This window comes from Myodes glareolus, chromosome 21 (genome assembly GCF_982192425.1).
Source record: "Myodes glareolus chromosome 21, mMyoGla1.1, whole genome shotgun sequence".
Lineage (NCBI taxonomy): Eukaryota > Metazoa > Chordata > Mammalia > Rodentia > Cricetidae > Myodes > Myodes glareolus.
Window position 1 is genome coordinate 9157388 of NC_142046.1, and position 132003 is coordinate 9289390.

Below are 132003 nucleotides of genomic sequence, written 5' to 3' on the forward strand. Positions count from 1 at the left end.
AGTCACTTGCATACTTCAAGCCTTAAATTCACTAAAAACAGGGAGTCTAAGTGATGACCTTTGTTTCCCCACCCCCTGTGATTCTAATGCCTGATGAAGACATAAGGACATCTCTGAACTCAGGACCTTCAAAATCCCAATGTCGCATCTGACAGACTGAGGATGAGATTCCATCAGGGTGTGGGGACAGGGAGCAGTCTCAAAATGTGGGCTCAAAGTCTCAGTTCTGCCACTCACTTTTGATTTTGATGGGCAACTCACCCATGTGTACACACATGCGCGTGCACACACACACCTATGCCTCACTGTCACCTTCGGTACACCAGGGGAGGTCTTCCAAATGGTAAGAGTTAAGTGATCAGTTCCTAAACCTACCCTCACTCAAGTCATTCGAGTCCCAAGTCCCATGAGTTACTGTCAGCTACGGCTTTATATGAGGCAGCCAGCCAGCCTTTCTGTCTCACCGAGCTAGCTTTTGGCCAGCATGTTCTGTCTGAGGTGAGGGAGGGGAAGAGAGGCAGGACTCATTTCTTCTTCTCCCCCTCCACAGATGCCTTACTTTATCAGCAGCTTCGATTCTCTGGGAGCTGGTAGAGTTTGGAGGTTGAAGACCACAGATCTTTGGTTGTGTGGTTTGGTTTGGTTTGATTTGGTTTTTTTCAAGACAAGGTTTCTCTGTGCAGCCCTGGCTGTCCTGGAACTTATTCTATAGACCAGGCTGGTCTCAAACCTGTAGAGATTTGCCTGCTTCTGCCTCCTAAGTGCTGGGAGTAAAGGCATGTGTCACCACCAGCTGGCAAGACTAAAGGTCTTAAGAAACATTTTAAGTGTGTGTGTGTACATGTGTGAACACATGCATAGCATAGCACGTGCAGAGATCAGTTCTCTCCTTCCACCATATGGATCCAAGGGGTGGAACTCAGCCTCCAGGCCTGGTGGTACATGCTTTTACTCACTAAGGCCTTTCAATATGCCCCTTTCAAAGCTGTAGGTCTTGTTAGCAACATTGCTACAACTGACTAGCTAAAATACAATGGTGCAGTACCCTGGACATTGCGTCCAGTGCTTTCTTACTCCTCCCAACATCTTGACAGCAGCTTCCCCTGACCCCACTCCCATTCCAGAAGCCCTGTTTGGGACTTCAGGAGTCTACACCCCCACCTCCCCATCCCCAGTTGACTGTGTGTTGGACCTGAGATATGATGAGAGCCTTGCTGGTAATGTCACAGGAGAAAGAGGCTGCCTTAGGGGGAGACACAGGGGGAAAGTTCTTAAAGCCCTCAGAGCAGCAAAGGGGAAACCACAGGGAATCATGGGAATAGGGATTTCCTGCATGTGGAGCCATTTAGGTTAGACCTAAAGGAGAGTGAGGTGATCTCTCTCTCTCTCTCTCTCTCTCCCTCTCTTTCTCCCTTCCTCCCTCCTTTTTCTCTTCTGAGAAAAACATTGGAAGTCTAGCTTGACAGAAAGAGCAATGACTCAGCACACGACTGTTGCCAAGCCTGACACCCTGAGCTCAAGGCCCAAGACCCACGTGGTGGGAGGAGAAAATGAACCTGTAGAGGTTGTTTTCTGGCTTCCACACACACACAAGACATGTGCACACACTCACACAATAAACAAATGAATAAATAAACAAAACATTAAAAAATAGAATAAATGAAATAAAACTGGAAATAATGCTGTCTGGACTACAGAGGGGGACCCTATCTCAAAACAAACAAAATTCCTTGGGACCAGGCATGGTGGCATACACCTCTTATCCCACGACTCAGGAAGCAAAGGCAGACAGATCTCTGCGAGTTCAAGGTCAACATGTCTACATAGTGAGTCCCAGGGTAGTCAGGATTACACGGAGAAACCCTGTCTCGAAAAATAAGTGAGACCCTGACTCAAAAATAAGACAACAAATGCCAAAACTGCAGCTGAGGAGAGAGAGATGGCTCAGTCATTAAGAGCACTGGGTGCTCTGCCAGGAGACCTAGGTTCGATTCCCAGCACCTACATGGAGGCTTTTGCCCTCTGTAAATCTAGTACAAGGGGATCTGATGCCCTCTTCTGGCCTTCATGGACACTGCTCACACATGGTACACCAGCACATACGCAGCCAAAACGCCCATTAAAAAATAAACAGATAAATAAATAAAGGAACACAAGGAAACAAAGCCCAGGATACATAGTAACAACCACTCCTGTCTCCGCAGCATGTATGTGTACACACAAATGTTGGCAGAGGTTTCTGTCCCAAAGGAATCACACGGAGGTCTACATTAGTTAGAAACTGATTGGCCTAGTATCTCAGACTTCTTATTAATTAATTCTTACATCTTAAATTGTCCCATTATTCTTGTCTATGTTAGCCATGTGGCCAACATAGACAAGAATTATGGGCTAATATAAGTTTAAAGAATTAGTTAATAAAAAGAGCCTGGGATACTGGGCCAATCAGTTTGATTCTTTGGGACTGAATGACTGCAGGACCGGGCAGGACAGAAACCTCAGACAACACACAACTATGTACACATGAATATCTACACACCACATGCGATGTCAGAGTGCCATTACCTCAGTGACAATCACCATTATAACTGAGTAAGTATCCTTCACAACCCACTCTCCTTTTAAATTTTCTAATGTAAAAAAAAAGTCAGCAATCATTTTAGGAAGAGTTGTTATGTGAGACTTTGGTTTATGTGTGTGACAAGGGCTTGCTTTCTCTACTGCCTCTCCTGCTTAGAAGCTCCATAGTAGCTAAAACCCACAACCCTGGCCCACAGATACACCATATTTATTCATTCCTACACAGGGTAATCACTACTGACCTTCCAGGTAGAGGGAGGACCATAGAAAAACTGGGGGACTTGAACCCCAGACCAGGAGCATTCCTGTGGTACACTGGGCCAGTGGGAGTGTGGGGACAGGCCCTCAATAATTCCGCTTCTTTGCTCTCCCTGGGGAAGCCTCTGCTGCTCTTTGTATTCATTGTCTCTTTAATGACCTGCTGAAGTCAAGTACCCATTGTTCTCTGGACAGGGGCAGCCTCCCAGGCTTTCCTTCCCTGCCTTCCTTTGGCAGGCAGCCTTATCTAGTCCTGCAGACTGCCAGCCCCAGCTGAGGCAGCTTCCTCCACCCACATCCCTCCTGAGCCTGCTGCCGCACAAGGTCCCAAGGCCTCCACCCACCCTCTCCCCCACTTTTCTTTTTAAGAAGCTGATTCCTCCGCTCTGTCTTCAGGCTTCTGCCACCCCTCGCTCTATCTCCATGTGTCTCAGCCTGTGTCTGTGTAAGTGCCTCCCACAGTAACACACGATGTCTGTCTCAATGTCACACTCCGCACTGTCTCCCGTCTTGCTGCCTGTCTCTACCTGGAAATATCTGAGCTGGCATGTGTGCAAGCCTGAGCCTGCACATCTCCATGTTTGTCTCTGCTCCCTTCCTGTGTGCAGCACTCTTTTCTGTCCCCGCTTCTGACTCACCTCCCTCACCCACCCTTCTCCCGCTCCTCGCTTGCCCCAGCTAAACCTCCTGATTGACTATTATCCCATTTCCAACCCCAGCCTCGCTACTGCTGCGCATTCACCCACGGGGTCCCTGACATACCACATGGGTCAACCCGCCTCCATCTGCGCCTTTTCTCCCTAGTTACAGCTCCAGCTCCCCTTGGTTGTCAGCCTCAGAGACATTAGCACCAGGAGTGGGTGTGAGGTCCTATAGCACCCAGACTCTGAGATTCGGGCATCTGCAGAGTTAAAAATAGACAAACAAATGGGAACCATCAGAAGTTAAAAAGAAATAAATAAAGGCCAGAGAGATGGCTCAGCGGGCAAAGGCACCCGCAGCCTGGTGAGTTCAGTCCCCAGATCCCACAAAGTAGAGGAGAGACGGACTCCTGAAAGTTGTCCTCCAACCTTCACGTGTGCCATGCATGCACACATAAAATAATGCAATATAACATAAATAATAAGAAAGCATCAACTTATTGCACAATAGAATGCTTAACATCAAAAAAAAGAGAGAGAAGTAGAAGAATCAGGAATATACAATCATCATTAATTAAATTTTTAAACAAAATTTAGACCAAGTCCATGAATGCAATTTTTTGGGATTGTTTGCTGTTTTGCCTTTATTTTACTTATTTTGCCTTCGTCAGGACCCCTGGCACCCACAGAAAAGCAGTGATCTTTAGTAATAGTAGAAAGTGCAAACTGCCTTTCCTGCAAGTTAATTAATTCTTACATCTTAAAGAGGTCCTGGAAGCTCTTGCTGACCTCTCAGCACCTCACAGGACTGGTCCCAGTCACTCTGGTCTCTCAGTTAACTTGGTGGGGGGTGCTAGCTGGGAGTCACTAGGAGTGCCCTGTATCCTCGGCCATGTACACTGAGCCCGGTGCTTCTAGCCTCATTCACATACTAACCTAGCCTCCAGGTTGCCAGATGGACATTCAAGCCACTCTTATCTGGAAGGAAGGAGAGGTGGGGAGCTATTTTCATTAAGATCAGAGCCTGGAAAGAAGACATCCGTGTCCAGCACTGCCCATAGGCAATCGGGGAGCCCCACCACAGAGAACAAGTCAGTTTGGGGAGGTGCTAGTATACTGGAAAACTTAGACTGGGGCTTGGGATCCCACCCAGGATGCCTTGAAATGCAGAGGTCAAGAGGCAGGCACAGGGTTAGGGCAAAGATATCTCTGCACATTGCACCCCAAGCCTAGGAACCAGCACTCTTGTCAGGGACGAGGGCACTCCCAGAGGGAGCAAAGTGAAGCCTGCTAATGGGCAATGCAGCTACAATGGCCAGACACAGGAGCCTGCACAGGGAGCACTATGGTAGATGCCAGCATTGGGAACACCACACAACGCCTTTCAGAGTAGCCCAGAAGCCCTTGCAGCAGGCTTAGCCAAGGAGACTGAAGGCCTTGGATGAACAAGTTCAAAGGATTATTAGAGACTAGGTGATTGAAGGAAATGGGACTTATTTGTCTCCAAGGCCTAGCAGATCCTTGAAAGCAGACAGATGTTTCCTCCAGCCCTGCTCTGCACCAAACACAGTACTGGGCAGCTATGCAAACCCTAAAAGAATCACAGAGATTTCTTGTAAGACACTTGCATGAGGCTCCCTCAGGGTTAGACACAATTGCCTCACAGGTGGAGCCAAGAGCTCAGAGCCCCTGTGGAGGCCTGCCTGGGACATCTGACACACCTTTCCCTAGTAAGAACCTCCCAAGGATGTGCCCTGAATAGAGAATCACTTTAAAGAGAGAAGAAACAGGAGGGAAGTTACTGGATAGAGAACAGAGGGTGTTAAAAATGGTTCGAAATGGAAGGTTTAGCACCTGGGTGGGGTGGTGCCTGACATTTAGGTGAGGATACACACACAGAAGGTGGGGTCTGCTGAGTGTGAGGGTGTGAGAAGCAGAGGAACAAGATGAATGAATGGGTGCACTGTGCGGGGAGGAATGAGGTCTCGGTAAGGCTTGCCCCTTAGCTGGGGCAGGTATGCCGGTAGCACATACTAGACAGAAGAACCAGCTGAAGGCCAGGCTGAGAGCTGCAAGCTGCCTGCCATCTGAGGAAGCTGACACGGTCACTTGAGCAGCGGTTGTACCAGAGTGGTTGCTAGAGTCACATCCTAGAGAGGTGCACAGCCAGAAGCCAATAGGCACAAGGCAGAAGATTGTAGAACTTGCTGGGTGGTGGGGTGGGGACATTAAAAGGGTCTGGGGAAATTTGGGCCCTTTTCTCAGGTTGATTTTACTTAACAGAACAGGAGGACCGAAGCACAGAACGGAACGAGAAGTTTTAACACTCAGTGTTATTATTACAGAGCAAACGGATTCTCTAAACACATCAAGGTTACCAATCAAAGCAAAATAATTGTAAAGAGTTTTATAAATACTGGAATATAACTTATAAATGGAAGAATACTTTTTTGTTTGTTTGTTTTTTGAGACAAGATTTCTCTGTGTAACAGCCCTAGCTGTGCTGGAACTAGCTCTTGTAGACCAGGCTGACCTAGAACTCACAAGTGCCTCTGGCTCCCAAGTGCAGGAATTAGAGGTGTGTACCACCACTGCCCTGCATTAGAATATTCTTTATTCTTGAAAATGAAAAATTCTGACACATGATGTAATATGGATATTAAGGATCCTAACACAAGTGAAATAAACCAGTCACAGACAGGCTCTGTGTATGTCTCTATAGGAGGATCCTAGAGAGCTCCAACTCAGAGGAGGGACAGTAGTGGCCACAGGGCTGGGAAGGGGAACGGGAGTGTTTATTTGGTGGGTGTGGGGTTTCAGTTTTTTGAGGTGAGGAGTCCCAGAGATCAGTTAGAAAGTAATGCAAATATACTCAACACCACTGTGCACTTAGAAATAGCTGAGAGGCTACACTGTGAGCTTCTTGTCACAATTCAAAAGAAAAGGGAAGGTGCAAGTTTCAGGATGGCTCAGGATAAGGAAAGCCCAGCGCTAAAAGGAAGCACGTTGCAAACTGGGACACTGAAATGCTTTCTAAAAATGGAAAAACAGAGAATGGAAACACCACAAAGTACAGCAAAACAAACAAACAAGCGGGGGTGACCCCAAACATAAAGTGATGTCGGCCTGGACTCCAGCTCAGCCTCAGCACCAGACAGAGCAGCTGCATGGAGATGAAGAAATGCTATTAACAAGGCTGACAGACCACTCCAGTCTAAAACTCACTAAAAGACCCAAAATTCAGACTCCAGAAGTAAACACCATTTCTTCTTTTCGCCAAGACAGTTTCTCTGTGTAGTCTGCTCTGTAGACCAGGCTGGCCTCAAACTCAGAGAGATCTACCTGCCCTTGCCTCCTAAGTGATGGGATTAAAGGCATGCGCCACCACACTCAGCTTAAAAACACCATTTCTAAACTCCATTTCCTGGGTGCAAATCAATGTTGTCTTCAATGTGGAGTCTGCTCCTAAGCTGTGCACCATGGAAGCTGAGCTCCAATAGAGCAGAGAAAGCATTAAATGGGGCTTCAGGAGCATGAGCCTCAAGGCAAATCTCTTTCCTAACAGCAGAGTGGGGCTTAATGGCTCACAGGGGGTAAAGATGCAATGCAGATACACTCTGCAAACCAAAGGGCTCCCCAAGCCTGGCACCTTCTGTTGCCACTACTACTAAATTGCTATTGACTATGTGGTTGTCATCATGCTCACCCCAGGTTCTCCAAATGTTCTAGAGAAGCTGCCAACATATGGGGTATAGATTTGAGATCCTACCATTTTCTTGGGTGTTGCCTACAGATGCTGTCTTAGATGGTCTTTCATCAGAGTTGACTAGCTGCTTTATTCAGCAAGGTGCTTCTTCCCATCAGTCTATGCCAATGGTAGCGCCACACACATTAGGAATAATTGTCCGTGAAGCACATGGGTTAAAGACCCTCTTCTGAGTTTTATCTGGGACTGACACTTCACTCCAGCCCTTGCTGGGCTGTATGACTGTGGGTGGTCTCACACACACACACACACAGAGAACAGCAGAGCCTACATCAACGAGGGTCAGTGGAGTGATGCAGGCTAAGGTCTAGCATGTTGCCTAGTTCACAGTGGACATTCAACACACATGTCAGTAGCTACAGGGAGAAGAGCAAAATATACCAGATCATCTGAGAATAGTTTAATACTTCTTCACTGTGTGAATCAAGGCATACATATGGAGGCCAGAGGACAAGCTGAGGGAGTCAGTTCTCTCCTTCCACTGGGTAGGTTCCTAGGATCAAACTTGGGGCTTTTACTTGCTGAGCCATTGCACCCACTCTTTCTAAAAGATGGGACTGTAGCCCAGGCCAGCCTCAAATTCAAGGTGATCTTTTTGCCTCAGCCTCTCAAGAGTCAGGTTACACTCATAAGCCTTCAAATATGGTAAATAGTGATCTTTAATCAACAAAAAGGAAAAAAAAAACTTTAAGTAAAAACCTCCAATGCAGTGGATTATTAAAAAAAATACCATGGGTTAATAGCCAAATAATTAACAGTAGTGTGGGGGGAAGGGGCTGTCATGCCGACAGATGCCTGCGGCAGTTTTAGGGTTAAGAAAGGTAAACTGCAGAAGATGAACACAACAGCTCTTTTCACACTTCCCTTCAAGTGGAGCTAAGACCGGAGAGTGGTGAGAAATTATTTTTAAAATCTCTGTATGTGGTGGGGGGGGTGCACGCAGACAAGCGTGCACACGCACAGGCAGAGCAGGGTGTCCAGAGTCACCCCACCTCTCGTCTGATTCTCCCGGGACAGGTTCTCTATTTTGGTTTTAGTGGGGCTGGAGTAAGTGAGTGCCTGGAGCCACCTATCTACCTGGGGTCCACCTGCCTGTCCACCCAATGCACAGACTTCCATAATTGGCTTTTTCTGTGGGTGCTGAGGAGTCAGAGCAAGCTCTCTTGCCGCCCAAACCATCTCCCCAATCCTGAGAAATGCCATTTTCAAATTCTTATGCTTCTTTTATGAGATCTGCACACGTGCGTGCACACACATACACCAAATGGGAGATTTTTTTAAGCAGGTTAAAACCAAGTGTTTCATGGGACTTTGGGAGTCACCAAACTGAACATAGAAGGCGGTTAATTCTGCCAGCATGAGAATTTTCATGCCCAGCTGGCTCCTACGGTAGACTGTCACAGGAGAAGGGGACAAGTTATCAGCTCCTGCATGCAAGATCTCAGCATACCTAATCAGGTCCCTGCCACCAACATATCCCTAACACACAGGACAGCAGAGCTTCTCTGATAAATGTCAACTGAAATAGAGCAATCAGCTGAAAGCCATTTGCTGAGCTGTCTCACTGCCCTGGGCTCAGGCTTTCCTTTATTCGTTTATCATGATATATGGCTTTGGCCAACATACACACAGGAGAGAAATTGTTGACATGTGGAACCCAAGTACTGAAAATCTTTCATCCCCTCCACCCCCGTCTGTTCACCAAATAAGTTTTGTTTATTTAAAGACTACAGAGGATTTGGCTGTTAAGAACCAAATGCCTTTGGAGTGGAGTTACAACATAATTTATCATTTCCTCTGTTTATTAAAAAAATCCTGCATCTTTGAGCAGCACATTTGCAGTGAGAACTCCGCCATTCATGGAGCTAGAGATCCGCAAGCTGCAGCCCCTGCAAGGCCTGCCCCGCTCCCCTGGCTAACTTCCCACTCTTCCATCCTTGGCCCAATCCTAACCTTAAATTCTCACTGGCTGCTTTACAGCAGGTCCCACCAATGTGGGCAGAGGCAGCAGCAGGAAGGTCATTACATAGCACAGGCCAGCCTGGACAGGTCACAACCACCTAGAACTGGAACAAACCTTCCTGCTTGAGGCACTGTGAGGGCAACCAGCTCAGCACAGCAGCACCCAACAAACTGCTGCTGCCCACTAGATCCTTACAAGATGGCAGGTGGCAGTGGCTTCTTCTGGTTGACAACCTGACAATGCTGGGAGTGTGTCCTCGGAGTGGAGTCACACTTCCCAGCATCTTGCCCCATCCTACTCACCTGTACCCTTCATAGCATGCTTTCAAAGAAGACAGTAAACTACAACATCCTGGCTCATTACCCAGATCACAGAAGCGGCTGGGAACTAGGTTCATGTGGTCCCAACTTGTGACTATCATCAGGAATGGGACTTTTTTCAGGCTGAGTGCAGAACCTGTCTAAGGTAGTCACATCTCAGAACTGAGTCAGTACAGGACACCTGGTTGGTATCCAGTGGGGAAAGCTGCACATGTGTTACAGGAGTGTTCGTGACGAGCGTGTGAAGACAGTGGGAAAATGGTAAGGTTTTACCTGACATCACTGGTAGGAATAGACTTTGGAATCCGAGAAAAAACTTTTTATCCCTCCTCTGTTGCTTACTAGCTGTGTGGCACTGTTTGAGAAACTTAAAATGAAAATGAAAATGCTCCTTAGCCAGCCGGAGAGGCCCATGTCTTTAATCCAAGCACGGGGAGGCAAAAGCAGGAGGATCTCTGTGAGTTGTAGGGAATAAAAAGGAGAGGAGGGGAGGGGAGGGGAGAAGAGGGGAGGGGAGGGGAGGAGAGGGAAGGGGAGGAGAGAGGAGAGGAGAGAAAAAGAAAAAAGTCCCACTACTTCCCTACACCACTGTCTAGGGGATTCCTTACCTTAACACAGGCATGTTTGCTTCTATATCTGTAAGTGTAGGGTACACATATGTTTAGTTTCCTTGGAAGAATGCCTTAAAAGAGGTTAGCTCATGGTGGTTTTATTATAACTGAGTAAATAAAAAATGATTGTAGGAGAGGAAAAAAAGACTAACTGAACTTGACACTCAAAGCCATGCTAAGGGGAGCTGGCTTAGCAGAAAAAGTCATTTGGTGCCAAGCCTGAGAGTCTGAGTTCGAGTCTCAGGTTCCACAAGGTGAACGGAGAACTGACTCATGGGAGTTGTCTGACCTCTACATGAGCACTATGGCATGTGCATTCATGTGGGCACGTGTGTGAATGTGTATGTATACAGAAATACAAAAAAGAGGTGGGTCACAGCAAAGCACCTGTCTATCAGGAAGACAGGCCCTAGCCAAATGGAGCTCATTACCAAATAAATGTTGGCAGAAAGAGTGGAATGACAGAAAGAAAAGCAAAGCATTAGGTGGGCGGCTACCAATTTTCTTACAACATAAACACACAGACAACTTCAAGCGTTATTCTGTGTCATTCTCCTCAGTCAATTTGTCATTACAGACGAACAGAAAAGAAAAACAAAGGTTTACATATGAGGAGCCCATGAGCTCAAACTGGGGCTGAGAGCAGGGGCAGGGGCAGGGAGAGTGCCCAGGGGTGGGACCGATGCCACACTGAGCTCAGTCCTCGTGGAGCGGCAGTGGGACGACAACCCAGAGGCAAACACACTGCTCCTGGTGGCTCTCCCACCCAAACCACCCTCTTTCCTCTGTGGTTATTTTTCCAATTTATTTAGGTTTGCTCATTAGCAGTCAGAGTGAAGTCAAAGGAGTTGGAAATGAGGGCAGGGTCTGATTCAGGCCTGGAAGAAAGCAGTCTTGTGGTGACCTCAGAGTCAAGGTCACTGCCACACCAGATTCCAAGGAAACAAGAGATTCAGTGCGCCTCCCGGTGGAGCAGCAGTGACAGCCTCCTATGGATGAACAGGGGAGTGGCAGGCGTCAGCTGGTCACCTAAGGGGTGACCAGAAAGTGACTGCTGACTTTCATCCAAGGAGTTCTTTGGTCTTTGCTGCCAGGTGCCTGTCCAGCTCTGTGACTGTGTCGTCGGCCATCTGGCTGATCTGCAAAAACAAAAGCAAAGTCTGGTGACTGAAACACGCAAACTTCACTGAGAAATAATGATGGTAACAAAGTTCCTATGAACTGAGTGTCACCCGGGCACTAAGAAATGTGTTCTCAACAACAGTCAGGCAAGGTAGATGAGATTATTCCCTTTTCAGATAAAAAAACAAGGCAGATCATTTATTCAGAGTGCACAGTCAGAAAGCCATAGTATCAAACTTTAATACACAGTAACCTGATTCTATAAGCCAACATTTTAAACTGCTATACAATACAGAAAAGCCAGCCAAGCTGCCACCTAATAAACCTTCAGGGCAGTGGTTCTGACACTTCCCAACGCTGCTCCTCGCGTGACTGTAACCCCCAACCATAAAGTTATTTCGTTGCTACATCATAACTGTAATTTTGCTACTGGTATGAGTCGTGACGTAAATATCCGTTATGTGACGCCTGTGGAAGAGTTGCTAAAGTCCCAAAGGTTGAGAACCATTGCTCTAGAACGCCGCACACTTCCGCTACTCCATTTCAGAGTCTTAGATAAACTGACAGAAAGACTATAAGACCCCAGAGCTAGAAAATCCAATAGACACAAAAATGCAAATTACAAGATACACCTTCAGCTGTCATTGTTAACAAAACTTGTTGCTATAGCTTCTAATTACAACATTCAGAAACTGCACACTACAGTGATAAGCTCCCATATCACAGGTAGAATTCAAATTGATGCAAATGATCATACTATTTAATCCCCAAATATCTCAACTGGGAAATTATCAAGCGAACATGACCCGAACATAAATTTCTTCTCTTATTCTAGTTATTTATGTATGGGTGCTTTGGCTACGTGTATGTTCACGCACCATGTGTGGAACTGGGGCCTGAGAGGCCCAGAAGAGCGTGTGAAATTCGCTGAGCTGGAGCTATGGAGAGTTGTGCCCACCATGTGAGGGCTGGGAATCTAACCTGGATCCTCTGGAAGAACAGCCAATACTCTTAACCACAGAGCCATTTCTTTAGTTCCAAGTTGTTTTTTTTTTTTAGTTTTTATTTTATTTATATGAATGTCTGTCTACATGTATGTGCCTGATACCTGGATGTCAGATTCCCTGAAACCAGAGTATGAACCACCATGTGGGTGCTAGAAACCAACCCCGGGGAGAACAATGAGCGCTCTTCATCAATGGACAACTTTCCAGCCCTAGCCTCCAGATTCTTAAGTTCTAGGTATAAAGATGTCTATGTGTATGTGTGTGTGCCTGCATGAGTTTATGTGCACTGCATTGTAAGTGTAGGTACTGAGGAGGTGATAAAAGCTGGTCAGATTGTTAGGAACTGGAGTCATGGGAGTGAAGAGCTGCCTGAAGTGGGTGATGGGAACTGAACCTGGGTCCTCTGTAAGAGCAGTACGCACTCTGAATTGTGGAACCAACTCTCCAGCCCCCTTCCCATACCAACTTAATTTTGAATAATGAAACTAAGTAGAAAATCTAAAGTTACAGTATGGGAGAGCAAATGAACACATACAGGCATTACAATGGTTGTGTCAAATTCTAGGGAGAGAAAACACATTTGATTAAGACCCTAGCATGGGTTACATTTGTAATAATAAAAAGCATGTTTGAATAATGCTTCAAGATATTCTTACATCTTGGAGGCATGTTCATGCTTTCCTTCAAGTAAAAAATAATTCAACATAGAAACTTTCATTAGATAAATATATATAGAAGAACTAATCTATAAAATATCTAAACAAAAATTACAGACTTTAAAAAAATAAGCTGAGGATGGTGTTGCATGCCTTTAATCCCAGCACTTAGGAGCCAGAGGCAGGTGGATCTTTGTGAGTTCAACGCCAGCCTGGTCTACAAAAAGAGTTCCAGGACAGCCAGGGATATACAGAGAAACCCTGTCTCAAAACAAAACAAGCAAACAAAAACACCACTACCAAGAAACTAAGACACTTGCCAAAATCTTTTAACTTTTATTAAACATTTTTCATAATATCTTCCTTCCCCTACCTACCAAAATTCATGTTCTTTCTCTCCCCCTTTTACCACTCTCTCAAAAAAGAAAAAACTAAAAAATCAAAACAAACTAATAAAAGAGAGAGAAGAATAAAAAGAAAATCAATAAGACAAAAAACAAAAAGAAAATGTGTACCCCCCACCCCAATTTAGTGCTGCCTGGCCAATCACTCCTGGACATGGGGCATCCCTCCAGTGTGGCTGATACACCCAGTGACACTCCATTGGAGAAAACAGATTTTCCCTTTTCCAGAAGTATCAACTGCTTCTTGGTTGGGCGGCGAGGGGCTGGGGGGGGGGGGTTGTGTTCACTCCCTCTTCTTGGCACTGGATTTTGTGTGATTTGGCCCTGTGCAGGTCTTATGCATGCTGTCAGTCTCTGACTCACATGCCTGCTGTGCTCCTTAGGGTCACTCACCACCTCTGTCTCTTAGTCTTTCTGCCCTCCTCATTTGATAAAGACAACCCTCCAAGGACTGAGTGCCCCACTCTCTGCACTAACCAGTGTGGCTCTGTGCGGTAACTATCATCTACTGCCAGAAGACGCTTCTTGGATGGGGGCTGAGCAAAGCTCTGTTCTGTGGGTATTGCAAGCAAATATGTCATTAGGAGTAATTTTATTGCTAGGTTCCTTTAGCAGAAGAGTAACAGTAGGCTTCACCCTAGGCCCATGACCTATCTAGTCTCAGTTTCTTGGCCACTTTATCAGTGCCATGGATGGGTTTTCATCACATAAAATGGGCCTTGAATCAAAAGCAAACAAAAACAAAACAAGGGGAATACTTTGGTTACTCCTACAATGTGGTCACTATGGCATGAGTAATTCTTGCAGGCAGCCTCTGCTGTAGGTCACAGGGTTTGTAGTTTGATGAAAGTGATTATTTTTCTCTTCGGGGACAATGCAAAGTACTTTCCAGCACCATGAAGATTAGTGGGCAGGGGTGAAGCTTCTAGTTGGGCACCACCTCGATTTACATGTTTGACGACATAAGTTGTCTTCAGTAATAGGGTCCTACCGTCAGAGTATAGAGAGTAATCAACAGTCTGAACAATAGACTGTGAAATTTTTTGGGGGGGGTGGGGTGGGAGACTGATTTATGGGACCTTTTTGGCCAATGACTCAACAAGATGTAACCCACTCCCGAATGGAGGTTTTACTTGCTGGCATAAAATGTCTTTTTATATATGGCATATGATGTCTAGTTGGAGCACTGTCTCCCTCATTATACAGTGATTCCATTTAAATTTCATGCCAAAATCTTAACATTCTTTTAGTGATGGGAATATAAAAGGTTATTTAGGTTTGTACTGGTCATATCCCACCTAAGACACAGCACATATCAAGTTGTCAGGAAATATTTATTAACAGAAAAATTATTAAAGGTCTTTGAATTTTTCTGCAGCAAGTATGCATGCCTTCCTCAGAATAAAAACATGATTTAGTAGGTGCTGCAGTCCCCCGTCTAAGTCTACATGGGGCTGAGATGAAGGCAGACAGCACTGGCAGGAAGCTCTGAGGGCTAGCACAGTGTGCAGATCTGTGTGCTCAGCAGCACGGTGTGCAGATCTGTGTGCTCAGCAGCACGGTGTGCAGGTCTGTGTGCTCAGCAGCACGGTGTGCAGGTCTGTGTGCTCAGCAGCACAGTGTGCAGGTCTGTGTGCTCAGCAGCACAGTGTGCAGGTCTGTGTGCTCAGCAGCACGGTGTGCAGGTCTGTGTGCTCAGCAGCACGGTGTGCAGGTCTGTGTGCTCAGCAGCACAGCAGCTGCTTGACAACTTTATTTGCCGACCACAGGCCTTGGCCAGGAATTAGGAACTAAATACATGGCTTGAAAGAACAGAAACTAAGCAGGGCTCGCAGCAATTGGTCCCAGGCAGGAGAGCTCTCACCATAGCAAAAGCTACACATTTTTTTAGCTGGAAAAGCACAGCTCCTGGATGCTCCTGGATGTTCTGGAAGAACGGCTGGACTCAGAATGGCAGTTGCTCCCTCTTCTGTAGTCAGTCACAAATGTCTGAGACGCTTCTGGTCCCTGGAGCTTCCCTTCATAGACCAGAAGCAGTGTCAGCAAACACCAGCACTGCAGGCTGCCAGCCTGGGCCAGCCAAGGGTGAAGGTTATCAGGGTAGAAGGATTGAGAAATGGAGGGGAATACCCAGGCTAACAATCTGAGGACATGGGAGAATAGGAGCAAGTGACATTTCGCCTCGAAGTCTTTTCCTCACCCATCAAGGTGCTAGAGAGGTGCTAGTCCCTTCCTCAGCTAACGGTTAAGTAAAAACAGGGCTAGACAAGCTTGCCATAAGTGTATTATTTTATGCAAATGCTGGCTGTGTTACTGTGGCTTTTACTACCACTTTCTGACTTCAAGCTAATCCATTAACAAAAGTATTTACTAGCGTTCTAGCAGCTGGTTAGTACAAAAGGCCCCGGCACAGGTCACCTACAGGCTCACCATTTTCATCTTTATGCAACGCCTGCTGCTGAGTACTCGCCACATGCAGACACTGGTTAACGATCCACATGGCACATGAAATGCTGCTGTCTCCTTTAGCATGTTTTCACCTAGCAGCTACATAGGAGTTTCAACTGTATAAAAGCTTTCTGTTTCTGTTAACTCATTATTGAAATCCGACCATCCCACAGAACCCTTATAAAGTGAACAGTTATTGTACCCATTCTACAGAAAACAAAACCAAGATAATCTTGGGCAAGATTGCTCAGCCCACTCTGCTCTACCCACTAACTTATGCGATGTGATCTCCTGACTGACAGTCTTATTTCACAGCACCTGGCCTATTCCTTCCTTACCCTAGCCATGTTGTGCTAGGGTCACTGAGAGGGTTAATTCCATTTCCTTTAAAATCACAAGGTCAGGCACCACAGTGGACAAACAGAGTGAAGGTTATCAAGGACCATCAATATCATTCACGTTTAAGCACATGTATCTTCTGATCCTCCGATCACTCTTGTGAGACGGGCACAGACCATTCCACTTCACAGATGAGCAAAGAGATTCACAGGTGAGAGAAGACATTTGCTCACTTTCACAGCTGGGAAGTGTGAATGCCTGACTCCAAAGCAAGAAGCATTTCCACTCTCACACCACACCTTATAAAATTATACACTATCACCAACAGCACCAGGACCACTGCCACCACTGTGTTTCCTGGTTACCAGTTAAAGAGAATGGAAGACTTTAAGGACACAGCATGGGTGACAGGAGCACACCTGAACACAGTCATCCTTCATGAAGACCAACTTACCCGGTGTAGCACCCAGCCTGCTGCCTGCCTGAAGGAGCCCTCCCCTCCTTGAGCTCCACTAGCACCCGGCTTCACTCATTCCAGGGAGAGTTGCTTCTCAGAGAAAGACAGCAGTGAAAGGATCTTGGCCAGAGCCACTGGCAGTTTCTGCCAAATGCTTTAATGTTCAGCACGCCCATTTATGGCAAACTAAAATGAAGGTACCACAGCAGGCTGGCAGATGTCAGGAGTCCTGAGTAGGAACATCTCTGGTCCTGCTGGCCTGGCTTAGGGGCTGAGGGAATCAGGGATCAGATGCAATGACTGAGACAGAACTTATAGCTCAATCACTTCAATCTTACACACCAAAGATGAAAGAAATATTGTTATAAAAATATTTCAAAAGAATCTGACCACCAAAGAATTTTAAAAATGATTTTATAAGAAAAGGTCAATTCCATACAATAAAAGGCTGTTCACAATTCCATCACTGAAATAACTTCTGATATTTTGATAATTACAAGCTACCCATCTTTGTATGCCTGTGTATCTTCAAAACTTCTTTATTAGACTTACTTACTCATTTTATGTGTGTATGGTTTTCTGTTGTCGTTGTTTTTTTTTTTTTTTTCCCCAGACAAGGTTTCTTTGTGTAATAGCTTCTGCTGTCCTGGAAATCACTATGTAGACCAGGCTTGCCCAAATTCACTGAGATCTGTTAGCCTCCGCCTCCCAAGTGTTGGGATTAAAGGTATGCAATACCACCGCCCAGCATGTGTGTGTGTGTTATATGCATGTGCCCACCATATATGCTTGGTGCCCACAGAGGTCAGAACCCCGGAACTGGAGTTACAAATGGTTGGGAGTCACCACATGAGTGTTGGGAAATGAATCTGGTCCTCTGTAACAGCTGTCAGTATCTTAACCACTGAGCCATCTCTCCAGCTACAGCTTGTCTTTATAAAAATGTAACTGTAATGTTATTGTACAGCACACTATTTTAAAAAATAATACATTTACCAGTGTAGTGACACACACCTTTAATCCCAGGACTTGGGAAGCAGAGGCACGCAGATCTGAGTTTGAGGCAGCTTGGTCTAGAGAGTGAGTTCCAGAACAGCCAGGGCTACAGAGAAACCCTGTTTCGAAAAAATAAATAATTCTAAAAAATTTTCATGTCAATGAAATCTTTTCATAACCTCAATATAGATTTCAATGACGGGAATTCCAAGGACACAAACAATGACTTTCAGGAACTTGGTTCCTAGTTTTCTATCATTAGACATAACACGCCAATGACACACACAGCCCCATAGATCGAGGCTGACAATTTCTCTTAGATATGTTCCTAAGTTATAAATCAGAAATAAATGGTTGGGGTATCTGTTGTACTATCCTTTAGGAAGGCTATAAAGATTTATAAGAACAAACAAATTATGAAAGAGGATATAAAGCTAATGGATTTTTTAGTTCTAATCTGTCATGGCGGTTAATAGATGCATAAAAATAAATTCAACAGTAAAAATGTAAAATACAACATAAAGCACCACAGGTGCGGATGGCCTTAGAAAAAAATATAGGTGTTTTGTCTGTATGTTTGTGCACCACGTGTGTGCTCGCTACCCAGGGAGGCCAGAAGAGGGGTGTGAGATCCCTTACGGCTGGAGTTACAGATGGTTGTGGCTGCTGGAAGAGCAGACAGTGAGGTTAACTGTTGAGCTCCTCTCCAGCTCCCGAATGACTGTTCTAACTGCTCAATGGGACATAGAGACTTTTAGTCTGGTTAATTTTAGTGTGTGACTTTTTTATACTAAAGTTTATTTAAAAGTAAACACATCTTAAAAACCATTCCTCCAGAGAGTAAATATTATTTGAAGACAAACAAAAAATCGTAAGCTCGGATTCAAATTTTAGTTCAGCAAACTTTTAGTTTAGACAGTAGACACGTCTGCAATCCTCGTGTCCCAGAGACTACACGAGGTGTGGTGAACACGCCTCCAATCCTCGTATCCTAGAGATTAAGATAGGAGGACTGCAATGAATCTGAGGCTAACCTGGGCTACATAATGAGTACCATGCCAACTAGGGCAACACAGCAAGGTACTGTCTCTTAAAAACAAAAACTCAATCTAAATGTTATAATCTAGAAAAAGGAAGAATAATCCAGTGTGGTGATGTATACCTGCAACCCCAGCACTCAGAAGGCCGCGAGAGGAGGATCAGGAGTGTGAGTCCCGCCTCAGATACAGAAAGGCAACCATGCAACTGTGACCAAGAGGAGAGACAAACGACCACACACACACTCTAGGCCTGAAGTGGCTTTAGAGACATAGATGAAGAACCTTACAAATATGGCATTTCTGGGCTGGGGTGAAGCTCAGTGGTAGAGCACTTACAAAGTGTATGTGGGGCTCTGAGTCAGTCCCCAGCACTGAGGACAAACACACAAGCAAACCAATGCATTTCTCTAGTCAGTGATCTACACTTGGTATGTCCTACCCCAAGAAAACACAAAGATTTATAAGGAAGATATTCACTGTAACTTTTGTAACCTCACATAATTTTTTAAAATAAGTTTTTTAAAATAAAAATATCTACAAGCAGAACTTCTAAAAAATATGGACCCAAAATGAACTATTGAGCAATCATTAGGAGGTTATTTGAAAAATATTTTCAAACACATAAACAGTATCTTTACTAACAAGTTAAAAATTAAACCTGGACTCAAAAGTGTATGTGTGTATGTATATACACACACAGATATATTACATACTCAATATCGCTTAAAACTATGTGTTGAAAAAAGAAAAGGACTATTTCAAAATGCTAAGTGATACCTCTGAGTTCATGGATGATTCTCTTTCACAATGCTAAACGGTCTTCACATTTTATATTCTTTATAATGAACAGATATTACTTTGATAATTAGGAACAAAAAAAAACTTAAACTGTTAAAGCAACAATCAGCCAGTGGCTTTATTATATAAAGCAAAGCAAAGCAAAACTAATAGTGGAAACTCCTTCGGTGCCATCCAAATAGAGACAGGAACACACTGCAAAGTACACAGGGCTGCCTCCACTGTTTCCCTATCCAAACTTCAACCACACAACTGTAAGGGAAGGTAACAAAAGAGTAAGAATAACATGGAAATGATGTCTCTTCAGCCAGACTCTTACACTGGAGAGACCGCGGTACAGTGCACAACCTGCAGGAGCCCACGGAGACGCTGGTCACCTCTACTCTACTGAGTCAGTGAATGCCTCCATTCTGTCCCACAGTAATCAGACCTCAGTTTAGTACCAAAGAACAAAGAATTTCAGTTAGAAAGAATAATGGAGTAGGAAGCAGTGGAAAGAAAGTAGAATCTGAAAAGGGTGGGAAGCCAGTGGTTGTGAGGGAAGTCTCCTGTCAAGTTCTTCATCAAGTGTGGTTGAACAAGAGCACTGATTCTCTGACCGTTCTTCCTCTTCAAGGAGCATGGACTCTGCACTCTAAGGCAGACTCCAACTTGCTGAATGAGGAGTCTGACAGCTTAACAAGTTCACAGCCAGGAAGCAGCACAAGGGCCAATGTCCACTGCAGAGATGGAACCCCCTAGGATAGCAAGGAGGATCAGGCTCTGAGCCCTGGTCGGTGCTCAGAGGACAGCTGAATCTGTGACTGTCCCTCTGAGCAAACACATGAGGGCAGAAAGACAGCGAGAGGGGAGACTGGAAATTAAAATGCGAGACATCCTAACAGACCTTCTAGCATCCTAGGAGCCCTTTCGAGGGAGAAATCACCAAACGCTTTTTATAGAAAAAACAGACCCCAAGGGTCAAGTAATTTCTCCAAGGTCACAGAACATCTGCTGCAGAATGACTTTTCCTTTTGGATTGTAAGCTTCTGGTTCTTTCCCAGTATGCTTTTGTAGAATTAGCAGAGAAACACTTTAAAATACATGTTTCAAAGCTGGAGAGGTGACTTAGTAGTTAAGAGCACTTACTGCTCTTTCAGAGGATTCAAGTTCAATTCCCAACACCCACATCAGTTGCTTTAGCTACCTGTAATTCCAACTCCAGGGGCTCTGATATGGGGCACTTGCACTCACTTGTATATCTCCCACAAAAACACACACGTATACATAATATAAAAAATCTTTTAAAAACACCATTTCTAGGAAATACACTAAATCAGAAGATGTAGGAACGATGCTCAGGAACCAAAGTTCCCCTAGGTGATTGCTGGCTGAACTACAACCAGAATGCTAACTGCTGGTTCAAAATGAGGACAGTGATTCACTCCACGCCTCCTCCAGGCCCCAACAGCGCTCCTGCTTTGCCTGCGTCTTCTTTCACGCCCCAGTCACACCCAGCTTTCCCCAGCTTTCCTAAAATGATGCTTTCATTGTGTACACAGCAGCTCTGAGGTCTACCAAACACTTTGTATGACATTACTCATTTCATTTCCTAAGTCCTCCGATATTGCCTCCTACAGTGTTCTCTACCTGGCCTCCACGGTCACTTTTCCTAGGCACACATGTGATCTCATTGATTGAAAAATGAGACCTTTCCAGAAAGTTACTGGATAAGAACTGCCTGGGAAGCACTAAAAAATTTCCGGCACCACTCCAGATTCACCGACTTAGTATCTGGGAGCAAGCCTCAGATACTTGCCTAGGGGTGGGGACAAGTGCACACGTATGTGCACAAGTGTAAAAACCATGTTTTCATCAATCACTCCCCACCTTAGATTTTGGGTCAGAGTCTCTCACTGAACCTAGAGCTCACCTTCAGCTAGAATGTCTGGCCAGCGAGCCCCAGAGTTCCTCCATCTCCACACCCTCCCATCCCTACGCTGGGATTACAGGCAAGCACCTCCATGTGGGTTCAGAGGGATCTAATTCAAGTCCTCGTTCTTACATAGCAAACGTGTTACCAGCTGAGTAATCTCCCTAATTCCTAGACCTCTTCATTTTTCCTAAGGATAAAATATTCTTCATCAAATGTTCACACACACCCTTCAGACTCTATGAAGTAAGTCGATACTTCGAAGCAGCAATACTATCTGGCTTGACCATGCAACAAGCTTAGCCAATGGGAAGGGACAGAGCAGGTCCCTGAAATGAACTTAGGTGGTTGGATTTATAGTCCTGGCACCTACTGTTGCCAAGAAAGGATGTTCTGGCACTTGTTGATACTGGAAGATTGTGATATATAAAGCAAACTTGAGCCCGATCTATGGTTTGAAACTGAGCTCACAAGTCCAACCTAGAACTATCTAGCCCCAGCTGGCCCACAGAAAGGAGAGTAAGAAATGAAATCATCCAGTTTTAGGTAGCTGGTTACATCATTATTGTGGCTCCTGGTACTGACACAGATGCATAGTCAATGTGGAAATGCTCTGGACATTGTTCACATTCAAATTCCTTACCTGGTATATAAGACCTTTTAGGATGTGGTCACTCTGTTTCCTCACTCACTGCCTTCACTAGGATTAAGCCCTGCTGGTCCAAGTGGGAAATGTTCTTTTCCATCACCACAGTCTGCTCTTGCTCTTGTCTACATGACCCTGACCTTTTACTACTGCACTCCAGCAGCACAAAGAGAACACAGCTGCTCACTCCTCCACACTCAGAAAGCTAGACAGCAAGGCAAGCAGCCCTAGGTCTGGATCCGATCTCTATCACTATCAGCAAGAGTTTGAGCAGGTTCCCAAACTTTCCCAACCAGGTCTCCTCACTCTCCTCTTACAATCCTGCTGCTGTTTCAGTGATGGGGACTGAATGCAGGGCCTTGTGAATGCTAGGCACTTGGCTGTTCTTCCAGCCTCCAACTCAGTTTTGTAGTGATGGAGGAAATGAAGTAAAGTGTCCAGCAGAGAGCCTAGCACACAACCAAGGATCAACAGCCTCTTCTCCTCTTCTGTGGATCTTTCCAGGGTCTACAAGGCTAGACTTAGAACAGGGACTTAGTGTTGACCAGAGGCATTCTGTTTTGTTGTCCCTGCTTCAGATAGGAATACACAGACTCCTCAGGTCAGACACAGAAACACTACATCTGTTGGCAACAGTACCTGTTTCTCTATGAGCCTGATGGTGTCCTCCGAGGCTTTGTCCTTTGATTTCTTCAGCTTATTCATTGCATTAGTGCGAACCTTCCGTAAATTTTCTTTGGCCTTGTTGGTGCTCTGTTTGGCCAGTTTTACCAGCATTTCTCTGTGTTCCCTGGTTACTCTGAAAAACACACACACACACACATACACACACAAAAATTGAACAAAACTATTTTTTCTAGTAAGATGCTGACCACCAGTCAAGAATTTAACACCATTCTGTTTACTAGCTCAACAGTCTACAGCTTTGATCTGTTAGCTGACAACCTTCACACTCCTGACAGATGCCAATACACATGCTTAGTTCCCATTGACTTATCTGGTAAATGCAAGTAAGAGACATTACAGAACCAGACAGGCGAGGTGGACCCAGAGTCAACACTCAGTCAAGCTACTTACAAGATGCAGACATGTCTTTTCAAAAGTCTATCAGGACCCAACAGGCGGGACGGACTAAAATGAGCATTTTCCATTGACCCTGACACATTTGAAAAGTTCAATAAAAGGAACCAATCAGTCACAATTAGCTTTCCCTTCCTCCAAAATGTTCTTTTCCATTCCACAGCAATGCAAATTGAGGGACACTACAGAAATAATGCTATTACTAAACTTCTACATCACTCAACTTTCAGCATCCTGATTACTATGACTAAATAGTTAGGAATCACCTCAAACCCAAGATAGAGCACGAGTCCCCTGAAACACATAACAACCGCAGCACCAGTTGACTCAGAAAGCACCTTTGAAAGTATTCAGCAACCTATCAGGACTTGGTGAATGCTATCAGTCTGGTTTTGTTTTGCTTGTGTGTGCTTGCATGAGTGGTTCTGGTTGTCCTGGAACTTACCATGTAGATCAGGTTGGCCTGCAACTCAAAGATCCACCTGCCACTGCGTCCTGAGTGCTGGGATTAAAGGCATGCACCACTCAGATAAATGTCGGTTTTTATTGTCAGCATCTTCATCATCACAACAATGAGTGTAAACCATTAAGAAAGGCATTTTACTACAAACGCCATTAATATTTCACATTTAATCATTATAACAACCTAGCAACACAGTCCAGCATAAATGTCCTGCCTTCTTTTCTCCATCTTGTAAACACTGAGTGCTAAGAACTGAGATAATGGATTTGGATGAAGCTATTGCTCTTCATCCCGCTCCTACAGAATTTAGCTAAAGAGAAAGGCAAGAAGACATTCATCAGAGTGTGAGAAGTGCTGTCGTGACTGAAGTAAAAAAAGAAAGGGGGCCATAAAGGAGCAGCTCAACAGACCTGTCCTAGAGAAATGACACCTAAATGTGTCAGGTCATTAGGTCAACTCACCAATGCTCTGGGTGTCTTGCTCACAGGCACAACCAGGAATGCATGTTCCAACCCTAAAATTACACTACACAACTTGCATAATTTAAGGAAATGTGTGTAAAAATGTTGGGCATGAGCTCAGGGCAGAAGCTTCCAGGTCACATTTGTTTCTCTGGATCATAGCACAAGCTGAGATAGAGTATCCATCAGCCCAGGATGATTATAAAGAAGAATACCTAATATGTAGTTTGGGAAATACATATCTATTATTATAATCCATGGTGAAGTGTTATAAACCATAGAGATTTGTCACTTGTCACTGCAGCATAATTTACACTAATCCTAACTAGATTTGAAGATTAAGTTCAAGTTTCTAGTGCTAGCAGGGCAAATAGGATTCCCAAGAAAAAGCATGTGTAAAAGCTTTGAGGTGTTTCATTTGAGGAACCAGAAGAGCAGATAACAATAAAAGGAGTAACAAGAGACGAAGGCTTGAAAGCTATATCCTGGACGGTCTTACTAGATCATGAACCCTGTCCTAGTCAGGTTACTATTGCTGTGATGAAACACCACAATCAAAAGTAACTTGGGAGGAAAGGGCTTATTTGGCTTATACTTCATCATCACCATCAGGACAGGAACTCAAACGCTAGGAACCTGTAGGCAGGAGCTGATAAAGATACTATGGAGGGGTGCTGCTTACTGGCTTCCTCAGCCTGCCTTCTTCTTCTTCTTTTTTTTTTTAAAAATTTATTTATTTATTATGTATACAGCATTCTGCTTACATTCATGCTTGCAGGCCAGAAGAGGGCACCAGATCTCATTACAGATGGTTGTGAGCCACCATGTGGTTGCTGGGAATTGAACTCAGGACCTTTGGAAGAGCAGGCGGTACTCTTAACCACTGAGCCATCTCTCCAGCCCTCAGCCTGCCTTCTTATGGAACCCAGGACCACAAGTTCAAGGATAGAACTATCCCCAATGGGCTGGGCCCTCCTCTATCAAGTCCCAGGCTTGCCTATAGTCTGATCTTATGGAGGCACTTTTTCTTTTTCCTTTTTTGAAAGTCTATTTCTTTTTTTTTCCATTAAAAAATTTACACTTCCTCCCCTCCTTCCATTCCCCTCCCCCTCTTCCCTCTCCCTCTTTAAGAGAGGGCAGGGAACACCTGCCCTGTGAGAAGTTCAAGGCCCTCCCCACTACATTCAGGCATAGGAAGCTTTGCATCCAAATAGACTAGGGTCCCAAAAAGCCAGTACATGCAGTAGAGACAAGTCCCAGTGCCTTTATCAATGGCTTCTCAGTCAGCCCCCATTGTCAGCCACATTCAGAGAGTCCGGTTTAATCACACGGAGGCATTTTTTCAATTGAGCCTCTCTCCTCTCTGATGATTCTAACTTGTGTCAAGTCGGATAACACTAGCCACCACAAACCCCATTTTTATAGATGAAGAAAATGAGGTCCAACCAAATGTGGTATCTTTGTTGCTATTCAGGGACTTTTGAGACAGGGTCTCACTATGTCACCCACAATCTCCCCAGTGCTGTGATTACAGACATACGCTGCCAGGACCAGCCTAAATTTGGAATATTATTTGTAGTCAAACCCAGAATGACCTGTCTCAAAAGTCATTGATTGATTTTTTAACAAACTCCTCTGCCCCTGAGATCAACAATCCTGGGTGAGCTGAGCAAGCACAGTCCCAAGTTCAAGGCACAGTAGTAGTGATTCAATGGCTCCCAAGTTCTGGGTACATGCAGTGTGTACGGGCGAGGGAGGACACATGGTAAATATTTCGTGACATCTACACATTGTTTTTTTTCCATGACAAAAAGAATTTAAATAAAGACAGTCTCTAAAGACAAAGCAGACAGTTAAATTATGAGATCACTAAGCACCTCCAAACCTCTCCTCAAATTAAGAGTCCCATTTTTTCTAAACAAGAAACTGAGTCTCAGAGATGTTAAGTGACCGACCCACGGGTTTGAGTAACAAGACTGGGATTCAAACCTAGATCTTTCTGGCCTGTACCCTGTAATCTATTTCCAATAAATCACGAACTTTTGCTTCCAGGCAGAAAGCTTTCAAAGTCGTAATACAAAGCTTGGGACTGAAAAGGACAAAACCACCATGTCAGGAGTTTAGGGATTTGGATCTGATCTTGTTACTTTTATGGTTTTTAATTCACTGAATGAAAATCATGCTGACATGTTTAGGTCCCTTTTTTGTTTTGCCAAAGCATATGTCAGTATAAAGAAGGAACAGGAAAATTAAAACTTGATCCACTGATTCAAAAAACCTAATCCTGCTGAAATACTAGGAGGAACAGAAAAGAAACGAAGAAACCTCTTAAACCTCTCCAAAAAGATCTTCTTAAAATACTTCAATCTTGTGTTTCATACATAATTTGCAATAGGTATCCCACCGTTGAAAAACCTTTAATAAAGAAAGTTAACTAGCTTTTCACTGCTTTGTTTATATTTCAAATGGAAAAAACCCACACATTTTAAAGAAGCATAAATTGGGACTTGAAAAGCCTCAAGAATAAAAGGTTATATAAAAAACGAAATCATTACATGTAAAGTAGCCTTAACACAATGTATTATTTTACATAAATGTTATTACCACAAACTAACAGCAGTTTCTAAGTGTAACAGTGTATAACTATTACTGACATTTAAAAAAAAATACATGCTTTAGGATTCACATTCACAGCCAGTTGTCAAAAAATATATTAGGAAAAGGAGAGGGAAATGCAGCAAGAATGGGGAAAGAGGTGAGAAAAGCTGGATATTGGGCACAGAAAGGGTCAAGAGGAAGAAGGGCAGCTGTACTGGTGGATACTGAGCTTGTACTGCACAGTAAATACAAGAGCAGACACCTAGGGCAACAGTACCCTGAAGACAGTCATCCACGAGAAAGCTACTTAATCAAAGAAGACAAAAAATGACATCGCAGAGAGTGGTTCAGAGAAGCAGATACAACAGAGAGAAAGTACAGAGAGGGGGGGCAGCATAAAGTAGCCTCAAATACATGAGAGTGTTTATGGATGTTTTAATCAAACACATTTAATTGCTTCCTCATGAAGCAACAAGAGCACATCTGTTTTAGAAAAGAAACACACCACATTATATTATGGAAATATCTTAATCCCTTTCCAGTCCAGTGATTAATACATCAGATCATCTGCAGCTCACATTCATGGGGCTCTGGGAGTGGACTCACGTTTGTGTTCCAGGCGCCTGGTTGTCCGCTCTACATTGTACCCATTTGCTTCTCAAGCAACAGCTGAGCCCCTTCAGCTGCATGCCAGATCCTGTGCTAGTTGACACACACTACAGAGAGGCATGTCTAGTCTTTCCCCAGACACTGAAAAAAGGTATTGTGACTAGAGTGGAGGGAGCAGGAGGTAAGGACACCCAAAGTGAGGAGGCTGGCAGGGCTGACAGGTGCAAAGCCACATAGTGTCATACTGAATCATATGCAATGGAATGTTAGCCAGCCTTCAAGAGGAATGTAATTCTGATACATGTACACATTGATAAACCCAAGTGAAACAAAATCAGCTCAGACAGACACACATTGCATGACTCCATCTATATAAGATTCCTAAAGTAGTCAGAGACAGAAAGCAGAATGGTTTCCAGGGATCTCGTGTGTGTGTGTGTGTGTGTGTGTGTGTGTGTGTGTGTGTGTGTGTGTGTGTGTGTGTGTAACTCTTTGTGTAGCCCTGGCTGTCCTGGAACTTGCTCTGTAGACCATGCTAGCCTCGAACTCAGAGATCCACCAGCCTCCATTTCTCTGGGATTAAAGGTATGAGACACCACCACTGCCTGACTCATAATTATTTTTAAGGGAGGAGTATTAGCAAATTCTTCTACAAACAATGTGAAACACCACAAAAGAGGCTCAGAAGCTAAAGGAGATCTGACTGGGCTTGTACTGTGTATAGACAGCAATGTGCACACCATATCTAAGCAGAGAGAGACTATGCAGAAGCCCCTGGGCAGAGAGAGGGAAGCTGGAGACCCACCCCGTAGCAGCTTCTTGGCTGGGTGATGAAGACAGCAGTCTTTTCCTCTAAGGTCACACAGCCCTCCCAGCATGATGCAGGAGTTTTGGCTGAGCTGGCAGGGTCATACTTTGTTTGTACAAACTCCGCCAAGCAGGTCTTCCAGTAACATCCTGGATGGGGGCCTTCCTGCAGAATTCCTTGAGCATGTTCCCATGAACAATAAGCAGAGGGCATGCCCTGCTGGTAACTAACACACAGAAAAACCCACTGGCTGAAATGATACTTCTCATTGTTTCTACCAAACAGGACATATGTACAATGCTATACACCACCCAGGGAAATCCCTGCTAAGTTGGGTCATTACAGCAAAACCTACTTATGATGTCTTTGGTTACTTAAAAGGTGGCATTAAACACAGAAAAATGAGCTTATCCTAGAGCTCTACCACTTGCTAACTGAATACTAGATCCAACCTTTCCAAACTCAGTTTCAGAATGAGTATGGCTATTACTAAGAGGAGGATGCAAGGATTAAATGAAATGATGGGTGGCAAGGCCTTGGCACACTGCCAGCACATATGCACTGCAGGAGCGCTGCACAGGGTGGCTACACTAATTATTCTAACCACAGAATCTCCAAGACTTAGGGACAATAGGATAGAAGTGGTGAGGAAAAAAACACTTGAAAAGGATTTGGTTCCTTAAAGCTTTTGTTCACAGAATGGATGGAGAGCAGTGAAGGTAGGTAGAAGGACAGGGGTCAAGCCTGGTGGCACAGCCTATAATCTTGATTACTTGGGAGGCTAACATGAGAGGGCTGTCATGTTTAAGATCTTCCTGGACTATACAGAGTGAGTTCAAGGCTTGTCTGGGCAACTTTGTGAGACCCCCGCCTCAAAGCAAAAACTAAGGGCTAGGATATAGCTCAATGGTGAGACACTGGCCTAGCATGTGGGAAGTCCTAGGTTCAGGACTCAAGTACTACCAAGAAAGGAAATGGACAGAAAGAGAGGGCAGCAGCAGCAACGGGCCATAGAGGCCATGACTTCTGCCCCAATAGCCAGGGCCAGCAAGCAAAGAAGGCCGCTGCAGTCAACAGAACAGCACATCAAAACACATCTTTGACAATTCCAGAGAGAAAGCTTGCCACCCAGTCACTGGGCAGCTAGGAGACTCCCCCACAGTCAGCAGTAAACACATGCCCTGCTTCATTGTTTGCTAGAAGGAGCCATTCAATGCTTTGGGGCTATGAGACCTGAAGGAAATGTTTTTGTTTATGTAGCCCAGCCAGATTTCCTATGTTTCTAAGTATCCCCCCATTAACCTATCTTGCATACTTTAATGTCTTATAAAGGCAACAGACCAAAGGGAATCATACATTTGAGAAGGCTTTCTACCACGTATGCTAATTTTTAGTCTTCCTAGGGACACAACTGGCCATATGCTTTCAAAGGACTGTACACTGACTAAAGTCCAGGTAAGCATAACAGAAAGAAAAAGGATGAGTCCTAACTCCAGCTGCCTGCTGTACGGTCTCCATTACATCATCCATATTTTTCTCATTCAGCTAGAAGGACCAGAACCCAAATCCTGGACTAATGGACAGAACCCTTGCTGAGGCTCCCACACACATGACTGAGTACAGGTTTAGTGGACAAGTGACAGGTGACCGCTAACCTCTGCTCTGCTACCAATAGTCGGAGTGACCAGGGACACTGGCTTTTGCTCTCTGAACTGCAGCTGTCATCTGGCGAAGTACTTGAGGAAGGTCTGAAGACACTGGCGGGATTTTAGGACCACATCTTCCATGTCTAAGTTCAGTTTCCCTGTCTGTCAAACATGTCTAATTCTACTTGAGATAATTAAATAAGTCAATAAATGTGACGGTACATGGTGATATATCATAAACATTATTTGCTACTACTAGGAGTGGGTTAGGGTAAAAATGTTGCCTCTTGGTCCATTAAGATGGCTTAGCTGATAAATGCATTTACCAGCTAAGCCTGACAACCTGAGTGCAATTCCTAGAACCACATGACAGAAGGAGAGAACAAACTCCTCAAAAGTTTTCCTCTGACCTCCATACATGTGCTGTAGCACACACACCATAAGCAATGAAAAGTAAATGTCCATAAAATATTGTCTTCCACAAAGAGCAAATAGTAGGTGCTGGTTAAGGAAAAGAATATGTAGGTACTAAACTATTTTTAAGTTATCAATAGCACAGAAAATAAATAATGGAGATCTAGGGCATAAATCAGTGGTAAGCACTTGTCAAGCACGTGCAAAGTTCGTTTCCACACCCAATACCACAAAGGGGAAAGGAACCAAAAGGGGCTATCATCTACTAAGGAAGACAGCACAGCAGCGACAAGCTGAGGCTCTAGAGAAAAGTGACCTTCACTTACTGACTGTGCGACATGAGGCACAGAGAACCAAACAACTTCCTCACTCTAAGACAAAACAGGGATGATAACCTAGGACCCCAAAGGATTATATGAACATATTAGATGATACACAACAGCACCAGAAAGAGCAGGATGCACATAGTGGGTGCTCATACTCATCTATACCGCAAACACTGGTCCTATATTACATACTTACTACATGCTAAGCCCTGTTCCTGGGGCTAGGGATACATAGATGAATAAAATAGACAAAGCTCTTCCTCTGTCTTCCCAAAGCACCCACATTCTAGCAAAGGAAAAACAGACAGTAAATAAATGTACAAGACGGCATAAGTGTATGAAGAAAATAGAGAAAGACAAAGATATATGGAGGGCCTTGTTATCCGTGGTATGGTGATGTGCTGCTCAACTGTATCGACTTTATCATCAGATTCTAACATCTTTTCTGCTTCAGAAGTAATAACAGCTTCAGAGCTCCTTCTGAGTGCCAGGTTCTAAGCTGATGCATGCTGTGTGCATTAACTTGGTGAACATCACAACACTCCAGTGGCCTTAGTGTTATTACCTGGGTTTTATAGATTATAAAGCACAGACTCAGACAAATGAAGCAGCAGGCCTGCTAGACCTGGAATCTGAGGCCAATGTGGCCTGAGTACTGAATTTCAGACCTTCTGCTACAGCCTCATTGTTAGCTAGTCAAATCCAGCAGCTGTGCGTACAAGTGCACTCTACACTATGATATACTTACATATGTAACAAGAAGAGACAGTTTGCTGAATTTGCCTGAAGGATAAATGGTCCTGCAAGGATGGCAGATAGAGGACAATGGCACAAGGGCAGGAAGAGAACCAGCCATTGCTAAAGTACAGTTTGAAGCCACTAACCTCCTTTCAGGATAACCAGCAATCTATGTACATGTGGGTTGTGTAATAAAATGGATTTACCAATACTTCCTGGAATGTGCCAATCATGCACACTACCCCTTAACAAGATCTATAAAGCGAGGCCAGAACCAAATGGAACAATAGATAATGCAGTTAGAATATGGGGCACCGGAAGCAGATGGGTTCAAGTCTGAAAAAGGGCTCTTCCACTTACTAATCTGTGACCTTGGGCAAGTTATTTAAACTTCCCAAGCCCAGTTTCCTCGTTTATGCTACAGTCACTTCAAAAGGATATTTCTAGGCAGCTGGAAAAAAAATGAGAACTATGAAAAGATATGTGCAAAAAAGTAAAGCAGCCTGTGGTACTGTAGACATTTCATCCTGTTTCCATAAACTAAGTACAAATGTTCCTCGGCTTATGATGGGGACATGTCCTGATGAGCTCATTATAAACTAAAAATAACCTAATGAAGCACACTACTTCACACACACAGTCCTCCAGGTCATGCAGCTTAGTAGTACAGCACTCTTTCCTTGTGATCAGGCAGCTGGCTGGGAGCCATGGCTCACCATCCTACAGGATCACTGTAAAGCTACTGTACTATGCATTACTAGTCCACAAAGAAAAATCCAAGACTCAGAGTATCACTGCCACTAAACTAGCCCCCCCCTCACCCACAACCTCCCACACCCACTTCTCATTTATTACATTCTTTTCCCTTTTCCCTGGTGTCAGACCTGCTCTGCAATCCAACAGTCCCATTGATTCCTGCCCTCCTCTCTCCTTCATCCTTCACAGGATTCTCCAAATCATTCTTCACAAGAGTAAATGCTGTGATTATTCCATCTTGTACACAAAGAAAGTGGGGTTCAGAGAGTTGATATATCTTGCCCAAGGATGCAGCATGCTTTTATTGGTTTTCTTAGGGTTGAACTCCAGCTCTGCCATAGCTCTCTCTGGTTACAAAGCAATTTCCCTCCCCACCCAACTCAACTGGGGATCATCCTAATCACCTCACCCAACCTATTATCATGAGAAAATTTCCTGGAGAAATTGCGTATCCATGTATGGGGAAATGTTGAGGTCAGCCTGAGGGACTGATAGCTGAGACTTCTTGTGATCTTGGGAATTCACTGGTCTAATTCTATAGGAAATTCTCTGAATTTTGGTCTGGGGAAGAAGGCAGCAAGACATCAGCTCTACCATCCAATATGTACAGAGGAAGAGAGATGGCAAACATGGAATGATGAGCCTTGGGAGAAACAGGCCACTGGCTGAGGAGTGTCAAGGATAGCCAGGATCTCTGTCTTTACCAGAAACATAAAGTCAGTCTATACCAGACTGTAGTTCATATTCAAAGAATAAACCAAGTGCTTATTAACAAACTACAGTGCTCCTGAACAACTTAAATTCCAAGATAATGACTCAACCCCTCCCATCCCTAAAAGTGGAGCTGAAAAAAAAAAGCCATGACCATGTGGCTGGGAGACAGGTTAATTTGGAAGAGGAAAGAAAGTAGTAAGGACTAGAAGAGAATCCATGAACAAGAACAACAACAAAAAAGTAGCCCTGATTTTATAATGAGTAGAATTTTTAAAAAGGCTGTGTCAAAGAACTGTTTAACCAGGAGAATTAATTCAAACACTGCAAGACAAGGAATTATAAAGGCCTGTGACAGGTCTCAAGGAAGAAGTCACAGATATAATATCTTAATACTCTTTAAAAATTATTGACACTATATTGTATAGGATTGTTTTGGTTATTCTGTTTTTTTTTTCCATACAAAGTTGACTATTGTTCTCTCGAGAATTTTGTTGGTATTTTGATGGGGATTGCATTGAATCTATAGATTGCCTTTGGTAGAATTGCCATTTTTACTATGTTGATCCTACCAATCCAAGAGCGAGGGAGATCCTTCCATTTTCTGGTATCCTCTTCAATTTCTTTCTTCAAAGCCTTAAAGTTCTTGTCAAATAGACCTTTCACTACCTTGGTGTCTTTTCTAATCTTTGTCCATTTCTTTTTCTCAGACCTATTTGCTGTGGGATAATGTTTTTGTACACTGAAGAGATTTGTCACTTGTATTGGTTCAATAAAATGCTGATTGGCCAGTAGCCAGGTGTTGCAAGGAGGGCGCTTGTTTCCTTCCCAGCTGCTCAGCAGCTCAGCCCTGAAATAACCACTCAGAAACTATATTAATTAAATCACTGCTTGGCCTATTAGCTCTAACTTCTTATTAGCTAGCTCTTACATATTAATTTAACCCATTTCTATTAATCTGTGTATCTCCATGTTGCTATGGCTTATTGGGTAAAGTTTCATCCGGCTCCAGTAGGGTTACATGGCTTCTCTTCGACTCTGCCCTTCTTTCTCCCAGCATTCAATTTAGTTTTCCCCATCTAACTAAGTTTTGCACTGCTATAGGTCCAAAGCAGTTTCTTTATTCATTAATAGTAATCACAGTATATGGAGGAGAATCCCACATCAGCCAGGCATGAAATACAGGTGGGGGTAACAAGACTAGAAGAATTTTGGGAAGAGGAAAGACAGAGAGTAGTCAAAGATGCAGTCAGACACAAGAAATCAGGATGAGAATGCCTCACTGACAAAAGGTACGAAGCCACATGGCTAAACAAGAATTATATAAACAAGAATTATGGGTTAAGTTGTAAGAGCTAATTAATAATAAGCCTGAGCTAATAGGCCAAATAGTTTCATTATTAATATGAGCCTCTGTGTGTTTCTTTGGGACTGAATGGTGTGGAACTGGGTGGGACAGAAACTCCATCTAGAAATTTTGCTCACCATGGGGCAAGAATGTCCACATCTAAAGCCTGAGAAAGCTTAACAAAAAAAAAAAAAAAAAAAAGGATTCTAGAGAGACAAGAACAGAGTCAAGCACAGCTTCCTGGTAACCATCTTTTTTCCAGTAGGCTTTGTTTGTTAGAGCCAAGCAGAGGCACCGCTCTTTTTAAGAGAGGCTTCCTGACTCAGCTTTAGCCGCAAAAACCTTGCAGCTCTTTTAAGAGGTTCTGCCACCAAACACTTAAATGGTGTGTATGAGTGGGTCAGTGTCAGTAGCATGCTTCATGGTGGTGGCAGAGTTGTGGCAATAAGCATGGCTCCTGCCAGTAACTCCACCATGAAGCTAGACTATCAGAAAACTAAGGAATAGGGTGGAGTCAGCCACCAAAGCCATAGCTTTAATCCTACCATGTGGCTTAGCAGATTTAAGGCTCATGCACTTAAGGAAGGAAGGAAAGAAAGAAAGAAAGAGAGAGACAGAGACAGAGAGACAGAGAGAGAGAGAAAAGAAAGGAAAGGGAAGGGAAGGGAAGGGAAGGGAAGGGAAATAGAGTAGCCAGACAGAGGTGTCCCACGCCTTTAATCCCAGCACTTGGGAGGCAGTAGTAGTGAGTTCAAGGCCAGCCTGGTCTACAGAATGAGTTCCAGGACAGCCAAAGATACACAGAGAAACCCTGTCTCAAAAAATCAAAAGTGAAAAATAAAAGAAATAAAATAAGGGGTAAAACCTACATAAAGATTGAAAATAGGGGCTGGAGAGATGGTTCAGAGGTTAAGAGCATTGCCTGCTCTTCCAAAGGTCCTGAGTTCAATTCCCAGCAACCACATGGTGGCTCACAACCATCTGTAATGGGGTCTGGTGCCCTCTTCTGACCTGCAGGCACACACATAGACAGAATATTGTATACATAATAAAAAATAAATATTTAAAAAAAAAGATTGAAAATATACAAAGAGTCTGGATACCTTATATTACTGTGCTGTCTCTGAATTGTTTGACTGCTGAGGAAGGAGAAACAGTTGCTGTTGGATTAATCCAACCTATTGAATTAATATTTTGAAAATGCCTTGACTTCAAAATTTAAGTAAAAAGACATGTTACTTTGGAGAAGAGGTTTTGCTTTTGTTTCCACAGGAAATGAGAGGCTGTGGATTCATTCATGGTTAAGAAAAATAAGGCACTAGCCAGCCAGCAGGCAAGCTTTCAACAGGTAGGCTGTTCCAACACACCGCCCCTCATTGATCTGACCCTATAAACTACAAGGCCCATTCCACCACCCATTCCCTGCGACCTCAGAGGAACTCTGAACCACAGGTTGTAACTACACCCAACGGACCAAGAGTGAGTGATCAGCTAGCCAGCTGAACACCCCACTCTAGGCCCATGGTACCCAGGGCAAAACTCTGAGCCCCTCCCCCACCTGCGTCAGGTTCTCTACCCAGCCAGAACGCGGGTAGGCTGCTCCCACCCACCCCAATCAATCTGACCCTGTAAACCACAAGGCCCACACATCCCCTGCTACCTTAGAGGAACTCTAAACCATAGGCTGCAACGGCACACGGTGAACCAAGAGAGCTGGCCAAGAGAGATCAGCAGCTCCCTGAGACACAGACAGCAACTGCAAGGATTGGACCAAGAGGCAAAGACAGTGTCAGCACCAACTGGAGGAAGAGATGGATAGGCACCAATGAAAACATTCGTTCAACAACCTAAAAAGCAACATGGTAATTTCAGAACCAAATGATCATACAACAGTGAACATCAACAATGATGAAGACCTGATCATCCTAACCCAGAAGAAGTAGAGAAAGACAATCTTAAATATAACTTTATAAAGATGATAGAGACACTTAAAGAGGAAATGAAAAACTCCCTTAAAGAAATGAAGGAGACTGGCTGCTCTGAAAAACCATCTTTGCATTGTTCCTGGGTTCTGTTCCACATTTGCCACCCTCCGCCCCTACCCATCCTCTCCCTCCTCCTCCTGCAACTCCAGCTGCTTTCTCGGCAGAGTCATCAAACTCGATTCCTTTCTCATTCGCACATCGGATCACTGGCACGCACCCCCACCCCCCTTGTCAGACACTGCCATGGACACCAGCTCTGAGATCACCACCAAGGACCCGAAGGAGAGAAGGAAGTTGTGGAGAAGGCAGACAATGAAAGAGACACACCTGCTAAGGAGAAAGTGGGGAGCAGGAGGCCGACAATGAGGCAGATGAAGAAGAGGAAGAGGATGGAGATGAAGATGAGGACGCTGAGGCTCCTACAGGCAGCAGGTAGCTGAAGAGGATGAGGAGGATGGTGTTGACACAAGAAGCAGAAGACTGCTGAGGATGACTGGACAGCAAAGGAAAAGCTCAACTAAGGCCACGTGTCCAGAATTTAAACGTGGTCACCTTCGAGTAGAGGAGCGGGCAGTACCACCCCCAGATGACATGAGCTCTTGATTAACTCACCAAAAACCACACCACCATGAATTTTCAATAGGGGAGGAAAAAAACCCAAAACTTCCAAGGCCCTGCTTTTTTTCCTTAAAAATACTTTAAAAGAAATTTTATTTTTATTTGCATTTTATATTTTTTGTACATATTGTTAGGGGTCAGCCATTTTTAATGGTAACAGGTGACCAGACCAGACTTCAGAGCGTTCTCTGTCCTACTCTGACCTTACTTGTGGTGGGACCATGTTCATTATAATCTCAAAGGAGAAAAAAAAACTTGTAGAAAAACCAAAAACAACAACAGAAAAACCCAATCTTATTCCAGTAACTTCTTTTGTGTATGGACCTGGCTGTACTGTAAGTAGTTGCTTTGTATGAGATGGTTAAAAAGGTCAAAGAGAAAAGGTTCTTTTTCTTCCTTGTTTTGTCTATGAAGTTGCTGTTTGTTTATCTTTTGACCTGTTTAATGTATGTATGAAACAATGTCCAACAATAAACCAGAATTTTATTTTGCTGAGTTGTTCTAAAAAAAAAAAAAGACAGAAAGAAAGAAATGGAGAAAAAGACAAACAAAACATTCGAAGAAATCAATAAATCTCTTTTTAAAAAAAAAAACTCAAGAAAACTAAGAAAAAACAAACAGGTAAAGGAAACAGACCAAGATTTGAAAACTGAAATAGAGGCAATAAAGAAAACACAAACAGAGGAAAGTCAGGAAATCTGGGTAAACAAGCCGAAGTATGTACAATCAACAGAATACAAGAGATGGAAGAGAGAATTTCAAACGCTGAAGATACTATAGCGGAAACAGATTCATAGGTCAAAGAAAACGTTAAATCCAACAAATTCTTAACACAAAATATTCAAGAAATCTGGGATACCGTGAAAAGACCAAAACTAAGAATAATAGGGGTAGAAGAGGGTCAGAAGAAATCCAGCTCAAAGGCACAGAAAATATATTCAACAAACTCATAGAAGAAATCTTTCCCAATCTAAAGAAGGATATGCTTATGAAAGTACAAGAAGCTTACAGAACATCAAATAGATTGAACAACAACAAAAAAGTCCCCTCATTATGTATTAATCAAAACACAAAATATAAAGAAAGACTACTGAGAGCTGTGAAGAAAAAAGGCCAAGTAACATATAAAGGCAGACCTATCAGAATGATATCCAACCTCTCAATGGAAACCATGAAAGCCAGAAGGTCCTGGACAGACATGCTGTAGACACTAAGAGGTCATGGATGCAAGACCAGACTACTATACCCAGCAAAGCTTTTAATCACCATTGATGGAGAAAACAAGATATTCCATGACAAAACGAGATTCAAATAATACCTATCCACAAATCCAGCCCTACAGAAAGTCCTAGAAGGAAAACTCCAACCCAAGGAAGCTAACTGCACTCCCCCCCCCAAATATAACCACAAGCAACAGATAACCTTGCACCAGCAAACTCCCAAGAAGGAAAAACACACAAACACTATCATCAAAAAATAACAGGAATTAACAATCACTGGTCACTAATATCTCTTAATATCAATGGATTCAATTCACCTATAAAAAAAACACAGATTAACAGAACAGATATGAAAGCAGGATCCATCCTTCTGCTGTATACAAGAAACTACCTCAACCTCAAAAACGGACATCTTCTCAGAGAAAAGGGTTGGTTAAAGATTTTCCAATCAAATGGACCCAAGAAAGAAGCAGGTGTAACTATTCTAATATCTAACAAAATAAACCTCAAACTAAAATCAATCCGAAGAGATAGACACTTCACACTCATTACAGGAAAAATTCATTAAGATGAAGTCTCAATTCTGAACATGTATGCCCTAAATACAAGAGCACCCATATATGTAAAAGAAACATTACTAAAGCTTAAATTGCACATCAAACCTCACATACTAATAGTATGAGACTTCAACACCCTACTTTCACCAATGGACAGGTCAACCAGACAGTAACTTAACAGAGAAATAAGAGACCTAAGAGATGTTATGATTCAAATGGACTTAACAGACATCTACAGAACACACCATCCATACACAAAAGAATATACCTTCTCAGAATCTCATGGAACCTTCTCTAAAATTGACCACATTCTTGGTAGCAAAGCAAACCTCAACAGATTAAAAAAAAATGGAATAACCCCCTGTATCTTATTGGATCACCATGTTTAAACTTAGAATTCAACAACAAGATTAACTGCAGAAAGCCTATAAATTCATGAAAATTGAATCACCCCTGGGTCAAGGAAGAAATAAAGAAATGAAAGACTTACTAGACTTAAATGGAAATGAAGGCACAACATACCCAAACCTATAAGGCACTATGAAAGCAGTGCTAAGAGGAAAGTTCATAGCACTAAGTGCCCATATAAAGAAAATAGAGAAAGTTCACATCAGTGATTTAACAGCACACCTGAAAGCTCTAGAACAAAAAGAAGTAGACTCACTCAGGAGGAATAGAGGACAGGAAATAATCAAATTGAGGGCCAAAATCAATAAAATAGAAACAAAAAAATACAAAGAATCAATGAAACAAAGAGTTGGTTTTTTGAAAAAATCAACAAGACAGACAAACCCTTATCTAAACTAATCAAAAGGCAGCAAGAGAACATCCAAATCAACAAAATCAGAAATGAAAAGGGGGACAGAACAGCAGACATTAAAGAAATCCAGAGACTCATTAGATCATACTACAAAAACTTGTACTCCACAATATTGGAAAATGTAAAAGAAAGTGATAATTTTTTTGATAGGTACCACATACCAAAATTAAATCAAGACCAAGTGAACAATTTAAATAGACCTATAACCTACAAAGAAATAGAAGCTGTCATCAAAAGCCTCCAAACAAAAAACAGTCCAGTGCCGGATAGTTTTAGCACAGAATTCTACCAGAACTTCAAAGAAGAGCTAATACCTATACTCCTCAAATTGTTCCACCTAATAGAAATAGAAGGAACATTGCCAAACTCTTTCTGTGAGGCTACAGTTACCCTATTACCAAAACCACATAAAGACTCAACCAAGAAAGAGAACTACAAACCAATCACCCTTATGAACATTGATGCAAAAAATACTCAATAAAATATTGACAAATCGAATCCAAGAACACATCAAAAAAATCATTTACCATGAGCAAGTTGGCTTCATCCTAGAGATGCAGGGATGGTTCAAATATGAAAATCTATCCATGTAATTCACTACATAAATAAACTGAAAGAAAAAACCATATGATCATCTCATTAGATGCTGAAAAAGTATTCAACAAAATCTGACATTCCTTCATGATAAAGATCTTGGAAAGATCAGGGATACAAGGAACATATCTAAACATAATAAAAGCAATATACAGCAAGTCGACAGTTAACATCAAATTAAATGAAGAGAAACTCAAAGCGATTACATTAAAATCAGGAACAAGACAAGACTATCTACTCTCTCCATATCTATTCAACATAGTTCTTGAAGTACTAGCAAGAGCAGTAAGACAACAAAAGAAGACCAATGGGATACAAATTGGAAAGGAAGAAGTCAAACTTTCACTATTCACAGATGATATGACAGCATATATAAGTAATCCCAAGAATTCTATCAGGGAACTTCTACAGCTGATAAACACCTTCAGTAATGTGGCTGGATACAAGATCAACTCAAAAAAAATCAGTAGCCCTCCTATATACAGATGATAAAGAAGCTAAGAAAGAAATCAGAGAACCATCATCATTCACAATAGCCACAAATAACATAAAATCTCTTGGGGTAACATTAACCAAACAAGTGAAAGACCTGTATGAAAAGAACTTCAAGTATTTTAAAAAAAAAGAAAGTGAAGAAGATATCAGAAAATAGAAGGATCTCCCATAATCTTAGATCAACATAATAATTATGGCAATCCTACCATAAGCAATCTACAGATTCAATGCAATGCCCATCAAAATCCCAGCACAATTCTTCACGGACCTCAAAAGAACAACAACAACAACAACAACAAAAAGCAGAATAGCCAAAACAATCCTGAACAATAAAAGAATTTCTGGAGGCTTTACAATCCCTGACTTCAAACTCCACTACAGAACTACAGTACTGAAAACAGCCTACTATTAGCATAAGAACAGACAGGAGGACCAACGGAACCAAATAGAAGACCCGGATATCAATCCACACATCTTCAAACACCTGATTTTTGACAAGGAAGCAAAAAATGTCAAATGGAAAAAAGAAAGCTATTTAACAAGTGGTGCTGGCATAACTGGATATCAACATGTAGAAGAATGAAAATAGACCCATATCTATCACCATGCATAAAACTCAAGTCCAAATGGATCAAAGACCTCAACATAAAGCCAGATACACTGAACCTTAGAGAAGAGAATGTGGGAAGTACACTTGAACATATTGGCAAAGGGAAACACTTCCTAAATATAACCCCACAGCACAAACACTGAGAGAAATAATTAACAAATGGGACCTCCTAAAGCTGAAAAGCTTCTGTAAAGCAAAGGACACAGTCAACAAAACAAAACAACAGCCTACAGAATGGGAAAAGATCTTCACTAACTCCACATTAGGCAGAGGTCTGATCTCCAAAATATACAAGAACTCAAGAAATTGGACACCAAAAGATCACATAATCCAATAAAAAAAGTAAACAGAGAACTCTCAACAGGGAAATCTAAAATGGCTGAAAGACACTTAAGGAAATGTTCAACATTCTTAGTCATCAGAGAAATGCAAATCAAAATAATACTGAGATTCCATCTTACATCTGTAAGAATGGCCAAGACCAAAAACACTGATGACAACTTATGCTGGAGAGGTTGTGGGGAAAAGGGAACACTTCTGCATTGCTGGTGGGAATGCAAGCTGGTACAACCCCTTTGGATGTCAGTGTGGCGATTTCTCAGAAAATTAGGAAACAAACTTCCTCAATCACCCAGTAATACCACTTCTGGGTATATATCCAAAGGATACTCAATTGTGCCACAAGGACATGTGTTCAACTACGTTCCTAGCAGTTTTGTTTGTCATAGCCAGGACCTGGAAACAACCTAAATGTCCCTCGACCAAAGAATGGATAAGAAAAATATGGTATATTTATACAATGGAGTACTATACAGCAGAAGAAAATGACAGCTTGAATTTTGTAGGAAAATGGATAGAGCTAGAAAACGTTATTTTGAGTGAGGTAACCCAGACACAGAAAGACAGTTATCACATGTACTCACTCATAAGTGGTTTTTAAACATAAATCAAAGAAAGCCAGCCCTCAAACCACAATCCCAGAGAACTTAGACAACAATGAGGACACTAAGAGAGACTTACATAGATCGAATCTAAATGGGAAGTAGAAAGTAGAAAAAGACAAGATCTCCCGAGTAAATTGGGAGCATGGGGATCTTGGGGTAAGGTTGAAGGGGGGAGGGGAGAGGCAGGGAGGGGAGCAGAGAAAAAAAATGTAGAGCTCAATAAATATTAAAAAAAGATTGATTTACTTTTATTTTTTTCCTGCATGTATGTTCACGCCTGATGTCTAGAGACCATAAAAGTGCACTCAATCCTTTAGAACTGGACTTACAAGCAGTTGTTAGCTACCATATAGGTGCTGGGAGCTCAATCTTTGTCCTCTGCAAGAACGAACAGAGCTTTTGATCACTGAGCCATCTCTCCAAACCCTAAAAATCATTTATTCTACATTGTTTGGATTATGATTGTGGTGGTTTGAAGGAGAACAGCCTCCACAGGCTCATCTGCTTTGATGTTTTGACCCTAGCTAGTGGATCATGTTGGAAGGATTAGGAGGTGTGGCCATGCTGGAGTAGGTGTGTCACTGTGGGTGGGATTTGTGGTTTCAAAAGCCTACATCTCAGCTACTGCTTCATCAATGACGCCTATCTGCTGCCATGGTCCCCACCATGATGATCAAACTTCTGAAACTGTAAGCAAGGTCACTGTTAAATGCTTTCTCTTATAAGTTGCCTTGTTCGTACTATCTCTTTACAGCAATAAAATAGTAGATGATTATACAATTAAAATTTCAAATATCAATCAAAGGACCATTGACTATGAAAACAAGTAAATGTAAACCAGAAAGCACCCTTTTAAGTGCACAGATGCAAAAATGTAATTCTGATGTGAAATAGCCCCAAATCTGGGTCCTTTTTAATTCTGACTGAACTACTTAATACACCTGAACAAACTCTCAAAGGCTTACAGTGATTACGTATAAACGATAGGAAGGAACAGGATGAAATGAGGCAAACAAAGAGCACACACTTGTCACCTTCTTACTATTAGCGCTTCCACGCAGTGAGCCAAAGGAGGCATCAAATCCTACAGAGGTTTCTAGAAGGATAACAACAGGTTTGGGTCTGTAGAACAATGGAGGGGTGATCCAGGTAAGCTCCAGATGGCTGTGAGGACCTGAAATGTCCATATCTTTAAGCAGCTCAGCACTGCACAGTGATGCTGCAAACACACACAATTAAATAGCAAGAGTAACACTCAAGGCCCCACACCTCACATTGACTTCTTTACTAATCCCCAACGTCCCTACCTCTTCGGCTCTCAGCAGGTCCTGGAGCAAAGTTTTAAAATTTACAAGAACTGAAACACAGTTAAGAGGCTGGAGAATCAGCCCAGCAGTTAAAAGCACTGGTAGTTCTTGCAGGGGACTAAAGTTGGCTAATCAGTGCCTGCATGGTGGTTTACAGGCATCATAATCCCAATTCCAAGGGATCTGACATCCTCTTCTGCCCTCTTCAATGGGCACCAGGAATGTGGTATACACACATACACACAGGCAAAACACTCGTATGACTAAACTAAACTAAACTAAACAAATCTGTCTTTAAAAGCTACCAAAAGAAAAACAATTTAAAACAAGATATCTAGAAATTGGGAACTAGTTAATGTTAAGTGAAAAAAACAAAACAAAACAAAACAAAAAACCTGAACAACTTTTAAGAATAAGGTAGCAGGGCAGTGGTAGTGCACGCCTTTAATCCCAGCACTTGGGAAATAGAGGCAGGTGGATCTCTGTGAGTTCAAGGCCAGCCTGGTCTACAGAATGAGTTTCAGGACAGCCAGAGAACACCTGTCTCAAAAACAAAACAAAACTAAAGAATAAGGAATAAACCAGGTGGGGTGATGCACGTAAGATCAAACATTCTGGGTCAATTTTAGCTAGCAAGTTTGGGGTTAGTCTAGGCTACATGAGATTTTGTCTCGGAAAGAATAAGGAATTCTCATAGAAAACATGGAGACACTGCTTCATTTAGGGAGAAAACAGTACCAAAGCTATTTCCTGAAGAACAGGATAGGCCATTTTCCCATAAGAGACAGCATGATACATTCCCACAGTCACCAAGCATGGAGGTACATGCCTTTAATCCCAGCACTCAAGAGGCAGAGTCAGTCTATCTTTGAGTTCGAGGCCAGCCTGGTCTACACAGGATAGGGAGCTCCAGGTCAGTCAATGCTATATAGTGAGACCCTATTTCAAAACAAACAAAACAACCCTGGCTACAGAGATGATCTCTGACTGGCAACAAAAAGAGGAAAGGACTACTCTGCTTCCTGTCTGACCTCCTACCCACGGAGTTTATCTTCTACCTCCTTCTAGCTCAAAGAGCTACGTACTCACTTAGGAGACTCACAGAAGTGTGATGAAGTGAGGTGGGAAACCAGAGCTGCTGCCGAGAATTATAGCTGTATGACCAGAGCTAGGGTGAAAAGTAAATCTGCAGATGATCCTGAGGTGCAAGAGTCACAAATGGCCAGGAAAAACAAGTTTTCCTAGAGCTAAGCATAAAATATTATAAACAGAAATGGATCTTAGTTATTTATTCTTATTCTCTTGTATTTCTCAAACTTGCCTTGGTGCGTGTGTGCACACATGTGTACATATGTATATCCTTACAAGCTTTGCCAATTACCAGCTGTGAGACCTAGAGCCAGAACTTCAGCTCTTTGAATCTGTATCCTTACCTCTAAATGGGAATGATGTTCTTGCCTGTCTATGAAAGGGAATGCAGCAAACAGCAGCATTTGATACCATCAAGTGGGTTCTACTGGATATCAACAGCTCCAAGTACATTATCACGTTATCTCCCAACACCATATAAACAATTCCCATGAATTTAATTTTACAAATGAACTTCCCAAGATTCAGAAGTGAAAAGAGTCCCTATTGTCACACAGCCAAAAGAAGAGCTGGATCCTAATTCAGTATACATGGGGGGGGGGCAGGGTTAATCTAAGCACTGTGCTCCCCTGCTTCCCCAGTGTGTCAGGCACTCGAAAGCTCCCAGCAGAGTGGTGTTCAGTGTATTACCCATTCCTCGCTCCTTACCATTCACTGTTTACAGAAGGAGCAGTGTATGTGGTTTCTTTAAAGAAATCATATTCGTTATTCTCTCTCTTAATCACATGAAATCTCTGCCTATCATTGTGTACTTTTTCACCTACTCTACAAATAATCAGCTCTAAACACAGCAATCTGCTAGAGTCATTTGGAAGTTACTGCCAAAAACTAATGAAAACTTTGGTACTTTTACTTTAAAATCAACTTTTATCCACTCACATGACACAGCTTCCATAATAAAGAACAGACCATTCATTTTTTATCTGGAAAACTACCAAACACATAATTCAGTAAGGGGCCTTATGACCCTACCACCTTGTCAAGGAGAAGAAAAGTATATAAAAAATGAGGTTTGCAGGAGCAGAGGGTTTTGGTCTGTCAACTTTCTCTTGGATTACATCCATTAACCAAGATAAAAATAATGTAAAAAAGCGATGTAACAAATCCTACATCTTTGAAAATACAAGTTAAACACACTGATACTTCAAACTTATGTTCAATACACCAAGGGCAACTGTTAACTCCTGTGGGGTTGCAGAGATGCGTGTTATGTCAATCTGACCTTTCAAATAAAAATGTGAAAAGCGTTTGGGCTGCTTTGAAAAGAACCCAAGCCAAGAGTATACATTAGCAACACAAGTTCGTAGCATTGCAGAACTTGAGGACCATCAAGGGACCTACAGACCCGAGCAGAGCCCTTTCATCTGGTCCATGAGAAAGACAAAGCTCAGAAAAGTGAAGTGGCCTACAAGACTACAGACTGAAGTTTAACAACCAGAGGATGAAGATGCTGCCTACAATCTATTTCTCTTGTAATATTTAAAAATAACTTTTAAATTAAGGTTTCTTTTATTTTTATCTACACCATGTGTGTGTATGTCTCTGTGGTCATACGCTAAATATGTGTGGGTACTCAATGTGGCAAGAAGAGGGTATCAGACAGTTGGAAGATGCTAAGAAGGTGCTAGGAACTGAGCTTGAGTCCTCTGGAAGAACAGTAAGCACTCCCAACTGTTGCGCTACCTCTCCAGCCCCTCTACTTGTAAATCTTGCTTCTGATATTCATAATCACTTTCAGTACTTTCCAAAATTATTCATCAGAATAGAGAGTAACAGAAAAACTCACGATTCTCAAATCTTATCTGCCAATAATGGTCATATGATCATGGCAATCTCTATTTCTTGGAGCTTCATAGCTTTTTGTCTATAAACTGTGGGTCACGGTGGTTTTCCCAAGTATCTGGAGGTAATGCAAACAAAGAGCCTGACAAATGGCCTATGAGCAAGCATAAGGTCTCTGTGCCCTCAGAAGAGACTGGAATACACACATGCTGAGAAGACACTTCCCAAGCAAACAGGCACTGAATTTGAACCCAAGATTTTATGGCTGTTAAACACAAGTTATACTAGCCAGTTCACAAGATTTTAGAGCAGAGTGTTAATTCTGTTTTATATAGTATCAAGAACACAGGTATTTTCTGGCCATATGGCAGGAAAAAGTATAGTCAAGGAAGTTGTCAGTTCCTTCAGGGTTAGGGCTGTTCTCACAGCTGAGCTTGGTGGTACACATCTGTACTCACAGTACTCTCAAGGCGGAGGCAGGATGGTCTCAAACACCTGGCCGCCTAGCAAGACATCATTGTGACACTTTGTAGCCAAGGAAACCTGGGCAGCACTAATTTACCTCTTGGAGACTAAACTTTCCTAATTGGAAAAATTACTTTAAAAGGATCATATAACAAATGAAGCAATGTTTACAAAGAAATACAGGATGACAGGTGACACAAAAGGAACCCTAGTCATTCTGTTTCCCTTCTGCTGTTTGGAGGATGTCACTGCTGCAATCATTTAAATTTCCCTTCCTTCCTGAATCTTGCTTGCTTCTCTAGAGCCCCCAAATTTCTCTTTCTTAAAAATATTTTTTAAAAAAATTATGTGTATGTGGGCATGTCTTCATGAGTTCATGTGTACCACACATGTGCAAGTGCTCAAAGTCTGAGTGGTATGGATGGAAATGGCCCTCATTCAGTGCGTAACACTCGGTCCCTGGTTGGTGGGACTGTGGAAGGATTTAGAGGTGGCCTTGTTAGAGGAAGTGTGGGGTTGGCTTTGAAGTTTCAAAAAAGACTCTTGTCACCCCCACTGTACACTCTGTTTTCTGTTTGTGAGGTTTCAGCTGCTGTCCCAGCATTATGCCTGCTTGCCTGCCACCATGCTCCTGCCACGATGGTGATAAATTCTGTCTCTCTAGAACTACCAGCCCCAAATAAACTCTCCCAGGCATAGGCTGCCTTGGTCATGGCATTTTATCACACCAATAGTAACTAAGACAATGCCAAAGGGCATATGAGATCTCTTGGAACTGGAGATACAGTTGTAAGCTGCCTAGTATAGGTGCCAAGAACTGAAGCCATCTAACCAGCCCTCTTCCATCTCTTTGCATGCTGACTCTTCATAGATCTTACCAACACCAGACACTATGGAGTTCATTATATCTGCTCAACTAGCAGGTGAGCTCCAAAGGAACAAGGGGCTTTGTGGTTTGGCTTACTGCTATACCCAATAACTAGGAAAGGGCCTGGCCACAGCTGGTCAGTGTGAGGCACTGTGTAGGAACGGTGGTTCTTCTGTTGTGTAACCATGGCTCATGTCTCACCTAGACTGTGTAATTTTACTGTTCTTTTTATGTCCACTTTGTCTCCAATATTGCACATTAACCAGCAATGAGAGAGACACTTGCAAAGTCCCTGTCAGATCAAACCTTTGCTTGCACCCATCAATGGCTTCTCACTACCATTAGAAGAAATCCCATTTCCTCCCATGCCTGTGAAGTCTCCCCCGTCAGCACTAATCCAACTCTTGTTCTCACTACCCTTTTCTTGTGCTTCAGACACACCAGCTTTTCTTTTACTCAAACATGCCACCATCTTATCTGTTCTTTTGAGGAAGGATTTTGTTGTGTAGACCAGGCTGGCCCTGATCTTGTGATCCTCCTGACCCCACTTCTCAAGTATTATCTTTTCTTTTTAAAGTTTTCATTTATTGTTGGGAAAGCAGGAAGTGAGTTTGCGTATTGGGAGTTGCTGTCACAGCCCACATGTGGAACCCAGAGGAAAACTATGTAGAGTCAGTTCTTTCTGCCTGTATGAGGGCTTCAGGGATGGAAATCACTGCCAGGCTTCTATGGCAAGGATTTTATGTACTAAGCCATCTCATCAGCCTGTCTTCTCTTTTTAAATTCAGGAAGGAAGATCTATTCTTATTCACTTAAAAATTCATTAAGCAAAACAAACAAACAAAACAAAAACCCCACTACTCTGGACTTATGCCTTTAATTCTTCAATTACCAAAGAGTAATGCAAAAATAATCCGACAAGGAACATGGGGCTAGAGTTGACAAGTTGCTTTCTGAGCTGAGGCCTTTGTGCTTGCCACTCACCCTTCTTTGAGTGCTTCCTCCAGGCTGATGACCCCCCCTCATCATCTGCTCTCAGCAGAAATGGTAACTCCTTAAACGACCTTCCCATGCTAAAACTGCCCTTCCCACTATCACACCTGTCAATCACTCCCTCCTAGATATGGTAGCTTTTCTTTCCTCCTAGAATTTATTTCATTTAATCTGTAATGACTTAGTGTGCTAACTTGTCCTAACTTCCCAGCCACAAGGTGTAGGGATAAGGTGTTCTGCAAGCTTACTGCTGTAGCGCACACAGATATGTGATAAGCAAATCTGCATCAGCAAACTGACCTCACAGCTTAGCCAGGATGAAAGATGCAGATAACAGGGCATGCCATTGGCCCAAATGTCTCAAGGTACTAGTTTCCATCCAAGACAACCACTCCGTGTCACTGAAAAACGTGGATTTCAGCCAAACTTACTTGGGGATAGGTACCCGAATTAGTGTCCCTTCCACTTCTGGGTTCAGATTCATTCCACTTTCTCTTATAGCCTTGATAGCTGCAGCTGTACACTGAAAACCAGATCAAAAGGTAAACAGAATTAGTAAATAATTATTACCAGATGCAAGCCCTCTGTCGATAACTGGCAACCCATCTTGGCAGAACATGGAAACATTTAGTTCTGTTACCAGTAAGATCAGGAAGTTACACTGGTGTAGAGTGCTTTGATCAAGCTGAATAGCAAGCCATGTCCACTCCTGGTACCAGTGTATTGCGGAAGGAAAAAAAGAAAGAAGAAAAAAGAAAAAGAAAACAGCTCTGCTTCTTTGAAAAGATTTCAATGGTTTGAGGCAACACAGATCAAAACCACAATAAATCCTCAAGGGAGGAGAGCTGGTCTGTGCAAAGATTGGTGTAAAGACAGATGAAAGATTTCGTACGTTAAAAATTCCAGTTGACATTTTACACTCAAAATATACCAGTGCCGGTTTGGAATGAGTAAATAAATTTAACTCATTCACATCTACACTCATACCAAACTCACTCACGCTCTGGAATGAGCAGTAAACCGCCACTGCTGTGCACCACAGAAAAAGCAGAGTGACAGAAGAAAAGCATGGGTCTTGGAATCAGAAAAACTTCAGTTTAAAACCAGCTTTGGGACCACATACCCTGAACAATAAATTTGACCGTTAAGAATCTGAGATGATATGGTACCTACGTATAACAAAAGCAATGAGATAATGTAAGCAATATACCTAACTCAGTGCCTGGCACAGAGTTAATATCCAGTCAATAGCAGTTATTATATGAACACACCATATCCATGTATTGAAAATGTGTAAAGTCCCCCTAACATCCTTTAGTAACTTCTCTTGCAGGCTCACTTACTGATACACAGACTGCCTAATGTCCAACTTCATACTTGAACAATATGCTCGCTGCACCTTCTATCAATCCTAAAAACAAAAGGAAGTGGGTAGAAGACAATGAACTCACAAGAACAAGGCTCCTGACATTTTCCAGAGCTGATTCATGCCCTTAAACTCAAAGGCCAGTCCTGTCCTTGAGTTCCTCCAGCTTTACGTTTGAAAGGCATGGAAGGTGGAACACACCTATGTTACTTTTCCAAGCATTTCACTGTTCCTGTTTTAGAGGAGGTGTCTAAAAATTTACCCATTCATCTTTAAATTACCTTAATTCTACACCTGTATGACATCACGACAACAAACCAGATCATCCATACACATATGTGTAAAACCTAAGAGTGTGTAAAATATAAGTATTTACAGTAAATTTTCTAAATGTTGCCTCAAATCATAGGTCTTTAGTATTGGAAAGGGATCTCTGCTATAACCAAGCACCACCTGTTTATTATGAACAGGGAGCCTACAGGGTAAAGTCACATCCTTTTGGATAGACAGTATTCCTTGACAGCTCAAGAAAGATGCTATAAAAGAGACAACCTATCAAACTTCAGTTACTTTCAGGGGTAAGGAGAGGCTGAGCTGCATTTGGTCTAATGTTATTACTTTGTCTTTATTCTTTTTACAGAGCCTCAAGTTCAATGTATTCAGTAATTATTACACAAGGAAACAACTATGAACAATATATATAAAAGTGGAGCTGGAGGGACAGCTCAGCAGTTAAGAGCGCTTGCTGCTTTTACAGGGCACCCAAGTTTGGTTCACAGCAGCTTACAACCACCTATAACTCCAATTCCAGGAGACCCAACACCATCTCCTGGCCCCTGTGAATAATGCATGCACACAGTGTACACATAATCACTCATATACGTAAAAATAAACAACTGGGCAAAATAATAAAGAAAATATCTCCTTGCAGAAAACAGTCACCCTTTATAAAATCATTTGTAGAGTTAAGAGTAAAGGAAGCATCCCCACTTTAAAGAAGAAGCTCTAGCTCCCACCTCCTAACCTTTTATAGCTTCTCACTACATAACCCAGAAAACACTGCTATCACACCCTTACGTCTTAGGTAGGGTTTTTATTGTTGTGAAGAGACACCATGACCACAGTAACTCTCTGAAGCAAAACAATTACTTGGGGCTGGCTTACAGTTTCAGAGGTTAGCCCATTATCGTCATGGCGAGAAGCATGAGAGCATGCAGGCAGACATAAGACGGAGCTGAGAGTTCTACATCCTGATCCATAGGCAACAGAAGGAGATTGTCACACTAGCCTAGCTTGAGCATATGAGACCTTAAAGCCTGCCTCCACAGTGACACACTTCCTCCAACAAGGTCACACCTCCTAATAGTTCCACTCCCTATATATCAAGCATTCAAACACATGAGTCTATGGGGGCCATTCCCGTTCAAACTACCAGATTCTACTACCAACAAGCTCCTTTTCAGTCTGGTCCAAGTGGGTCCATGCAACCTTCCCCTGTAGACAAACGAGTACTCACTCAGACATCAAGCTAGGCAGTCTCACTATTTCCACCTGCACAGTAGAGGCTGCAGTGCCAGTGAAGCACAAAAGCTTGCTGAATGAATACTCCTGGTAATTACATTTAAATCAACTGGAAAATGCATCTCCTGACTTTACTTCAAAACCTTACTTTACATTTTAGTTTTTTTATGTCTTCATATTTAGGGAAAAATGTTAACTGAGATTTCTCATAAAGAAACTTACTGAAAGTAAGTCTTCTAATTTATCTAGGTATGTACATTTTGGTTTGACACGGTAGGATTCAGGCCTTAGGAAACTACAGTTATTTCCCTAACAGTATGTTTAAACTATTCATAGGTCAAACAAAAAAAGGCATACATGCATATACAATTTCCAGTCCTTATCTTTAGCTTTTAATTCTGTCACTGGAGGGGAACACTCCCTGTTATCACAAGGCAGACTGATTGCTTTGCTCTCAACACTAACCAACTGGCAATAGATACTGGCATACTGTATATTGAGAAAGATCACTGACCCCATCTGGGTACTGGCAGAAAAGAGTTCCACTATCAATTAATTAGCAATGCCTGTCCTTGCCAACCCACAATAATGGACAAAAGATAGCAAAATGTCTGTATACAGGTAAACAACTTCTTGAGAATTCAGAGTCAACTCTGTTAGTGCCATATCAATTACCGGCCTTCCATTTCTTTATACCTTAGTGAATCCCTAGAATACAAGGTACTGAAAACAGATCTCTGATATCTCTAACCATCAATGAGTTTCCGGCCCTCCACATAAAACCTACTCACTTGGAGGATGCAAAAGATATCAGTGAGTTAATGCAGATGGTGGAAAGAGTGCAAGCCTACATGTCGAGCAGAACTATGTGCATAACAGTGTGAAGCTAGGAGAGGCATTTCCCTTCTCTGAGCCTGTTGCCTCATCTACAAATAATTGAGCCAACTGATGGTGTTACCGTTGTCACTGTTATTTGCTTTTGCTCAAATGACGCTATTTTCATTCACTTCTCTTCTTTCCGATCATTAACTGTAGCTTCAGGCATGTTTAGGGAAGAGGACAGCTGTGTGCATAATTTATCAAGCAAAATATACGCTAAACAAAGGAAACACAGGTTTTGGCTTCAATGTGTTTGAAGGATTATACATGTAAATCTGCACTGTGTCACAACAGCATGACACAGAAATGTCCAGGCTGGGAAAGAAAGTCAACTACACAAGAAACAGAAAGAAATTCTATAGATACAAGGAAGATTAGCTGAGCATTTTGAAGCCATGAACCTCAGTACTCTATGGGCAGCTTCTAAAGCCGGGGGAAGGAAGTGTTTAGTTAGAGCTGTTGTTTTATGCACCCACCAGATGAGATAAAGAAACTCACACTTCCTCACTGTGCCTACGCCTGCACCCTCTACTGAGATGTTGGGTAAGCTTTTTCCAGAACCCAGGGGATAGCACACTAGAGAAATGGCAAAGATTCTTTAGTTGAAAGAAGAAAATACACTCCAACTTCCTAAGAAAAAATTAAACAGTTAATACCTCCTCCTGCCTCATAAGAGATGCTCTGGTGGCCAATCAGGTGCTACTTCTGTGAATAACATTTGCCATTTAATAACAGAAGTGATTGGCTCTGAAAAGCAATCTGCCTGATGAGGTCTTCAAGCTGTGTAATTAGGAGGCTAGTCCCTAAATTGGTCTACAGTGCCTATGGGATTAGATGAACAGGGCAGACACCTCAGGGGTTCAGACGGGGACAACAGAGAACAAGCTGACAGTTCCTTTTCATGTTTCTATGCTCCTCAGTAAGGCCATGAATGAGTGCTTCCCTTCCATATACCTAATAATACATATCCACCAATGTAAAGACAATGTATGGAGCAGTTCCATGTGCCCAGCACTGTTTGGTGTGAACACAATGAAAAAGTTATACATGACTCTCCTACTGCAAGCTTACAATCTAGTGAAAAAGTGACATCTACATTGTAATTCAAAACTTGAGCAGCAAACAGCCAGCAAAAAATGTTCCAAGTCACAAGAACAGTACCTACAAAGACCCTGAGGGTGTAAAAGTCATGATGTATTTTAAGGCCAGTCTGAGTACAACAGAGTACCAGGAAGACAATGCCACAGGACTGCAGAGACTGGATGCAGGCTGAGGCCAGATTACCAAAGCCTTTTTGTCCACAGTAAACATTTTAAACTTTTACTTCTTAAAGATCATTTGAATTGTGAGAGTGATACAATCCAACACATACCTTGAAACACTAAAGTTCACTGTGGGTGAAGGATGGAGAATGGAGAGGGGCAGTGGTTCAACAAATCCAAAAGTGTGCCTGCTGCATCAGTCACAGGACCCTTCTGACTGGAAACGGTCTGTTCTGCTCCTACTGTTAAACTGGTTTGTCAAATCCAACACACAGCCTGACATGAACAAAACTACTGACACAGAGACCAGAGCAGGATGGTCAGGCGATGGCGGCAAGAGAGGAAGTAACTTGCCAAAGGAAAAGGCAGAGAAAGGACTGGATTTCACGTTTTCTAGGTTTCTCAACTACAGTTAAAACCATAGAGCCCCAAGGTTAAATGCAACTCATCTTCCAGTCTCTAATGCCAGGCACTGCTTATATTGTTCTGTCTAGTCTGAAAGAAGGTGAAGTCCTAGAGGGTCTTCTCCAAATTCTAATACAGAAGTAACAAAATAGCAGCTCTCAGGTCATAACTGGCCCATTTAAAATGTTTTATTCCGGCTCAAGGTTTTTTGTTTGTTTTGTGTAGCCTAAATTATCCTTGAACTCCTGATTATCCTGCCTCCACCTCCCAAGACTTAAGATAACAGACACATGCCAACCCTCCCGGATGCCCATATTTTAAAAAGAGAAAAGTAAACTAGTCCAAAACATTTAGAGAACAAAAAGACTTTGTACAAAATTTGGGGTTACTGGTGTCTCTTGGAAATAAAAACTGGAGCATCTGTTAATACTAATTACCAGGTCTACATTTCTGCCTGGCAATTATCAACAAGAACTGGACAGAGGTGCCCCACAGATAGGCCACATGGTTTCCAGGCATGCTGATTTGAATGAGAATCCCCCTCTATGGCTCACATATTTGAATGTGTGGTCTCCAGTTGTTGGAACTGTCTGGGAGGGATTAGAAGGTGTGGCCTTCGAGAAGAAGGTGAGTCACTGGGGGGTCAGTTTTGAGGTTTCAAAAGTTCTTACCTATGCTTTAGCTCCATGCCTACCTGCTGCCATGTTCCCCCTCTATCATGGTCATAGACTAACTCTCTAGAACTGTGAGCCTCAAGTTAAATGGATTTTTTTTTATAAACTGCCCTGGTAATAGTGTTATGTCATGGCAATAGAAAAGTAACTAAGATAACAGGTTACAAAAGTCTTACACTGCCCCAAGAGCCAATCACAACCTCTCCATTATTGCTTTTTGAATTATTTAATTGGTTGCTATAACATTTGCATTTAACAGGTAAAAACTTAAGAGATGGGGCTGGAGAAATAGTGGTTGAGAGCACAGGCTGCTCTTCCATGGAACCCAGGTTCAATTCCCAGTACCTACATGGCAACTCACAACTATATATAGTGATACATTGTTTTCCTGGATCTGATCTTTTCCACACCTGAATCTATAAAATCCTGGACAATTTTTTCAAAAGTTCCAGGAGATCTGACACATCATACAGACATACACGCAGGCAAAACACCAATATACATGAAATAAAGATAATCATTTTTTAAAACTTCAGAGATAAGAGACTTTTCTCGTCCTATATTTTCTTTAATAAATTCCTTCCCAAACTAAAGGGGACATTTCCTTCAGACCTGATCAAACCTCCACTATTCAAAACACTGAAGACAGATACCTTTCAATAAGGCACCTTACCTCTGGGAAACTGGCCATATTCACCAAAATCAACTGTGGTGACTTCATGGAGATCTGGCCAATGTGATTTAAAGCAAGCTTCCCATCAGCAGTTACCACAGTAATATGATCAAGGGATCCTAAGGAAAAAGCAAGAAGGTTTTAGAATTCTAAAAGACTTTAGAAGCCCGTATCTCTATCTAATTTATCTAAATTAGATATCTTTATCTAAAATTTAACAAACACACAGGAATCCCTTCCCAATGAGACAAGGCTGTTCACAGGAGCATTTTCAGGCAATGAACCACATTGGAATTCCTTACTAGAACCAAGGTAAGTAACCATTCTGGTTTCCTGGACTTAAGGCCTTTCCTGTGACATAGGACAGATCATCACTGAAGGAAGCCAGGACAAGAACTCAAGCAGGGCAGGAACTTGGAAGCAAGAGCTGATGCAGAGGTCATGGAGGGGTGCTGATTACTGGCTTATAGAACCCAGGACCACCAACACAGGAAAAGTACTGTCCACAATGGCTGGGCCCTCCCCCATCAATTACTAACTAAAGCTATTCTGGACTACAGTGTAGGATTAATGAAGTAAATACCACACTATGACCCAAAGACCTGATTTGGAGTACTCAATCAGATTCAGTGTCATCATGACAGACAAGGATTGACACCACTGGCTTTAACCTGAAAAAGTATCAGAGTATAAAAATAAAAAGTCACCATGATTCTAAAATTCAAATACCTAAATTCAAAAACCAGCTCACTGCTTCCAGATTCTAAGTACCTTCTGCGCCTCCATTTCCTGATCTTTAAATAAGACAAAAACTGTACTTCAAGGGCTTTAATGAGGATTAGACTTAAAACTATATTAAAAAGCATTATAACTAAGACCCAATAATGCTGTTACTATTTTTTGGAAAGCTTTGTATTTTAATCAAACTAATATCCTTGCATGTAATTTTCTCTCTATTAGGAATATACTTCTCCTTTTTTTGAAATTATAAAAGCTATTTAATTCATCATAACTTAAAAACAAGAATAAACTTAACTAAGAAAGTATAGATGTCTACTTTAAGTACTACAAAACAGCCTAGTGGTGGTAGTACATGCCTTTAATCCCAGCACTTGGAAGGCAGAGGTAGGCAGATCTGTTAGTTAGAGGCCAGACTGTTCTACAGAGTGAGTTCTAGGACATCCAGAATTACACAAAGAAACCCTGTCTTGAAAAACAAAAAAATTAAAAAGCAATGGTTAAAGGAGTTGAAAGATTCACAAGATTGGAAATATCTACCATGTTCACTGACTAGTTAACAATTTTTTAACTGACCACATCACCAAAAGTGATCTACAGAATCATCCATCGATTGACATAAATTAGTTGACTAAATCACTTTATAATTTTTTAATGTTTTCTCATCTTTTAAAATTAACTATAATCACTGTGCAGTGGTGGCATATGCCTGTAATCACAGCACTCAGAGAGGCAGAAGCAGGCGGATCTCTGAGTTGGAGGCCAGCCTGATCTAAAGAGTGAGTTCCAGGACAGGCAGGGCTACACAGAGAAACCCTGTCTTGAAAAACACAACAAGAACAAACAATAACAACAACAAAGTAACTATAATCACTTAGAAATTTTAGGTTCAGGTTTCCATACATCAACAGATCAAGTTAAAGAGAACTGGTATCTTAATAACCCTGAATCTCTCAATTCATTGTATTTTAGATTCATTAATCATTTCCTCAGCAGCCCTTGAACAAATCATATCTGAAGCTGGGTCTGCTGACTCCTCTCGTGACCCTAGTACTCTGTAAGTTGAGGGAGCACAGCTGCTATAAGATTCTAGAATGTGACTTTTTTTCTTCAATACTTTTATTTTTTTAAAAAAACAGGTTTTACTATGTAGCTTTGGTTGGCCTGGAGCTCACTATGTAGTCTACTATGTGGGATAGCAGATATCCCAGTCTACTTTACTGTGATAATTTTTGCTCTTTCTCTAAAGTCTCGGGGCAGTGATATCTAATCTCAAGAACCTGTCTGACTCCTCAGTTGTATCACAGACCCTTCTTATAAGCCCTCAGCATTCTAAGCATGTCTCAATAATAATGATGGCAGTCTTAAGTTGCTGACTACGTCCTATAAGCAAAGCTCCAGTGCTAATGCTTTTTAATATTACTTGCTTTCATTATTATTGCCGCCACCATTTTACAGATGAGGAAACTGAGGTAAACAGAATGACTTGCCCAACATCACAACAGCTCTTAATAACAGAACTTAAATCCAAGTCCATGCAAGACCACCTCCAAAGTCATGCTTCCACTGTTTCGCTGTTAGGTTGTTCTTATGTGCATCAGTTTGTCTGCCCTTTCATATGAGGCTCTAAATTCCTGGACATTAGGAACCAGATCTTCCCTCTCCATGTTCCCATCTATTACAGTAGTGCTCAATACTACTGTGCAAACAAACAGATGAATGAAGGACAAAGGGGAAGCAGCAAGAAGGAGAGAACAAACCTGCACCTCAGACAAGTGTTGACAGCCATCTGCTGTCTCTGAGATAGACACAGGCTGGATGGCAGTGAAGAGGTCCAGGTAACCTCTTATGAAATGATATATTATAGAAATGATATAGAAGAGCCATTCCAGCAGAGAGCATGGGCCATGTGTAGCTTGTTTTACCCAGTTTCTTCACAGCCTCAAAATCTACACAGAACATTACACAAACTTAACCCAAGGAAAAGAAGGGGAGATTCCAAGTGGAGGTCTGCTGAAGATAGATCTTAGTTCCGCCTCCCTGACTGGCTGTTAAGAGCCTTTGCCACAGAAGGCCCCACATGGGCAGAGTGCAGTGGTAATGGTGCCTATCCCTCAATCCTTATCAACATAATGCATCAAACCCTTCCCCTCAATCTGTCCCCAGTGGGAATCTCCCTCAAGCTCACTCCTGTCCCTCATTTTCTCAGAGGTTAACAGTTAACAAATTACACTCCCACCCTCTTTCCGAGCCCATCATCTTCATAAGTTCAACAAGAGTGGAACTGGCTGGCTCATTTTAAGTATCACATTTCTCCCTGGGCTTCTCTCAAGCTGCTCTCTGGTTTCGGCTGCAGAATGTTAACAGGCAGAAAGCACAAGGGAGACAGAGCACTTTATCAGTTTCATACCTAAAATAATAAGCAAGCTTAAAATAAACAGTTGGGAAAGATTGAATGGCACGCTTTACTGTCAGCAAAGGCAGAAACACTCCAGCACAAAGGTTAACAAATGCCAGGAACTGCCTTCTAGTCTCACACCAGATCGCATCTTTGAACTCAACGTGGTTCTGATCATTTTTATAATGAACTGAGTACTTTTCAGAAACAAGTTCATGAAATATCGTCTATTTTCCTTACAAACCTCCCCAATCAAAACATGAGTGGGAGAGGCTGAAGTTCCTAAAGACACCTTCAGAGGGGGTCTCCAACTTAACTGTAGGATGATGACAACTCGCAAAAGGCCAATTTAACAGCAATTGGATTTTTCCTGCCCGCTTGCACCATTAGCTGACAGCCCACTTCTCTATCACATCTGCAAACAGTTCTCCTAGACAGTCCTGACGTTTCCCACTTAGAAAAGCCACTTTCAGGAAGCTATTAACCTAAGCGGAATCTTCCTGGTAAGCTTATGGGCAGAGAAAGGCCTCAGGTGGGCAAGTCTGCAGAATGTGGTTTTCAGTGCTGGTTAAGAACGGCCAAACAGCGCAAACTAGAAAAAGCAGACTAAGGACATAGGACTATGAGACAAGATACCCACATATGCTTATAGTATTCACAAAAAAACTACTTTGTGAGAGTGTAATTCCACATGCACTGATCATGACAGGTTTTGCTTACTGCTATGCTGGTTCCCCGCAGGCCAAGCACAATGCTACTCCACGGGAGAGAGTCACTTAATGGACACAAGCCCCACTATTCTAGAACCATGATACAGTTAACTCATTTACACTCTACAGCAGGAATTGGACAAGGAAACTCCTTAGTTACAGAAAAGTAACTGCTCATAAACATCAGTTATTCGTGCCAAAGCTGGGACTGACACGGTGACAGGCCCATGCTCTATCCTACTGTAACGCTCCCTGAAACATGGGTTTAACCACTAACCTGGTGCAGTCCTTATGTTGAGAGTCTTATTGAAATTATCCTTGAGTGCTTCCATCACAGATTTCATTTCTTCATCCACCTCTTCCAAGTTGATTATATCCTCAACCAAGGCTGTGTTAATATTCACCCTGGCCTGGGGCTGTCCTTTCCCTTTAGCTAAAAAGTGAACATACAATGAACAGAAGAATAGAAGCATACCCAGAAACAATAAGCATTGGCTTTTTCTTAAGTGCCTTTGTGTACAGGGCACTATCAACTGCTAGAAGTTTATAAGAGCATTGCTGCCCTCCACAAACGCTCACATCTACTGAGTGTCAGCTAACTCCCAGGTCTGTGCTAAAAGCCTTAGCTACTACTAAGGCCATAGACTTTATAATTAGATACTCGGGGCTACACCTGCTGCAGTGCATGTGGGCTGTATAAGCTTGGGCAAGTTATCCTGTTTTTGAGTATTAGATTCTCCACTTTTAAGAGGATTAATCTGTATTATAAGGCTGTTACAGGAATAAAATGAAGCCACTTACATAGCCAAAAGAGTATTCTACATATCCACTGAATCCAGAAATAAATTAATACCTTATTTTTCAGAAAAGTGGAACACCAGAAAGGTAAAGTGACTTGCCTAATGTCACAGGTCAGGAAATGGTCAAGTCAAGATTTGGTCCCAGATCTGTCTAATTTTAAGCCCATGAACTTTTCATAAGACAATCTCCACAAATCTAATGGAGAGAAAGGAAACATTAATTCAGTTTCAAATGCATACTAAGACAAAGTTATGTTCAGCATTGTACGGCTGATCTAGACAAAATGAACTGCAGAGACATTAAATCCTACCCACCAGAGCACACTGGTTTGTACAGTGCTGGAGATGGGTAGATTCTAACTTCACACCTAAACCATTCTAAAATGTGCATGTGGCACAAATACTCTTGTGTTTCTACATAGGTGTGGGAAGGAGAGGAAAGATAGGATGGAAACGGACAGAATCTGAGTAATGAAGACTGTGATGCTCACTCACTAAACGTTTGACAAAGCATTATTGGAATCCACTCAGCAATTTTCAGTGTCTGTGGCCAGCTTAACTCTGTGCTGTGTTTGACATCCTAATTTGCAATGCTCTTCCGTTTGATATTCAGATAGATCTGAGGTAGGAAAATGAGAACTTGAGGTACAGGCCATTGAAATATTTTGTCCAAAGTAACCAGCAAACAAGGAGCAAGATAACTTTTTCAGAGGTTTGTTCAAGTCACCGTCCTGCGTGAAGCCCCACCGCTTTTGAGTAAACAAGCTAAGGATTTAAAATTTTGGGAACCAATAAAAGATGTCAATTCAGAAAAACTCATTACAAGCAGGACAACAGAAGCAAATCTGTATCTGGACAGATTGTAAATGAAGAAAATCTAAGACATACAGATAATTTTAAAAGCGAGAGAGAAAAGACAGATTAATCTACAAGGAATCAAAATTACATGTTGAATAAAGAGGCAAGACACAAAGATATATACTACAGCAAAAGAGCCACATATAAGAACAGTAAAACAGACAAAACCAATCCATGCCACCAGACATCTGAAAAGTAATGACCTGCAAAGGGTACTGGGAGAGGGGGCACTCACTAGGTGTGTTTGAAAAGGGACTTCTCATGTGCTGAGAATATTCAAACCCAGGACCTGAGTGTTCTACCACTGAGCTACAATCCCCAGCCTCTAGTTTCTCGGACAATGTCTTGCTATGTATGTATGTATGTATGTATGTCTGCTTCAGCCTCCTGAGTGCTCCGATTACAGGCACAGATCCCCCCAACACCAGTTCTTGATTGAGGAGTAAGGGGAGTCTTGGTTACACTGGTGATTTCAGCTTGGAAAAATTAGCAAGTTGTAGTTTATTTCTGTGAAAAGGTTTAAAACACAACAACAAAGGGTAACTAACTATCCAAGAAAAGAAAGATTATACACATAAAGCTTGCAAATCAGCAGAGATGAAAAGAGAATAAAGAACCCCGAACTTAATAGAAAGGAAGAAAAAGTTAGAAAGCCACAAAAAAGTACAAAACAAAATTAAAACGTAAATACTCAACAAATAAAATAAACAGAAACGAACCAAAATGACTAGCTAAAAGTTCAAGGGTCTCAGTAAGACTTTAACTTAATCATATAGAATATACAAGAAACTTTATAAATATGTGACAAGACAGGTTTAATCAATAGGAAAATTTTTATAAACCTGAAAAATATTAATGAAAACAAAATATGTTTTATAATGGTAAGTAAAACATTTTAAGACAATGCATTATTAGAAATGAGGACTACTTCAAAATAATATCGGAAGATTTTAACAATTCTGGGCTTAAATATATATATCTTTAAGGTAATCTCAAAATTAAAAAAGGGGAAACTGTTCAATCTACAATTACAACATGAGATTTTAACACACCTTTCTCAGTAACTAGTAAGCAAAGCAAATAAAAAGTTAAATAAATAGAAAATGTGATCCTAAGTACAGGTTGCCTTTAATCCCATTAGGATTAAAACTATGATACCTGTAAATTCAAGGCCAGCTTGACCTACACAGTGAGTTCCAGGCCAGCTAGAGCTACATGTTACAACAGACCTTGTCTCAAAAAGGAATAAGTAGAAAACACAATAAATATTATTGTCAACAAACTAAGAAACAAAAGGTTTTTAGCCTGGCATTTGTAGTAGCATTTCATTTGCATTTTAGTAAATAAAGCCTGCCTGAAAATCAGAAAATAAAACAGTCCCACTGGTCAGTCTTATAGACATACCTTTAATCCCAGTAGCCAGTTGCCATAGAAACCTGGCGGTATATGCCTTTAATCCCAGAACTAGAAAGGACTATAAAACGGGAGGAGCCTGTTCTTACAGCGTCATCCTGAGATTCCTGGAGGCAGGATCGCCATCTCAGACTGAGGTAGAGGTAAGAACCAGCGCCCGGCTGCTTTGCTTTTCATATCTTCAGGCTGAACCTCAATATCTGACTCTGAGCTTTCATTAATTGTGCATCAGGTGGTGGTGGTGCACACCTTTAATCCCAGCATTCAGCAGGCAGAGGCAGGCAGATCTCTGTGAGTTCTAAGTCAGCCTTGTCTACAAAGCGAGTTCTAGGACAGCCAGGACTACACAGATAAACCCTGTCTCAAAAAACAAAAAAAAAAAAAATGAACCAAACAAAAAACAAAAAAATGGATTTTTTTTTAAAAAAAGCTTGTAATACTGATAAACTTTTGGCAAAATGATGCTTAAAAAAAAAGAGAAGGTAAAAGAGTTATTTATCAAAAGCCGGGTGGTGGTGGCGCATGCCTTTAATCCCAGCACTCGGGAGGCAGAGGCAGGTGGATCTCTGTGAGTTCGAGACCAGCCTGGTCTACAGAGCTAGTACCAGGACGGGCTCCAAAGCCACAGAGAAACCCTGTCTCAAGTTATCAAAACAGTAAAAGTTTTAATCTTTTACTTTGTTTTTTGAGACAAGGTTTCTCTGTGTAGTCCTGTGTATACTGGAACCTGCTCTGTAGACCAGGCTGGCCTGGTCCCCCTGTCTCTGACTCCCAAGTGCTAAAATTTTTTAATCTTAAGAGGCCATTAGGATAATTTAGACCAACAGCTTTGAAAACAGAAAAAAATTCTAAAATAGAAAATATAAGCAGTCTCATAACTATTAAAGAGACTAAATCTATGATTTCAAGTTTATTTATGCATTCCAGATCCGGATGAATTTATAGGCAGGTTCTACCAAGGAGGTAAGGAACTTTAACCATCCTATTACATCCGATTACAAGAGATATGCACTCATCTCACACGATGAGGCTAGTGTAAACAAGACCTAACAAGGGCAGGGGAAGAGTTAAGCCCTTCATTATGTGGGATTACATTCAGCCTAAATTTACACATGCAAGCACAGACTAAAGAGTCTAATATATATCCTATATACAAACTTGATAAATCCAGTAATTAATACACAGATTATGTATCAAGCACAATATATATTTAAATTATCAAAACCAAGCAGGGCTCTTATCAAAACTGCAGAGTGATTTAACATCAGAAAAGCTAAGGCTGTTGAGTTCCTCCATTAACAGATTAAAGGCAGGGGAGTACTGGAGATCTGGCAGAGTGTAGGATACGCTCAGCACATGCCAGTTCAATCCTCAGTGCTGCAAAAATTAAAGGAGGAGGTAGAACCAACTCAATAAACACAGTCTATCATCTGATTAGAAGTTAGTGCCTTTTGGCCATCTTACGTTCCCACGTGTATGCATCTTATCTCAGCTGGTTGGCTCGAGACCCCCTGAACACAAACCCTAGTCCCCCGCGTGGCCCCATTTCTACTCCGAAAAGACAATCATGAACCAGGAAAATAGCAAACCGCAGGCACAAGTGTGCACTGGTGGGAAAGGAACTGCTCGCAGAAAGAAGAAGGGGTTCACAGAACAGCCACAGCAGATGATAAAAAACTGCAGTTCTTAAAGAAGTTAGGGGTGAACAGTATCTCTGGTACTGAAGAGGTGACCATGTTTACAAACCAATAACAGTGTTCCATTTTAACAACCCTAAAGTTCAGGCGTCTCTGGTAGCAAATACCTTCACCATTACAGGCCACGTTGAGACAAAACAAATGACAGAAATGCTTCCCAGCATTCTAAACCAGCTTGGGGCAGACAGTCTGACTAGTTTATGGAGAGTGGCTGAAGCTCTATGCAAACAATCTGTGGATAGAAGAGCACCACTTGCTACTGGAGAGGATGATGATGAAGTCCCAGATCTGGAGGAGAATGTTGATGAAGCTCCTAAGAATGGGGGAAACTGAGTGGAGGCAACTTCTGAAGAAGTGAGCTACTGTTTTATATCATGGCTGCTTTTTAAAAGTCTTTTGTTTATGGATCTGATCAAATCAAGAGTGCTAATATTTTTAAGCCCAAGTCCCTTGGACACTGCAGTTCTTTTCAGTTTTTGCTTAAACACAATTCATTCTTTGTAAGTAAATTAAGCTGAATAAGCCTGGGACTAAAGTTCGAAAAAAGGATAATAAAATTCTTTGCCTAGTAACAACAACAACAAAAAAGAAGTTGCTAATGCCTTTTTTAAAAGCTCAAGGATTAGATATATTTACTTAAAAGAGACGATGAAAAATAGAAAGGAACATTCTTTACATCAACATATAAGGAGTGTTCTCTACGGGCCGGAGAGATGGCTCAGAGGTTAAGAGAGAGCACTGCCTGCTTTTCCAGAAGTCCTGAGTTCAATTCTCAGCAACCACATGGTGGCTCACAACTATCTATTATGAGATCTGGTGCCCTCTTCTGGCCTGCAAGCATACAGCAGGCAGAATAGTGTATACATAAATAAATCTTAAAAAAAAAAAAACTCCCTCTAAAGTCAAGAATAAAAAGGGATGCCCGTTATCACCAATCATACTTACTCAATTTAGACTAGAGTGCAGGGAAGGAGAGTACGGGGGTAACGGGATGAATGTGCAGCGTATGCACCAAAACACACAGATAAGAATGTTTATATTGTGACGATACTGCTAGTTTAACTCCAAATTGCAAGTGACCCAGATGCCATTACAGGATAATAAACTGCAGCAGCACTTTTGGGACACTATAAAAAAAATCAAAGCACATAGCAACTGTTGCAGGTGCAACATGCAAATATCTCACAAGAAATCTCTTACCTCACAAAGCCAGACATTGAGTTCAAAACAGATGAAACAAATTGATGGTGTTAAAGCTGATCTCCTGGGAAAGCTTATAGAATATAAGTGATGTTTTCTTCTTTTATTTTCTTTTATATAACATTTGTTTCTGTTTTTGTTTGTTTGTTTCCTTGTTATTTTGTGGTTGCTGTGTTGAGACACTATCAATATATAAGTGTGGCTTGCCTGGAATTTGTTATACAGTCCATGCTAGCCTTTAACTTGTAGTGAATATCCTGCCTCTGACACCCAAGTAACTCCACAGAATGTCACATTTTATTTCTTTTAATTATTTATTATTTTATGTGTATAAGTATCTATCTGCATGTATGTCTGTGTATTAAATGTGGGCCTAGTTCCAAGGAAACCAGATGAGGGTCTTCAGCCCTCTGGAACTGTACTTACAGACAGTTGTGAGTCAACATGTGGATTTTGGAAATCAAACCCCAGTTCTCTGGAAGAGCAGCCAGTGTAACTGCTAAGCCATCTCTCCAGCCCCCTACATCTAAGAGATGAATACATGGTTGTGCACACTTTCAAAACTCAACTGAGCCAATGTATATGTTATACCTCAAAATAAATTATGAGTATATCATAAAATGATACAATAATGATAGCATTTTCTAGAAAATGTTGGCTTATGACTATAAATTTAACATAGAAGAGGAAAAAGGTAAGAAAAATGTGTGTAACAGGTAAAATTCTGCAGCAGTGCACACCAAGCTTTATGACTAATTCTGGAAGTAAGGGTAACTTAGCACAGAGAGAACAGTTCAACAAAACCGCATAAAGAAGTGTGACATCCAACACAGGAGTTACATGGGAAGAGTGATATCCAACACTGGAGTTATATAAGGAAGAGTGACATCCAACACAGGAGTTACATAGGAAGAGTGATATCCAACACTGGAGTTACATAGGAAGAGTGATATCCAACACTGGAGTTATATAAGGAAGAATGATATCCAACACTGGAGTTACATAGGAAGAGTGATATCCAACACTGGAGTTATATAAGGAAGAGTGATATCCAACACAGGAGTTACATAGGAAGAGTGATATCCAACACTGGAGTTACATAGGAAGAGTGATATCCAACACTGGAGTTATATAAGGAAGAGTGGTATCCAACACTGGAGTTTATATAAGGAAGAGTGGTATACAACACAGGAGTTAGCACCAACTGGATGACAAAAGTGCTAACAACATAGCTAACAGCCCCTATGGAAAAGAAACCTAAACTGAGCTTTACAGATCAGGGTGCCCCACCTTGAACTGCCAGTAATCTTCCTACCTCAGCCTCTAAAGCACTGAGATTACAGGTGTGAGTCTACACAGAAATATTTACAGTCAAAATTGTTAATTCACATTACATTCAGAAATAAATTACTTTGGAGTAGAATAGGGTTTTTGAAAAAGATACAAAGAGTACAAATAAAATGTTATTGTTTGTGTAACATTCACAGATATAACACCCTCATAGCACAAACAATAAAGGATACAATCCCATAGCACAAATAATGAAAACCCAAAGACAGATACTGGTGCTAAACCTGAAGACCAGAATACAAAACAGTCACACTAGTCAGTCATATAGGTCAGGTAGTGGTAGCACACACCTTTAATCCTAGCAGCCTTACTCATAGAGACTGGGCAGTGGTACACGCCTTTAATTCCAGCACTGAAGAGGAATATAAGGTGGGATGAGACAGGAATTCATTCTCTTTTCAGTCTTAAGATTTCATAGAGCTAAGAGCTCTCTAGTGGCTTGGCTGCTTTGCTTTTCTGATATTCAGGAAAGCTTTATTTATTAAAATACAAATAAAATATCACCACATTACACTTTTGTCTAAAATAAAAAAGAAGGCTGTAACTAATATAAGAAAAACTATATACAAAAATTACAATAACTATCTACAATACATACAGGCAATAGACACATCAACAATGTGTTTTGACACATTCAGAGAAAATTCTCCTTATCTATCCTATCTTGGTGAGTTCAAAGTCTTGTACCTAATTTACTTTCTACCATAACTTGCTTTATGCATCTGGTAAACAAGGAAACTATACCTACCTAGTCCTCAACTCTCTCAGAGACTAAAGAAGGAACTAATATTAACTGAGAAAGCAGAAGTATAAGCATGAGATTCCAAAACATGTGAAAAATGACAGAAACAGCTGGCTGTCTGGACAGTCACCCAGAGTTCCTCTGCAATGTTGGGGCATCCATCTTCAGCCTATAGGCATAGCCTATTCAACAGATTTTCTGTGAAGCAGGATATTCAGAAAGGCTGCCCCAACCTTGTCTTGACAAGGTTTGGCAGTCACTCTCTTTTGTGCCCTGCTTGTTCAATTAGGACAGAATACCGTCAGCAGTCAAGGCAAGTGCATTTTCTTGCCCAGTAGCTTCCTTTTGCCACAAAGAAAGTTAATTCCATGTAAGTTTCTTTAATAGCCATCATCTTCCCTGAAGTAGATTGGTGCTGCCAAGAGCAGACATATCTCATTGTCATTTAAAAAAAAAAGAGAGAGTACCTATGTTATTAAACCATCTTAAATGCCATATTCTGTAGACCTCTGAAGTCTTTGAAGATGACCTGCTTATCTAAAATATACCTTTGTTTGCCCTTGAAAACATACCTAAAGTGACTATGAGTTCAGTTATAATAGGTGATTAAGTACTAATCTGCATTACCTTATCCTAAACAATTGGTAACAACAAGGACTAGAAATTTGCATTATATTGTTAAATAAGTAGTACAGGTACAATACCTTGAACAGGAGTAGAAATATATGTACAGTATGTTCTAACAAAATTAACTTCAAATTTATATCAATATACAAAATTTGTATATAACATACAAAAGTCCAATCCAATATAAAACATCTAAAACTAGTAGTTGCTTTTAAAAAGTAGGCTCAATAATCTATCTTTTATCTTATCATATCCATATCTGCCCTTTTTTTCTTTTAAGAGTAGAGTCAATAATCTACCCTTTTATTCTATCATATCTATATACCCCTTTTTTCTTTTCAAAACTAGAACTCTAAATCTAGTCTCTGTTGCCCAACTTTCCTTCTGGCCGTAACCAATAACAACTTGTACCCAACCCCTCTAAACAATGAGAAATAGCTATAACCTACTGAACGACCAAAAACCACCCACCCCACCTTTTGAGAATGTGGCTGTTTTATTCTTAAATTTACTTCTTGCTGTCTGGGGCACATGGCATCATTAGGAGATCCTGAAAGGAAAAATTTAGGTTAATTGTCAAGTCCTGGGTGAGGCAGCTGTATCATTTGTTGTCTAGTCTCTGCATACTGGGAAAGTGCAGGGCTTGCCTCAAGTCTTGGCTAGAGTAGTCTGTTAGGCTGGATCATCTCAGCTAGGCACCTTGAAATTGTTCTGAACAGTTCCTAATTTTGGGTCTATTCTCTTTTGGGAAGTTACATCTGATCAAATGAAAAGCATAGGTTAGTTTAGATTAAATGATCATGCAGCTTGATTAACTATCATCTCTTCTAAGTAAGAGGTGTCTCTTGTTCAACTCAAATCTTTATCAATTTTGATGGTATCCATGGCTTTTCTTCTCCTGTGGAAACAAAAGCAAAACCCCTTCACCAACGTGACATATGTCCTGGTTTCCAATTTGAGGTCAGTACATCTTTAAAGTATATCAGTTGATTTAACTCTGTAGATTTTTGTCTATTATCTAATGTCTCTCTGCAGCTGTTATTCCTTTCTCATTAGCATTTAGAAACTTCAAAGTTAGTAAAGCAATCTATTTCTTCTGAGGGTACTTATCATCCCTGTTTATTTAACATCCTTTAGATATGTTATCTTTCTATAACTGCCTGGCCTGTACTGTGTTGTGTACCTGCAATGTGCTTTATATTATAAGGAAAAAACAGTTTCATTTTCACAGAGACATATGCTGGGGCATTGTCTGTCTTTATTTGTACAGGTGTACCACATGATGGCCATAACTTGTAGCAAATGTGTGATTACCGAATCAATGTTTTCCAAACTCAAAGCAGCTGCCCACTGAAAACCGGAATGGGTATCAATGGTGTGATGTATATATTTTAGTTTTCCAAATTCTACAGAATGGAGCACATCCATCTACCAGATTTCATTCCTTTGAGTACCCTTTAGGTTACTTCCTGCAGGTAGTCATGTGTGGCTGTATAAGGAGCAAGTAGGACATTTCCTTATAATGCTTACATATCATTTCCAATGGCTGACCTGTAAAATATTGGCACAGGGTGGGGCTATTTAGCATTTCCTAAAAGAGAACCTTCCACTGTTATCTGTTAGCAGGCTGAGAATTATTATAAGCACAGACTGTGAAGGCAAATTCTTCTCTGTCCTTTTCTTGTAAAGGTATAATGAAGAAACAACCTTTTAAATCAGTAACTTTAAGAGGCCATCCTTTAGGCAATAGAGAAGGCAGAGGAATGCCAGACTGTAGAGAGCCCATTGGCAAAATCACCTTATTAACAGCTCTTAGATTGTTTCCATTCTCCATTTTCCAGATTTCTTTTTAACAACAAATACAGGAGAATTCCAAGGGCTGGTTGATTCCTCAATATGCTCAACCCATACAGGTTAGTCTGTAAGCCATTTTAAAGGTAGGGCTGTCGGTGCCTTTGAACAGTTGCTGTGTCCTGTTCTTGTACAACCTGAATGGTTGGTGACTGTCCTCTATAATATTTTGTAATATTTTCCCCAAAAACATACATTAATTTTTGGTTTGTTTTTAAGACTGGAGGAATGTTAATCCGAGTATTCCAATTGCTGTAACAAATCACATTCCCATGGTTCATTGCTATCTTAGCCACATATGGTTTTAATAATCCTATCTGTCCTTCTGGCCCGATACATTTCATCCATCTCGCACTCTGCTTTATCTGAAATGAAGTTCCGATCCCTAAAAACTGAACATTACATCCTGAGGAGGCTAATTTGGATGCCATACGACTATTGCTTCCTTGAATCTCTTTAAATCTAACATTGACATAGGAGAGTCTACTTAATTGTAACAGAGCCTCTGCCATTTGGCAATTCATGTAAGGTTACTGGATATATTTAAGTTGGTTGTCTGAAAACAGGCTGTTCCTCACTATTCTTATAATGCAATGCTGAAATTTATTCTTCATTAAATTCTGTCTGTCTCTCTGTGATCTGTTTTATTAGGTTTTTCTGAGGCCTGTATCAGATTAACCAACTTTCTTAGTGATAAGACAAAAATGATAAAGCAGCAAATGTTTACAATTGGCATTACATAAATCCCATCTAAATTAGATATCCTTTCATTTAATTGTTTCATTTTCAAACTGTTCAGCATATTATTATACAAAGACCCAAATCCCTCCATTGTAATGGTTTCCCATTTTTCAACGTGGTGGTGAAAAAAAATTCTTCCTTTTAACTAATTCCTCCCTTTAAGAATTCCCAATTTTTAGCTGGGTGACGGTGGTGCACACCTTTAATCCCAATACTCGGGAGGCAGAGGCAGGCAGATCTCTGTGAGCTGAAGGCCAACCTGGCCAACAGAGAAACCCTGTCTCAACAAACCCAAAAAAAAAAAATGAAAAAGATTCCTGATTGTCTTACAGTATCCACCTATGATGTTGGGGAAGATGTGGGACTGACTGCTCCTGCGCAGAGCAGTAAAAGCCTGACTGGAGTTGAAAGCAACCTACCTAGTTTGGCAGTAGCCCAAGAAGGGGGTTCAAGGAGTGCCAGCAACCCACAGGGGAGAGAGGAAGGGGCTGTCTGAAAACCACACAGGATTGTTCAGAAAAAGCACATGTGGTTGGGGGCCACTTGAAGAACTAGGCAGTCTAGGGTGGATGTGTCCTGTGGCCTTTGGAGCCCAGGAGCTCCTGGAGTTTAGGTGGCAGCTGGAGACTGTTTCAGAGAGGCTACAACAGGAAAATCCCAAACTTACTCATGGACTTGGGGAAAAAAAGAAAAGGAAGCCCATCTGGGTGGAGCTAGAGTCCCACGGGCAGTTATAGGCAAACGGCTTTTTCGTGAATTTTGTACCCCAAATGTTGGGCACCAAATGTAGTACGAACAATAAAAACCCAGAGACAGATATCGCTGTTCAACCTAAAGATCAGAAAAGCAAAGCAGCCAAGTCACTAGAGAGCTCTTACCTCTATGAAATCTTCAGATTGAAAAGAGAACAAATTCCTGTGTCATCCCACCTTGTATTTCTCTCCAGTGCTGGAATTAAAAGCCTGCACCACTGTCCAGTCTCTATGGCTAACTAGTGTGGCTGCTGGGATTAAAGGTGTGTGCTACCACTGTCTGGCCTGTATGGCTGACTAGTGTGGCTGTTTTGCATTCTGATCTTCAAGCAAGCTTTATTTATTAAAATACACATGAAATATCACTACAGTATCCTCTTGTAGAATGACTCCAAGGAATCTAAGAGAATGAAAACAGTCAACTCTTTGAGGAGCAACCAAAAAGAAGAAGACCCTGCTTGCAGGCCATATTGAGCATCTAGAAGACTATGACATCATGGCATCAGAATCCCCAGGTTTCTTCCTCTATCTGGAGCCAGCCATGAGCAATTTTTTTTTCCAAACAACTATATCCTGATTTCTATATTTTCAACTTGTTAACATGTATATTTATTAGGTAATTGTAAGGATTTTTTCACTGGAAAATTATAATTGTTTTCAATAGATAATGCTAAGGATTGGGTTAGAAAACTTTAAAAATAACATACAAATCCAACATTAACAAGATAAGTCTTCTAAGGGTTAATTTTCTTTCAGCAGTGTGATAATCTTTCTTTCAATAAAAGCATATCTGTGTGAAAGCAGAAAAGAAAAGTCCCAGTAGAAACACTCAGCAGCACATTCTAGCACCATCAGGGACAGCAGGACTCCTGACCCCACCCCAAACAGCAGGTTTGCCTCATCATCCTCTGTCATCCATTTCTCCAACCAAGTTTCTGAAAATCTAATTACATCAATATAGCCCTGGAGAGCGCTAAACAACAAAGAGAGATATGATCATCAGGGCAGGCAGCTAACGAACAATAATCAATTTTACAACTGATTAATTAATTACTGCAGTTCTAAGTGTGTCAAGAATAAAATAATAGTGTACACGACTGCATGTAACAGGGGACCTGACCCAGGCTCAGGCCAAGGAAGGCATCCCGGAGGAAGTGGCATTTAAGCTAAGACCTGCGGTACATCAAAATCTCATTCTTGGGTGACATAAGCCATTAAGATCATCCATCTAAACCCGTGGCTTTAATGCCCTGTCACCCAAAACCCTTCTGGCTTTAATTATACCCTCAATTCAAATCTTCCTAAAGAATGAGTGTATGCTGATCCCTGCCACAAGCACTCCAGTAGGCTTGATATTTTTACCTCTAGTTTTGCATCCAGATGAAATAAAGTAGGCATTTTATGAGCCTACAAGAAAATAAATGAGGTATAACAAAACAAACCCTGGGCTCAACAAAGTCTGTGTGTGAACGTCAGAGATATCTCTGAGGTATCTTAAATGTAAGAAAGGGCTGAGAGGGGAAGGAGGTCACCTACCTTTAGCTTTCTTGGTTGCAAACTGGCGAACTGGCATGGCTTGGTAGGCTAAGTATTGCCTTTGCTCATGTTGTCTTCCATGCACAGGCTTCATGGAAATTTCTGAAGCAGGTCTGGTCAAAGTAGTAAGGTAACTGCAAAAGGCAGGGTGCAGCAGGCGGAGGCACTTTATGCCCAAGGCCATGATGAAAGAGAATCCACACAAACAGTCACTAAAAGGAATAAGACAAAAGACCTCAATAAAAGAAAACCCATAGCAACTTCCAAAACCAATTCATGCCAACTACCAAGCAAGTCCTCTAACTGAGCCATGAACTCAAACATTATCTCTAAGCTGCCTCCCAATAGCCTCAAAAAGAACTATTCTCCTCACCTACAGGACGAAGAATCTGGTGTTCAGAGACTTAAGTGACCCACTCAGACTGTGGAGTTCTTTCAGTGTATCTAAATGTCTGTTAAGCAAATGTGCAGCAGCCTAAATCTATGATGATGCTAATTAAGCCCTTATATGAGCAAAAGCACAAACTCTTGATAAAGTTTAAAGAGGAAAGGCAGAGTACTAAAAGGGGCCTATAAGTAAGAAAAACATTTTAATAGGCATAAAATGACTGGAAAATTTACATGGCAGCATTTAATTAAAATTTTCTTTGGTTCCTTATGCACTGATTACCAATTAGAATCCACTTTAATTTGAGTCTGAAGTATGATTGAGGTTTGAGGTCTTCCACGGTCTAGAACTAGGAAATGCCAACATCCATTGAGGTAACACAAGTTATACACATTTCTGAGGTCTCTGACCATACAAAGATGCTATTGTTTCTTCTGAGACAGAACACAGTCCTAGCCAACAAATATCACACTAAGAGCTTCTGCCAAGAATCTGGTTATTACTTAGCTAAAAATTAAGAACAATTAGTACCAAGTGTCTGGAAGCACTATCTTTGGAAATCACATCTCATTTAAAAAAAAAAAAAACTGCTAAAGTGTTGACGCAGCATAACGCGATACACAAGAGCAGGCATTCTGCAGCACGAAGACATAAAATCCAATCCCAGCTCCACCACTTACTAAATAAGAACTGCTGAGTCTTCACTTGCTCTTCTGTAAAATGGGACTGGTACTTATTTCTTCAAGTTGGGAATAATGAGACTAGGCAGGTAAAACACTTGGCATGGTGACTATTAGGTAATAGGGACATAAGAAATACTTTTTGATAGTTATCAGTTTTCATTTTAAGGGCGTCTGTGCTAGGGTCAGACAGGATGAGGACACTTGTACATATGTCAGAACTAATGCGTAAAGTGGCAAAGATTCAGTCAGATGTGGATGTAAATTTCTGTCTGGGGTAACTCATCCTTTCCCTATCAGTGAGAAAGATAGGCCTCACTTAAAAATGAAACACTGAGTACATATAAAACATCCAGCACAGACCTGGCACACACTAACTGCTCAAGGTGTGCAACTATTATTAAATATTATTACCAGCATTACTTTTTTTAATGAAAAGAAAATGAGCAACACATAATGCCACATGTGGTGAGGCATGACTATAATTCTTGCAGTTAGGTGTTCAAGGTCCATCCTCAGTTAAACATCAAACTGGAGGCTAGCTCAAGCTAGATGAGATTCTATCTTTAAAAACATGCAAAAAAGAAATGAAATGAATAAAGTAAAGGCAAACAATTCCTTCTGATGCGATTTTTAACAAGTTCTGCTGGACAGCAGCAATCAGCGTACCAGATCTACACAAACGCAGGCCTGGGCTGTTTGTTTTACTCATATTTGTTCATTTCCTCCTGTCAATAATGCCACAGATAAAGCATTATAGTCCCGACTTTGTAGACGTTGAAACTGAGGCTCAGAGAGATGAAGGCCCTGCCCACAACTGTCGAACGAATAACAGTCCAATACCACTTAAGAGCCATTCACAAATGTTTGGCTCTGAGTGACATTTCTAAAGCTCAGTTTCTACCTAATATAGCAATCCCCAACTCAAATTTATATCCAAATATGGCTGTAAAATAATGTGCAGTTTAGGTTTTAGTAATTGACAGGGTCTCAGTCTGGCTACAGTGTGTATGACAGGTTTCCTGGAGTTCCTATTGTGGGTCGTAATACCAATCCACAAAGCAACAGGAAACTAAAACGGGTTAGAAATAAACAACCTTTGACAGAAAATTCAGCACCAAGAAGCAGGCCCAATACATGTGAACCGGAAGACAATTCTATAAATAAACCACATTGCTTTATGCTTGAAACATTCATTTCAATTGCATAGAAGTCAGGGAATTTCACAGTGGAAGTTCAATAAAGCAATCGGGTGGGTCTCTAACCTTAGGAACATGAACACTCAGGTCAGTATATGAAGCATTAAAACTAAAGAAGAAACTTCCTATGAGAGAGTTCAAGTATGTTCCAGACACATTAACGCACTCACAAGAGAATCTGTTTCCCCACTACCTGTGTGACCCTGAATAGTCCATCTTTCTCAGCAACATTTTCTACTACATCTTTTTCACTTTAAAAAACTAATACTTTTAGCACATGCCTTTAATCCCAGCACTCAGGAGGCAGAGGCAGGTGGTCTCTGTGAGTTCGAGGCCAGCCTGGTCTACAAAGCAAGTTCCAGGATACCTAGGACTGTTACACACAAAAAAAACCCAGCATCTCAAAAAAAAAAAAACCTAGTATTTTTTAAATAATAATTTACTTTTATTGTATGTGCATTGTTGTTTTGCCTTCGTGTATGTCTCTGTGAGAATGTCAGATCCCCTGTTACAAACAGTTGTAAGCTGCCATGTGGGTGCTGGGAACTGAACACAGGTCCTGGAAGAGCAATCAGTGCTCTTAACCACTGAGCCATCTCTCCAGTCCCCCAAATAACTAATAAACTTATATTTTAATATTATGTTTTGTTTACTCTTTAAGAGTTCCACATACTTACAAACCTACATCCTGGCTTGCCCACTGTCCTAGCAACCCTTCCCAACCAGCTGTGTATTGTGTATTGATATACAACATATATTTCTAACTTTTGAACATGTTGATCATGCTGGTATGCAGCTGGAAGATCTTGTATATGAAATACTTTTCCCATCTTATTGTATTTGCTTACCATATACATTTTACAAAATAAATTGATCTTTCATTTCCTCATGAGTTTCTTCTGTTCCTAAGTTTTTAAATATGCCACTAAGGGTGCTGAAGAGATGGCTTGAAGGCTAAGAACACTGGCTATTCTAACACAGGATCTGAGTTCGATTCTCAGCAACCACATGGTAGCTCATAACCATCTATATAACTCCAGTCTAGGAGATTCAGCACCATCTTCTGGCATCCACAAGCACTAGGCACATATATACATGTAAGCAAAATACCCATAGACATAATTTCTTTCTTTTTTTCTTTTTTTTTCTTTTCTTTTTTTTTTTTTTTTTTAGTTTTCCAAGACAGGATTTCTCTGTGTAGCACTGACTCTCCTGGAACTGTCTCTGTAGATCAGGATGGCCTTGAACTCACAGAGATCCACCGGACTCTGCCTCCCAAGTGCTGGGATTAAAGGTATGCACTACACCACCCTCCGTTCCCTCACCCCACTCAATAAAACATTTTTTAAAAGTCATTAAATAAGCTCGGTGTGGTCTCCCCTTATCTCTTTACCATCTGTTTTTCCTTAGATTTCAGCTTAACCATCAGTCTGTCAGAGCACAGGGTCAGTGGCCACCCCTTCCAACTATGTCCTATTTCCTGAGATCCATTTTCATACCCATACTCCATCACAGCACTTAGTTTTTAACAACAAAAGTAAATATTTGTGTAATTATTTGATCCTTGCCTAAGTATCTCTATATGGCTGTTGGCACTATGTGGCCTATGCTAGCAGACTAATCTACCTACTAATCTAACTGTTCACTGCTGCACTCTTTACTTAGGGTTGTACAGTTTACAGGAACACACATATCACACAAATGTGGTAAGTATGGTAATAGACTTCCAGAAAGATTAAATCCTTGCCCAACATCAAAATACTGACATCAGAGTTGTAATCTACACTTTTGATGGCAGGTCCTGGGATCTACTTCTCAACACTGCCACCATTAGCCATGATTTTTCCAGGTCTTTGTTTGGAATAGGGTTGTTCTTTTTCAAATTCAGTATCATGTAAAGAAAGGTATTTGTAATATTTGACTCAGAACAGCATCTGACTGCCCTTGGCATAAGCCAAAGAGGAATGATAAAATTTTAACAAGTGGATAAAAGGCTTAACCCAAAGACTAGATGAGCAGACTTCAATATCCCACTTCATCCTCATCACATGTATCTTTTGGATTCACAACCAGCCAAGTTCAAAAAGCATATATCACAGCTCAACCAAGGATGTGCACTGGAGCAAATCATTTCTCCTAGCTTGGTTTTCTTTTCTCAGCCATTCCTCGAATGAACCAGAGGTTTCCAGCCTTTCTAACTACAAGTTCTCCAAATTTCGGAGAACTACAACAGAAAGTGCACTTCCTTCCCTTACAGGGAAGACCATTGTGCTCCTGGCTGAACCCTCCCACACTATAGAAAAAGTAAAGGCCAAGACTGAGGATGAGGGAATTCCCCCTGATCCACAGAGGTTGATTATGTGAGTAAGCAAATAGAAGATGGCCATACTTTGTCTCACTAGAACATTCAAAAGGAGACTTTTTTACACCACTCCCAAGAATAATAAGCATAGAGAAAGAAGGTCGAGTTGGCTGTGGTGAAATACTGTAAGGTAGATGGAAATGGCAAAATTAGTCAACTTTGTCAAGTGTCCTTCTGATGAACGTGGTGCTGGGGTTTTCAAGGCTAGCCACTTTGACAGACAATACTGTGGCAAGTGTCTGACTTACCGCCTCACCAAACCAGAAGACAAGTACTCGTGTATGAGTTAATAAAAAGTCAGAACTGAAAAAAAAAGAAAGAAAAAAAAAGGAGGGAAGAAAGAGTACCCAACCCTCAGATGGCCTAGGCAAGAGTCCTGCTTCTAGCACTTTCTAAGTAAGTGTTCTCAATCTCATCTGTAAATTTGCCAGAGCAGTGGAAATGTTGAAGTACCATTGAAATGACAACTGTTTGCCCACAGGACGGCAGAGTGACGATTTTTAAAAGCCCAGGCGTCCGACTCAGGCCTGGGTGGCATTTAAACTTGGGAGCCGCGAAACCCTAGAAAAGATAGCGCTGAGTTTTCGTTTCTACATCACTGGGAATAATTACTATCTCTGCGCGTAGGGCTGTTCGAAAGAGGTAATATTCCCGACGGGTGACGTCCTAAATATCAGGAAGTATTTACCACGTTCCCCAGCAAGGCTCTAAAGGCGGGGTGAGTGACACGCGCCCCGCCCCCACCCTTGAGAGGGTAGAGGGACCAGAAGTCCCGCCCCTGGCTTTAAGGTCGAGCCGAACTCTGCCGAACCGGTCACGGGCGGTAACCTGGCACCACGAGGTCCCTCCGAGGTTCTTGAAAAAGTGTCACTGGCACCTGGACCCGTCCTGCGCCTCGAGACCCCCTCGAGGCCACTCACCAGCTATAGCCCGGATTATACAGAAGCACGCGCGACAGAGGCGGCGCGGCCGTCGTGACGTCACGGGGAGGCGCGGCGGCGCAGACGTAGCGCGTCACGGGCGGCCGGGTGGCAATCGGGGTTTCAGCTGCTGTATCCTCGCGTCCCTCGCTCGGACCCCGGCTTCGGAAGCTGCTCTCGGGGCATGAGCTGAGGGCACAGCTTCGAGACTAGCAGGTGAGTACCCGAAGCTCAACGCCAAGCTGGCGGCGGGGACGTTGGCGGAGACTGCCCTCACCTGCCGGCTTCTAGGCCCCGCCCCGGATTGTCCTGTTCCTCGCCCGGAAATAACAATCCCATTAGTGCCTTTTCGCAGCCTAGAATCGGGAAACCCTGGTTCCTGGCCTGACCCCGCTGTTAGCGTTTAGGAATAAGCGACCCATTTCCCCTCCTGGCTTCTAGTGTTGTTCTAGTGTTGATACAACTCAACTGGGAGAGATCTGGAGAGGCATTTTATGAATTTATTGCTCTAAAGAGTTGTCGCCATTGCAAACCCCAAAAGATTTGATAGTTGCATGCTGCCTTATTAGACGTTATTGGTTTTCAAAAATCCACGTTTGAGCTGTCACATGCATATTCTTATTTAAAATAGCTACGTGATATAGGAATAATTTTCCCCATTGTGGAAGATAACTGACGATGTTTCGTTCCATCTCTAAGAAAATTGTACCAACTCTAAGCCCGGCAGTGCACTACCTGCTGGTCATAGAACCATGATCAAGGCAGGCAAGGTCCTGCGCTGTACGAGCTTTTATTTAGAGACACAGGCAAAATGTAAATAATACATTGTATTCACATTATATGGGAATGGGGAGTAGCAGAGACAGAGGAAGTGATGAAGATACATAAGGCAGATACTGTTACATACTAAAGGCACAATAATTGGGAAGGTCAATTTTGAATCCAGATCTCTCTAGTTCCGGGTCTTGTTTTCTTCCAATTGAAACATGGCATCTTTGACATTAAGTATCTTTTGGTGTTACTGTTGCTTTTAGACCTGAGAACCCAGAAGTTCTAGCTTTGAAATCTAACTCCACTCACTGTAGTAGTGCTACCCTAAGTCTCTTGACCCTTCCCACTGTTTACAGTATCTATCATCAATTACTTCGGTCTTTTGCTTTCTTAAAAATTTAGTTCTGCTCCCCTTTTAAATATAAGCATTCTGAGGATGGGGACAATTTCCTACAGGGCTGAGCTGAGACACTTGTAGATATAGAAGACACATGGCTTTTTTTCTAGCAGGGAGGTCTGAAGTCTGGTACAACTTACCATTTTCCCTGTCCCTTTATCATAGTATAGATTTATTAAAATTTCATTTTTCATCTATCAACTCATTTCTTCTCAGCAATCTTAACTAATAAGCAAAGCAAGGATTATCTTTACGAATTTTTTAGATTTATCTACTGTATGTGCATGAGTCTTTTGCCTGCATCTATGTATGTACACCACATGTATACAGTGACTGCAGAAGTCAGACAAAGGCATCTCATCTTTTGGAAGTGACGTTAGAAATGACTGTGAGCCACCAAGTGGGTGCTGGGAACTGAACTCCTCAGTCTCCTGCAAGAGCAATATGTGCTCTTAACTGCTGATCCATTTCTCCAGCCTCTTAAAGTTTATATTAAAACATTGAAGAAAATGGGCCAGCAAGATGGCTTAGTTGGTGCATGTGCTTCCCATAAAAGCGTGACAACCTGAGTTCCTTCCCTAGAACCCAAGCAAAAGCCGAGGGAAAAAGAGAACCAACTCTTGAAAGTTGTCTTCTGACCTCTACCTGTACTAAATGATATGTGCATGTCCCTGCCCCAGGATAATGGAGTAAATAAATTAGAATGAGAAAACTGAGGCACTGAGAAAAATAACTTCAGTGGAAACGGAGTAATTAAAGATCGGATCTTCTGGCACCAGATTCTCTGTTCTTTCCATCACTGCCTCTGTCACAGCTGTCATTCTCCTGCTCTGTGAGATGGGACACTTCAGGAATTAAGATGAGTAATAATTACTTCTTGGAATTGTGGTTCTAAAAGCCTTAGGGGATAACTTGGCAGAGCTGTATTCCTTTATGAGTTACTGTCCTCACAAAGGGACTAAGGCAAAGAGTAGTTAAGTGACTTGCTGGAAGTGGAGTGAACTGTCATCTGTAATAAGTAAGGAGATTGTCTCTTGTTTCTACCAAGACAGTAAACTTTGTGATCAATAGCTAATATATATTGACTATTTACAATTGTTAAGTGCATTGTTTGGTGATTTTTTTAATGTATGTAATCTTTACAACAACCCTATAAAATGAAAACTATAGCCTCTAATTTTACATTTGAAGAATTTGAGGCCTATAAAATTCAGAGAATTAAGTAAGCCACACAACCTGCTTTCATATTCAGCCCTAACTCCATTACTTGTGCTCACATTTCCTGTGCATCCTCCTCCTTTGGTGAAATTGCTTCAAGAGGGACAGGAACATAAGCTGTTCTTCCCTCTCCGTTCCCTTCAACACCATCAAGACTGTATACTTGGTGCTTGCCTCTTTTCTCTCTCTTCTGGAGTATCATCTAGTGATAGAGCCTCAGGAAATCTCAAGACTCTCCACACAACCATAACTCTTTATTCTGCATGACAGTACTGGCTGCCAGAAGGGCTGTCCTAGGGAGCTGGTCCAAGGCCTCAGTTGGGAACAGCAGGCCTTTGAGGACTGCCCAGGGAGTTTGCTGTCCTTGGAGAAATTGCATGTGATATCTGATGTTCACACAGGATGATTCCACTTTTATCCCTGAGTGCTCACATTGCCTTTAGTATCTCGTAGAGATTGATGGAAGCAGAAACCAAAACCCTTCCCCTGGAGAACGCATCCATCCTTTCAGAGGGCTCTCTACAGGAAGGACACCGATTATGGATTGGCAACCTGGACCCCAAAATCACAGAGTAAGTCCAGATCACTTAGTTGGTGATGTGCAGAGGTGCAGTGCCTGCTGCAGATGCTAAGGAGACTTTTCGGAGCAGTGCTGTGTATCTTGAGCCCTTCATTTGCTTTTATTTTTCTTTGATGGGGACATTATGCTGTCTTTAACCTGTTTCATTTTTCATACATTTGTACTCCACAACTGTAAGGACATATCTTTGATTTTCTTCATGCATAAGCCTCTTCCTTTTTACTCCACAAAGAATAGAACTCTTTGCCAATCGTTTGACTGTGTACCCAGTGGTTAAAAGGAATTGTTCTAGATCAACCTGAGGCATATTTTGTCTCCCAGAATGAAGGAACAAGAAGTAGTTTTGGGATCTTTGCAAATAGGCATTTGGGCCCCATTTGACTGACTGCTGTAAGCAACCACAGAAAGCAAGAGTGGGAAGGGATCTCAGAGATCACCCCTCACCCCTTTGGTGTTCACTCATTCATTTAATGGATGGAGTGTCTGTTGTGTGCACAGCACTATGCTGAGCAGCTTAAACAAGAGGAGCCCCTCTGGTAAATCTGAAAGAAGCTATGTGTAAAATAAGACTACAGAACTGCTTTCACCAAGAAGGGAAAAGAGGCACTCAAAGCCTTTTGACAACCTCCACTCTTCTTTTGGCAATCCCTATGTGAGCTGCCTGGGTTGAGATCACTTGGGGAACCTCTGATAACATCCATCTCTCTTTCCCTACAATAATGGTGATGATGGTGTAAGAGGCAGAATTACCTTGCCCAAGATCACATTACTAATTGAATACAATAGTCCTGACTCCCAGTCTTTCCATCAGAGCCATTATAGTAAAAAGGAATATCTTGGCAGGAACTAACAGGTTTTTCTTTCCATCACTTGTTCTGTTGGTTGATGGCAGAATAGCAATGGGTAGGTAGACTGACTTGAAGCAAGCTTGAAGTAAATGGGCAGTCCTGGAATGACTCCAAACTGGAATGACTAAACACAGAGTACTAAGAGAGGGAACCCACTGATTGAGTCTGGGGTGTGATGAGGTGTGCTTAAGGAGGGGAGTAGGAAAGAGGGAGAGATATGATTTTTTATCACAACACCAAGGTTAGCTCCTAAACCTATGAAAACTCAGATCATATAGGTGCAAATATCATTAAGTGTCCATATAAGTTACAGAGATATTAAAGATACATCATGGGAACCCTTTAATGTGGATTGTATTTAACATCCTCTCTTATAACATTGAGGATGGATGTGTGAATCAGCACAAGTTCTTAATTAATGTCTTTAATTAATTAATGTTCATCTAAATCTTTCCGTCATCTAAAACCCAGGCTCTGAGGGGTGCCCTCCAGAGTGGTTTCCATTCCCATCTCTCCGTGTCTGAATGAAAATCTAAAGTGTGGAAACAATGCTGGTTGTGTTGGCTGTAGTTCCAGGTGATGAGGTTCTTGTGCTGATTGTTTTCTACTGCCCATCGGAGGGTTCACAAGGGCACCTGCCCTGGGTCAGTGGCATGGTAACTGTATGAATGTAATACTAAGTTACATCTTTAACAGGAACATTGGATTAAGACCTTCCCATTGATATTTCAGTCAAAGGCGAACATTAGATGACAAGTGTAGATCAGGCCTTGATGGCTAGAAGTGTTGTGTTCTACCTGTAGTATCCACATTTCTGTATTGCCAAACCATTTTCTCTGTTTTCCTTCTATGACTTCCTTACCTTGAAACAAACTGATTTGTTATATAATTTATTTTTAAAAATATAGCCGTTCATCAAAGGTTATGGTTCACATGAAAGCTTAGAGTCGCTTTACTAAATTTCATGGATCTCATGGAAACATTTCCTTCAAGTTGCTCAAATGCATGGACTTTTAGGTTAGTAATAATTCTCAAAGGGTAGAAAACAGTGAACCTAGCTAAATAATTAATGTATATTCACTCCCTGGTTTTGAAGGAATATGAACACGTGGTACTTGTGTTGTCAGTTGAATCCAAATCTCTAACCTTCTAATGACTCATAAGGGGAGTTTGCAGAATGTCTTCCAGTTTTCCTAATTAAGCCTTCCCAACCAAACACTGCTGCCACTTCCTGCTATTTCCTCTATACCAGACCCTTAATTCTCTTTTCTGTGCCTGTATCCCAGCTCCTTAACACTTCTTTCCTAATCCCTTCCAGAAGTTGATTTGAGTGTCTCTCCTTAAATGGTCTCTTACTTCTTTTTAGGAAACAAAGCATGTATTTACTGTCAGGAATAGTTACAGGGTATCTTATACAGTGATAGGGTTACTTTTTCATTCTTACTATTTTATACATACATGTTTAGCTGCACTTAGGTCTGATGCCTAGTACCTGCAGAGACCAGAAGAGCATGATACTCCTGGAGGAACTGGAGTTACAGATGTTTGTGAGCCACCATGTGGATGCTGGGCATAGCATCCTGGTTCTCTGGAAGAGCATCCCATGTTTTTAACCACTGGGCTATCTTTCCAGCCCCAATGGTAGTTTTTTAAAAAAAACATTTGAATAATGCATTCTGTCATTCATTTTACCCACATTTATTTTGTGATTAGTTCTAGTTGTTCTGTTTATATCTGTTTTTTTGTTATTAATCTGAATATTACTAAGCTATACTAGGACATCCATCAGTTTCCTGTCAAGAATGTGACACTTTGGTGCTCAGACATTACACTCCTTGTGCTTAACACTTTGCAGATACATAAACTCTTGGATCCTGCTCTACCTGAGGGTAGATGTATGAACCTACATGAATAATTAAAATACAGTCACTCCCAAATGTTGCTGTATTTTGTGAATATAGAGTGTTGTCAAACTTAACTGTTCTAGGACTGTACTGCATGCCAGAAGCATTCCTGTGACTAAGTAGATCTTGGAGACTTGAGGGAGTGATGGGCACTTGTTCTTCGAGAGCTGGTCTAGTTAGTTCCTCAGCTTCATTGTACCTCATGTTTCCATAAAGTGAGAATGTTCAACTAAATAACAGAAACATTTTTTCCAAATCTAATACTGTGTGAAGTCCTCTTATTTCATCTCCTAACAGCTTGGGTGAGGGGAACAAATTTGCCCTTCTTTATAGGAAAAGGCAAGTTGCATGGGTTGGCTCAGTTGACAGAGTAGTTTATGATAGCTCTAGTTTCTCTCCCTAACTCAGTGCACCTTTGCTCAGATAGTCTGACAGTCAGAGTCACTGAATAACGTGACCTGGAGCATCCTGCTTTGAATTCAAACATGTGGAAACTTATAAATTGCTGTGAGACCCAGACTGTAAGCTTAGAACAGTACCTCTAAATATTACCAGTCCTTTCAGCATAGAAGCCAAAAAGTTAGTGTCTTCACATGTTGGTTTGCCATGCTGTACTTAGTACTGGCTTTCTTATTCAGATATTAAATGAGCTCTGTAAAATAAGTCATAACCTCTGCATTGTATGAAAGTGTGAACTGGACCATCAGTAAAAATTTTAATAGTGCCTTCTAAGCAGAGGGGAATCATGACTGAAAGGACCCCAGTCAGAGTAAGAAAGATGGCTCCCTATAAACAGATCCAAAAGGACCTTTTGGTTTAAGGCAAGGATGAGTACTAATTGGTAATGAAGAAGGCCGTTAATAGGTAGAATACTGTCAAGTAAAGATGGGCTCTTCACATTGTGTTCAGATGAGTTGAATTTCCTGTAAAAGAATGTCACTGTGGGTGTTAACAAGAACATGATACCAAGATGGGAATGTTTTAGTGGGGGCCTCATCTGCACGTGTGCAAGGTGTCTTGGAAGGGCCAAGACTGAGGATGCAGGCCCATTAGGAGATACTTACTGTTACCGCTGCCACATGGCTAGGGATAGTGAACTTGGAGCTTCTGGGTAAGTCTGAGATGTGAAAAACAAGAACTGAAAGAGTTAAGAGTAGAGATGATTCTGAAGGGTGTTCTAGTTTTGTTTTGTAACACTGGGGCTCAAACCCATGGTCTGTGCCCCAGAGGTCTTGCCTTGGGAATGAGTGTAAACAAGTCCCCACTGATCATGGGGTAGTTTGAGTAAACTTAAAAGCCAAGAGGTGGAGAGCCAGCCAGGTGGATGTGTCCTTCAAATGCTGACTTTCTGCTGACTGGGTAAACCAGAACTCAGTGGGAGTAGATGCATGAGCCTGTGAAAGCAGGATGTCTGCCTTGTCTCTCTCAGCCCGCTTCATACTCTGCCTTCGTGGTCTGGGCGAGTGAAATGACATTTATTGTTTGCTTCCTTAAATCTGAGACAATGAAGCATTTACTAAGATGTATGACACAGCACAAGAGCATTCTCTTCAGAGGAGTGTTTATAAACACAGAGAAAATTTTCCCTAAAAACTTTATATACTAAAAAAAAAAAAATTCTGAAGGTCATTTCATTGGCTATCTGCTTCCTAAGTTCCCTGAATACACATCCATTATGGCCTATCCTTACTCTCTACTCTCATTCAATACATCAAATGTCACTTTTCTCTTTGCATGGTGTTCACTCACACTGAGGTTGCATTCAGATATTCCCCTTTATCAAGCTTTCCTACTCTTCCGTGTGTGTGTGTGTGTGTGTGTGTGTGTGTGTATGCGCACATGCACACTCTTTATGCAGATGTGCACTGCTCACAGTTGTGTATGCGATGTTCTCCTGTAGCCAGCATTGAGGACCTGGAAGGCACTTTTATTCATCTAGAAGTCCCAATGCCTAATTGGTCCTTGGCACATAGTAGGTACTTGTTTAACATTTGCACAGGTGATTGCTTCTGTGCCACAGGCAGGGTGGCTATTTTAATGACTCACTAGGAGAAGAAAGTGCTGATTGGGTGACAGAAGAATGTGTGGGATGCCTATACTTATTTCTCTCCTGAAGGCAGCAGGGTGTACATTTCATTAAGGGAAGTAAGCCGCTGATGAGGGCTTAACTCCCATACTCCAGCAACAGATAAAAGTACTTGCAGATGTGAAAGCAAGAGACTTCAGGCTTTTTTCACTATCAGAGCCTGCAGTCCCCATCTCCAGGAAGCAAAATAGTAAACATTTCAGTCCTTTTGTTTCAGTGTTCCGATAATTTCAAGAAATTATCAAACAAGAAAAGAAATCCTAGAGAAGTTGAAAGACACAGACCTCAGCAGATGTTCCTGGAATCTTAAGGTCACACTTCTCAGGCAGCGTGTGTTTGTTAGCTTTACAATGTATAATCTGTTGGCATTTTTTTCTGAGTAAATTAAAATTCATTTCCTAGGAAATGCCAATTGCGTTACCTTCCTGCTATTTAGCAGAAGGAAGCTAATGAAAAGATAGCTATGCCATAGTAGCCTTAAGTTTTGTTTTGTTTTAAATGGGTTTGACCCACCATTGGCATTGGCATGGTGTGAAGGTTTGAATGGGTGTAGTAAGAGCAGGTGTGGCTATGAATTAAAGCCTTTGGAGAAGACTCAGCCTTGTTGTAGCCTGTTCAAATAATCAAGAACAAAGGTTTGTACTAGAGGTGTCTCCCAGTTTCCCCCGGGGAGTCCTGTGTTCTCACTGGGTGATTAAGGTCTCCTGATGGGAGATCATAATTAAGTACAGGGTTGTGGTTGTTTTCTTTTTCAAAAACCAGTCCAAGGACCAGATTACTATCCTCAGTGGGGCTTGGTAGCCTTTCATCCTATCCCAGTACTAGACCTGTATTGTATCTTTGTACAGTGGTAACAGACTCCTGATTAACTGTCATGGATTTGCTTATTGGTACACATTAGTGTCAGATTTAGTGCAGTATTTTCTATCGTTGCTTCCCAAAGGAGATCTTGCTCAAGAATAAAATCTTGGTGACTTTCTCCTAGCAAACAGCATAAATATAAATGTGCCCAAAAGGACTTTACTGACTCCCTGTGGGGTAGAATTCCGAGTAGTAACAGATTTAGCATGTGGGCTGATACCTTTTTAGTATCAAGGGGACAGCATTGTTTAGAGAAAGCCTTGACTCTATTTGAATAGCTTAGAAGGTGCCAGGAGGAAGGCCAGAGGAAAAGGAAATGGGAGAGCTGTTGGTTTGTCTCACCCTTATATTGGATGACAGGAAGTCAGAATGGAGGTCGGCCACGGCAACCTGCTAAGGTTTGAACATCTGTTTGAACAACTCAAAAGTCTTATAGAAACCAAGTGAATTGTAAGAACAGGGAATACAAAAAAGGGGTAAGCAGGACGGCGAGTGATGGTTTGGTAAACCTCTGCCAGGAATAAATTCCTTTCTTGACTCTGTTTTTTATTTGACCATACCCCAAAGTAGGTAGATACCATGTTACGGAAACTGAGGTTGCTGATTCACAGAGCTGGCCAGTGTCCCCTGCATGGTGAGACCAGCCTCAGTCACATTTGGCTTCCACATTGTCCTAATTTCCAGTCACATCTAAAACCTTGTGGAAGTGCCACTAACTATCTGAGTCCTAGCAGAATCACTGCAATGTCTATTAAGAGAGGTGCTTTAGAGCTGGGCTTTGTTTGTGTGAATTTGGATGGTTTTGCAACTTTGTTTATTTTTAATACAGGCTAGATTTAGGTTATGTGTGTGTTGTGTTTGTATGTGTGTTTCTGATGAAGTTACAGATAGATACTCACAAATGCTATTTCATTGCCAAGAAATTTAAAAAATAAATAAGTCGACGCTATTTTTGAGCTTTTCTCCAAAAGAAAAACAAACGGTGCTTGTGGACAGACAGCTGTTTTGTTAGGTGTGGTTTTTTCGTTCTTCATTTTGTGTTGGACAGATGCATAGGCATGACAATTCTAGTTCCCAAGTGGATGCAAACAATTTTGTTTCCCAAATAAAATAATGCAGCAGTTTGTAGGAAAGCAAGGACAGTGACCAGAGAATTTTTTTGCCTGAGATGAACTGTCTCCCTCTTTTATCTACATTTGGGGCTGAGCAGCCAGCAGCATTCCAGGAGTGAACTCATGGGCTCTTCTGTCTTCACAGATACCACCTCCTCAAGCTCCTCCAGAAGTTTGGCAAGGTGAAGCAATTTGACTTCCTCTTCCACAAGTCGGGGGCTTTGGAGGGCCAGCCCCGAGGGTACTGTTTTGTCAACTTTGAAACTAAGCAGGTAATTGAGCTCTCTCTCTCCCTCTCTTAGTCTGCACTCTATCATAGTCATATTTATATCTCTTGACCACCAGACCTCATGGGCAGGAGTCTTGTCTGGTTATTCTCTGTGCCTCACAGTGAATTCAAGTAGTACGGCCTGCACAAGCTTCCTCTCTGGGCTCAAGCTGTAAGGTGACTGGCCAGTAGCACACATTGATCTGCAGTGATCTGTATCAAAACCTTGTACTTGTTTGGTTGGTTGGTTGCTTGCTTGCTTGGTTTGGTTTTTCTTCTTCTGTTTTTTTTCTAAAAGATCTATTTATTTGTCACACAGTGCTCTTGCCTGCATGTGTGCTGGCATCTCATTACTGACAGCTGAGAGCTGCCATGTGGGTGCTAGGAACTAAACTCAGGACCTCTGGAAGAACAGCCAGTGATTCTAACTGCCGAGCCATTACTCCAGCCCTGATTTGCTTTTTCAAGACAGGGTTTCTCTGTATAGTTCTACCTATCCTGGAACTCACTTTGTAGACCAGGCTGGCCTTGAACTCATCAATATCCACCTGCCTCTGCCTCCTGAGTGCTAGGATTAAAGGCATGTGACACCTCTACCTGGCTATGAAATTAGTACATTTTACATGTAACTAACAGTACAATTAAAAAGTAATCATCAGATGCTGGGTGTGATGGTACACACCTGTAAGGCAGGCACAAGTAGATGTCTCTTAAGTTTGAAGCCAACCTGGTCTATATAGTAAGTTCCAGTCCAATCATGGCTGTATACGGAGACTCTGTCTTAGAACAAAACGAAGTCATAATTTCTGGTGATTACATAGTATTATATGGATTTATGCTATATGATCCCCAGTTATTAGTTTATGAGTCACCACTAGTGACAGGCTAGTATAAATATTATGGTGTGGGTGTCTTTATAGCTGTAACTATGTACATTCGCTGCATTTAGGGAAATGGAATGAATGGCATCATCAAAAGGCATAACTTTTAGTCAGGCATGGTGATGCGCACCTTTAGTCCCAGCACTTAGGAGCAGGCACAGGCAGGTGAATCTCAGATTTGGAGGCCAGTCTGGTCTATAAGAGTGAGTTCCAGGATAGCTAAGGCTACACAGAGAAATTCTGTCTCCAAAAAAAAAAAAAAAAAGCTTAATTTTTCTTAACGGACTGGCCACAACTGGGCCTAGTTGTACATGCCTGCAATTCTGATGCACGGGAGATCTAAACCTGCACAAGAGCATCATCTGTCCTCACCAGTGCAGGCAACAAATGATACATTGTTATTCTAATTGTCCACACCTTTTTATAAGCAATTAAAAGATGGTCATATGATAACCATTGTTAAATGCTTTTCCTTAATGATAGAGTGATAAGGATTCTTGCAGACTACTAAACTCAGAAGTCATGAGCATGTCTCTTTTGACCTCAGTTTTCATCTGAAAAAAATGGGGTAAACGAAAAGGTTCTCTTACAAAGTTGAGAGGCTGTGAACATATGTAAGTATACGTAGGACAGTATGATTGGCATTTAGTATTAAATTTGTAAACGTTGAAACAAAGTACAGAGATGGCAATTGTTCTTTAGAATACTCTTATTGGCCTCTACTGCTGCTGATACTTCCGAACTGATAAAGTACTTCAGATACTGTAAGCCATCAAGTGAAACAAAAGAACATGTCTCTTGTCTAACACTCTGTATGCTACAGTGGAGCATTACTATGGCCAGTGAATAGCCAATGCCTGTTACACAGTGGGGAGTGAATAACATGATAGTGTGCTGCTGAGTGCTAGAGACTTCCTGGAGATGCCAGCTTGGCATGCTCATGTATGTGCACCCTGCTGTTGGGGTCTTCCTTAAGAGCCTCTTCACTCCTACTAGAGGTGGGTTACCCTTGGTCGAATGCCTGATGGATACCCAAGGGGCAGAGAAGGTTCATCAGGATGGGGAAGTGGCCAGGTTTGCTGGAAGTGACCTAGAGTGACATTATGACTTTATGCAGCTTTGGGAATTCTTTTTAACTTTGTTACTGCTGTATCTGATCAGGAAAGGGTCAGGGGAGTTTGTGCTCTATAAACTGGGTGTATGGCTTGTCTCACACAGGGGCCTTGCTCAGTTTCTTGGGACTGGCCCCTGCTTTCTCCACACTGATTTCTTTCATACCCATATCTATGAGGCTGTAGTCCAGGATATGGCTCCAGAGCTCCTGAAAGGAGCACAGGGCCTTGATGTAGTATTGAAAAATATTATTTTCAGGCATGTGACTTTAGTTTGCAGTGCATTTGTTTAACTCTGTGAAGCTGTATTACTGTGCCTGTTTAAAACACCCGGTGGTCCTAATAAAGAGATGAACTGCCAGTAGCAAAGAAGGAGCAAGGATAGGCGGGGCTGGAAGGCAGAAGATATAAATAGGAGAAACAAGAGAACAAGGAGAGGAGGACACCAGGGACCAAACACCCAGCTACACAGTAAGCCATAGAGAAAGAAGCCAGGAAAAGTATACAGAAATAGAGAAAAATAAAAGCTCAGAGGCAAAAGGTAGTTGGGTTAATTTGGGTTAAGAAAAGCTGGCAAGAAACAAGCTAAGACTGGGCATTCATAAATAAGAATAAGCCTCTGTGTGTGATTTATTTGGAAGCTGGATGGTTGGCTCCCAAAAAGCCAAAAGAATAAAATGTCACAGACATTTTGGTATCCAACATGGTGCGCCAATTGTCCTCTTTTGTAATTGTCTGCCTTTTACACTATAGCTGTCCTAGTCAGCAACTGCAGTTCTGCTGCCAGCAGCAGCCTGAAGAAATTCTGTTCCCTCAGGCACTGACTCTTTCAAAGCTCTAAGGGAACCTATCTAAATCTCTGTCCTGCTAAGGAACTCAAGATTCAAAGGTTAAGATAGAATTCTGCTTCCCAGAGAGGTTGAATAGCAAGCAGCTCAGCTAGCTCTCCTCCTGGTGTCTCCCAAGAGTCCTCAAGCCGTTCCTGGCCCCTTCTTAAAAACCCTTCTCCACCTGGCTCCTCCCTACTGCTTCCTGTCATCTTGTTGCTGACGCAGCCTCCAGACCACAGGTGAATTTTATTTAATCAAACACATCTTTGCATCATTAAATAAATGTTCCAGTGCATAAACAAAGTAACATACTTTAAAATAATTTTCTACAGCAATGTAGTCTGTTGTATGCCAGCTAAAGCATGTGTGTAGAAAGACTGACCTGCTGGGCGGTGCTGTCAGCCAGCACTCGGAGCTCCTCCTCTGCGTGCCCTACTCATGCTCTCTGAGTACTCACACCACCCTGTGGAACAAGTCGTGACCGTATCTTAGAGCTGACAAATGCCAACAAATGACAGGATTTGAACCATTGTTTCCATTTTTTTTTTCATTGTTTCCATTTTTAAAAGTTTGTATGCTGTTGTTGTTTTGTTACTCAAAATTTTAAGCCAAGTACCAAAAGCAATTTGGTTAGAAACCCAGCCGCTACAACTTACCAAGGCCTGGCGAGAATACAGATAACTAAGGATGACAGGCATTTGAGTTTCTGACTATTGTTCCTACCTTGGACAGGAAGCAGAACAAGCCATCCAGTGTCTTAATGGCAAGCTGGCACTGTCGAAGAAGCTGGTGGTAAGATGGGCCCACGCTCAAGTCAAGGTAAGTCTAAGGGAGACAGACAGCATCCTGCCTCGTCCTAAGTCTATAAAGAACAGCTCCCGCCTCTCCATTCGCATCCAGAAACTTCATCTGGAGCAGCCATGCTTTGCTCACTTGCTATGGTGTCTTGTCCAATTTTCTTTGGAAAAGCTTCTCAGGAAGGGAGCAGATTCCTTCGTTGTCTGTCTGCACATGGCCACAGATCCCGACTTTTGATTGATTTTTGCATGTGGCTGATATGTACACTCAAATCTGTATTTTTTTAATGGGGATTGTTCTATGGACAGGAAGAAAATTATTTATTTTTTAAATTAGTTGCTTTGGACATTAATAGCCTCTTCCCAGCTTCACCTCTCTAAGGAGAATTTGAATATGTTTATTGGTCTAAATGCTTGAGAAATGGGTAGTTTCTCTCTATGCTTAAAGCATGGCAGTCTCCCTCTTGCAGAGGTCTGAAGAGTTACTGTAGTGTGAGTTTGTGGGACTCTGAAGGGCGTCTCTAGGCCTTGAGAAATGGCACACTTCCCTGGCCATCTTATAGTTTGTCTCTTGGGGGAAAGTTCTAGAAAAGCTGTGGCCATTTTTTCTTTTCTTTTTTAAGAAAGGGGTACTCTCTTCCAGCTGGCACAGAGGCCGTGGTGAAGTACGTGGACTAGAGCAGTCCCAAGACAACTCCACTGCAGCAGATCTGGACGGACCTGCCAGCAGACAGATTCGCAGCTGTCAGCTGCAGCCTCTGCCCTTAGCTAGGTGAACGTGAGGCATGCTGCCCTTCCCAGCACTCTTCCCATAAGGACTCAGTAAACCAACATTTGAGTGGAGAGTCTCTGCTGAAAAGCAGATCCTAAATCTGTGAGGCCTGCAAGCATCTCAGGTCATGATGGGGCACACTTGGTATCTAAGACAGAATTACCAGTGCTTTTACTCAGAATAAAATCAAGTCTTATCTGCCAAACTGGCTGGTGTGTTCTCATCCTGCATCTCATTGAAAAGGCAAGCAGGAGAAAATCACCCTTCATCCTGTCTCTCGTGTGAGATCTCTACTTCATGGTTCCTTTTTGGCCAGAGGCTCCTGATTGTTCCTTAATACCACACTTAACTTTTCACAACAAGTATATAATCATCTGACATCAAATTAAACTCGTCTACTAAGGAATGTTTTCTGTATCTGCCACTGAATGCTGTTACTTCTCCTCTCCACTCAGGCCTGTTAAGAGTTGAATATTATGCTTAATACTTTACAAAATCTATCAGAATTTTAAAGTGTTTTGAATAAAACAAATATTATAAGAGGCAGTCTATTGGCAGTTTAAGAGTGTAAGAGGGTAGGCCTGCTTTGCATTTGTGCCGTCTGTGAATTTAAACAGTGAAGTTCTTCCTCTTCCAGTAAAGAGGACTAATGACTAGACAAAAGCTTTTTCTCAGCTTCTTTTTCTAAACTGCTTTTCGGCCAACACTATGAGGATTTTTTCATTAAAATTAAATATAAAACAAGCCTAAGATTGTCTGGAACTATGCTGAGATAAACTGAGTAGGGTTGGCATGTTATAACCATGTACTAGAGTCAGGAATGCTTTCTGCCCAGGTGAAATCATTTACCCCTTTTCTTATTTTCAGAGATATGATCATAACAAGAATGATAAGATCCTTCCCATCAGCCTTGAGCCATCCTCAAGCACTGAACCCACTCAGTCTAACCTCAGGTAAGCCGACATCTGTACGACTGTCATCACAGCCTGATGGCTCTCATTCTGGAATAGAAATACTGGTGTGCTGTGTTGGGAGATGTGTTCGGTACATATTTCCTCTTTTCCCACCCCCTTCCCATGATTATGTGCCACCGTTTATAGAATTCATTCCCTCATAAAAGAACAAGTTTAATTGTCACATACCACGCCTTGAACATGGTGCTGGGGTTACAGGGATACCTCAGACACAACCCTTACCCTGAAAACACGCATTCTTACCAGACCTCAGTCTCTGGCATTTCCATCATATATTAATTCCTCCCTTTCTGTGGTTTCCCGTATGCTCGCAGCATTTAATTCTATGTATCCTTACAGCAACTATAATAGTTTTGTTCCAGTTTGTATGAATTGTCAGTTGCTTCTTTGGAGTTAATTCAAAACAGGGGCACTAAGAGTTGAGTAGAAAAAGGGAAATTAAGTGGGTGGTTGAGCAGAAGCAGAGTGTGTGAGTGTGTGTGTGTGTGTGTGTGGTGGTGGTTGGGGGTTTTGTTGTTTTTGTTTTTTCTTTTTTTGCACTGTAGCTTAGGGGGAAATTTTAACAATAACAGTAACAATACCCAGGATCTATTGAGCTTCTGTAAGCAGGAGCTTATAAGTACTTTATTATATCCTTTATTTAGCATATATCCTTTAATGCCATAAAAAGCACTTTACATATGAGAAAACTAAAGCTTAGAAAAGCAAAATATTATGACTGAAACCATGCTGGTCGTAACAGAATCAGAATTAATTAACAGATCATCTTTTTACTTACTACTTCAAAATGGTCCCAGGTTAACACCATGAAGATATGTACTAAAGCTTGTTCAGGAGAAAGGAAGAAGATATCTGAAGCAATACCCAGGGATCAGAAATCAACAATTACACTCAATCTATTGTAAGATTATAAAATCTGTGATACCTGTTTGGACAAAACACTAGACTGAAAGGAAACGTGTCTTCCTTATAGGTGATATGCCCTGAGCCATACAAACTTAAAAGCATCTCACTAAACTGTAAGAGGAAGAAATGGACTTGAATTGAAATTAATTAAATAGAAAATAAACATGATTTCTTTACTGTCATTGAGAGTACATATTCATATGCCATCTACCCCATAAATTCTGATCTCCATGGAAATTTTTATAGTTCTGCTATACTGATCTTTGAATTTATGCTTGATAGTCTCCATATTACAATGAACATGGCTTTAACGTCTCAACCTCTGCACTTGCAGCTTATTTACCAGCCTGGTGTAGTAACACATTAGAATTTTATTGCAGTATATGGCTAATTCTACTGATGCAAAGAACCACGTTATTTGTGCATTCACGTGATGTTTGAAGAACTGCATGCAGGGAAGGGTTTGCCTCACACATTTGTTCTCTTCTTGTTGACTTAGCTTTTTAATTTGTTGCCCCTGAAAATGTGTGAGAATGTTCAACCACTGTATGTCCTTTGAGGGTCTCTAGAAGACCATGTGGACACGCTTTACAAATTTTTCTCACTAGCTGTAGACCATTGACAGAATCAAGAATGAAAATGGAGAAATGTGAGACAACATGCTACTGAGTGCTTTGCACTTTACCCCAGTGATTTCAGTGACCCCAGTCAGAATTGAACACCTCACAGCTCATACAGTGCCCCTCACTTCATCTTTTCTTGTCTGCAGAGCTGTGCAGCTCCCTCTCTGGGGGAGAGGAAAAGGCTTAATAGGTGGACTCCTAGCCCCGCAGTTTGTTAGTCTTGTTACTCTTGGGCTTGTTTATGTCCCTCTGCATTCATCCTATAAAATCCTGAGTGTAACCTTTCTTGGGTTTTTATAAAGATTAGAAGCAGTAAAGTCCAGAGCATGGTGGGTGTCTGGGGGGGGACACTCAGACAGACAGACAAAAAGACTTGATAATATTTGTAGAATTTTATTTTCTGGTACTAGGTGGTCGAAAAGGTATGGTAATTAGTGTATTAGTTAGTAACATGGGGTTTTGAGTTAGTTTGTATACAAATCTCAACTCTTGCTCATTAGCCGTTTAACATTAGCAAAATAAGAACTATAACCTACCATCTCACATCATTGTTAATCCTGTCTTTGTCTACTTTGTGACAAGTACTGAGATGCCACCTGGTGTCTGTGTCTGAGGACTAAGTGTAAAAGGCCATGTGAAGTATGCAAAACTATGCCTAGGCTTATATTATTTTAAAAAAAATTGGTTTTCAGGCTTTATTGTTTTTTGTAATTGGAGATTTATCTCCTGCCTGCCAGTTCAGAGGCTTAATACAATATTACTTATAACTGCTTAGCTGGTAACTTAGGTTTATTATTAGTTAGCTCTTACATTTAAATCAACCCATATTTTTTAATCTATGGTTAATCACATGGTTCATGGCTTGTTAACCTCATTTTTTACATGTCTTCCTTTCTCAGTGGCTGGCTAGTTGTCTCCCAGTCTCCACCCTTCTGCTTGGATTTCCTGCCTGTATCTATCCTGCCTTGCATTAAGCTAAAGCAACTTTATTTATCAGCCAATGAGAGCAACACATATTCACAGTGTACAGAAGGACATCCCAGCACTTTTTCTTGGTTCATGTTCATAGTTTAATACTGTATGGCTTCCCTAATACACATCAATATAAGAAGATGAGCGGATTTTCTGAATGTGCCCAGGTGTATTCTGATCTCTCTTCCTTTTTCCAGTGTCACTGCAAAGATAAAAGCCATTGAAGCAAAGCTGAAAATGATGGCAGAGAATCCTGATGCAGAGTATCCCGCAGCACCTGTCTATTCCTACTTTAAACCACCAGACAAGAAAAGGACTACTCCTTACTGCAGAACAGCCTGGAAGTCTCGGAGATGATGGCCACTTTCCAGAGCAGCAAAAGCAAATGGGCTCCACATTTGAAGTCCTCCTCCATTGTACTTGTAGATGTGAATGGTACTGCCAACAGCACAGTCACATGTTAGAGCTGCTAACATAGCGTGTTTGGTATTCATATGGATGTGTCTTCCCTGAACTGTGTGGAACTGAGCATCATCCAGAATAAATAGGAATGTGTCCAAACTGATTTGAACACTGAGCTGCTCTAGTTGGCTGCTTTGTTTGGATTTGTAATTCCAGAAACACGGTGTGCCAGAGAGAAAAATAAGCATACAAAGTTGTTACTTAAATCAGGAAACTAATTTATTAATATCCACCAAAAACTTTTGGCATTTTTATGTATAAAGGTCTTTTCAACATAAACAAAAAATAAGGGTGAGGGTGGGAAGTGAGAGGCATTTTCAGTGATTTTCAGAACTGTTTGAGAACTTACTGTGGAAATCCTTCAGTTGGACTAAAAAGAGAATTCTTGGCAAAAAAAAAAAAAAAGCAGCTGATCCCTTGAGTGAATGTTACAGCAATCTATCTAAAAATTATGCTTATTATTTCCAAATCTCAATTAGGAAAATGTGGTGTATGTCTTAAAATTGTTTATGTCAACACAGTATAGAGTCAAATTTAGCATTTTATAACACAGCAGTATTCTATTTGGAAATCCAGCTTTTATTCTTTGGCAATCATGGTTTTAAATCTGAATCACCTTGCCTTCTGTAATACCAAATGTTATTACTAGCCTGGATTTGAATACACTCACTACATGAGACTGTTTTATATCATGAGGTTGTCCCAGTAAGAATCATGTCATAACCAATCTAAGTAGAAAAGCAACATTTCTTTGAAAACCTAAAGTTTACTATATTGGTCACTCTCCAGCATTACTGTCTAATAGTCCTGGGGGTTGTGGAAAGCGGCTGAGTGACCTTGTGCAGCTCAGGAGGGCAGGTCAGTGAGCATTAGGAGGCAGAGCAGCCAGTGTTCGGGCACCAAGACCATAACAACCACATGTGTTCTGCCGTATTGAAAGACTGCATGGCTTTAAAATGAGCCTTATTCTGACAGCATGCTTCTCCTCAGAAGTCTTTGTCTCTTTGGACATCCTGAATCTGGTAGTATAGAAACATACATAAATGGACAGCCTTGGGTGCATGTTTTTCAGCTCGGTGGTGGTGTTTTGGTGCCAGACCTGATGGACCGTTTCATTAGCAGCACCATATTCACTGGGCAAATCACTGTCACTCACCACAGGTGCCACCCAGGATGACTTGGATTGTAGAAACTCAAGTCTCCCTGAGGTTAAGACACTTGACTTGACCTCGAAGGTTTCAGAGTCCACAGAACTGCTTCAGAGGAATTCTTACCGCTTTTCCCAAGGCCAGTCTTTTTAGCTGTCTTTAGATATTGAATATTTCCTGAATTTATTAGTCGTGTGTATCTATGATGCAAGAAACTCTCCTTCCACTTAGGAGCTCATTCAGGGAAGTGGGAACTCTGGCTCCCATTTGTCCGGCTGCTTGTTAGAGTCTAGAATTCACCGTAGCATCTGTGAGTTCTCAAAGGGTTGTGGTGGAGTAGAACTTGATGCCAGTAGCCTTCTATTTTTAATAGGAACCTAGAAAATACTTAGGATTATCTAGAGTTGTTTCTTTAGAAACTAGAACTATTTATTTGTATTTAAACAATGCCTATAATTTGTACCAATTCTTACCCCTCTGTGTGAATAAACGCAAGACAGTATCTATGTGGTTGTCATCCTTTGTCTATGCACTGAGTCACAGCTCTCTGGGAGGCTGGTTCCACTCAAACTGGCCAGCAGATCCAGGTGATGTGCTACTTTCAAGTGCCTTCTCTCCAGACGGTTCCACGGGCCCAGTCACTTCACCCTTTTGCCTGCCTAGGTCTGCCATTAGAGATGAAGAAGGGGACTAGGTGGTCTCAGGACACGGGTGATTGTCTGGAAGGACAATGTATCGTAGAATACTCCTCTCTTCTTAAAGTAGAAGTTTTAAAAGAATGAATGTATACATTGTAAATATGGTGAAAGGGGTCCAAGTGTTAACCTGATTACTATGAAGAGGTTATCTGGGCCAGGTGGTGGTGTGGCGCACACCTTTAATCCCAGCACTCAGAAGGTAGAGGCAGCCAGAGCTTTGTGTTTGATGCCAGCCTGGTCTACAGAGTGAGTTCCAAGACAGCCAGTGCTAGAGAAACCCTGACTTGGGGAGGAGGGGGAAAGGTTGTCTGAAATTATTCTCTGGTTTGCTATTTTGTCAGAACCATCTCATTTGTAGTTTTGATTTGTTTGGTGGAAATACCGAGGTGGGAGGTGTGAAGCATGGGCTCTCAGCTCCTGTCTCAGATCACCCTGACCTATTGGCTCTCTGTCCTTAGGGGAAGGGTCATCTGAGGAGAGGCTTCTCGGAGCAGCTTGTAAATAGATAAAACCAAGAGTTCTACACCCTGTCTTTCTTTATGAAGATGAGCAGCTAACTTCCAAATCTGGACATTCACCTCTGGTTTTTATACTAATGTCTAAAAGAGCAAGATATTCTTGCCTTGTAAATTAAGACTTAAACATTCCTGTGTGCAATCATTGTGTTCCTGAAATAATTGAGCACAACAAATATATCTTTGATTTCTTCTTTTCTCTTTTCTTCTTGCTTCTATTTGATCCGTCTTCCAAACATCTTGGATCTGACTACTACTCACCCAGCCCTCCTGTTCTCGGTCAACTCACAGCTATTGCAATGCCTCGCTAACCATCTCCTGCTTCTAAAGTTACTCCCATAGAGAGGATTTGTACTAAAGGTATTGAACACAGGAATTTGTATGCGCTAGACAAGTGTTCTCTTTTTGAGCTACATACCTAGTTTGTTTTTTTTTTTTCATTTTGAAAAAGGGTCTCATTCTGTAACCCAGGCAGTCCTTGAACTTATGTCTCAGGCCTTCAGCAGCTGGGCTAACAGATCTTGATACCGGACCCAAGAAGCCTCTTTTAAAACTTCTTTTGAAATGTCATTCTCAAGCTATATACAGTAGCATGTATCTGTAGTCTCAACCACTTGAAAGTCAGACGTCCAGAAAGCCATTGATAGCATGTGCCCCATTGATGTTTAAGAGTTTTAAAAAAAAAAAATCACTTTCCATGGCTTTCATCACATCTGAAATAAAATCCAAAGATCCATATGGTCCAAAATGACTTGTGCTTGTCTACATGTCTACACTGAGGTCTCTTCTTCTGTATCACTGCACTCAGCCATGTGACCTCTCTGTTCCTTTGGATGCAAGGGAGCCGCTCCCTGAGAGGTTACTAGCACCTTCTGTTGCCTGTGATGCTCATGGGCCCATCTGGTCATTTCTCGGCTCATGTGTAAGTGATTAAGAAGCTGTCCTTGGACTCCCATTAAGATTAATCCCTGCCACTTTCCCGTTCTTGCTTTTTTATTTTCTAAATAGAACTTACCACTACCCAGCATTCTATATAATTTGATATCTGTCTTTTTATCTAAATATAATGTTGACTGCAAGAAAGAACTCTGGAACTGCTATATCACCAGACTTTTTAGACAGTGCCTGTCATGCAACACACTCAATGAATTTGCTGATCGAGATACCAGGATCCTGTTTATTTGAGACTTGAAGAGACTTGGAAGATCATCCCACCTCATTCCTTTGTTGTCCAGGTGGAGAGCAGGGAACCCTGAGAGATGATGTAGCTTAGGCAGGATCACACATTTAATAGATGCTATTATGGTCAAGGGCTCCTGTGGTGAGCCCCCACTGAAAAGTATTAAGAGTTTGAACAGTGGATCCAGGTATGATGGTGCACACCTTTGATCCCAGCGCTTAGGCTGTAGAGACAGGCAGATCTCTGTGACTTCAAGACCAGCCTGGTCTACATAATGCGTTCCAGGCCAGCCAGAGTTACATAGTGAGACTCTGTCCCAATAAGAAGAGGAAGATGAAGAAGGAAGAAGGGGAAGAAACCAATAGATGCATGTACACTTGCTTACTCCTGGTGACTCATCTTCTGTATCTAGCATGTAAACCTCAGAACCCTGTCACTAAGAAGGCCACCACGAGATGCAATCCCGTGACCTCTGGTTGACCTTCAGAACTGTGTGTGAGTTGAAATTAACCTCTTTAGCTATAAACTAGCCTACCTCATGTCCTTCATTATAGTAAGGCACACATAGGACAATAGAAGAGCTTTAGGTAGAATCCACAAATGTCAGGCCTACAAACATTACCCATTCAGCAGCAGAATGACACATGCTCCCTCTTTGTGCAGCTGTGAATGTGATGCCTGAAGGAAAAACTCAGAAGACTCTTGTGGCGCATGAAAATCAAATTTCAGGGTCCCACGAAGTTTTAGTTAGAACACAGATGCCCTCATGAATCCACGTGATACAGAAAACACAGAAAGCAGGTGATGCAATGATGTGCAATGGGGGATCACTGTTTTCTCGTCCCCCTCTATTATCTGTGTGGATGTTGTGTGCACCATGTGCATGCAATGCCCTCAAAAGTCAGAAGAGGACTCCAGGCCCCTGGAACTGGAGTTAGAGGCAGTTGTAAGCGGCCATGTGGGTACTGAGAACCATGGTGCTGGTCTTCTGGGACAGCAGCCATCTCTCCAGCCTCCTATTACTAGTTTCTTGCTTGCCTCTGGAATAGGGAATTGTCTGTGCCCATCCTGATATCACTATTCTGCAAAAGATTGTATCCTCATAGTCTGTGTGAGGAAACCAAGCTGTATGCGCACTGGCATCAGGTGTGCCTAAGTTAATTTAATTTTCCAGTCCAAGTGAGAACTCATCCAGCTCATGTGACAAAATCAATGTTCCAATCACCTTGTGGTATGAATTTTATTGGCTCATGTAATTGAGAAGCCTAAGTGTTGATAACATTCAGAAGCCTGTCTCTGGATTCTGTTTTCTCTTTGTTGGATCCATTCTCAGGCAAACTCTCCCACTGGTCTCTGGAGAGGAGAGAGATTTTGGGTTTAAAAATAAAAGTCAGACCTGTGAGAATCTATCCCAGGCGACATACAGTCTTCCCTCCACATTCAGTCTAACTTTTACTAGGACTGTTGATTGTGCAGAATGACATGTTTTCTCTGTGTCCTGTGACTTTCCTAAGGCAGAAATGACATTAAAGTGGTAGTAGCCTTTTTCTCCCTAAAATCTCCACTATTTGAGATGCTCTTCCTGCCCTCCTCCCAGGCGAGGAAACACATTCCGCAATCCTGGACTGTCGCGCGCGAGAGAGTAAGGGTGATAAAGTCTAATCCCATACATGGCAAAGGCAAGAGCAGAGGAGACCTAACACAGGGACAGAGGCAAGATTTCCCGGCCAGCACCTGTGCTAACCCAAGGATTCAAGAAGAGCATTGGCAGGGGTGGGAGGCAGGATGGAGAGAGCAAACAATGCCTGAGAGCACTTGGCATTGAACTTCTGTGGAAGGAAGTTCTGTCCAAGCACCTACATGTCTAGAAGAAACTAGGCTTATTTACTTTTGTAGTCTGCTCCAAAGTGCTGCCCCCCAAGCCACAGGAGACTCTATATTAGAAACTAGAGAACCCAGTTCCACCCGCCACTCTGACTGCATTGCTGCACAAGAGATTCCTACTGATTAAGTAGTGCTCGCCCACCCCCACCCATGTCTAACAGATCTTTCTATAAATTCTTAAATGCTGACCCAAAGCAGTTACTACCTTTATGCCTTTGAAACACAAGTCCTAGCTCAGCATTTATCACTATGCACTCTGCTTTGTCCTTTAGGAATGAGCACCACTGAAAGGAAAATGAACGTTCCTCCCAGAAAGCAGACAAGACCACTTCTTAGATCTCAGCAATTCCTGAGACTTCCATGTCTGTCTCTATACTGACATCTCAGAAGTATCTTTCCAACTCTAGCCTCATGAACTACTTCCTGAACACGCCCCATACCCTGACCAAACTGAGCTTATTAAACCTTCTTGCCTGTCCCTCCAGCCTGTAAAGGAAATCCTTAGAAATTAGAAATCTCAGAGTTAACTAAGCCATTTTCCACTATATAATAAAGTTATATATGATGTCACTAGACTCACAATATAAAAATATGTGTATCAATATTTAATATATGAATCTAAAGAATCATAATGCACAAGTATACAGTGTATGATTCTGCACAAGTATTCAACATAAAGAATTCTATCTAATACTGTACATGACTTTAATATGTAAAGCCAGTTTCCAAATGGACATGTTGCATGTAGTAATAAGTATATAGTATAAACCCATCCTCTTTGTTCCCACAGCTGCCTCATCACCTCCGCCTTGCAGTAGCTCAGTACTCCCATCCTCAAATCTGTCCCCACATCAACTGCCTGCATCTCTACAAACCCCAGTTTGACTGTCATCTACATGCTTAAAGGTCCTCGGAAGTTGCTCACAGTTTATATTTTGAAGCTGATATTCCTTAGTATGTTATGCAGGTCTCCATCCCGGTGGAGTGATGTTCACGTTTGAAATGATGGAGCAGAAGAGGTTGACTGTGAGAGTATGGTGGGAGCAGAACTCTCTAGGAGGTGCCTGGTTGTCCTGGAGGATTCCGCTGATCTAGTCGCTTTGTACCTATGCATTCTGAGGGATGATAATGGCTCTGGGTGTGGAAGTACTTACCAGACACTGAACCAGTGCCAGGTTTACTATTTACTATTATTTTATTATTATTGCATTTATTTACTCTGTGTATTTATATGTTGCATATTTTCTATGTTGTGTATTTGTGAGGGTACATGTGAGACGTGGCATATGTGTGGCAATCCGTGGACAGCATGAGGGCTTTCGTTTTCTCCTTCCACCATGTGAATGTCAGGCGGCAGGCTTGGCAACAAGTCCCTTAACCCACTGAGTCATCTCTGCAGCCCAGAATCTAGTTCTTAACTTGAAGATGCATCATGAATTCCTGGAATATTCTAACACTTCTAAGTGGGTTTTCTGTTAGTCCTGTTTTACCATGAAGAAACTCAGGTTTCTGGAATTTGTCATTGCTGTAGAGCCCCACAACTAGTGTGTAACAGAACTATGCATTATCTCAAACTTCCAGAACCCTCCACTCCATGCTATGCACATCTGTAGAGACAGTGGAGCTGCCTATTCATAGACCCAGACTTCCTGTTTTGTCACCCCACCCTTTAGCTGCCACGCACCTCTCCTAAACACAGCCTGGTATACACTGTTTGGGCCCCAGTCTTCACCCTGCTCCACCCCTGCCTCAGCCCTTGCCTGCCTCACACCAACATATCCTTCAGTGCCTCCCATAGTGCTCCACCAGTGCTTCACTAGGGGCCATGCTAAGCACCCTGCTCCTTGCTCCCAAGGCATCCCTTGTAACACTTACCACATCACACTGCAGCCTAACTTTTCTCTCTCGGTAAGATTATGAGTCCTTTGTGGCAGAGACCAGATCAGCCTTGTCTGTCTTTTTTGGTCCGAGCTGGAATCTGGGATGGAGTAAAAGCTTCACAAATATCTGCCAACCTGAATTGACTCAGTGTATGTCCAAACTGGGAGACTGAGGTAGCTATACCTATAGACATTGTAATATACATTGAGACCTAAAGAACTTACATCGATCACTTTATGTAATCTTCTAAAGCTGATAATGCTCCCACAGATGAGGAAACTGAGGTTCCGTTTTCTCAAGTTCACACAGCCAGAGAGTGTTCAGACTTGGAGTCTAAAGTTTTCTCCCTCACTTCCCAGATCACATCTGATTCAAACAACTTACATATTTTACCAAGAACACTGTAACTGAGAGAGATAAGGTGCCGGCTGAGGGTCATTCTGTTTGTACCCCATTCTGTGCTCCTTTCCTCAGCAGGACTCGTCCAGCAAGGTGACAAGGCGAGAAGAGGGTCCTGGACAGGACCGGCGTAAGCGGCCTCTGTCTCTTCCCATTTACTCTCTCCCTGTGTGTCACAACCTGAATGTTTAAATTTCGTATTTAGTATTTACTCTGAAATGGCTTTCATCTGATTTCCCCCTTGCTCACCAATTTAGCTGTCAGAGTAAATAAATGTGAAGCTGGGTCTCCAGTCTCTCCAGCTCACATTACCTTCCTAGAATTACTCCCGGCGGGGTGGAACCACTGCTGGGGGCCTCCCACAGAATTATCCGGTTACTAATGAAACCCCTTTTCAAGCCCAAACCTTCAAGGACAACAGAGTCTCAGGTGGGGGGAGGATGGCAAATCCACCTCAGAGGACCAGATGACCATATCCTGTTAGAGACCAATGGGAGCTGAAATGATGACATTAAAGATGCCTGGTACTTATATAGCTCCAGAATGGAGTCAACATTTGTAAAAGTATTAATTAGTATTTAATGTGTGGTTAGTTTTCACTCCATCCCTGAGGGGTGAGAATGTTTAGCCCCGGTGCAAGTTGGGAAACTAGACCTCTAAGAGGTAAAGTGACCTGCCCACAGTCTCCTGCAAGAGGAAAATGAGTATCCTGTCTGAGCAGACTAAATGAGTTGCTCTACGTTTCTCAATCTGGCTTCATTCTGCTGCAGGAGTCTGGGCTTGTGGGAAGCAAGATTTCTTGTCTGAAGAGATTGCATTTTTGTCTTTGAAGTTGGATACGCTCTGGGCTAGAATAATGGGTCGGTTGCTTCTTGGGTGAGTTATTCGGGAGAGCTTTTGAGTGTTTGAATTATGCCCTGCCTATCCCAGAAAGAACCTGAAGTAGTATCCAGTAGAAGAAACACTACAAAATCTGGTGGGTCCATGCCATGGTGGCCCCTGATATTCAAGGGCTGGTTACAGACATTCTGAGTTACTGACACGTGTTTCACAGTTGGGTGGGGCTGTGCTTAGGAGATGGACTCTGTTAACAGCCCCACCTAGCAGGGGAGAAAACTGAGGCTGAAGGAGTGAATGAAGTACTTGCCGATCCAAACAGTAAGGGAGTAAGGGGCGTTGTGGAGGCTGGCACGGAGGTGGGCAGCCCTCAGCCTTCAGACTTCAGTACTGCATTTCCTCTTCCCTCTTGTTCTAGTTTGATTTTTCTGAGGATCCAGGTGTGGAGCTGCATGGAGAGAACAGTTTCTGCTCAGAGAGCCAAGACTCAAATCTAGATTCCAGTCAACCAGGGCACTGTATCACTTTTATAGAGTTACTAGGGGGATTGAAGAGGATGGTGCATACAGAACAGAGCTAAGTCACACAAATGGTGATTACGTCTTTGTTGTAGTCATTGCTGTCATTCTGGGAGCACGTGCTTCTCACTCCTCATAGCAGTGGCACCCCGTTTGCTGTCACTAGACCTTTGCTGCCATTTCTCTACCCGGGCCGCGGTCTTCTATCTCTCAAACCATGTAAATCTCAACTGCCATTTTGTTTCAGTTGATCTTGCCTTACCTAAGAAGTTTTGGAGGACCAAAACAGCCTTCAAGTCATGTCTTTTTGGGTTTCTATGCATGCCCCCTACTGTGTATTGCCCTCTGGACTCTCCAGGCCACGGAGAGGAGAGAAAAAGAGAGGGGAAGAGAGGAGAGGAGAGGAGAGGAGAGGCACAAAGACAGTGCTGTTGTTTTTCTGTCTTTGCCGATGAGCCAGAAGTTATATACATATTTTTTACAAAATATGGAAAGCATGTGTGTGTGTGCACATGCTCACCATGAGTGGTCATAGTCATGGGTATAGCATAGCAATCAAGGTCATGAGCTCTGTAGGTGAATCTGGTTTTGAGTTCTCGGCTCAGGCGGTTAATAGCCATTTGGCATTATAATGGTTATGAGTTCTTCAAACCTCAGTTTAAAATGAATAACATGGGTGCCATAGGGAATGCTGCCTCATACAGAAAATGAGAGCATGGTTTTACAATGCTTAGCACTTTAATACTTATTCCAGATTAAAGCATCCAAGAATAGTAATGTGTACGTGTACATATGTGTGCATGTACACACCTCACCTACTTCCAAAGTGTAATCTGTTCTCTTTAGTATAAAAGAGTGGTTCAGAACCCTTCTCTCTAAATGCCTGTGCTTGAGAGCAATAAATCACTGGAATGCAAGGGCTGATGCCAATAGCTAGGGCTGTTGCCATTAGCTAAGGCTGTTTCTGCCGGAAGGGACAGATATGTGTCTCTAAAGCTTCAGAGGTGGGTTCTTAGTATGTGGTGGTATATAGAAAATGTTCTCAGTATCTGTTTCTGGCTATGCCTATTTGTGCAGATGGAGACTGGCAGCTGGGAATGATGTTCTTTGCAAAAGTGTATGTTGCTTTCCCATAAGCCTGGTGCCTGGGTCACCACCTGTAAAAATGCAGAACATAGTAGGAAATGTCAGATAACAGACAAGCAGTTACACGGGCTTTGAAGCTCTGTGGGAGCCTGGACTCTCCTGAATATGACTGTGTGTCCAAGTGTAAGCGTGATTGTGGGACACTGTTTACATCTGTAAATGAGGGCAATTATGGAGATGGTGGTCTCTGTGATGGGTGGGTTGCTGTGCTATGCAGGACTGGGTCTAAATCTGAATGTGCACATTTTTAAAGAAGAGGATACATGTTTACACACTTTTTTGCACAGTTTGTGTGTGAAGAAGGAGACTGAGGCTTATAGTGTCCAGTTGTGTTTATCAGTGTAAGGACCTTTGAGTTTGAGGGTCTGTGTTTGGGGACTGTGCCTCCTATCTACATATCCAGGTCTCTGCCTTTCCCTAACTTTCAATATTGTTAGAGCACCATGGAAGGTAGAAAGTGTAGCGAAGTAAATCTTGAAGTGAAGGTGGATGTCCCCAGCAATTGCTTAGGGGAACTACCCTCCCACTGCCACTAGCACACTGTTCTGACCCCAGTTCTAGTCAGTCCTTAGGAGCTAGTATAGGCTTTGGCTGTTCGGGAGCAGAGATATCTTTGCAGGAGAGTGAGGAGTGTGTAGATGTCCGGAATCTGAGGGATTGGTGTGAGCAGGTAACCATTTGCAACCACATGTACACAAATGTGCCCGGCTCGGCACGGCATCAACAGAGTGTGGCTTCACATGAAATCCAGCTCTGCAGATGGGCTGACCACGGATTCCTCTCGCACTTATGAACCGGCTGTGCGAGGGCGGTGGGTGCCCTTGAGGGAGAGGCGGTATTAGGAGCTGTGAGGTTGTAAGCCCGCCAGTGTCTTTGTATGTTAGCATGTTCCCAGAGTCTCTCTGTAGCGCTGAGTTTCAGCGTGTCTCTCGGTGTGTATGTCTCTTGAGTCTCTGCCTCCTTGTGAGTGTCTCGCTCTTCTTAGCGGGGAGGGGATTGGTCACGCATGACTCATCTTGAACGGAGCGGGGCTCCAGCGGCAGGGCGGTCGTCGCCGCAGCTGGAAGGGGAGGAGGACGAAGAGGAGGAGGAGGAAGAGGAGGAGGAGGAGGAAGAGGAGGAGGAGGCAGCAGCGGCAGCAGCAAAGGCAGCTGCAGGGACCTCTCCAAGTTTGTCGGGACCTTCTTCGGAGGAGGCAGTGGCGCCGGCAGCCAGGGAGGCCGAGACTGCGTTCAGGCCGGGGGCGGGGGCTGAGGCTGGGCCCGGGGCTGCGGGGCCCGAGCCTCGGCTCTCCAGCTCTCTCAGCAGCCTCTGCCCCCAGGGCGCCCGAGGCCCCCCTCCGCGCCGCTCGCGGTGCTGTGCGCCCGCAGAGCCCTTCGCTTCCGTGCCGATGTACTGGAAGCATGAGAGCGCCGCCCCGGCACTGCCCGAGGGCTGCCGCTTGCCAGCGGAGGGCGGCCCCGCCACTGACCAGGTGAGCTAACTGGAGAGTGGGTGAGCCTCCACGGTCTCGGGGCCAGCGGGAACCAGGATTCAGATCGGCCGGGCCCAGTGGGGCAGTAGTAGGGAGGAGGGGTGCTGGGTAAGCCCGAGGAGTGTGTGTCTGCGAGTGTGAGAGCGCGCGAGCGGGTGCGGGGGGGGGGGGGGGGGTCGCGGAAAGCGGGAACACATTATGCAAATGTTGGAGGAATTTCTCAAAAAGCGATTTAGCAAAGACATAGGCGAATCAAGAGGAGGCGAGGCCAGTATTGTCCGTCTGAATAGGCGCTGATAGCGCCGATGCGCCAGGGGTTGTGCCGGCGCAACGCTGAGAATCCCGACGCCCGGCCGGTCCCGGGCGCTCCGAGAGTCTGGAGGGTTCTCTTTCATCCTTCAGGAGGCCACTCTTTTCTCTTTTTTGGCCTCATTTCATTTGCCGATCTCGCCCTCTTTGACTCCAGGTTTCCCGTGGACTGGCCCTTCGAAAGGCGTTTGAATCGGTGTCAATATCCCCGCTTCAATTTCGCGGCGCGCGTCGGGCGGGAGGGCGGATGCTCCCAGTGCTCTGGGTTTTATTTTTCTCAACCACCACCACTACCACCACCACCCCCATCTCCTTTTTATTTTCTTTCTTTCTCTCTTTTCTCCTTTTTGCATTTTGTGCCTAGAGTAGGAGAAGGGAGGGGTGGAGGGAGAAAAAAATTCGATTTTTAATTACTACCATTAAAAAATCAAATTTGCAATTCTTTGGGCGGCCTGATGGATCTCACTGATTGACAGTTGGAATTGACACTCTGGCTACCTCTTATCTTGGGCATTCACGACAATTTCTAATTGCAGGTAGTTTGTGTGTGTGCGTGTGTTTTTTTCCCCCCTCAGAGGCTTGGATTGCAAAGGAACTAAGCGATTACTTCAAGAGCCACGGGTTAAGTGCAGGGAGAGGGGGAGAGAGAGGGAAAAAACCCAATCCAAATTCAAATTGCTTCATTAGAGAGACACCGCTTTTGTGGGGAAGGGCTTTAAATGCCCACTACAAAGTTAGGACTCATTGTTCGCCGCCGGTTTATATAACAGGCGCGGGGAGGCGCTGGGCTCTGACAGCTCCGAGCCAGTTCATCAGCCGCCGTCGCCTGCATTCCCTCCCCCTCCCCCAGGTGATGGCCCAGCCAGGGTCCGGCTGCAAAGCGACCACCCGCTGTCTTGAAGGGACCGCGCCGCCTGCCATGGTGAGTCCTTTGGGCTCGGCTTTCGGCCCTGAGTTCCCCCAAGAACACAGGCCAGAGCATCTCTGGCTCAGCCTTCTGGCTATCAACCTCTACCCCTGTGCTGGAGAATTGCCGATAGGAGCCGCCTCTCTTTTAACCTTGGTTTTTCTGGCCTGGAATGTGATCTTTGGCTACTTTCGCACCCAGGATACGCTGTGTTAAAAGTTGGGGGCCGCCCCTTCTTCTCCAATAGGTCCTTTCATTCTTGTCCTCCAGCCTAGGGCGAGACATCTCTGGCACATTTCGTTGCCAGTTGGTGCGCAAAGGAACCAGATTTGTCTTTATGGCAACTCTGGGTGTCCGACTTAGCGCTTCGCTTCCTCTTTCCCATTTTAGGCTCAGTCAGACACCGAGGCCCTGGCAGGCGCTCTCGACAAGGACGAAGGTCGAGCCTCCCCATGTACACCCAGCACACCGTCTGTCTGCTCGCCACCTTCTGCCGCCTCTTCCGTACCGTCTGCAGGCAAGAATATTTGCTCCAGTTGCGGTCTCGAGATTCTGGACCGGTATCTGCTCAAGGTGAGTCAAGATAGGTGTTGCCTACACATCGGCGAGCGTGAACTGTAGCAAAGTCCTGAGGACTGTAGGGAAGCAACGCCCTTGCCAGGCCCATTTTATTTGGCGTCCTAGTTCAGCAGCTGATGGATTGCGCAGCTTTGGTCTCAAGTGTGGGAGGTCTCCTTTTGCCCTGAGTTTCAACTAGAAAATAGGAAGAGTGTATTTCAATTTCCTTGAGCCTCCGTATTATAGAAGAAAACTGGGAAAGCCATACGCCCCTTCTGAGCTTCGGTGTCTCTCTCTGTAAATGAGAATGGGGAGGCTGGGGGCGGGAGTGAAAGAGGCCCGCGCTGAGCCGACCCCCCCCTCCACCCCCTCCCCAGGTCAACAACCTCATCTGGCACGTGCGGTGCCTCGAGTGCTCCGTGTGTCGCACATCGCTGAGGCAGCAGAATAGCTGCTACATCAAGAACAAGGAAATCTACTGCAAGATGGACTACTTCAGGTAGGCTGCGGCGGTTGGGCCAGGAAGTGCTGGTGCACGCAGATCTTGCATAGGCGTATCGAGGCCACTAGTGTGACCTGTGTTCTCCGATTCCTGAGCACTGCCATCCCAAGTGCACTACGTGGCTGGGGCACTAGCCCAGCCCTCCTGCTCTGCACGTCTGCTTAAACAGAAGGCTCCAGATAAAGAGCCAATACCAGCATGCATTCGGGTGGGCGATCTGTCTCGGGTTCCTACAGTCTGACGGGCCCGGGTTGCGGTTCTGGCTCGGTCTGTGGTCTTTTCAGAGTCTCATGTTCCAGCTGTGATTTGTCGAGCTTTGGCGTCCATGGTTCTGGCCGGGATCGGTCCGGCTCTTAGCCGTCGTCCGTCTGCATCTCTAGCTTTAGTTACAACTTGAAAGCAAGTTGTGTCGTGGCCTGTCTTGGGCAGGATCCTAAGTTAGGCTCAGGACTCTTGTTTTAGCTTTGCTTGGCTCTCAGTTTTGGGCTTGTATCTGCTCCAGCCCCAAGCGCCAACGCCACATCTCCAACCCTAGCCCAGCTCCTTGGCACTTAGTCTTAGGCACCAACCTCGATATCTGCCTCCGCCTCAACTCATGCGGTGATCCGCTTTTTTAATCTGGCGTCATGACTAGGTCCCAGATTCCTGTTCCCTTCACTGCTCGACCATCGTTTCTGTCCAGGCTTCAGCCCTGCCTAGGTTTAGGTTCTAGCTCTGGGCCTCCAGACCCGCTCTCGCTTTCAGAGCGTGGCGTTGCATATATCTGGCTACACTCTGTGCTGCTGCAGTGCCGAAAGCATGTTCCCTAGCGGCTTATGATCCATCCTTGCTGGTTGCACGGTCCCGCCCGGCGTTGGCCTTTCAAACTCTTGCAGGCTCCTAGTTTGGAGGCACACAGCAGGCGCCTGCTGACCAGGCCACGGGGTCGAGGTCACAGCAGTGCCCAGGGGCACGATGAAGGATTTGCCAGATCTAGGCAGGAAGCAGAGAATGTGCTGGAGAATGATGTGTAATTGGTTCCTCGGAGCAACGCCTTCTTTCAAATGCTTTCTCCGGAAGTGGATAAAGCTGCTCTATGATATACATTCCCCTACACACACACAGACATACAGACACACAAACACACACACAGACAGACACACACACCCTTCTCTTTCAAGAGAAGTCCTGATTCAGTCTTCCAGGGAAGACCTGGATCCCAGAAAGCTTGTAAGTCGGGGACTGTGGTGGGTGGCCACCCTCAGACTCTCTGAACCTCCAGAGACCTGGAAAGAAGTCCTTGAACCTAGGGGGGAAGTTAGCAGCATGTGGGACTGCAGTTCTCCAAGAAACCATGAGAAGCAGCCTTTTCCTTCATGTTGTGGGTGAGGGTGCTCTGCCTGCCTGTCCTAGGACCGGGTGCAGGGAGTCTGTATGGTCTGGAATCTGCAGTGATGCTGAAGATATGTCATTGAGCAGGGTCAGGGCATATGGACAGTGGGTATGCTCTGTTACAGAAAAACGTGTGCCTTGCTGTTCACGTGTGAGCCATGAGAACATAGGTCCTGCATGTGACTATGGAAACTTTGTGCATGCCCCGCCCCCGTGGTTTGCGAGGTGCTCAGGACAGGGAGCACATCGGGATTGGGATGTGGGAGGGCAAGTTGGGGTAAGAGGAATGGGACTTCATTCTCCCCCAGGGGTAAGGGTGTGGTATGAATGCAGAGCTTTCAACCGACCACTGCTGTGCACATATGCCTTGTGTGGTGTGGAACAAAAGGATGAGCTCCCCTCCATTTGATGTTTTATTGATTTAGTTTAGACAGAAAATGTCTATTACAGCTGTTTTCTAGTCACCTTCTGCACAAGGCCTAACTCCTATTAGGGAGAAGGGAGACAACTATCAGGAATCCCTTTGAACAAGTCAGCTACCAGGGAGCTCAAGAACCCACCAAGCTAATGTCTAGGCCTTCCATTATAGAATAAGGCCGGGCAGGTGCCTTCTTCTGGCTCTTCTGATGACAAGGGCCGGGGTAACCTTACCAACCTTATCCTGTGTCGGAATTCCTTCCCATTATCTCCATGGTGACTTGAGACTCCTTGGATATCATGCTTTCCAAAAGCTTGAAGGGCTAGCCAAAACTAGGCTCTTGATTCCATCATTTATAGCCCCCACCAATCCCCGGTCCACTGCACTGGTGTGGTGGATGGCTTGTGCAGCCAGCCTGATCAGAGGCAGGAAACAGAGCTCCGTGAGGCTAATTATGACCTTGGGCAAGTCACAGCATCTCTGCTCTGTTCCTTTCCAAAAAGACAGTCTCCTGGACCAAGGAGGCCACCAAGAGGGAGCAGTCTCCATAAAGGCTGATAAATGACAGTGAATATGAATGCTTCAGTTATAGCCATTATGGCCGTTGGCAGGCTGGATACCAGTCTTGAACCTGTGTTGGCATTTCCCCAGGCAGCCAGAAGAGTTGGACCTGCCTGTCCAGCTGGCCATTTCTGGGAAGAGGTTCTGACTGATAACCCTTTTCCAATGACAGGCGATCTCAAAACAAAACCAGATCCTAAGTTAAGAAAATAACGTGAATAAAGCTCACTTTGCCCAAAAGCGAGGGAAGAGCTGGGAATTTTCTGATCCCTCCTCTCCCTGACAGTCTCCATACAGGCACAAGTCATCTCTGGCAGCCTCACTAGTAACACAAATAATAAAACCCAGGACAGGGAGAGAAAAGGCCTGTAGAGCACCAGGAAAGGACTATTGTCTGATTGAGCAGCAACATAGACTCTTCCCAGAGAGTTGAATAATGGTGTGTGGGAGGCAGAATTCCCGCTCAAGAACTGGGGCTAAGAGAAGGCCAGGCATGCTACCCCAGGCCTCTGTTTCCTGAACCAGGGTCAAGGGTCTGATGGGGTGTGGACTGAAGTATTCTGCCAAAGGGAGGCATGAGCTTCCAAGAGGGTAGAGGAGAGCGGTGAGTAAGAGCTTGCCCAGGGCCTCAAGGAGTGGACATTTTGGGCTCCCAAGAGCATCTAACCTCTGACCTTGTTGTCCCCACAAAAGGGTTTTATTGCAGATTCTATCTCCTCTGTTCCCCTTCCCCAACAGTATCTCTTCAGTCTCCATTGGCAGAGTGGGGTGTTGATGGCTCAGAAATTAGATAGAGGTTGGGAAGAAACTCCAAGTTCAGCAGGGAGGGAAGTTGCAAAGCATGGGGGAATTATGGAGTCTGCTGCTGCTGCTTTGAATTGATTTCACTTGTGGGGGGCAGTTGGTTTCCCCCATTACGTGCCCTGGGCCTCAGTTTTTCCAATAGTTTCTCCAGAGAACTCACCAGCCATTGTGAGTTCAACTTGATTCTCCACTTCCCTACTACTCTTGGCAAGATCACCAACAAGGAAGTGAGGAAGTGGGGTTTGCTTTAATTTCTGTACTTTTTTGGTGGTGGTGGGGGCTTGAAACTATCCCCCATGCATGTGATTCCCCCTACACACATGCACACACACACACACACGCACACACACGAACTGAAGAAGATTTTGGTGTATGTGTGTGTAGAGGGGTCTCACGGTCCTTTTTTGAAGCATTCATTTCTCCATTGCCATCAACAAACACAGCCCACTGCAGCTAAGTGTGCCTACCTGCAGCTGTTGCCCTGTGTTCTGCTTGCCCTCGAAGCTCCTGTAGTCTCCTAGAACATTGTGCCCATTTGAGGCAAAGAAGACCCATGTGCTAGGAGAAAAGCCCGGGGTCATCCAATGATTGGGAGCACAGAGTGAGGCTACCTAACATCTTATCCGCTGTATTCTGTATCTCATTTAATCATGTGATCCACCCTGTATGATACATTATGAGAGGGGAAACTAAAGCTCTGAGGAATAAGGTAGGCTCACTAATAAGTAGTAATGCTCAGAGTAAGCACCATAGCCACCTGGCTCTAAAACTTCTTCCTCTAAGTGCCCCTATGCCTCTTCGACAGTCAAGATACAGCTGCCACTGTCTGCAATTGTGAGGCACATAGACCGGCAAAGACCTCTCTCTGCTATCGCCATGATTCTCGTCCAATTTTCCCTGTATGCTTGCATGGCCCCAGGGGCAGAACAGAAGTAATCTTTTCAGAAGTTGATAACTAGCAACTTTCCTGAGACCAAGGACCCTGGCCCTTATCCCTTTTCTCTTTGACAACGGGAATGGGAAACAGAGCGTTATAGGGGTGCAGTTGAGAGCCTTATAGTTCCAGGGCTAACTGAAGTTCCTGTTCTCTGCTTGGCTTACAACTCTTGGGGGTGGGAGGAGGCAGTCTTCTCTGGTTTTCCACCTTGAGTCCAAGCTCTGTATCTGGACTTCAGCCCCTTTCCTCAAAGCTAGGGTCCCAGGGGAGGCTAAGAGCCTGGCTCCAGCCCCTCACCCCGTGCAGAGAGGCCCAGCAGCAACCAGCTGTTGGGGGACAGATGTTGGGGGGGTGGAGAGAGCAGGGAAAGAAGGAGCCTCAGGCCAGGACCTCCAGTCAGGCTTAGGCTGCTGTTTAACCTTTTAATTGCTGGTTCTACAACCCTTTTCTTTTTAAAGGTTTTGATAGAAAGGAGGAAGCGGGGAGGGAAGAAGGGATTCACTTCTAATTCTCCCTGTTTACCTCGAGAAATCTACGGCTCTCTGTCTTAAACGTCTAAAACCCAAAATAAGTGATCTCCAGTTTCTTTCCGTCTTAAATGTAGGAGACCCCACCCTGAGCTTCATTTCCCCACGTAGGAACGAGCGATTTAGTAGGCGGGGGGAAGAGATTCCAAAGGGCTGGGGGCGGGGGTTAGATGCTCGTTCACCCAACAAATATTACGAGCATCTTCTATGTGTCCAGGGGAAGTAGATCTAGAAAATTGGAAAATGAGCCTGACCTGGTCAAGGGTGAAGTTCCGCCTACAAAACCGGCTAACCGGATTTCTGCTTCCCACTGTGGTGAGAGGGCTTGTTGGTATTCCTTTACGGTTGCTAGGATTTGCAGCCTCTGTCGGGCACCTCTCCACCCTGAAAACTCAAGGCCCTTTCCGTCTCCGCGTTGGGACCCTGGTGGGGAAGCGCAAGAAATTCAGATCTCACAGTGTGGGTGAGAGTGTCAGTAGAATCATCCCCCAAACCCTTAGGCAATCCCTCCACAGCTCCCAAGCATCCCTTTCTTGAAGTTTCGTTGTCTCCGCGTGACGCTGATTTTCGATGCTTCCGGAATAAAACGGCTGGATTCTGTCTCAAAGCAGAAATTTGTCAGTTTGTCAGACTTGGATCGTAGCTTCCCTTCGCTCTTTCTTGAGGAGACTTTGTATCTCGGGACACAATGCATCCAAACACTGGCAATAACCCTGCCACCATTTCTCCATTTCTCCATTCTAATTGGAGGAGGATGGTTTGGTTAACTGTGCCAATTTGTGGCATTTCAGTTTAGGGCTGAAGACAGCATTTGAGGTGATGTGCAGAGGGTGTGAGCGTTGCTGGCGAGTGGGTTACTGGCGGCACTTACCCCCGGAGGGAGGGGAAGAGAGTACTATGACCTATCTCTGTAGGTACCAAAGTGATTCCCGGGAGACTGGGACCAGGATCCCATGGAGTCAAGTGTGGGGATAGCGCGCACGCTGGGTACAGAGGACCCCTGCTCGCTGCTCGGATTGTCAGCCCTTGCCTACTCTGCCTTTCCTTCGTCTCCTATTGGCACTTCTCAGAATTTACTTCAGGAGTGGGCCAGCATTAGACCAAGGCCAATACTGTCCCCCTCTGGGATGCCAGGTGTCCTCATTTCCATTCCTGCTACTCCTAAGCGGTTCTAAGTCCTTCAGCACTTTGAGGGGACCTCAGCTCCCACCATGAACTCTGTGTTGTGTGGATTAAGTCAACTGCGGTTTTTGAATCTCTGACTCCAGGTGTGATAAATAAGTTTTGGAGTCTGTACTTCACTGGTTCCAGCAAAGATGATGGAGTGCACTGAGCTGGGAGGGGTGTGCTTAACAGGAAGAAAAAGCTTTGGGAAAGGCTGGTTGTTCCATCATCCCAAAGTACAAACATTAAAGCCTGCCTCCCATGGGTGGCCAAAAAGTGGTTTCATTGGGGCTACCACCAGCAGGACTGAGGGTGGGATATTGGCAAAGTCTCCATTTTCTGAGGGATTAGGAATAGAGACCACAAACTGTTCTAGACTCCTCCACAGGGAAGCCATGATTTCTGAGGGCACGGAAAAAAATCTACTTGGGTGGGGTAGGTGTTTGATTAGGCAAAGGGCTGAAGCTCAGCCTAAGCAAACCTAGAGGCAGGCGTGGGCAGCGTCCCTGGACTCCCTTTGTACAAGAGATTAATGTTGTGGAGTTTGTGTGAGAGTCAGAGGTGATGAATACGCTGCATCCCAGCATTCCCAACAGCCAATAACTTGAATTTGCCAAAACAGGCAATACCACGGTGTAACTGGAGTGAATTGTGCTGGGCTGTTTATCCACACACAGTAGTGTGAGTGTGCTTTCCAGAGGAAAGGTGCTGGCCTTGGAGACAGAAACATAAATCCTTTGGGTATACTTAACCCATCTCCAAGAACGCCAAGGACAAAAGGGGCAAGCCAAAGATTCAGATACTTAAAGAACAGTGTGATCAGTGCTGGTAGGGTGAGCAACAGTGGTAGACTCTGGGGGAAGGCATGGGCAGGGAAGGAATAACCTGCAAAGGCCTGGGGCTGGGAAAATGTTGGGGGTGGAGAGAACAACAAAGGACTGAAAATGATCTTCCACTGTGGGTGGGAGATACTGAAGATTAGGAAAGAGGTGGGCCCCAGGAGGATGCGGTCTGTTGGGTTTTGTAAATCTGAAGCATCTTGGACTAGACCCTACGGATAGCATGGAGCCACCAGAGACTATGAGCAGGTCGGGGACAGGATTCTGTGTTTATGCTAAAATGTTAGCTGCAGACTGCAGTGTGGATGATACATTGACACCAATCCTGGAAAGTAGGAGCTGAGTGCAGATGGGGCAGAGAGAAGAGCCTGACCGGGACCAGGACAGGAAAGGCTATCGTGGGGGCGGGTGAGAATGTCCGATATCCACGATATCCACGCTGGGGGGCTGGGTGATTGGTGGTCCTGCTTCCTGGATAGAGTGTGCACTGGAGGAGACAGGCTTAAGCAGGTGAGGTAGCACTTTAAGGAACTCCCAGCCTGGGATCCAGGCTGTAGCAACCTAAAAGCCCCCTTGCAAATAGCAAAGAAAGAAGGGGAAGGGACAAACAGACACGCAGAATGAAAAGAAGACATAAGGAACAAGCGAACATTTGATCTAGACTTTTTTTTTTTTCAATTAGTATTAGGATGTCGTGGGCTCCAGAGTTCGGGACTGCTTGGGTTGACTGCAAGGCACTAAACTCATAGTAGCAGTCATTGTTATGGTCATCTTCATAGCTCAGATCAAGGAAAATAAGAAGTAAAAGCAATTCAATGATCTGTGGGGTCACAAAGTCAGTGAGTGCATGCAGGTGTATCCTGAGGAAAGCTTCCTCTTTGGAGTCAGGCCTGCTGGGGTCCCTTCCTTGTGAGATGGGACTCAGCCTGTCCTAGGTCCTAGATTCCTGATCTCCTCCTCTGCAAAATGAGAACTGAGACTAAAGTCTGTGAAGGATTAGAATCTTGCAAGGCAGGCAATGCTCACAACTTTCCCTGTTTTGTACTGTAGTGTTTTCCTAACGCTCATGGAATATCATAATGAACAAATATACAAATGTTAAGTGGTTGTTGTAGAATATTTGAAAGACTTGGTAAAGCAAGAAGAAAATAAAAATCTCGCTCTCAATCATCTTGGTGAAACTTGGATGCACGGGAGTAATGGATTCAAGTGTAGGGACTTGCCATGTGAACCCAGGGCAGTGAGTGCCCTGAGCGATAGAGTGGGAGACTTTCTGAACTTTGTCCCCCTTTGTCCCGTAGCCGATTTGGAACCAAGTGCGCCCGATGCGGCAGACAAATCTATGCCAGTGACTGGGTGCGGCGGGCTCGCGGCAACGCCTACCACCTGGCCTGCTTCGCCTGCTTCTCCTGCAAGCGCCAGCTGTCCACCGGAGAGGAATTCGGCCTGGTTGAGGAGAAGGTGCTTTGCCGCATCCATTACGACACCATGATCGAGAACCTCAAGAGGGCCGCGGAGAATGGTACCCAACCCGTCCTACCCAGCACCTAGTCCCAGCCTTTCCCACCATCCCTAGCACCTAGGTATGGTCCGCACAGTTGTACCCGCTGAGCGGTCCTTGAAATATCTGAAAGTGGACTGGGGGTCGGGCGCGGGGAGGTTACACGTGGAGCATGCTCTCTGGCTCCATCATTTGTGTGGTCTCTTCTGGTCCTTGCACGGCGGCAGCCTACAAGCTCGTTGGCCTGTGGAGCACCCTACCCCACCTGCCAGCTATCTGGGCAGTCCTTTTCACTTCCTTATGGTTCACACAAAGCCAGAGGCTAAGGGTGGCTCATCCTGGATCAGGGATTCTGAATATAAAGGTTTCAAAGGGACCTGTGGAGACAAGGCTCCACCATACAATGCCAACAGCTGAGGTTTTCCTTTTTCTCTAAGGGATTCTTCCTGTCCTACATCTGTGCAAGATATCTAGATGATGGTCTAGAATGTTCCTTGAATCTCCTCTGGCTCTGACATTATGACCTTTTCCACGACAGATATCTCAGGATCAGGGTGAAAATCTTCCAGCATGCAAGGGGGGTTGGGGTGATGTATAAGGGGAGGTGGGGGACCCTAGTGGATCTATGGACAGAAGCAGCATAGTTCTGCTCTCAATGCAGCTGGCTGTGTAAGTCCTTACAACACTTTTAGGAGCTTTGTGCTATTTGTAGCTAGGAAAGAGGCAGAGGTTATTTGCAGCATGTGCCTTACCAAAGGTTATGTCTAGGAGGTCTGCTAGGGCCCTAAAGCCCGATTTTTTAACTGTCATAACACAGCACACTACACTCTGATACTTCATCCCTATGCTCCAGAACCCCCTTCAACAGCCAGGAGACTCCTGAGATGTGCTTGTCTCTGTGAGTTTCATTTTTCCCATCTGAAAAAAATAGGTACAGTAACCCTTAAGCTGTTTGATTTTCTTGGAATATTAATATTGCACAGCTCCTCTCAAGAAGCATGGACTTCCCTACCTCAATGTCTGGGTACCAGTGGAGGGCTAGTCAGGGCCAACAGTGTGTTACTGGCCGTGGCCTCGCCCTAGGTGATCACTTTCTCCTGCTAGGATCAGTAGCTAAATGGGGAGCAATTGAACTTGGGGCACATTGAAGTTTCCTGTAGCGCTGGACAAGTCGGCAGTGGAGCTGGGTTGGGAGTCAGCTTCCTCTACATCATGGTTAATCAGTAAACCACAGGCCTGTAAACCACTCCTGGACCACCCAGGGGATGGACATCCTACGCGGGACAGCTTGAACACTTGGGGCTTCTGGTCACTGACCATCAGCGTTAACCATTGCTTTTAAACAAAACAACACACACATTCATTATAGAAAAATGAGGAGAGGTGGTTCAGAAAACTTTGAGATGTCGTTACTCCCTGTTTACATTCCCATTTTTTTTTCTTTGTACATATATTTTTCCCCTTCTGCATAGTTCTTTCCCCCATTAAAATGTTACAACAAACTGTGAGCAGAGGTTATCCCTGAGTGGCAGAGTCACTGGTAACTTTCCCCTTCTTAGTGCTTGCCAGAGTTTTGGGCTTTTGATAAGAACAGTGTATTATTTTTGTATTCAGAAAAATGAAGTATTAAAATGGGAATGTATCTGCTGGTTTACAATCATAGCTGCAAAAGTTCTATAAAAACAGACAGTACCTAAGATATATCCTAGTTAGTAAACCATACTTTGGAGAAGGTAAAATTTGATTCTTTTAAATACTTCAAAAGTTGCTGGGCATGGTGGCACACACTCCCAGCACTCAGGAGACAGAGGCAGGTGGATCTACATGAGTTAGAGACCAGCCTGGTCTATGGAGAGAGTTCCAGGACAGCCAGGGCTACACAGAGAAACTCTGTTTCCAAACACCAATAGTAATAAATAAATGAAATAAAGAAAAAAAGAAAAGAAAAAGGCACTGAAATACCGAAAGTAAAAAGTCACACAGTGATACTCTTGGAGGTAGGCCACTGGAACTACTGGAACCTTCCTACCTCTTCCCATTGTTTCTGAGAAATTGGGATTATAATTTCTGCAACCGCATGCTTTTGTTTTTATCTCCACCTTGGTTTTCCTCCAATTTACCTAGGAGGGACGTTAGGGTCAGACAGGCTCCAGATCTGAGACAGAGAATCTGGGGTTCCCACCCAGGAGCTTTCTTCTTTCTGAGCCTTAGTTAGTTTCCTCTCTTTAAAAAAAAAAAAAAAAAAAAAAAAAAAAAAGGCGATAGTATGGAGAGGAGCTCTAGGCTCGGGGACTATGACCTTGAGATCCTAGCTCCCAGCCACCTCGCTCCTGACCCTTCCAGGGACAAGCTCCCCCCCACCCGGTCCTTTCCAGGCTGCCACTAGAAGAGATGGGGACGCGTGGTCAGCCGCTTCTGTCGCCCCCCAGGGAACGGTCTCACGTTGGAGGGGGCAGTGCCCTCGGAACAGGACAGTCAGCCCAAGCCGGCCAAGCGCGCGCGGACGTCTTTCACAGCAGAGCAATTGCAGGTACGCAACCCCGACCCTTCCGCTAGCCCGGAGACGAGTGGGCGGGGCCTCGGAGTGGGCGTGGCTGTGTGGGACTTGCGACTCCACCGCCAAGTGCGGGGACCCGCGGGAGGCCGCGACGGCAGAATTGCCTGGGGCGTGGCCTCGGGCCCCGAGCCTCTGATTGGGCGGAGGTCTCAGGGCCCTCGTGTGCTCCGCAGGTTATGCAGGCTCAGTTCGCGCAGGACAACAACCCCGACGCGCAGACGCTGCAGAAACTGGCGGACATGACGGGCCTCAGCCGCAGGGTCATCCAGGTGGGGCTCCGGGGTCTCGGCCTTCAGGTCTGGGGCGGGCCTCGGGGCGAGCGCTGGAGCTCGTAGCGGAGGGTCGCGGGTGCACGTGGCCGACCCTCTCCAGTGTGGCCTAGGTCCCCTGGCGGCACGGCTGACCCTTTCCCGCGATTGCTGAGACTGCGGAGGCTGTCGTTCCAGGTGTGGTTTCAGAACTGCCGAGCGCGTCATAAAAAACATACACCGCAGCACCCGGTGCCGCCCTCAGGGGCGCCCCCATCCCGCCTCCCTTCCGCCCTGTCCGACGACATCCACTACTCTCCGTTCAGCAGCCCCGAGCGGGCGCGAATGGTCACCCTGCACGGCTACATCGAGAGTAAGTGACAGCGATTCTGGGGCCGCCAGGCCTGTGGGGAAGGGGACGCTGAGAAGTGCTCCTCGGTTTTTAGACGGGGTGGGGGGATCTGAAGAAGATTAGTGGATGAAGATGGGGGGGTCAATTTCCCTCCCTTCCTTAGTGGGTCCGGCCCTTGGTAGAGGGAACAAATAGTAAAACTTCAAGCAGCCACTGTGTATGTGCTTGGGATGGGGCAGGAACCTGCTTCTGATGGGCAAGACAGCCTATATATAGGAAAGACGCCAGGTGGGAGTGTGTGGGGATGCAGGAGCCAGAGGAGCATTGCCTCTAAGCAAGCTGAGCTCCGAAGGATGGGCTAGACTTACTGAGGAACATACAATGGGGAACTCAAAGTGGGCAAACCCTGGCTCAAAGGGCATCCTGGCATGGGTGCATTTGGGGAGCAGAGGCCAGGATGGCATGACCACCCAGGGCTGTGAGGCCTTTGGACAAGTCGCAGACTCTCCTCCAACCTTTCCGTTTCCTCATCTGTGAACTAGAATAGCGATAATGCCTGTCAAGGATATTGAGAATTGAGTGACATGGGCATCCAACAAATGTGTACTCTGAGTGCCTCCTGTGTTCTTAGCACTGAGATAGAAGAGTCAGTAAGTAGGTCAGAATTGCATTGCTCCTGGGACTCGGACAAATATCTCCATCTCAGTCTGTCCCTCTCTTTCTCCTCCCTCCTTCCTGGAGTCCATGTGGGCAGGATAGCAAGTGGTCCCAATAGAGACAGTAAGGGGTAGGATGTGGGTGGGCGGTGAGCACTAGAGAGTGGGTGGGTCATGGCAAAATGATCTTGAAGCAGTCAGTGAATCTGCTACTGAGCAGGTGCTTATTACAGAGTCTCTTTCCCTTTGGGGTCGTTTCCTCAAGCTGGGTATGACAAAAAAAAAAGTCATACACACACATACTCTCAAGCAATCATCTGTGAACTCCAACTAAAAGGGGAAAGAAGGGACCAAACTCTTGCTTAGAGAGCACCTGCCTTGTGCCCGAGGAGATGCCTTCCAAGGCTCTGAACGTCATTGGTCATTCTTCCATTACACACTAGGAAACTAAAGGGGCCACTGTTGAATGACTGAGTGTGGACTGTGGTGTTGTAACTGCCTGGGATCAAGCTACAAAGCTCCTTCCTAGCTTGGGGAAACTGGGCAAATTTCTTAGCTTCCTGGATTGCTAACCAGTGTCCTCATTTGTTAAAACAGGGACCGTGAGAGTAGCTCCCCTCAAAGCAGTACTGTGAGCAACACTGAGATAACTGACTTAAAGGCCCCATTAAGCACGTACAGGCTAAACATCAGCTGCTTTGGGATGCAAGGGGCAGAGCCCTGTATGCTGTGCCAGGCTGCCAGCTGGCACTGTCTCTAGACAGTTCCATTTCTGAACCTTCTCACCAGGAGGGACACTTTCTCCCTTTTGTTTCTAAACAATGACTTAATGTCCAGCCTGAATAACACCTATTAAACACTTGCTGAAGGTGCCAAAGACTAGGGACTCTCTTGGCAGCCAGCTAACACGTGGTGTAGAGTGGTAATGAGTCTAGGTGACTTCTGTCGAGAGTGGATCAGGACTCTGTTCATGTATTCTGCAGATCAAGCCTAGATTTGTCTTTGATTCTGGAGTCAGGACATGCACACCTCTGCTGCGTGACTAAAGGACAACCTAGCCGTTTGCTTTGCTGTGAACTGAAGACAAGAAGTCTTGGATTTTATAAAATGTTAAGGCTGTGAACTTAGTTAGGGTTTAGAAGTGAACCCAAGCAGGGGTGGGCGGGGTGCCATTCCATTTACAGTCAACTAAATTCAGTGCTTAGAATCTAATTTAAAATAATTAAAAAAAAAAACCTTTGGAACCAGATTCCAGAAAATGTACAGACACAGTTTTTGAGTAATTTGAAGCTGTTCAGAAATGTCTTGTAAGAATTAAATAGGATTGCCTTACCCTGCAGAGGAGAGAATTGTGTCTCGGGCATAGCAACTTGGCCCAACTGACTTATCACTTGCAAGTGTCTGTTTAGGCTTCATTGTGAGCAGGCAGGGCAGTCTGGAGAAGAGACAGGCAAATGAATGCTTACCCATAGTGGTAAGCAGGCTGAAATGCGTGAGAGATTTGGAACAGAACCAATAATAAACTTTTCTCAACAGTTTTAGATGTTGGAACAGGGTACAGAAGTTCAGATAACAAACATTTAAAGAGTACCTTGCAGGCACTGGAGAGATCACTCAGCAGTTGACCGTACCGACTGCTCTTTAGGAGGATGGGGACACCAGCTGGAGAAGGCTCGGGATTTGCGAGCACTGGCTGCTCTTCCAGAAGACCCTAGTTCAATTCTCCAGCACCCACATGGCAACTCACAACTGTCTGTAACCCCAAGATCTGACACCCTCACACAGACATACTTACAGGCAAAACAGCAGTGCAGATAAAATAAAAATAAATAAATTTTTAAAAAAGAGGATAAGGGTTTGATTTCCAAAACTCACAGCAGCTCAGTAACTCCATTTCCTCCATGGGCACAAGCACATGCATGTAGAGCACAGACATACATGCAGGCCAGGCACACATATACATAAGCTAAAATAAGAAAAGAGTGCCTTGTATATTCTATGCCTCATCCTAGGTACCTGAAAGTCAGTAAGATCAGCCGTGCATGAGGGAATGTCATAGAGACTGCATTTTAGTTGATGAAGAGACAATATTAAATAAACAATGAAATTATATGTAAGTTGGGTGACTAGGGCTAGTCAAGACAAAATGAAGTGCAGTCAAGATTAAAAAAAATGAAGGACGGGCCTGTTTGTTGGGCTGCAGTTATAAGCAGAGCGGTGAGGACAGAATCTCCTAGGGTGCAGAATCTCCTAAACTGCCTGTGTTGGTGCTCTGGAAATCAGAATGTGTGGGTGAGGATCTGAACAGATGGGCACATCCTTCTTTGCAGGAGGGCCTCAGTACATTTGTATAGGAATGTTAACTTACCAGTGAGCTGGGTTGTAGCACAGGATAGAGTCCTACACATACATAGCATTGCAACCGACTCTTTTGGGATTGTTCCCAGAGCCACCCAGGTGGCAAGCCACAGAGCTAGAGCTCTGGGTTAATGGTCAGGCTTCAGCTTTCTGAGCACACAGCAGGCGGGGATCCTGTGTGGTGCCTGGGGAATGGGCTCCAAGGCATCCTCTCGTCCACAGGTCAGGTACAGTGCGGGCAGGTGCACTGCCGACTGCCTTACACCGCGCCCCCTGTCCACCTCAAAGCCGATATGGATGGGCCGCTCTCCAACCGGGGTGAGAAGGTAAATGGAGCCTGGCTGTTTCTGGTGGGTCAGAGCCTTCCTGCTGGGAATGGGTTTCTGGCAGTATCCCCTGTCACTGGATGGGTACCATGCCATGCTGTGGCAGATCACTCAGGCCCCCAGTGTGTCCCCAAGGCCGTCATCAGAGCAGCTTCTTGTGTGTTTCATGTGCCTGACTTCTCTGAGGTCATCCTTGTAACCCTGTCCCACCCACGGGCAGCGAAAACATCTTATTTACCTACTTTGAATTTACTCATGCTTGGAGGTTCTGGAGAGGGTTTCTGTCCTACACCGGTCCACTTCCCATGTCATATCCCGTTTTTCTATTTATTTCTGTCTGTTGGCAGTACCTGATTGTCTAGGGCCGGTGGGTTCCAGGAAGAGAAGCCCACATGTGACCCCGGATCCACTGGCAGGGCCTTCTCTGTGGTAGCGAAGCTTTGGTCACTCCAGGATTAATACTGAATTTAGTAAAGAGTGCACAGATGTCGCTCAGTCTCGTGGCTTGGTTTAATCTTGTCCACATGACAGGTGAAAGTAGCTAGGTCTACTTTAGATGTAACCAGCAGTGGGTAGGAACGTCATCTCTTCAGTTCTGATATACCACATAGTTAATCCTCAAAGCCATTGTCCCCAAGCTGCTCCTTATTTCAGATGTGGAGAGCCAGAGGCCCAGAGCCTGGGTGAGGGAAAAGTGGTGAGAAACAAAGCCCTAAGGATGCTAGGTGGGGGCCTTGGACTTTACCAGGCATCTGGGTGATGGTGGTCCTCAGTGAAGCTGGGTAGGGTGATCATGGGGGAAGCAGAAAGCTCTTGGTGCGCCTTAGACTCCCAGAGGCAGCTTGGGAAGGTGCTGATCCTCAAGCCAGGGGTAATGAGGAGCTGGAGGCCAGCGTGAGTGTCGCCCGGCTCTTGTAATTCTGATGGGGAAGAGGACACTACTGAGGAAAGGCTTCCTCACTGCTCTCCAAAACCTGCTGTGCACAGGGCTTCCTAGGAGGTGGGCGCCGTGGGGCGGGGCTGGAGGGTGGGGGTCCGGAGGGCCCAGCAGGATGGTATAGTAGCATTGCCTGAGACTCTGGAGAGCAGGCTCCAGGAAGATGAAAGTTACTGACTGATGAGCTTAGCACTTTGTACCTTTATAAAGTTAGCACTTTATACACACTGGCTGACACCTCCCAGCTGCCTTTGGTGTGGGCATGGCTGTCTCTTTTTCTTTCTTTTTGGCGTTTTGTTTTTGTTTTTTGAGGCAGGGTTTCTTTGTGTAGCCTTGGTTTTTCTGGCACTCACTCCCTAGACCAGGCTGGCCTTGAACTCACTCACAGAGACCCACTTGACTCTCCCTCCTGAGTGCTGACTTGAACCTGGACTCGACACTGGGACTGCACAGGGCGAGCACATAACCTCTGCCCTCAAGGGCTCTGTGGTATAGATAGGTTTGGGGCAGTTACATTGTAGGGTGATGGAGCAGACAGAATGGGAGTCAAACGTGACCCCAGAAGATTCAGAAGAGGAAGTGAGTGACAAGCTCAAGGGGAGAGGCAGGGAAGAGAAGGGCATCCATGTCAAAAGAACAGCTGGTACAAAGGCATGGGGACGACAGAGCTAGAAGGACTGCGGCTGCTCAGTGTGGTTGAGGCCCAGGGAGGTAGGGGAACTGATAGAGGCCCAGTCCCTGGAGTGAAGGGTTTGAGTCAGGAGCTGCAGCAGTGCACAGGGTTGAGCTCAGAGGAAAGCCTTTGCTTCCCGGTTCAGTTTGAAAGATGAGCCAGGCTGGGTGATGGCAGCTTGGCTCTAGGTTCTTGGCCTCTGGGTTTGTTTGTTGAGCCAGAAACCCTCGCTCTGGGCTGTGTCCCCAGTTTTGTAGCCAGAAGCTCTGTGGTACAGTGTGTGTCCTTCCTTCATGACCTATTACCCTCTTGCTGTCAGGCCTGCTTGCCAGCTCCTAAGCACCTCTGTTAGCCACATCTGCTCATGCATGTGTGTGAAGTCTGCTGGCTACATGTGTAGGGCGGGACAGACCGACGACAATTTTAGCTTTATTCCAAGTCCTTCTGGGAAACCTATGAGGATACTCAGAGTCCCCTTGGTGCTAGTCCACTTGTTCACACTAGTTCTGGCAGCCAGGCAGTGGTGGCGCACACCTTTAATCCCAGCACTTGGGAGGCAGAGGCAAGTGAGTTCAAGACCAGCCTGGTCTACAGAGAGAGTTCCAGGATAGCTAGGGCTGCAAAGAGAAACCTTGTCTTGAAAACTAAAAGCCAAAAAAGAAAGAAAAAGAAAGAAGGACTAATGCTGGCCTGGCCAGTCCTGATCACTGGAGCACGGTGGAGCTTCCTATGTCCACAACATCATTTGGCCCCACATTACCTGTTAAGTTCTGAGAACTACATTTCTTCCTGGTCATATACCCTGATCCCATAGCTCTAGCACGTAAAAGGGTCTTAGAAGTCAGGGTTGGTTGGCTTCCATCAGGTGGAAGGAATGTAACCTGCATAGAAAGGTCTGACCAGAGTTATTTCCTAATAGGAGCTCAAAGCCAGGGGTCTGAAGTTCAGGCCCAGAGGGATGGGGTGTCCAGGGCCGGGTGAAGCATAGAGTACGAACTTCTGAAGTCAGGTGACCCAGAGTCCCAGATCTGCCACCTCCTCCCCAGAAGACCATGAAGTACAATTAGCTTCTTGCAACTTGAGTTTCTGCCTCTGCTTAATGGGGCTCTAATCATTTCTGCCATCCTACAATGCTGTAGAAACGGGAGGCAGTGTGTGTGACGAGCCCACACAAGTGCCTGGTGCACAGAAGGTACTCAGCAGCTCTTGCTTATAACATCTTCTCAGTGCTCCCCTACATATGGGAGATATGGATGCCTGAACCTCCACATGTATACCCATGATAAGGCTCAATTCATAGTTGGGCAAGTCAGAGATTAATAAAATGGCAAATAATAGAACAGTCACAATATGCTGGGTAACTGTGCTGCTTCGTTCCTGGGTCCAGACAAGAGCACACAGTGGCTCTCCGCTGCTGCCCTTGCTCAAGAGACATTGCCATCCCGATTTACACATGAGGAAACGGGCTAGGAGAAGGGAAGTGAGCTGCCCAAGGTCTCACAGGACGTAAACTGAGGGCTGGGGTTCAAGCTCAGGTCTAAGCTCTGGAGCCCCACCATTGTTCTCCAGGCCTTGAGGTTCCCTGGGCTGCCTGGTGGGAAACGCACCAACTCAGCCACTTGTGTTGCCCTTCTCTTGCAGGTCATCCTTTTTCAGTATTAACGCTACCGGCACTTGCGCATCTGTCCATGGGCACCGCACAGCTGCCCCTCAGCCGCTGAGATTCAGCATCCAGCTGTGGCCAGGGATCCACCACCTCTGCATACAGTCTCACCCACTGCCATCCTGCCCTCTGCCAGTGGTCACCCCAACCCAGACCTGGTCTTTCCCTCTTTGAGAAGGCAGGTTCCCTGAAATGTGGCACCAGCATGAAAACATCAGCCTGTCCTTCCTCATCAAACAGGAATCGTAGTTGACGTCGGCTCACAGCAGCAATGGCAAACTGAATCGCGAGTCACCAACAGCCTCCTACTTCACAGGTTTTCTCCCCACACACATATTGGCCTTTATTTACTACTTTCTTAGAACCATCTCTGAATTCTGAATAGCCAACAACCCCCAACATTATATACTCTGTTGCTTTTGTCTGGAAAACTCTACAGTGTTTGTGGGATGTCCCCAAAGGAAAGCTATGTTCTAATTTTATCATTTCCATCTGTCTGGTTATGTCAAGTTAACTCAGAAAAAGAAGAGATCCTGACCAACCCTGAGAGGCCCAATAGGGCGGAGATGGAGGCCTGCCCAGATGAAGAGGCAGAGGGGCAGGCAGGGGTGCGTGCCAGAGAACACCCCCCATTGGCTTGGAGGAGTGGGACTGGGTACACTGGACTTGGTGGGGCGCTGACCGTTTCATGGAGAGAAAAGAGCAAACTTGGGGAGGGGCCTCCCCTACCAGCTACACAGCAGGAGTCAAGGACAGTGTGTCCTCTGCATAATGGCACTGCTGAGTGTTTGGGTGGGCTGGCATCAAGGACCCTTGTTGACCACTTCTCAGTCGTGAGAGGAGGCCTGAGCCAGTCTTCTCTGGGGGTGGGGTGGGACCATTCATACAGATCAAGGAACAGAACCCAGTGAAATGGTGGTCCAAATATTAGTTCCGATTCATGCTGCAGTGAAGAGAGGTGCCCATGACCTCAGTGAGTAGCCAAGCCCAGGCTTTCAGCCGGCACCTCTGCAATTTCCCCACCAACTCTGAGCAGAGCCAGCTCCACCCACTCCTGAGAGCAGAGGCCAATTCCAAATAAAGGTCTCAGGGTACACAGGTTCCCTTATGTTTTCTGGGGTGCCCATTTGTCCCACACTTATCCTGTAATTATTCAACTACTTGGTGGCCTGATGCGCTTCTCACTAGAGGCTGCTAGCAGCATGTTTTCGCCAAAGTCCTCCTCCTTGCTTTGAGAAGGAGACTCCAGGACAGGGAAGGCAAGTTTCTAGAATGGATGCAGTTGCTGTCCTTACTTCACCCATGACAGACATCGCTAACTATCACAGCACTCTATCTCACGGAGTCTGGATAAGGTTTCAGAATCCCCATGCTTGAAATTAGCACTTGATGAGAAGGACTGTGCTATTTGCTGTGGGACCTGGAGGAGGGTTAGGCATGGGTGCCGCCCCGGAAGGGAACTTTCATCATTTCCCTTCCAAAATTGTCAGCTGACTGAGGACAAAGAGAAAGCACCTCCCAGAATGCCATGAGCGTGGTTCAGTTCAGAACTCCAGCAGTAGCCTGTGCCAGGCACTGACTCTAGCAGGAGGAACCTGGTCTGATCTGGCTTTGGGGAACCCAGATCTTTCCTCTGATTTTGCTCCTAATGATCAAAACCCCAATTGCAACCATGTGGGAAGTGATCAGCTGAACCCAGGTCACTCGTACCCACTCTGCCTTGAGCCTTCCCCCAGGGTCTAATTTTTGTGTGGATCACGTGGCAGTAGCATGTTGCAGTTCAAATGTCTCCACTACCCTGTTCAGAACAGCCTGGGAATGTACAGGCCGTCAAGGCTATTTATTTAAATACACACAAAAAAAGGGGGGAACACACAAACGGAAAAAATAGTAAGCACTTTTTTTTGTAAAACCAATGTCTGTTTTGTTACATACCTTTCATGTCGTGCTTTGTAAATGTCTTATTTGTGTAATAAATAAAGTTAATGCAAGTAGAAGTGCTGGCACTTAAATCCAGAATATGATGGGATTCCATTTCTTTCTTGCTCTTCGGTTAAGGATTTAGGTCTGAGCAGTGGACTATGCTGAGGCACGGTGACGGGTTTCTTCTCTAACATTGTATCATCCCGTGTATTGACTGCTTTGTGGGAAGCCAGGCTGGCTGTTGACCTCTGTTCTGCTCTCTGAATACCAACTGTCTGCTGTGTTCTGTGCTGCTCTGCCTCAGAGAAACCTCAGTCTGACCAGTGCTGTCCACAGACATTCCTCTCATATGCTAGGGAACTGAGGGGAGGCATTTGAGCTGGATCCAATCCAGTAAGATACACAGAATAAGTGAAACTGGAAAGTGTTGGGGAGGGCACGGAAGAAGAGACACAGGGATCCTCTGGGATGATGGCTCCAGCTTGAGCACAAGACTGACTCATGACGGCTTTGTCAGGTTCCAGGGCTACCACACATGCTGGACAGTGGTCTGGTGGTGGTCGGATTCTCTGGAAAATCTTGTTCAAGTCAAAGCCCCAGGCATAGAGAATCAAGCTGCCTATAGGGTATGGATGCTTTCCTTACCTCCTGGAGCCCTTGTGAGACAGGGCCTCTTGCTGAATGTGGAGCTCATCGATTTGGCTAGAGCCACTGGCCAGCAAGCCTCAGGATCCTCCTGTCTCCATGTCCCCAACACTGGAATGACAGGCACATACTACTGTGCCTGGTGTTTTACTTGGGTCCTAGGGACCACAGCTAAGGTGCTCGTGACTGTGTGGCAGCTGAACCATCTCCTCAGCCCTTTACCCCAACTCAGCCCTCCTCAACCCTCTGCACCCAACATTATTTCTGCCTCTCCAGTCTGTTTTAAATTCTATTTGGATATGACAGAAAATATACACTTTGTCTGTGTACACGAGTATATATGTATTTCTTTGCTAAGTGTACCTTCCGTTTTGAAGACCCAGCTTGAGAACTCCACCCTGTTAGTTTTCTAGGGGAGATGACTTCCCCAGGCCTGCTGCATGGAACAGCTAGCTGAGGGGACTGAACCCCCCTTGGCTGGTGGCTCTCCTTCAGGTCCTCTCTCAGTTCCTAGTTTGAGGGTTTTTTCCTTCCCCCTGCAGATCTCAGCAATCTATCCCTAACCTGATCTCCCTTCTGTCTCCACAGGGTAGCTTGGGTAAACCAGCGATCATAACCTGGGCTCTGAAGGGGGATCTCCTCTATGGACTAGTCATGCAAAAACACAGGATGCTTGGGGGCCCTTTGCTATTCCCTCTTCTGCACAGAGCTAACGAATGTGATCTCTGGGGGTGATGATATGCACAGAGCACAGATTTACTTTTCTATCTATTTTTTATATTGGTCCTCACTGTGTAACCTGGGTTGGCTCTTGAATGTGTGGTCCTTCTGCCTTACTCACCCAAGTGCTACGATACAGTGGCATGAATTGCTATTTCAGGTCAACATTGAACTCCATCGGGTGACACCTCTCGAACTGTCTCACTGTGGTGTTCTGTTGTTTTAAGCATTCTTTTAACTGTTTTATAGATGCTGGAAACTGAGGTTCAAAGAACTGACCTGCCCAGAGTTGCATGGTGGGTGGCTGTGACAGAACTGAGATTTGAATCCTGTATAGATGCCAAAGCACCTTGTGGATCCAGTGCCCAGAGGGGAAGGTGCCCCTGCTGAGACCTAGTGAGTCACCAGCCAGTCACATTTCT

General features: G+C 43.6%; 3 protein-coding genes and 1 pseudogene across 8 annotated transcripts; 3 read left to right on the plus strand and 1 right to left on the minus strand.

The window, feature by feature from the left end:
* Positions 1-10668: 10668 nt before the first annotated feature.
* On the minus strand, positions 10669-78205 carry Mrrf (mitochondrial ribosome recycling factor). Of its 3 annotated transcripts, XM_048432268.3 has the most exons (7): positions 78072-78205; positions 72523-72734; positions 59233-59388; positions 55110-55228; positions 48761-48852; positions 22604-22763; positions 10669-11278 (listed from the first exon to the last, which is right to left on the minus strand). In XM_048432268.3, exons 2-7 carry the CDS (start codon positions 72704-72706, stop codon positions 11201-11203), a joined length of 789 nt encoding a protein of 262 aa, XP_048288225.1. In that variant the 5' UTR covers positions 72707-72734; positions 78072-78205; the 3' UTR covers positions 10669-11200. The 3 variants fall into 3 exon arrangements, with proteins under 3 accessions (XP_048288225.1, XP_048288228.1, XP_048288227.1); XM_048432271.3 differs by lacking the exon at positions 59233-59388; XM_048432270.3 differs by lacking the exon at positions 22604-22763.
* LOC125399024 (transcription factor BTF3 pseudogene) lies at positions 63588-64056 on the plus strand (annotated as a pseudogene).
* Rbm18 (RNA binding motif protein 18) lies at positions 78148-98095 on the plus strand. 2 transcript variants are annotated; one of them, XM_048432274.3, is made up of 6 exons: positions 78148-78287; positions 80911-81029; positions 87994-88120; positions 91672-91758; positions 93376-93461; positions 96181-98095. In XM_048432274.3, exons 2-6 carry the CDS (start codon positions 80917-80919, stop codon positions 96338-96340), a joined length of 573 nt encoding a protein of 190 aa, XP_048288231.1. In that variant the 5' UTR covers positions 78148-78287; positions 80911-80916; the 3' UTR covers positions 96341-98095. The 2 variants fall into 2 exon arrangements, with proteins under 2 accessions (XP_048288231.1, XP_048288230.1); XM_048432273.3 differs by having other exon boundaries at positions 78151-78287; positions 80901-81029.
* A 9318-nt stretch (positions 98096-107413) lies between these two features.
* Positions 107414-130312, plus strand: Lhx6 (LIM homeobox 6). Of its 3 annotated transcripts, XM_048432264.3 has the most exons (10): positions 107414-108125; positions 109285-109356; positions 109732-109914; positions 110277-110398; positions 118324-118544; positions 120953-121053; positions 121254-121349; positions 121527-121701; positions 124917-125020; positions 128272-130312. In XM_048432264.3, exons 1-10 carry the CDS (start codon positions 107658-107660, stop codon positions 128290-128292), a joined length of 1563 nt encoding a protein of 520 aa, XP_048288221.2. In that variant the 5' UTR covers positions 107414-107657; the 3' UTR covers positions 128293-130312. The 3 variants fall into 3 exon arrangements, with proteins under 3 accessions (XP_048288221.2, XP_085537426.2, XP_048288222.3); XM_085681300.2 differs by lacking the exon at positions 109285-109356 and having other exon boundaries at positions 107770-108125; XM_048432265.3 differs by lacking the exon at positions 124917-125020 and having other exon boundaries at positions 107771-108125.
* The last annotated feature ends 1691 nt before the right edge of the window (positions 130313-132003 follow it).

Excerpts from the sequence above, each read along its gene's own strand:
- Mrrf (XM_048432268.3), bottom strand. The coding sequence starts at position 72,706 with ATGGCCTTGGGCATAAAGTGCCTCCGCCTGCTGCACCCTGCCTTTTGC. Across the intron at positions 59,389-72,522 it reads TGCAACCAAGAAAGCTAAAG|CTAAAGGGAAAGGACAGCCC; the intron begins GTAGGTGACCTC and ends TTCACTTTTTAG. Across the intron at positions 48,853-55,109 it reads ATATGGCCAGTTTCCCAGAG|TGTACAGCTGCAGCTATCAA; the intron begins GTAAGGTGCCTT and ends TCTGGTTTTCAG.
- Rbm18 (XM_048432274.3), top strand. The coding sequence starts at position 80,917 with ATGGAAGCAGAAACCAAAACCCTTCCCCTGGAGAACGCATCCATCCTT. Across the intron at positions 88,121-91,671 it reads TCAACTTTGAAACTAAGCAG|GAAGCAGAACAAGCCATCCA; the intron begins GTAATTGAGCTC and ends TACCTTGGACAG. Across the intron at positions 93,462-96,180 it reads CCCACTCAGTCTAACCTCAG|TGTCACTGCAAAGATAAAAG; the intron begins GTAAGCCGACAT and ends TCCTTTTTCCAG.
- Lhx6 (XM_048432264.3), top strand. The coding sequence starts at position 107,658 with ATGACTCATCTTGAACGGAGCGGGGCTCCAGCGGCAGGGCGGTCGTCG. Across the intron at positions 110,399-118,323 it reads TGCAAGATGGACTACTTCAG|CCGATTTGGAACCAAGTGCG; the intron begins GTAGGCTGCGGC and ends TTTGTCCCGTAG. Across the intron at positions 125,021-128,271 it reads TCTCCAACCGGGGTGAGAAG|GTCATCCTTTTTCAGTATTA; the intron begins GTAAATGGAGCC and ends CTTCTCTTGCAG.